A 143,073-nucleotide genomic window follows, 5' to 3' on the forward strand; every position below is an offset into this window, starting at 1 on the left:
CTCCAGAATCTCTTCTGCAGTCTTGAGCTTCTCTTCCAAGATCTCTTTTTCTTCCAGCAGCTTGCGTTCAAGCCGGCTGAGTTCTTGCACCTCCTCCACGAAGGCAAGAAATTCCCTCAGGTCTCTCTTCAACTCTGGACGCAGGTCCTCCTCCAGCAGTGTCCGTGTCAGCTCCGAGATGGTCGTTGTACCCTCTGGATGCCTGATGTTCAGGAACAAGTCCTCCTCGAAGGCCTTCTTCCTCAGCTCTTCTAGTGCTACGATGTATGATGCCATTTTTTTTCCTTACTGAAAATTGTTCGAGTTGTGAAGCTTACCTCTCTCCCACTCTTTATATAGGCTTCACTTTCTCTCTGAAAGTTAATGCTCCTACAGTTTCTCGAGATTAAATTCTTGGTAACTGATGAAGGTATGAAAAACGGTAGAAAGGGGGGTTTGAATAACGTTTTCAGTACAAAACTACCACCTTAAAGATTTTAACAAATCTTTTCGAGAACTAAGTGCAAAAGATAGAGATAGAATAGCACACAAGTATTTTATCCTGGTTCACTTGATAAATCCCTCAAGCTAATCCAGTCCACCCGTTAAGGTGATTTCTTCCTTCTTAGAATGAAGGCAATCCACTAATCAGATAATTGTTACAACTGCACTTGAAACCTACAAGTGACTAACAATACACTGACTTAGCTCACACTAAGATTCACTCTCTTAGTCTTCTCTAGGATCCGATCAACCTTGATCTCCTAAAGGAATAACCACTAAGATTCACTCTCTTAGTCTTCTTAAGGATACTGACCTACCCGGTCCCTTAAGGAAAATCAAACAACTGTTTGAGGTTGGTGTTTACAAGGGTTTGCTTCTGAATAAGCTGAGTGTAAACTAAAATAAATTACAAGATGAAAGAAAGCTTAGAATATTTTGAATATCTTGCGCGTGTGTTGCTTCTTGTATTCACTTCTCTAGCCGCTACTTTCAATCTTCAGCCTCTATATATACTCCAAGGATTAGGGTTGAGCGTTGCATGGGAAATGCTACCGTTGGAGGGCAGTTCTGGAAAATCCAGCTTCTGCTGTGGCTGAGAACGTTAGGTAGGTCGTCAGGAAGGTACACTTGCTTTTGTACTTGGATAGCGACTTGACCTTTTAACCTAGGAGACTTCTGATCAGAGGAATACTTCATATTGGAACTTGTGAAGCCGGTTGATCAGAGTCAGAGGGAAAGCACAGATCCTCTGACCATTGTATCTTCTGATTCTGAACTCAGAGGGAAGAACATGGCCTTCAGAGTTTCTTGCTTCTGGACTTCAGAGTTTCCACTATTCAGCTTCTGGATCTTCAGAGTCTTCTACACCATCAGAACATCTGAACCTTCAGTGTTTCTTGGTTGTCAGAACTTCTGGATCTTCAGAGCTTCTAGCGACTGAGTCCTCATCAGAGTTTGTATAGCTTCAGATCTTCTGAAGCTTTTCCACTGTTCATACTGAACATGGTGAATGCGAAAGCGTTGCTTGGGTTACCCTTTATACACAGTGCTTCTGATTTGTGTGAAATTGAGTCAGGGTCAGAGCCTGTAAATAGCACACTCAGAAAAACACGTTAGAGTACCACAATTGTTCATATCAAAAGGTTAACTTGTAATCATCAAAACATAGAGTTGTACTACTAGATCAAAACTTGATCTTACAATCTCCCCCTTTTTGATGATGACAAAACTAAGATTTTTGATGAACAATTCTTAAACATTAAACTGAATTCACTCAGAGTTTAGAGATATAGAATAAGACTTATCCTGATGTGAATAGTTTATCTTGCTCATTCTGAATTCAAGTCACTGCTTGATTCTGAGCTTAGCTCCCCCTGAATCTAATACTTGATGAAAACGTTAGTAAAGTCTAGATTCTGAGCTAAATCATATAAGAGTTCAGAGTGAAAAGCTTATGACATAGATGAAAAACGAATAATCAGAGCGCATAAGTGATCAGAGTCATGGACAAGGTATCAGAGTCTTGGGTATCAGAGTCAACTTAGAATCACTTCAGAAGAAGTGAAATGTATTCCTTGTATTTGCCCAGTGACACATCTATGGTCATGAAGGTGGAACTCTTAAAATCTCCAAAAGAAAAATAAGTCACACTAACACATCTTACACATCAAAAACTGGGTTTACTCCCCCTTTTTGTCATAAGCAAAAAGCTCGGGGTGTGAAAAACTTAGCTTGAAGTACAAGGTACTCCCCCTTAGAGAAGGTCTAAGTTTAAAGAAAATGAAGACGATGTAAGAATCAGAGTGAGGCGATAATAAATAGAAGAGTTAATGCAAGGGATGAACGTTTACCACCGGTCAAGTGAGTAAATAGAAGGGTCAGTTACCAAGAACTTAACCTCGAGAAACTGTAAGAGCATTAACTTTCAGAGAGAAAGTGAAGCCTATAAAAACGTTGGAGAGAAAGGTAAGCTTCACATCTCGAATAATTTTCAGTAAGAAAAATGGCATCATACAGAATGGCATTAGAAGAGCTCAGAAGGAAGGCGTTTGAGGAAGATATGTTCCTCAATATTAGGCATCCCGATGGTACAAAGACCATACAAGAGCTGACGAAGACACTGCTTGAAGAAGATCTTGGTCCAGAGATGGAGAGAGATCTGAAGGAGTTCCTCTGCTTCGTGGAAGAGATTCAGGAGCTTTGCCAGCGGGAGCTGAATCTGCTGGAAGAGAAGGAGACTGTAGAAAAGAGACTTAAGACGACAGAAGATAGTCGAGAAAAAGATGATCTGAGCATCAAACTCAGCAACATAGAGTATGCATTGGATCGTCTGGAGAAGGAAAGAGTGGAGCAGCGCCAAGAATGCAGAAGAATGAGGAAGGATCCTCCATTCTAGATATAGGGAATAATGTATGATGAAAAGAATTATGATGTAAACATAGAACAATTATGAATAAAACAGGTTTTGCAAACATATGTGACACAAATATATATATAAATATATGCAGATAGAATCACAAGTGAACAAATTAAAATAAGTAAATAAACAGAGTTTAAATAAAACAACGTTAAATAAAGAGGAAAAGGAAGAAAAAGAAGAGATCCTAAAAACTAAGGTTTGTCAGTACGGCGCAGAAGTTCCATCATCATGTGCTTCATCTCAATCAGCATGGATTCATGAGTGTCAAGACGTTGTTCCATGATGTCGAGTCTGGATGAGCTTGGCGGAGTAGAGCTGGAAGGAACGTTCTGAGCAACTTGAGGTTCTGGAATGGAAGCAGAAGCAGCAGGAGTAAACAGAACTGGTGCAAGTCGCTCTGCCTCAGCCTCAGCTTCAAGACGTTCTGCCTCAAGTCTGGCTTGTTCAGCCTGAGCTGCTGCTTGACGGGCAGCTTCTTCTTCTTGTTCTTTCTGTCTCTTGGCTTCTTCAATGGCTTCAAGAAGCTTGGTTCTCTGTTCGAGTTCATGAAGAGCCACCCTCCTAGCAAATCTTTGCTTTGCAGCCTCAATGCTCTGACTTCCCTCTGCATGCAGGAGCTGCAGCATAACGGGAAACTGAGCCACCAGCCAAGTGCTCAACTCGTTCCACTCATCAGCCACATTTTCAGCATTCTCACTGAGGTCAGTCTGACCGTGCACATTGCGGAGCCTCAAGGAGGCTTCATGATTGAAAATATTGATGCACTCAGAGAGAGATGTGGGTTGAAGGTGAGTATAGGGAATGATGGAGAGGTTGGGTGCAGGAGAGGCTGGGTGATTGCTGCTATGAGCTTCAGAGGCACCTTGTGGAGAACCAATGTTAATTATGGGAGCATTGGGTTCAGAGGTTCCACGGTGAGGGTCTGAAGTTTCAACCAGAGGGTGAGGTGATCTAACCGAGGATTGGTTAGATACTGATTGTTCAGGTTCAGGGTCTGGTTGAATTGGCTCTTGTTGGTCAGGGACAGGGTGAGCCTGTTGGACTAAGGGATCTGCCTCTTGGATAGGATTGGCCAAGATAGGTTCATCTGGGTCAACTAGACGTTCAGGTCTAGGGCCAGGATATTGCCTAGGGCTTGGACAGGTAAGGTAATAGTCTTCCAAGGCAGATACCTTCTCTTTCCTAACCTCCATGAATTTTCTAAGTGATTCAGAGGTATTGGAAGGAGGAGAGTCAAAGACATTGATGGGGAAGGATACAGGTGTGAAGGCTGATGAAGAGTCTGTATCCGTGGTTCTGACAGCAGGACGTGCTGATGCTCTGGGAGCAGAGTGATCAGACGTTCTGGGTTGTGGTTCTGTTGGTGTGGGTTCTGGTTGGTTGGGGATGATGGGTTCAGAAGTTAATGGGTCGTATGGAATGGTAAGGAGAGAGGTTGGATCTTCTGACCTAGAGGGTTGGTTCTGAAGCAAATTCCAGAGTGGTGCTTCAGTAGGAGAAGGTTGAAAGAATGAAGATCTTGGGGAATGTGGTGGAGAGGTGGTTTGTGCGGCTGGCTGGGTTTCAGGAATAGGAGTGAGGGGATTTGAAGAGTGTTGGAGTAAGGCAGAAATTGGGAGTGCATCAAATAAATTCAAATCATCATCAGAGGTAAGTGCAGGCTTACTTGTATGTGCTGATGATCGAGTCACTCTGGCAGGAGGTTCAGTCCTTCTGACCTCTGCAGCAGCTGGTTCCACCCGAGTAGGCTTCACCACAATTCTGACTTTCTTCTGCTTCTTCTTTGGAGGACCATCCTCACTATCATCACCATCATCATCATCAGGCTTGCTCTTCGCCTTCTTGACCAGAGGGACATCAGATTCCTCTGAGGATTCGTCCAGAACCATCTTCCTCTTGGTTTTTTTCTTGGGAGGAGAAGGAAACTCTGGAGCTGGTGGAAGTCTGCTGACGAAATCATCAAGGTCAATCTCGAATCCTTGAACCCTGAGGTCTTCAACATAGCATCTGATGGCTTCAGGATGGTCTGCTTGAGTCCACAGAGGGTAGTCATTCAGAGGCATTCTTCTTCCTCTGATCTCAGAAGATGTGTCCTCATGAGCAGGAGCAATCTTCTTCTGGACTAAGCCCATCTTCTTCAGAGAGTTGGCAGTGAAGACATCGCTAACAATTGTGCTCAAGTCCTCTGTGCAACCAGCATTGATCAAATCTTGCACCAAGTTACTTTCAATGAGAAAGTCTGAGATCAGCCTCCCAAAAGGGATATATTTGATGGCTGACTTGATGGAGGAGGTGGTGCGAGACTTCCGGATGCATTCCTTCAAATAGGAGAACAGGAAGTAGGGAAGGCAGATCTTCTCCTTGTCTTGAATGAAGAACAGCATCGCCTTCTGATTGAAGTTGATGTAGTCTGGAGAACTGCCCTTTGGTCGTTGATTGATGCAGTTGAGCAGGATCTTGTGCCAGACCCTCAGTTTGGGGTGAAGGTCCATCACCTTGTAACTCGTCTTGCCCGGTTTGAAAGTGGTGTACAGGGCCTTGTTGACGATGTCCTTGGTTCTGGGTTTCAGCTTCGATTCCGTCAGTGAGAACCGATACCCCTGAGCAGTTTCTGCACCTAGCAGATTCACGAATGACTTCTCCGTGATGATGATCTTCCTACCCAGTATGTAAGAAACCACCTGAGTGTCATCACAATCAGCGTGCTTCCAGAATTCCTTTACTAGCTTCTCATACACCGGTCCTCGAAGTCGATTGAAGTAGTTTCCCCAACCTTGAGCTTGGACTTCAGGACGGAGATCAAACCCATTTGCAGCCAAGTTGTCGAAGTTGAATCTCCATTCTGCAAGGACTTGGAGTTCCTCAGGAGGAAATACACAGTGAACGGCACAGCCCCGTTCTGCAATAGGAACAAACTGCTCTTGAGCTTGAGCTTGTTCTTGTGCTGGGTTCTCAGGGCCCCGTTGACCCGTTGCCAAACCGACTACCATGTGAGGGAACTGAGGTGCATCTGCAGTAGATCTTCTGGTTTGTCTCACCATTTTGAAGAGGTTGAAGGTTTGAGGTAGAAGATGAAGTTTGAAGGATGAAGAGAGATCGAGAGAGAAATCACGAAGGAGGCGGTTTTGAAAAGCAGGGAGTGCGAGAGTGAAAACCGGAAGTGAGAGAGAACGTGTGTGTGTAGTGGGTTTTATCAAATAACCGTTGTTGATTCAAAAAGCACTTTAAGATCAACGGTTGAAAATTAAAGATAGATAGTAACAGTAAAATACACAATCACACACAGAAGATAAGCATATCTACACGCAATCACAACAGACTGTCACACGGGCACAAGGAACTATGCATCAGAAATTCTGACGCACGTGTTGTTGTCTCAGCTTCAGAGTCAGTACCAGTGGGCACACACACTCTGATTGAGTTACCTTCTGGACTAGACATCTTCTGATCAAGAAGTATCATAGTCAGAGGTTCTGATCTATCTTCACTCTGGACAAAAGTCCATGTTTAGATTTTTCAGAATAAAATTAAATCTATCTTCAGCTAAGGGCTTTGTAAAGATATCTGCCCATTGATGGTCAGTATCAACAAACTTCAGAAGAAGTACGCCCTTCTGCACATAATCTCTAATGAAGTGATACTTTACCTCAATGTGCTTTGCCCTTGAATGCAAGATAGGATTCTTGCTCAACGAAATTGCAGCAGTGTTATCACAATAGATTGGGATATTGCTCTCAAGGATCTGATAATCCTCCAGCTGATGTTTCATCCAGAGCATCTGAGTGCTGCATATTGCTGCTGAGATATATTCTGCCTCTGCAGTTGATAGAGCAATGGTTGATTGCCTCTTGCTTGCCCATGAGACTAGATTGCTTCCCAGAAATTGACAATTTCCAGAAGTACTTTTTCTCTCTGTTCTATCTCCAGCATAATCAGCATCACAATAACCTGAAAGCTTATACTCTGATGTTTTCTTATACATCAAGCCAAGGTTAGTGGTGCCTTTCAGATACCTTAGGATCCTCTTAACAGCAGTTAAATGGGTTTCCCTTGGATCTGATTGGAAACGAGCACATAAATGAACACTAAATAATATGTCTGGCCTAGATGCAGTTAAGTACAGAAGTGAACCTATCATGCCACGATAGAGCTTCTGACATACTTTACCACTTACATCTTCTTTTTCCAGAATGCATGTTGGATGCATTGGAGTCTTGGCCACTGTAGATTCCAGCATATTGAACTTCTTCAGAAGTTCTTTAGTGTACTTGCTCTGATGGATATATGTTCCTTCTGGTGTTTGATTAACTTGTATTCCCAGAAAGTACTTTAATTCTCCCATCATACTCATCTCAAATTCAGCCTGCATCATCTCAGAAAATTCTTTGCATAGAGATTGATTAGCAGAACCAAATATAATATCATCAACATAAATTTGCACAATTAAGATATCATCTTTATAAGTCTTGCAAAAAAGAGTTGTATCTACTTTACCCCTTACAAACTCATTCTCCAGAAGGAATGAGCTAAGTCTCTCATACCATGCTCTGGGAGCTTGCTTCAGACCGTAGAGTGATTTCTTCAATTTGAACACATGGTCTGGTTTCTTTTCATCTTCAAAACCTGGGGGTTGATGAACATAAACTTCCTCTGAGATATAACCATTTAGGAAGGCACTCTTTACGTCCATCTGATGTAGAACTATGTTGTGATTTACTGAGAAAGAAATCAATAGTCTGATTGCTTCCAGTCTTGCTACTGGAGCAAATGTTTCAGTGTAGTCTATTCCTTCCTGCTGGCTGTAGCCTTGAGCAACTAGCCTTGCCTTGTTTCTGACTACATCTCCTTTCTCATTTAGCTTGTTTCTGAATACCCATTTCGTTCCAATAACATGGACATTCTCAGGCTTCTTCACTAAGCTCCAAACATCGTTCTTGGAGAATTGATTCAATTCTTCTTCCATGGCCAGAATCCAATCCTTGTCCTGAAGAGCTTCATCTATGGACTTGGGTTCAATTAAGGACACCAATCCTTTCAGACTCAGCAAGGTCTCTTCAGAGGGTCTGAAGGCAGATCTGGTTCTGACTGGTTCATCTTTGTTGCCCAGAATCAATTCCTTAGGATGAGCTGCAGTGATTCTGCTCTTCTTCAGAGTTTGTGAGTTAGAGGGACCAGCTTCTTCCTCTGGTTCATCTTCCTCTGGCTCAACTTCCTCTGGAGCTTTGCCTTTGTCAGAAACATTAATGCTTAAATCTGCAAACTTTTCAACTAGCTTTGACTGGTCAGAGTCAAGCTTATCATCAAATCTAACATGAATAGATTCTTCAATAGTCTTAGCATCAGTATTGTAAAATCTAAAACCTTTAGATCTATCAGAATAACCAAGTAATAGACACTTAGAAGATTTAGCATCAAATTTATGCAATCTATCCTTAGTATTGAGAACATAACAAACACAGCCAAAAGGATGAAAATAAGAAATGTTGGGTTTTATGTTCTTCCACAATTCATAAGGAGTCTTATTCAGAATTGGTCTCACAGAGATTCTGTTCTGAATGTAACATGCTGTATTTACTGCCTCTGCCCAAAAGTGCTTAGCCATGCCAGTTTCTTGGAGCATGGTTCTAGCCATCTCCTGAAGAGTTCTGTTCTTCCTCTCAACAACACCATTTTGTTGAGGAGTTCTGGGACAAGAGAAATCATGTGCAATTCCATAGGAATCAAACAGACTCTCAAACTTGTCATTCTCAAACTCTCCACCATGGTCACTTCTGACACGCACAATTCTACAAGCCTTCTCGTTTTGCACTTGAGCAATGAAGGTAGAGAACACAGCATGAGACTCATCCTTGCGGGTTAGAAACTTTACCCATGTCCAGCGGCTATAGTCATCAACGATAACCATCCCATATCTCTTGCCACCTATAGACTCAGTTTTCACTGGTCCAAACAGGTCGATATGCAGAAGTTCTAACGGCCTTGAGGTTGAGACAACATTCTTTGCCTTGAAAGGGACTTTTGTGAATTTGCCTTTCTGACATGCTTCACAAAGAGCGTCTGAAGCGAACTTCAGATTGGGTAAGCCCCTGACAAGGTTTAGCTTGCTCAGCTGAGAAATCTTTCTCATACTGGCATGCCCTAACCGTCTATGCCATACCCACTGCTCTTCATTAACAGACAGAAGGCACTTCACATTCTGAGCCTCCAACTCAGATAATCTGATCTTATAAATGTTGTTCTTCCTCTTGCTGTTAAACAGAACAGAGCCATCGATCTGACTTACAGCCCGGCAGGACTTTTGATTGAATATAACATCATAACCCTTGTCAGCTAATTGACTTATAGACAATAAGTTATGTGTTAAGCCGTCTACCAATAAAACATTATCAATGCATGGACTACTATCTACACAAATAGTACCAGTACCAATAATTTTACCCTTTTCATTTCCTCCGAAGCCAACTTCGCCTCCAGGCTTAAGTTTCAGCTCTCGGAACATACGCTTTTCTCCCGTCATGTGACGCGAGCATCCACTGTCCAGATACCATGATTGGTGTTTCAGTGGAGCTATCAAGGATATCTGCAACATAGATAATCTTGTCCTTAGGTACCCACTTTCTGGGTCCTCTTTTGTTAGTTACCCCAAAGGTTCTGATCACCTTGGGTGTCTCAACATGATATTTTAAAGGAATATTTGCATGATATTTAGTCATAGAAAAAGATCCCTTTTTAAGAGGGTTTTTAGCAACTTCAGCAGGTACAGGATCAGGCAATATGGTACCAGAGGGAACAAAGCATTCATACAAGGATTTAGCTTTAGACACAGAAGGCTCATTTCTAATTGGTTTAGAATAGCCAATGCCATGCATTCCTTTTCTGCTTACACCATAGATCATTGAAGCCATTAAGCTTCTATCTACGCTTTTAGCCAGGAATCTTTGAAAAGATTTTTCATACTTAGATTCATGCTTACTATCAGAGGCATCGCAGGCAATAACTTCTTCTAACTTTGCAATTTGATTCTTAAGCACAGAGTTAGAATTAACTAAAGCATGGTTATCATTTTTCAAATCAGATATGATTTTCTCATGTTCAGAAGGAGTTTTAGAAACAGCAGATAAGTTCTTTTTCAGCTTCTTATGCTTAGACAACAAGGAGTTATACTTATCCATGATATCAGACAAAGCATGTTTCAGTTCAGAGGTAGAGAAGGAAGCAAATACCTCATTTTCATCGTCAGAGTCTGGATCTCCTTCTGATTCTGAGTCAGAGTCAACAGCTTCCTTTGACTCTGTTCCTTTGTCTTTGACAATAGCCATAAGTCCTTGGACTTCACCATCAGAGTCAACATCCTCTGACTCTGATTCATCGAATGTCACCATCAGACTCTTCTTGGTCTTGAAGTGCTTCTTTGGCTTCTTGTCCTTCTTCAATTTTGGACAATCACTTTTGTAGTGCCCTGATTCTTTGCACTCAAAGCAAGTGACTTCCTTGATTGATGACTTCTTCTGACCTGAGGATTCAGACTTTCCTCTTGCCTTTCCAGAGCCTTTGAATTTGCTCTGCCTATGCTTCCAGATGCGGTTGAGTCTCTTGGAGATCAGAGTCAGCTCATCTTCATCAGAATCTTCTGATGCTTCTTCAGATTCTTCTTCTTCAGCTTGAAGAGCCTTTGACTTCTCAACCTTAGCCTTTTCAGATTTGGATTTCAAGGCTATGGACTTTTTCCTCAGATCTTGCATCTCTGAGCGCTTCAGCTCATGGCATTTCAAAATGCTGATGAGTTCTTCTAAACTCATATTCTCAACATCTCTCGTGAGCTCTATTGAAGTCACCAAAGGCATCCAACTTTCAGGAAGACACCTGATGACCCTTATGACGTGATCTTTTGTTGTGTAGCTCTTGTTGAGAGGACGTATGCCAGCTACAAGCAGTTGAAATCTGGAGAACATTTCTTCAATGGACTCATTTGGCTCCATGATGAAGGATTCATACTTTTGGATCAAGGACAATGCCTTTGATTCTTTGACTTTCTTGTTTCCTTCATGAGACATCTTCAGAGAATCAAAAATGCCTTTAGCAAACTCACGATCTGTAATCTTCTGGTACTCCTCATAGGAGATAGCACTTAGAAGAATTGCTCTTGCTTTATGATGTTGTGAGTACAGCTTCTTTTGATCTGCAGACATCTCTGACCTTGGGATCTTTTTGCCATCTGCATCAACTGGACGCTCATAGCCATCCACAATAATATCCCAGAGATCTGCATCGAAACCCAGAAAGAAACTTTCCAGTCTATCTTTCCAATATTCGAACCTTTGACCATCGAACATAGGAGGCTTTGCGTTGTAACCATCTCTTTGAGTTTCACTGGTGGTGGCAGCCATTGTTTTTCACACCGGCCCGGATCACTGAACACTGTTAGGTGTGGTAATCAGAACTTGCGCTCTGATACCAATTGAAGGTATGAAAAACGGTAGAAAGGGGGGTTTGAATAACGTTTTCAGTACAAAACTACCACCTTAAAGATTTTAACAAATCTTTTCGAGAACTAAGTGCAAAAGATAGAGATAGAATAGCACACAAGTATTTTATCCTGGTTCACTTGATAAATCCCTCAAGCTAATCCAGTCCACCCGTTAAGGTGATTTCTTCCTTCTTAGAATGAAGGCAATCCACTAATCAGATAATTGTTACAACTGCACTTGAAACCTACAAGTGACTAACAATACACTGACTTAGCTCACACTAAGATTCACTCTCTTAGTCTTCTCTAGGATCCGATCAACCTTGATCTCCTAAAGGAATAACCACTAAGATTCACTCTCTTAGTCTTCTTAAGGATACTGACCTACCCGGTCCCTTAAGGAAAATCAAACAACTGTTTGAGGTTGGTGTTTACAAGGGTTTGCTTCTGAATAAGCTGAGTGTAAACTAAAATAAATTACAAGATGAAAGAAAGCTTAGAATATTTTGAATATCTTGCGCGTGTGTTGCTTCTTGTATTCACTTCTCTAGCCGCTACTTTCAATCTTCAGCCTCTATATATACTCCAAGGATTAGGGTTGAGCGTTGCATGGGAAATGCTACCGTTGGAGGGCAGTTCTGGAAAATCCAGCTTCTGCTGTGGCTGAGAACGTTAGGTAGGTCGTCAGGAAGGTACACTTGCTTTTGTACTTGGATAGCGACTTGACCTTTTAACCTAGGAGACTTCTGATCAGAGGAATACTTCATATTGGAACTTGTGAAGCCGGTTGATCAGAGTCAGAGGGAAAGCACAGATCCTCTGACCATTGTATCTTCTGATTCTGAACTCAGAGGGAAGAACATGGCCTTCAGAGTTTCTTGCTTCTGGACTTCAGAGTTTCCACTATTCAGCTTCTGGATCTTCAGAGTCTTCTACACCATCAGAACATCTGAACCTTCAGTGTTTCTTGGTTGTCAGAACTTCTGGATCTTCAGAGCTTCTAGCGACTGAGTCCTCATCAGAGTTTGTATAGCTTCAGATCTTCTGAAGCTTTTCCACTGTTCATACTGAACATGGTGAATGCGAAAGCGTTGCTTGGGTTACCCTTTATACACAGTGCTTCTGATTTGTGTGAAATTGAGTCAGGGTCAGAGCCTGTAAATAGCACACTCAGAAAAACACGTTAGAGTACCACAATTGTTCATATCAAAAGGTTAACTTGTAATCATCAAAACATAGAGTTGTACTACTAGATCAAAACTTGATCTTACAACTGACCCTTCTCTTTACTCCCTTGACCGGTGGTAAACGTTCTTCTCTTGCATTAACTCTTCTATTCATTTCGCCTAACTCTGATTCTTGCATCGTTTTCATTTTCTTTAAACTTAGACCTTCTCTAAGGGGGAGTACCTTGTACTTCAAGCTAAGTTTTTCACACCCCATGCTTTTTTCTTATGACAAAAAGGGGGAGTAAACCCAGTTTTTGATGTGTAAGATGTGTTAGTGTGATTTATTTTTCTTTTGGAGAATTTAAGAGTTCCACCTTCATGACCATAGATGTGTCACTGGGCAAATACAAGGAATACATTTCACTTCTTCTGAAGTGATTCCAAGTTGACTCTGATACCCAAGACTCTGATACCTTGTCCGTGACTCTGATTACTTATGCGCTCTGATTACTCGATTTTCATCTATGTCATAAGTTTTTCACTCTGAACTCTTATATCATTTAGCTCAGAATCTAGACTTTACTAACGTTTTCATCAAGTATTAGATTCAGGGGGAGCTAAGCTCAGAATCAAGCAGTGACTTGAATTCAGAATGAGCAAGATAAACTATTCACATCAGGATAAGTCTTATTCTATATCTCTAAACTCTGAGTGAATTCAGTTTAATGTTTAAGAATTGTTCGTCAAAAATCTTAGTTTTGTCATCATCAAAAAGGGGGAGATTGTAAGATCAAGTTTTGATCTAGTAGTACAACTCTATGTTTTGATGATTACAAGTTAACCTTTTGATATGAACAATTGTGGTACTCTAACGTGTTTTTCTGAGTGTGCTATTTACAGGCTCTGACCTCAACTCAATCTCACACAAATCAGAAGCACTGTGTATAAAGAGCAACCCAAGCAACGCTTTCGCATTCACCATGTTCAGTATGAACAGTGGAAAAGCTTCAGAAGTTCTGAAGTTATACAAACTCTGATGTGGACTCAGTCACTAGAAGCTCTGAAGATCCAGAAAGTCTGATAACCAAGAAACACTGAAGGCTCAGATATTCTGACGGTGTAGAAGACTCTGAAGATCCAGAAGCTGATTAGTGAAATTCTGTTGTCCAGAAGCAAGATACTCTGAAGACCATGTTCTTCCCTCTGAGTTCAGAATCAGAAGAAACAATGGTCAGAGGATCAGGGCTTTCCCTCTGACTCTGATCAACCGGCTTCACAAGTTCCAATATGAAGCATTCCCATGATCAGAAGTCTCCTAGGTTTAAAGGTCAAGTCGCTATCCAAGTACAAAAGCAACTGTACCTTCCTGACGACCTACCTAACAGTCTCAGACACAGCAGAAGCTGGATTTTCCAGAACTGCCCTCCAACGGTAGCATTTTCCATGCAACGCTCAACCCTAATCCTTGGAGTATATAAAGAGGCTGAAGACTGAAAGAAGCGGCTAGAAGCATTCACATACGCGCAAGACATATTCAAATTCTTCTAAGCTTTCTTTCATCTGAAATTCATTGAGTTTACTATTAGCTTTTTAGAAGCAAATCTCTTGTAAACAATTCTTTGATAAACAGTTTGTTTAGTTCCTTTAGGAGATCAAGGCTGATCGGATCCTAGAGAAGACTAAGAGAGTGAATCTTAGTGTGAGCTAAGTCAGTGTAATTGTTAGTCACTTGTAGGTTTCAAGTGCAGTTGTAACTCTTACCTGATTAGTGGATTGCCTTCATTCTAAGAAGGAAGAAATCACCTTAACGGGTGGACTGGAGTAGCTTGAGTGATTTATCAAGTGAACCAGGATAAAATCCTTGTGTGCTTTTCTATCTCTTATCTTTAGCACTTAAGTTCTCGAAAGATTTGTCAAAATCTTTAAGGTGGAAATTTTATACTGAAAACGTTATTCAAACCCCCCCTTTCTACCGTTTTTCATACCTTCATCCTCTTTATTAGCGTACCGAACGAAAGCGAAGCGAAACTTCCTTCCGCTTCGCCTCTTACGTTGAAGAAACACGTTGGTCAGCCCAGCCTTCCATGTTGCAGAAAAAGGTCCCTTACCTGAGAGTAGCCAACTGAATCTGCAATCCCGTCGATGAACAAAGAAAAATAAGAACTCGGTTCTTATAAGGAGTTTTACTTTTTGGGTTCTTAGCATCAGTGGCGGAGCCAGGATTTTTATGTAGCCTGGGCAAGTCTAACCGCCCAACCTGACATCTGATTCAAGGTTTTAAATTGCGGTTACGGGCATTGCGGCTGTTGCGGCGTGAATAGACTGTTGGAATGACAAATACGTTTCATTCTCAATTAAACACCTAACTTAAACATATAGGTATAGTCCATAGTTACCAGCTGGTTCGTCATATGCTCCAATACGTGGTACGAGTATGGGTATGCGATACACGACTTGTAACGTAATTGGTACGAAAGAGACATACCGAGTCAGTTTTATATATAATTTGATTTAAACTTAAACTTTACTTTAAAAATTCAAAGATGGTGTATAACAAAGGGATGCTAGAGAGAGAGTCTTATCACATTAAAAAATTATATACTTGAGAAAAGTTCAAACTAATATCACATTTTATCAATATTAAATATATCAAACCAAATGATGATATTAGTAGTTTCTAAATTTAGTGGAACTAAATTAATGAATAACATTTGAATTGGTTGAATATAATGTATGAACGTATGCTATTAAGATATTTTTTTTAATTTAAGTCCATTGAATTAATTATTGAAGATGTTTAAAAAAAAGTGATAATTGATAAAAAGAAAAGAAAGACACATGGGTCAAAGGGGGGAATGCCAGATAACTCCCAATTAGCAAACACACGCACACAGATAAGAAAAATGAAACACACATGGATTCTTGCGAATTGAAGCCTCTGTTTTCATTTTGATTACCTCTGTTTTCATTTTAGGTGGAAAAGGTGATTATTGGGAAATCAGAAAAATGAAAACGGGAGAGAAAGAGACACCCATACAGATCCAATTCACAAGTCCCCTTTCTCATCTTCTTATCTCTTCTTCTCATCTTGACCAGAAACAAGAGACTGAAAGAGAACAGAAGTTTTTTTGCCCAGATTGGGTGGTAAAAAACTCAGTTTTTATCCTTGCGGTCCAAATAAAAAAAATAAAAATTTGCCACGGAGCCTGGGCAAGTGCCCAGGCAAGCTGGGTGCTAGTGCTAGATCCGCCTATGCTTAGCATACAAAATTATTTTTTCTTTCTCAACCAAATTACTTTATTATTTTATGAGTTTTGTATTATTACTTATGAAAATAAAAAGTATAAATAATGTGGTTGGTGAGACCAAATGAATAGTGATAAGAATTAAGAACTAAGAACTCATGGTTGGAGCAAAATTGTTTAAGAGTTGCTTAAGTACATGTGACAATACAGACCCACATAAATAGTGCTAAGAACTAAAAATTAAGAACTAACATTGGAGATGCTCTTAGAGAAACAGAGGTGTTATAGCTGGTGAAATGAAAAAAAAAGGAAATGAACGTTCCTTGAGATCTTGTAGAGTTTGTTTGGTCAACCGATTCCCACGAGCTTGATTATTTTTTTTATAAGCCCCACGAGCTGATTATTCAGGTCAACTCAACGTCATGATTCGGAAAATAAGGGGGAAAAAAAGGGTGGAATTCAATCTTTGAAAATTTGGGCTGATAAATGCTGACAATTAGAGCAACATTTCTAATAACCCTCTCATTTCTTCACAGAAAGAAAAAAGATCAAAAAGAGACCAAGGAAATCAATTTTGGAGGCGCCAATTTATTTGTGATATGGATTTTGTATTGCGGATCTGCAACATAAGCTAGTTTATTTCCTTTAAATATATGGATTTTGTATTGCGGATCTGCAACATAAGCTATTTTATTTCCTTTAAATATGCTAATCAATATATTTACGAGATTTTAAGTTTTCTGCAACATAAGCTCTTCATCCATGCATGCCATTCCTGATGCGTGTTGGTCATGTTTGTCTCTTACATTTCAAAGTGGTGACTGACCTCTTGCTTCACATAACCACTTAATTATGGTTCAAAGAGCCTAAATGACTTGTTTTAGTTTGCTAATTGAACTAGTTTAGCACACTGTGGTCAACCTATTTGGGCTTCCTTCGGTTGCGTCGACCTCGTGACATTGGGTCGTCTGGTTAGATCTTAGCCGAAGCACTACCAAATATAATTCTTTTGCTAATATTTTTTAGTAGATTTTGCTACTATTAATGTTACTGTATTTGTATTTTTTTCATTTTCCAATAAAAATTATGAAATCAGCAAACAAAATAAAAAACAAGATAATATTTTTGCAAAACCTTCACACAAAAAAAACCGATAAATAAAAAAATGCAAAAAATGCGTCATCAAAATATTTCGAAATGTGGACAGTCAAGTGCAAAATATATATATACATCACCCTTTTTAATTTTTTTTTTGGCTTAAATACTCTCTTGGTCCCTGAAATTGTAAAGGGAATCAAACATAATCCTTGTAAAATTTTCGCATCAAATTAGGTCCCTAAAATTATTTTTTTAATCTAATTGGGTCCAAAGTGTGTCTAGATCTGATGTGACTTGTTTTTTATCCCACTCCGCTTTTCCACGTGGCTTTTGGGAAATTAATATGTGTTGATGAGGTTTTGGGAAATTAGAACTCAGGGATTTTTTTCTGTCAAATCGTTGATTAGGTTTTTTTTTTAAGATTAGGTTAGGTTTTTTTTCTTCTTCAGATTAAGATTAGATTTTTTTTTATGATGAGTTGGAATTAAAAAAAAACAGTGAATAACAATTAATTATATTTTAAAAGAAAAATAAAAGGCACGTGGAAAAGCTGAGTGAGATAAAAAACAAGTCACATCAGACTCAGACACACTTTGGACCCAATTAGATTAAAAAAATAATTTTAGGGACCCAATTTGATGTGAAAATTTTACGAGTACCAGATTTGATTCCCTTTGCAATTTCAGGGACCAAGAGAGTACTTAAGCCTAATTTTTTCGCCCACGTAGGCTAGTTTCGAAATGAAACACCACTTACGTTAAAAAAGAAATGAAACACAAAATTATTATTTTTTTCTATAAAAACATTACAGCTAAGTATATTCTTGACTTATTTACCAAAGTAGTGTATTTTTGAAACATATTTACCATTATAGTGTAATTTTTTATTTATTTACCAGACTATTATAAATCGCTTGTAAATACGAATTTTTTTTCTCTAAGAAATTGCCACTGACAGTGGCAGCGTCCTTATGTTTTTTTACTTTCTATTTTAGTGACGGAACCAAATCCGTCACAAAATCCTGTATATATATGTTTTTTGGTACATGGTATATTATTTATAGAAAATAGAATATTCTTTAATAAAAAAAAGTTTAATATTTGGGCTAATATACCTGAAAGTCTAAAACCCCTTTACATATCTTCCCCCAAATTAAAAAAAAAAAAGAGCATAATTAAAGATCGTATAGGAGAAGCTAACCGACCACCAAGTCCTTTTTCTTTTTCTTTAATTTTTCTCATGGATTCCATAAAAAAAAATTCTCATGGATATTTCTACTGCAGACATTTAAGTTAGAAACATTATCTATAAAACTCGAATCTAAAACCTTATTTTAAAAAAAATTAAACATTTACCACTTGAAACAACTTATCACATTCTTAAATGCTGTAAAAAGACGAAATAAAAAATGATTTTTTTTTGTCATTGATATTTAATATTAAGGAAAAAGAAAATGACAAAATGGTTGAGACAAACGTGTGATCTGATGAGGAGACCCCACAATCACCCAACTACCAAGATAAAAAAGGGGGCATTTTCGTCATTACACGTCGTTGCAGGCCTTTCTCTGTCGCCGAAGCTTCCCTGTTTCTTGCGGGAATTTGGTTTGGCACCCCACCTATTGGGTTTCGCACCCCACTTTATTAAAAACGGGAATTTAAATTCCGATTTTAATACGAAAAAAACGGAAATTAAAAAACCGTTATGTATTTTAGCATATGTGGCACATTTTCAACCGTTCATTGCATATAAAAAACAAATCGGAATTTTAAATTCCGTTTTGAAAACGGAAATTAAATTTCTGTATTAAATACATGGGGTGCCAAACCCAATAGGTGGGGTGCCAAACTCAAATCCCTCAGTTTCTTGCGCTCTCACGGTGTTTCGTTTGTTTACACACATCACAACAAACATTTTCAATTCCAATTCGCCACTTTGAAAATCAAAACATTCATAATTCTCTTGCTCACCAAATCAAACTCTTCCTTCTTCTTCTTCCATTGACTTCTCTTCTTCTCTGTTCATGTCTCACTTTACTTCTAAACTCTTCATCTGATCGCTTAATTCTCCTTTTTCAATTCCCAATTTTCGATTTCAATCTCCTTCTTAATTCCACACCCGGTTAGTGTTTGTTTTCCCCTTATTTTATTTTTCTCAATTCATGCTTGAAATGGGTGAAAACAAAAAAGGACAAAATTACCTTTATTTTGTGCGTGTTTTATGATTTTGTTATGATTATGAGTTCTTCTGCAGTGTGTGCACATAGAGTAGGCGTAGCTAGAAGTAACACAGTGGAATTGGGTTATTGTGATTACTATTATTATTATTATTATTATTATTATTATTATTATTATTATTATGTATGATTTTTTTTGATGTATTAATTCATTTTTAATTCTAATATATGATAGTTGCTTGCTTGTGTTATCAGTTATAGTGCAAGAGAAGGGACTGATTTCTAAATATCATTGTCAACTACAATGCCAATGCGTGCGCCGGCATTACTTGCGCAGTGCCTGCCTGGCCTAGTGCCTCATGATCGTGGAAGTCTCAGCATATCCGCGGTTCCTGCGAAGGATGTTCATTTCCCGTCACTAGCTGTGGAGATTCTTCCTTCAAAGGTGACACTTCCTGTTATATCATCATCGCCCATTCGGCCGAAAAGCATAAATTAATATATGTTTACCTTGAATTGAGGTGTTAGGGAGATCTTCTTTTGGGGTGATTGTGATTAGTCGGTGTAACGCGGATTTAAATGTGTTTGCTTTGCAGGCAGTTCACGCTGACAAGGACTCGGGGGAAAATGTAGACCAAGTTAAGGTATGTAATAATACTGTAGATTAGTGTTGTTGTTGTTGTATCCCTGGCAGTAGATGGATGTTAATGTTAGGTTGGTTTCCGTTCATTCATTTTCTAAGAAGACAATCATCTGCCATTGTAAAATAAGTATGTACCCTGCAGTTCAATGATTCAACTGCTTGCTTTTGTAAAACAAATGCAGACAATCCAAATCTGTATCAATATGTTCACGATAAAACACTAAAACAAAGTCAGTAGGTAGGTCACATAGTGATGTTCTAGGATTTTTCGGTGGAAGGAACTTGTCTTATTCAGCATGGGGGAGCCTCTTGTATAGTCAAGGTCTCTCCTAATTACATTTAAGGTGATAGAGTGAATCATGTCGTTACATTGATGGGGGGAGCGGGGATCGAGAAATTACATTAAAAGGGGATAAGACCGGGCAATTACATTGTTGCGGATGGCGAGATATCTGGGAGGTCTAATAATGAGGGGGGTGGTGAATCTGGACGTCCTTCTCCGCCGGTAGGCGGCCAACACCATTAAGTACTTGATTGACTCGAAGAAATTTTGACGTAGCGCTAGCGATTTGGTTGGCTGGCCTACGTCCTAACGGTCCACAATACAGTGGGATGTAGGTATAATCTCTTGAAGTTAACCTATGAAAAACATGATTGCAAAATATGCCTAATAAGATACTATTTTGGTTACTTTTCCATGGTTCCCTGCATGCTTTTGATGTATTTTAAATGGTAGGTTTACAATATTTAACAGCAAGAGCTTGATATTTTTTTTCATTTTCTTGAAAACCTTCGCATATAAAATTCGTCTTAAATAAGCTTAACATAATGCTAGAGGTTACATTTGTATATCAGCTAGTTTGATTGTTGGACTGATTTTATCTTAAACCTCCTACAGTGTATAGTTAGTGTTGCTGACATCATTGGATTCAGTGGTTCAGAGACAGTATCCTCAAAACCTGATGGTACGTACATGATATTTTAGTTTTTGTAGGCGTTGGACATGTGACTGTTTTCTTGTGAACCGGCATTTCCTTTCTAGTGCCTTGCTCTCTAAATTTAACACAGTCAAGGAGATAATACTGCAGAGAATCTTAGTTTGTTATGATACTTAGAACAATAACTTTTTGGCATAAAAGGAAAAGGACAAATCTCATAGGTTAGTGTAATATGGTATAAAATATTTTCAAATAATGACATGATTCTTGCTGAGGATAATTTATTTTACATGTTATATGCTTTGACATATATATGTAATTTATTTCAACATCAATAATGAAGGATTGGTCAAACTAATTTTTCTAACTTTGTAGGGTATCTGAAATCCTGGGCAAGTTCCATTGATCTTGTCAATGTACTAAAGCATGAGATACGTGATGGGCAACTGAGCTTTAGAGGGAAAAGAGTGCTTGAGGTATACTTTCCAGTTTCCACGAAGACTCTGTTGCTTCCTTTTATGCCTTGATTTGATTGAATTAATTTCACCTTGCGCCACACCTACAGCCTCTTTCCTTTATTTTTTAAATGCTCAGAGTTAGCTATATCTTCATGAGATTACTTTCTTTTCTTCTCTACTAATCCATATTTTTCAATCACGTTAGTGGTATGTGTTAATTGTAATAACTTACATATAACTTTACTTCATGTTTCTTGCAGCTTAGTTGCAACTATGGACTTCCTGGAATCTTCGCATGCTTGAAGGTATGCAGTTTGGCTTGGGTTCTCACTCTCACTTTCTCTTTTCGCTGGTTCATTAGTCACTATTCTATGTGTATTTGATAGCTGGAAAAGAACATCTACATTTATTTTGATATATTCCTAACAAAGCAAATTTTATACTTGTTGGTTCATTCTAGTTTGAATACTTGAGTCACAATGTTACTGGTGACCAACCTAAAGTTTCATGTTTTTCTTTTGGTTTGCAAACTAGCAAACAAGTTCATGGCAAGAAGGGGAAATCTTGGTGTTTTGGGGAATCACTAACAATGCATATACTTTTAGCTTAGGCATCCAAAAAAACACTTGCCCTTGGAATGATGAGTTTTGTTATCCATTCATTTAGTTATTTATTTCACAGGGAGCCTCCATGGTGCATTTTCAAGATCAAAATGCAGAAACTCTAAGATGCACAACAATACCCAATGTACTTGCTAATCTTAAGCAAGCTCGTGATAGGCAGAGTCGACAGCCAGAATCTCCCCTTACTCCTTCAAGACAGACTCTAGCACCATCAGTTAACTTCTATGCTGGGGATTGGGAAGAATTGCCTGCTGTGTTATCTGTTGTGAAAAACGATGAGTGTGAAGTGACACCTGGAATGAGTTTGAGCTTCTCTGAGGAAGATTTTTTGGATGGATGCAGCAGCCAACTGAGCCAAGATGGGAGCACTTTAGGACAGGAGTCTAGTTCAAGAAGGTCTAGGTCTAGGTCTAGGAAACTCTCTGGAAGTCGAGCATGGGAAAGAGCTAGTGAGGCGGATAAGGGGGATGGTGGCTATGATGTTATTTTGATGACAGAGATCCCATACTCTGTTAACTCTATGAAGAAGCTGTATTCACTTATTAAAAAGGTTTGCTTCCTTTACTTTATGGTCTATGCCCACTGAAAATCATGTTTTTTCTTATTTTGATGTTAAACTAAATATCATATCTGTAGCATATATATGTTGGACAAATGGTTGGTTGGTAGATGTAAGTTGAGTGTCTTCCATACTTCATTTGTTGATCCAATTTAGCTTTGGTGAAATTGCATTTTGTGTTGTGGGCTGTGGTGCTTCCACTTATTGCTGTGCTATTAGGCACAACAAATTGGTACAATTATAGTCGTATATTTATTTCCACTAAGGATTGAAATCTTCTTTCCGCAAACTATGTCTCGTTTTCTGTCCCATTAATAAAATTTTGACATGTCAAATAAAAACCACCATATAAGTTTGTAATTGTCCCTCTCATTTCTTTATTAATTGTCATGGCAAGATTTCATTTGTGGGACATGAAATTGCGACACCATTTGGTGACAGAAGATCTTAGTCCTTTGCACAGATGCATGATCAAATTGATGCCTTTTGTAACAATGTGTTGCCCCTGATTGCTGAAGTTTCTGCTTTCCTATATCACCTGATTATTAGATTGAGTTTCAAATTTGAGTAACAGCCGAATTTTTAATTCCTTTTTTCTATTTTTCCTTTGATTACAGTGCTTGAGGCCTCCTTATGGGGTGGTATATCTAGCTCCTAGTAAGAAACACTATGTTGGGTTTAACAATGGAGCACGACAACTGAGAAGTCTGGTAGATGAGGAGGGCATTTTTGGAGCGCATTTGGTCAAGGATTTAGCTGACAGAGATATCTGGAAGTTCTTCCACAAGTGAACAAGAGCTCAAAAACAAGATGGACTACTTTAGGAAACTCCAACCAAAAAGAATTCTAATGACACCATACATATTTCTATAATCTGAATCACAAGCATTCTTTTGTTTTTTGAATCTATAGGTTTCTCTCTAGTTTTCTTATAGTTTAGTAATAAAGGAGGTCTGAATTTGATATGTCAGTTGGCTTTTAATTCTTTCACAATTATTTCTTCGGAAAAGAATTCAAATATTGGAATTGTACATCAATAGTACATTGAATTTTTATTTTTTTTTGGTTTATTGTAGGTGCATCATTTTTTCAGTTAACACTTGGTTGTTTTCATATCAAGTGCCTCTTTGGACTATAGCTACTATAGATATGAGAGATGTGCTATGTAAACATGCGTTCATCATACATGCGTTTACATCCTTGAAACGATCCTTGAAACGCAGGTTTTATTCATTTCATCATGCTTGCTTTGCCGTTTGACATCTAATTTCAGGATCGAGCATCAATTTTAGATAACACAACTTTGGTTTACACATCCCTTGGTAATCGATGGGATTATATAAAATAGGAAAAGAGCATACAATCCATCTTCAATTTTTTCCCACCATGAATTTTTCTTTGGTTTCAATCAATCCCTAAAGTTTTACATTTATTTAAAAAATTCCTTTGTCTTTTGGAACCAAAATTCCTTTGTCAACTTTGGTTAAATAGTTAATAGTGAATGAATATTGAACATTGTTTTCAAATCAATTTTAGTTTCCATTTTTACTCATAATGGGTAATTCAGTTGGCCACATAGAATGAGCGTGTGGGAAAAGTTCTAAGAGGTAAATTAGCAGGAGATGATTTGAGTTCCATGTCTACATCTAGTTTTTCCTTCTAGAAATAACAGACATGAAGTCAAAGGAATTTAGTAAATACAAAGCAATGTTAACTTGGTTCAAGAATGAGATCCTCTCATGTCACTTAACAATGTCAAGTGAAATATTATATCTATCTTTTTCTTTATCAATATTTAAGAAGTCTCATTTATTTTTTGTGTTTGTTTGAACTACAAGTATCTTTCACTAAGGTAATCCATGTGCGTGTCCGATAAGATCAATATTGACGGAAAAACTTTTCCTATTAAGTATTTAACGCAACTGCATTATTTGAAGTTGAGACATCTGCTTATGGTAGAACAATCTTGTGCCAGTTGACATACACATTTGGTAAAATGTATCACCTATTTAATACATATGAAGAGAGTGATAAACACAAAATTTAAAATGAGGAAGCATGAAGAATTTTCACATGAGAGAATTCGGATTTATTGGATTAGGAACTCTAATTTAATGGATTTCATAAAAAATGGAAATATTAATAATGAAATCAAGGAGCCATAGAGGCTACATCAATCTGAACCAAAGAATCTAACTCTGGTGGTGGAACCTCTTCAATCCACTAAGTATTGAGGAAACTTCAAGAGTTCTTAGTCAAGTAATTCGCTAGAAAGTCGCCGAATCTACGAGCAAAGGATGAAAGAAATTAAAGGACGAGACTAAGTCTCTGCAATCTATAAGAACAGAAAATAAATAAGAAACATCATATTTCACCTTGTGTCATGCTTAAAAAAGTTGCAAACAATCTATCTCCATATAAATTTGATGAAAGCTAAGGTGTTAGAATATAATATAAAATCATTCATGTGCTTAAGCTTTTGAGGTAATTTGTTATTTTACATGGTATTAAAGCCTTAATGACCCAGCGGTTTAGAGTTCAATCTCTACCGCCCTCAATTCTTCTAATAAAAAAGTTTAATTTAAGCGCATTGTAGGTGAGCATGTGCATTGTCCACGCTTCAACCCCCAATGACTCTTGCATGAAGGGACGTGTTAGAATATAATATAAAATCATTTATATGACCCTTACCCAACAGATAAACTTTTGGGATAATTGGTTATTTGACGAGGTCTACAGCTATAGAGATGACCAAACACTATAGTTTTTGTATACTTTACATAAATTAATTTTAATCAAATCGAGCAACAAAATTTATGTTTTAAACATATCAAACTGATAATATCCCAACTAATAACATAAAATTAAGGGAAAATTGCACTAACCTATCCAGAGGTTTAACATTATTGCATTAATCTCTCATCTACTATTTTATCTGGCGCTAGTCACTTTTATTTTATTGACGACATTGCACTAACCTACCCTTAAAAAATTTATTATTATTGCACTGACTTCCCCTAAAATATATCATTATATACTCAACATCTCTGTTATTGTAAACGTTGTACTAAGGAGGAGAGCTGAATTGTATTTCTTAAAGTAGATGAGAGGTTAGTACAAAAATGAAAAACCTCATTGCAATTTACCCTAAAATAAAATACTGAAAAAGTTTAGATAGAGTATTGAATGATCCCCATAAGCCATGAATCGCATCCTTATAGCATTTGCTTTTTAGTATTATATTAGATTAGATTTGTGTTACCCCCAAGTGCGAGATTGCACTGGTTTCTGCACTCAAGTCATGTTCTTCCCAAACATACCCTTCTCAGAGCCGCCAAATCCATTTGATAGCCTTGAAACTCAGATTCTACTCTGGCACCTTCATTCAAAACAACTTGATTAACATGTATGCCAAATGCGGTTCAATGTGTGATTTTCTGTGGCTTTTTTAGGCTTGTCCTTTGTTGGACATTGTATCCTATAACATTATGTTCTCTGGGTATGTGAAAGCTGATCAATTGGACGATGCCCGCAAACTGTTTGACATAATGCCCGGTAAAGGTTGTGTCTCCTACACAACCATAATCAAGGGTCTTGTCCTAAATGACTTCTTTTGAGAAGCCCTTGAGGTTTTCAAGGACATGATGTCTGTTGTTGCGATCCCTATTAGCTTGAATCTAATGAATGTGATATCTTTTTGCTCACATTTTGGTGAAATTTGGAACTGTCAAATGATTCATTCCTTGGCGTTTAAATAGTTCGTAAAGGGTGTAAGATCAAGATTTGGTCATGTGGTACAACTCTATGTTTTGATGATAACAAGTATTTATTTGTGGATGAACAACTATGATACTCTAATGTTTGTCTTGAGTGTTTTGACAAACAGGTTCTGATTCTGACACCAGAAGATATATTCGTCAGAAGATCAGAGGATCTGAAGATCAGAAGATCAGAGGATCAGAAGATCTGAGGATCAGAGGATCAAAAGATCAGAGGATCTGAAGATCAGAAGATCTGAGGATCAGAGGATCAAAAGATCAGAGGATCTGAAGATCAGAGGATCTGAGGATCAGAGGATCAGAGGATCAGAGGATCAGAAGATCAGAGGATCAGAAGATCTGAGGATCAGAAGATCTGAAGACCAGAAGCTCTGAGGGACCAGAGGCTCTGAAGGTTCAGAAGCTCTGAAGGTCCAGAAGCAGAAGTTACGAAGGTCAGAGGATCCAAGCATCCCTCTGACTCTGATCACCAAGCTTCACAAGTTCCAACACGAAGCATTCCTCTGATCAGAAGTCATTGGTTAAAGGCAAATGTCTCTATCAAGAAGTACAAGAGCAGTGTACTATTCTGAAAAGCCTACCTACCAAGGTTCAGCCACAGCAGGTTCTGGAAGTTCCAGAAATGCCCTCCAACGGTCATATTCTCTCAACAGAAATATCCTTTGCACCTTGGACTATAAAAGGCTGAAGAAAAGAAGAAAGAAGTGCAAGAGAAAAATCAAGAGCTGCAATACAAGAAAAGATTCAGCCTCTACTTTCTTCATCTGTTCTTATTTAGTTTACACTCAGCTTATTTAGAAGCAAACCTTTGTAAACACCAACCTCAAACAGTTGTTTGATTTTCCTTAAGGGACCGGGTAGGTCAGTATCCTTAAGAAGACTAAGAGAGTGAATCTTAGTGGTGATTCCTTTAGGAGATCAAGGTTGATCGGATCCTAGAGAAGACTAAGAGAGTGAATCTTAGTGATAGCTAAGTCAGTGTATTGTTAGTCACTTGTAGGTTTCAAGTGCAGTTGTAACAATTATCTGATTAGTGGATTGCCTTCATTCTAAGAAGGAAGAAATCACCTTAACGGGTGGACTGGATTAGCTTGAGGGATTTATCAAGTGAACCAGGATAAAATACTTGTGTGCTTTTCTCTTCTCTCTATCGTTATCCGCTGCACCATCTATCTTAGAGAAACCGAAAAGATTTACTTTAAATCTTAAGGGGAAAGTTTTTATATTGAAAACGCTATTCAACCCCCCCTTCTAGTCGTTTTTCACACCTACAAGTGGTATCAGAGCCAGGTCCCGTGTTCGAATCCCACGGAAGGCATGCTGTGCAGCTAGTTTGGCTGGCAGGTGCTGGGGGGGGGATTGTTGGGTCCAGGTGGGCCAGCATCCTGCCTGCAGGTAGCATTCGAAACGGGGCGCTGTGTGCTACGCTATAAGAAATAACGTTGCGCCCTCACTAACACCAATTGGTTTTGGCGTAGTGGTAAGCGCGTGATCCTACAATTGGTATCAGAGCGCAAGTTCTGATTACCACACTTAACAGTGTTCAGTAGATCCGGGCCAGTGTGAAAAACTCATGGATTCCACCACTACTACAAGCAAATATCAATACAGTGCAAGACCACCTATCTTTGATGGTCAGAGATTTGATTTCTGGAAAGACAGAATCAAAAGCTTCTTTCTTGGCTTTGATCCTGATCTTTGGGATTTTGTTGTTGATGGCTACACCCCTCCTGTCGATGAACATGGTGTAAAGATCCCAAGGGAGAAGATGAGTGAAGATCAAAAGAAGGAGTTCAGAGATCATCACCGATCAAGAGCTATTCTGCAAAGTGCTATTTCATATGAAGAATATGAGAAAATTACTGATCGTGATTCCGCCAAGGGCATCTTTGAATCCTTGAAGATGTCTCATGAAGGAAACAAGAAAGTGAAAGAATCAAAGGCACTGTCCTTGATCCAGAAATATGAATCCTTCCAAATGGAAACTGACGAATCCATTGAAGATATGTTTTCCAGATTCCAGTTGATTATTGCTGGAATAAGACCCCTCAGCAATAGCTACACCACTGTGGATCATGTCATGAGGATCCTTAGAGGTCTTCCTGAAAGCTGGATGCCTTTGATAACTTCCTTGGAGCTAACTAGAGATGTTGAGCAGATGAGTTTGGAAGAACTCATAAGCATACTGAAGTGTCATGAACTAAAGCGTGCTGAACATCAGGATCAGAAGAAGAAGTCTATAGCCTTGAAATCCAAATCTGAAAAGGCTAAGGCTCTCCAAGCAGAAGCAGAAGAATCTGAAGAAGCCTCTGAAGATTCTGATGAAGATGAGCTGACTCTGATATCCAGAAAGCTCAACTGCATCTGGAAGCACAGGCAGAGCAAATTCAAAGGCTCATCAAAGGACAAAAAGTCAAAGAAGCATTTCAAGACCAAGAAGAGTCTGATGGTGACTTTTGATGAATCAGAGTCAGAGGATGTTGACTCTGATGGTGAAGTCCAAGGACTCATTGTAAGACCTGGATTTGCCGAACAAGTTAATTTCCGACTCACGCGTAGAATCAGTGTAAGCGTGACAGGAGTTTGATATTTGAGGAAGATTAATGAAGAAGAAAGTTCAGGAATTGCTTGAGGAATGTTGCGTAGTCGTTTTCGGAGTTAGTGCGAGTCGTCTGCACACTTGCCTTAGGGCGAGCGTGTCCAGAATAGGCTATTTCGTTCTTAAAGCAACGTTTTGAGTGAGATTTCGAACTCTCGGAAAATTTAAAGTTTCTCTTTATTTTTCCATCGACCAGCGTTTCATTTCGGAACTCTGGACTGTACGCACGATAGGTTTCACTTTTCGGATGTCCGCCGACGCTAATTTCTTTGCTTCGAAACCCTATTTTCGAGCAATGGATGAAGACTTTTTCTATTCGGGACTTCTAACGAAGATTCCGTCCGCATTGCCAGATTTGTTTCGACGTTTCCAATCTTTCTTCTGTTGGAAGTTTTGTCGTTTGAGCATCACAGCAAAAAGTAGTTTTTCGGGGCAGATTAACCGACACCGCTTTTGAGTTTTTCGATATCGTTTTTCCCAAATCTTAGATGTTTGTTTTGAGTTCTGGAATTCTGACGCTAGAATCTCTCTTAGAATTCCACGGTGATCGTGCTGCAAAAATCGGAATCGCGAAATTTTCATTTTCCCGCGATTTCGCCCGCCTATAAATAGGCGAAAAAGCTAATATCCTCTTCATTTTCACCATTTTGGCCGAGAATTGTAGAGAGAGAGGGAGAGGAGAGATTTTCGTGAAATCTTGACCAATCTTCGTGCAGTTCGTCCCTACTTCTAGGTATCAAGGTAACTAACCCGATTCCTACCTCTGATTGTTGTTTCTGTTGCGTTTCTGAAGCCGTTTCTGTGCTCTAAGTTTTGAGCTTTTTCTAAAATTGTCTGATTTCTCTGATTTCTCGCTTGGGTTATGTTCCTTATGTTCCCCTGAGTCTAAAACCTCTGTCAGTAAACTCTGATTGCGATTCAGTTGTCCAGGATCTGAAAAATTGACTCAAAACTCTTTTTGTCTCACATTTCGAAACTTTATTGTCGTAAAGCTATAATCTGACTTCGTGCCTTTAGGATTTGTTGTCACGGATGTCATGAGGATCGTTGCTGTCAAATCTGTTTTCAGAACTGATAACTTTGAAGTTTTGAGCCTTTACTTTGGACCAAAATGCCCCTGGATAGTCGTATTTCGGCCCGATTGTCCGAAAATTGTTCTAACAGTTTCTTTGCCTTAGTTTTACCCTAAAACTACCTTGTAAACTGATTTGATCGAAGAAAAAGAGCCGAAGCTCTTTTCTCCTTATGGCCGTGGGCTATTTCCTAAGGGGGGGGAGTTTTTCGTTTTCGAAAACTTGTCCTTTCGTACCCGTTTGTCGTATTCTGAAGCTTTAATGCTTTGTCTATCGTTTATGTATTGTTTTGCGATCGAACTAATCGATTTTGTTTGGATTCTGCTTGGTTTTTCTCCGAGGTTCAGTTGAAGGAACTTTGGAATATTCAGAGCAACTGTTTGAGGAGAACCTTGATTTCGAAGCTGGAACAGCTCGAGGTTAGGGCAACTTACATATATATTAGCTATGAATGCATGATAGGCGTCGATCAATTCGACTTATGCTTTACTTTGATGTTGATTATGTTGATGAACTGATGTTGTGATGTTGTGCTTTGTTGGATTGTGCGTTTTGACGCGACTTCGGAGTGGAGATTCATTGATCTGGTGATCTTTGATGTTTCGGGTTGGATGAACAACCCTAGGCAAGTTCAAACGAGGGGTTTGAGACTTAGCCACTTGCTGGTATTTGTTGGAATTCTTAGACTTTCCCCGAGAAACTTCTTTTGGGTGGTTGGTTTTCGGAAAACCTAGAATGAATAGAATTTTGTAAACTAAAGACTTGGGAAACCTAGATTTTGAGAAATAAACTCATAACCTGACTAATTCAATTCGAAACGTTTTTACTAAATGAATAGTTATAGGAGAACTAAAGGGGAAAACATTTACGAAAGACGGGGAAAAGTCGACCTTTGTTGTGGGTTGGGAGAGTTATCGGAATTGGGGAAAGCCACTAAGGTGAGCTATGGTGATGATTGAAAGTCATCGAGTACTCTAGTACTCTTGGGGAGTGTTGTGGAGCCGTGTTGTATTGACCGACACCTAGTGCTCTTGTTGTTTGGGCTGTGTTGTATTGACCGACACTAGACCCTTGTGTATTTTTGTTGGTGGAGCTGTGTTGTATTGACCGACACTTACTCCGAGTTGTGTTGTATTGACCGACACTAACTCATTGGGTTTGGTTGAGATTGGGTTGTGAGCTAGACACTTTCGTGGTAAGGACGATTCGTTGTTTGGCTAACCACGTTGCATTCAATCGGGTGAATAACGGGAATGGTTCACCTGTGCATATCATGGTGAATAACGGGAATGGTTCACCTTGCATTAATGATGAATAACGGGAATGGTTCATCATTCGGTGAATAACGGGAATGGTTCACCAAGGATGAATAACGGGAATGGTTCATCCAGGATGGATTTCATCCAGGATGGATAACGGGAATGGTCCATCCATAGTGAAAATGCTTCACTTGTGGCGAACGGGAACGCGTCACAAATCCGGATACATATTGTGCATTTCACGCATACATTCATGCTGACTGAGATTGTGTGCTGTTTGTTTATTGAAGCAATGTTAGAGCCATAACATGCTAGGATTGTTTATATGTATATATATCAACATATATCTATACCCCATATCACATGTTGAGTGTATATCTACTTATTGCTGTGAGTTGACCCTAGCGCCTTGGCTTTGTTTGTATGTTTGTGTTTGGGCGGTCGGCCTGCTGCCAGATGTCGATGGCCGACTGGTGTTCGATGGTCTCTCCCTCGGGGGGGATCAGATATGAGCTTGTGGATCGGGATGCCCCCACCGCTTGGGTGATCGATGTTGTGGGTCATCGAGCGACGTACCGGGGAAGGGTCATGGAGGACCGGACTGACGAGTGTGAACATCTGACGAAAGAAGTTCTACGACGCATGGAGCTGAGCTTCAACTTGCCGTCTTCAGTTCGCCGAGGACTCGGATGTGTGAGCAGTTATGGGTTGGTAGAGTTAGGCAGGCGTCATATTTGTGTAGAGCTCTGATTCGTTTTGCTTTTGGGACGGGGTAGGTTCCCGACGCATGGCTTTTGTGTGGTTCTCTTATTGAGGGATCACAGTGAGTCAGTCGGACTATAAGAGTCTTTGCTTAGGCCATTTTGAGGCCGACTTTCTCCCAGTGGATTGTAATTATAACCTTTTCACTCACACTTCTGGATCTGTAACTATTTGCCTACGGGCACACTACTTTGGAGTCACTGCGAGTGCGCGTGACATGGGAGTGCAGCTGAGGCTGTACATGTGTATATATTTGTGTGTTGGTTGGGTTTTGTCTTTATTTTCTATTGCTTGATTTAAAAGGTATCAAACAAAAAAATTACCTGTTTTCAGCGTAAAGTCTATTTTTGGTTACTAAAGTGACACCTGGAAATCGGGGTGTTACACTCATGGCTATTGTCAAAGACAAAGGAGCAGAGTCAAAGGAAGCTGTTGACTCTGACTCAGAATCAGAAGGAGATCCAGACTCTGACGATGAAAATGAGGTATTTGATTCTTTCTCAACTTCTGAACTTAAAGATGCTTTGTCTGAAATTATGGATAAATATAACTCTCTCTTGACTAAGCATAAAAGGTTGAAAAAGAATTTCTCTGTTGCCTCTGAAACTTCTTCTGAACATGAGAAAATTATTTCTGATTTGAAAAATGATAACCATGCTTTAGTTATTTCTAACTCTGTGCTTAAGAATCAAATTGCTAAGTTAGAAGAAGTTATTGCCTGCGATGCCTCTGATAGTAAGCATGAATCTAAGTATGAAAAATCTTTTCAAAGATTCCTGGCTAAAAGCGTAGATAGAAGCTTGATGGCTTCATTGATCTATGGCGTGAGCAGAAATGGAATGCGTGGCATTGGGTATTCTAAACCAATTAGAAATGAGCCCTCTGTGCCTAAAGCTAAATCTTTGTATGAATGCTTTGTTCCCTCTGGTACCATATTGCCTGACCCTGTACCTGCTGAAGCTGCTAAACCTCCTCTTATAAAGGGATCTTTCTCCATGTCTAAATATCATGCAAAAATTCCTGTATATTATCCTGTTGAAAGACCCAAAGTTGTCAGAACTTCTGGGCTAACTAACAAGAAAGGACCCAGAAAGTGGGTACCTAGGGATAAGATTATATATGTTGCAGATATCTTCAGTAGGTCCATCGAAACTCCAACCATGGAACTTGGACAGTGGATGCAAGCAACACATGACGGGAGAAAGGCATATGTCCCAAGATCCAATACTTGAACCTGAAGGTGAAGTTGATCTTGGAGGCATCAGTAGAGTAAGATTTGGTCAAGTCAAAGCTAGCTGAAAAAGATTGCAGAGATGAGCATGACCGTTTCAGATAGAAACAAAGACTCATAACTTGTCAAACCAGAAGCAACAACATCAGAAGATGCTACTACAACTTCTGACTTGCGTCATCAGAAGAAGAGTAGGTTCATAGCTTCTCATTCTGAAGCATCTGAAGATGGAATTTTTTCCAGAATGGAGATGTCACCAGAACCTCTGGACTTTGACACTTCTGCTCTCATAAGAAGATATACTAATCAGCAGCCAAGTATCCCTTGGTATTACTTCTGAGGGGGAGTATTTCGTCTTATGCTCTTACTATTTTTTTTCCACCTTCATTCTTTTTGCTTATGACAAAAAGGGGGAGAACTTATAGTATCTTGACAACTCCTATTTTATTTAGCTCAGAATCTAGATATTACTAACATTGATATTAAGTATTAGATTCAGGGGGAGCTTAGCTCAGAATCAAGCACGAGTCTTGGATTCAGAAGGAGCAAGATAAACTATACACATCAGGATAAGTTTTAACTCTGATACCCTATACTCTGAGTGTATTCAGTTTATTTGTTTAGAGTTGTTCATCAAAATACATGGTTTTGTCATCATCAAAAAGGGGGAGATTGTAAGATCAAGATTTGGTCATGTGGTACAACTCTATGTTTTGATGATAACAAGTATTTATTTGTGGATGAACAACTATGATACTCTAATGTTTGTCTTGAGTGTTTTGACAAACAGGTTCTGATTCTGACACCAGAAGATATATTCGTCAGAAGATCAGAGGATCTGAAGATCAGAAGATCAGAGGATCAGAAGATCTGAGGATCAGAGGATCAGAAGATCAGAGGATCTGAAGATCAGAAGATCTGAGGATCAGAGGATCAAAAGATCAGAGGATCTGAAGATCAGAGGATCAGAGGATCAGAGGATCAGAGGATCAAAAGATCAGAGGATCAGAAGATCTGAGGATCAGAAGATCTGAAGACCAGAAGCTCTGAGGGACCAGAGGCTTTGAAGGTTCAGAAGCTCTGAAGGTCCAGAAGCAGAAGTTACGAAGGTCAGAGGATCCAAGCATCCCTCTGACTCTGATCACCAAGCTTCACAAGTTCCAACACGAAGCATTCCTCTGATCAGAAGTCATTGGTTAAAGGCAAATGTCTCTATCAAGAAGTACAAGAGCAGTGTACTATTCTGAAAAGCCTACCTACCAAGGTTAAGCCACAGCAGGTTCTGGAAGTTCCAGAAATGCCCTCCAACGGTCATATTCTCTCAACAGAAATATCCTTTGCACCTTGGACTATAAAAGGCTGAAGAAAAGAAGAAAGAAGTGCAAGAGAAAAATCAAGAGCTGCAATACAAGAAAAGATTCAGCCTCTACTTTCTTCATCTGTTCTTATTTAGTTTACACTCAGCTTATTTAGAAGCAAACCTTTGTAAACACCAACCTCAAACAGTTGTTTGATTTTCCTTAAGGGACCGGGTAGGTCAGTATCCTTAAGAAGACTAAGAGAGTGAATCTTAGTGGTGATTCCTTTAGGAGATCAAGGTTGATCGGATCCTAGAGAAGACTAAGAGAGTGAATCTTAGTGATAGCTAAGTCAGTGTATTGTTAGTCACTTGTAGGTTTCAAGTGCAGTTGTAACAATTATCTGATTAGTGGATTGCCTTCATTCTAAGAAGGAAGAAATCACCTTAACGGGTGGACTGGATTAGCTTGAGGGATTTATCAAGTGAACCAGGATAAAATACTTGTGTGCTTTTCTCTTTTCTCTATCGTTATCCGCTGCACCATCTATCTTAGAGAAACCGAAAAGATTTACTTTAAATCTTAAGGGGAAAGTTTTTATATTGAAAACGCTATTCAACCCCCCCTTCTAGTCGTTTTTCACACCTTCAAAGGGATCAATCCTTGTTTTGAAGAATTTGATGCATGCCTACTGTCTTTGTTCAGGTGTATGGGAAGTGAGAAGATTGTTTTTGACAAGATGCGTGAACGGAATTTGGTTACGTGGAATGTGATGTTAAATGGATATTCAAAGATAGGATTTGTTAACATGGCTTGGGGGTTGTTTGATAGAGTTCTTGTTAAAGAAGTGATTTCGTGAGGCACAATGATTGATTGTTATACCCGTGAAACATTAACGATTTATCGTGGAATGTTAAGAACTGGAGTAGGGTCTAATGAAGTCATGATTGGGAATATAATTTCAACATCCGGTGGACCGAATGAATTGCATGGAATAGTTGTTAAGAAAAGTTTTGACTATAACAATTTTTACACACTACGTTTATTTGTATTTATGCAACTTGTGGGATGGTGGACCTTGCCTCTTTGAATTTGATGTGGGTGTGAAGGATCACCTAGAACCATGGAATGCTCTTATTGCTAGATTCATAAAAAATGGAATGATAGACCACGCAAGGCTAGTCTTTGATGAGATGACTGAATGAGATGTGTTTTCGTGGAGTACCATGTTTTCTGGCTATGCACAAACTAAACAGCCCAAGATGGCACTTGAAATCTTCCATAAAATAGTAGTTAGTGGAGTATAACCAAATGAAGTCACCTTGGTGAGTGTAATGTCTGCAATTGTCGTACTATCCACATTGACTGAAGGAAGATGAGCCAATGCTTACATAAGTAGTTAAGGTTTTCCTTTGAATGACAATTTTCATGATGCTCTGGTCGATATGTATGCAAAGTGTGGGAGCATAAACAACACCTTACAATTTTTGAATCAGATTTCAGACGAAGTCTATTATGTGTCCCCATGGAATTCAATTTTATGTGGGGTAGCCTCACATGGATATGCAAGTATGTGCCTAAATGTTTTTTTCTGATTTGATGAGGATCATATTAGACCAAATCCAAATTCATTTATAGGAGTTCTAAGTGCTTGTTGCCATGTGGGGCTTGTTGAGCCTTGGAGGAGAATATTTAAAAGCATGAAGAGTACACATAATGTTGAACCGGATATCAAGCATTATGGTTGTATGGTTGATATTTTGGGTAAAGCAGGGCTAGAAGAGGAAGTTGACGAAATTATTAGTAGCATGCCTATGGAGGCCGACATTATGATCTAGGAACGTTTTTAGCGGCATGTAAAACTCATGGAAATGTCAAATTGGAGAGAGGAATTCAGAGAGTTTGGAAAGATTGGCATCATCTAATGTTGGAGGTCAAGTTCTCATATCAAACATATATGCAGGTGCAGAAAGGTGGGAGGATGTATCATTGGATCACTTACTTTGTTTTTCTAATTCTAACGATGAAGATTCTTATATTTCAGAATCAATTTTTTTGTAGGAATCATCATACTTAGGTTATGTATATTGTCTAGAAATGCTCCTTACCACTTGTGCTTTAAGTATAATGTTATTGTTATATTAGGATTTAAATTTTGTTTTGGAACCTGGACATGTGGAAATCAGGGAATGCCTTTTTTGTGCTACTTCTCGAAATAAGAAATGAACAACGTTGTTGATACCAAACGAGGAAGGGTTTTGAATACAATCTCATCTAGAATGTGTAGTTAACTAACAGAAATGCAATAACGGTCAAGGATGTGTTAAATTTCTATCTGGTACCTAGGTCCCGTTGTAAGCTTAACAAATGTGTTGGTCATTTTGCTTCGTTATTTTTGGTTTTTGTATGCATAAAGTTCAAGACAAAGTAGTATGAGGGATCGAATTTGGAATCTAATTATCACAGACGTCTAATATTGGTGTTCTTTTCTGTGAGCCTCAGACTCAAAATCGTTCATCGATCTCTTTCACTCAAGCAACCAAATCCTACTCTACTAAGATGGGTTTCAAGTTCCAAATCCATAAATGTCCCTTCACTCCATCAAGACCCTCAACCCTGATTTCGCATATTCCGCGACCTCAGGCAACACTAGAACCCCTCCAAGTGAGAGATTACATTGGTTTCTGCACTCAAGTCATGTTCTTCCCTCTCATACCATTCTCAGGTTCGCCAAATCCATTTGATGGCCTTGAAACTCGGATTCTACTCTCACACCTTCATTCAAAACAGCTTAATTAACATGTATGCCAAATGCGGTTTAATTTTTGATTCTCTATTGCTTTTTGAGGCTTGTCCTTTGTTGGACATTGTATCCTATAACATTATGGTCTCTAGGTATGTGAAAGTTGGTCAATTGGACGATGCTCGCCAATTGTTTGACATAATGCCTAGAAAAGGTTATGTCTCCTACACAACTATGATCAAGGGTCTTGTCTGAAATGATTGCTTTTGAGAAGCCCTTGAGGTTTTCAAGGACATGATGTATGTTGTTGCAGTCCCTATTAGCTTGAATCTAATGAATGTGATATCTTCTTGCTCACATTTTGGTGAAATTTGGAACTGTCAAATGATTCATGCCTTGGCGGTTAAATTGTTTGTTGAGGGATCAATCCTTGTTTTGACGAATATGATGCATGCATACTGTCTTTGTTCAGGTGGATGGGAAGCAAGAAGGTTGTTTGACAAGATGCCTGAGCGGAATTTGGTTACGTGGAATATGATGTTAAATAAATATTCAAAGACATGCTTATGGTGTACTTTCAGTCAGTTCAGTGTATGACTCTTTTCATGGTGAAGGGATTGCTTATGAATTTGAGATATTTAACAAACTATGGGTTATCCAAGCTCCTTCCAATCATGTGGTGTTGGCCTAAAAAAGGAATGCTCAACCTCCCTCTGTTTCTAAACACTGTGTTGTGTGTGTTCAACATGAGGAATCCTCATCACATTTGTTCTTCTCATGCCCGGTGGTTTGGAGGATATGGATGCAGATGTATTCTTGGTTGGGATTCTATACAGTTTTGTCGGAGGATGGTGTATCTCATTTCTCTCAGCATGTGGTGGGTTGTGGCGGAATGGATAAAATACTCAGAATGATATGGGTGGCTACAATGGCTTCGGTTTGGTCATTTAGAAACAGGGTTATATTTAAGAATAGGACAAGTGACAGTTCTGGAATTCTTGAGTCAATACAATATCAAAACTGGTTGTTGTGCAAAGTGAAGGTGAGTGGTTTTCACTATTGTGTTTGAATGGACAATGAATCCATTAATTTGCATTAAATTTGTTATTCACTAATTGGAAGGCTGCACACTGCTTGTTGATGGTGCTAACGTAAGTTTGGCTTTGAGATTGATGGTTGCAGTCATTATTCATATGGGGGAATTTATACAACTGCTTTCAAAAGAAGGACCTTTGGTTATCTTTCTTTTATGAGTTGGAATTGGCGGGCCTTATCTGGAAGTGTGAAAAATTTGTTTTGATCGTGGTTCTTCCATTGTTATTTGGCCAAAGGGAGGAAATTTATTTGTTGTAGTATATCATTCTGGGTTAATTCAAATCCATGTTACAGTTTTCTCATTGGGCGTCTTTTGTTGGTGGCACTTGACTTTTACAACCCTCGGGAAGCTTTGGAATGGTTTTGGAGCAGTGGGATATAGCTTTAGTTCGATTGATCATTTGCCTAGTACTCCTTGGAGGTTTCCTATAGATTTTAGAAATTTTGTAATCTTTTTCCTTCACTAGGTTTTCTCAAGGGGGCTTTTCCTAGTAAGATTTTAATGAGGCATTTTTTCTAAAATCTATCTTTCAAGGAGTAGGTTGGTTAACATTGGTAGGAGAAAGATTTTTAATTTCTGTAATTTGTAATTTGTAATTTTTTATTCTTAACTTGTTTTTCTTTCTCTCTTGTATTGGATTGAAATACCCCTAGTACTTTATTCAATATATTTTCCATGGCTTATAAAAAAACAAAACAGGCTTTGTTAACATGGTTGGGGGTTGTTTGATAGAATTCTTGTCAAAGATGTTATTTCATTGGGCATAATGATTGATGGTTATACCTGTGAAGCTTTAATGATTTATCGTGCAATGCTAAGAACTGGAGTAGGACCTGATGAAGTCATGATTATGAATTTTATTTAAACATGCGGTGGATCGACTGCAATTGCATGGAACAGTTGTTAAGAAAAGTTTTGAATATAACAATTTTTTACACACTACATTTATCTCTATTTATGCAACTTGTGGGATGGGGGACCTTGCCTCTTTGCAATTTGATGTGGGTGTGAAGGACCACCTAGAATCATGGAATGACAGACCACACAAGGCTAGTCTTTGATGAGATGCCTGAATGAGATGTGTTTTCGTGGAGTACCATGATTTCTGGGTGTGCACAAACTGAACAGCCCAAGATGGCACTTGAAGTCTTTCATAAAATGGTAGTTAGTGGAGTATAACCAAATGAAGTCACCATGGTGAGTGTAATCTCTGTAATTGCAGCACTATCCACATTTACTGAAGGAATATGAGCCCATGATTACATAAGTAGTTAAGGTTTTCCTTTGAATGACAATTTGCATGCTACTCTGGTCGATATGTATGCAAAGTGTGGCAGCATAAACAACGCCTTACAATTTTTCAATTATATTCAAGACGATGTCTATTCTGCGTCCTCATGGAATTCAATTTAATGTGGGTTAGCCTCACATGGATATGCAAGTATATGCCTAGATGTTTTTTTTTATTTGTTGACGGATCATATTATACCAAATCCAAATACATTTATCGGAGTTTTAAGTGCTTGTTGCCATGTGGGGCTTGTTGAGCCTAGACGGAGAATATTTAAAAGTATGAAGAGTACATATCATGTTGAACCAGATATCAAGCATTATGATTTTATGGTTGACATTTTGGGCAAAGCAGGGCTATTAGAGGAACTTGATGAAATTATGAGGAGCATGCATATGGAGGCCGACATTGTGATATGGGAACGTTTTTAGCGGTATGTAGAACTCATGAAAATGTTAAATAGGAGAGAGGAATGCAGAGAGTTTGGCAAGATTGGCACCATGAGATGGTGGACCAACATATATGCATATGTAGGAAGGTGGGAGGATGTATCATTTCTTAGAATGGTCATGCTAGGTCAGAAAATGGAGTACTTAACATGAAGTGAACTGGAACGTGAGGTTTAACATGGGTGGAGTTAAGGCCCGGCTAGCCTGGACACTTGCACAGACTCCGTGGCAAAAAAAAATTGATTTGGCCTGTAAATGAAAAAAAGACCCTTTTTTTCATCCTGGGCATAAAATACAATGGAGAAAATGATTTTTCTTTTTTGGTTCAGCCTGGTCCATTCCTTCAACCTAAAACCAAAAAAAGAAAAAAGTCCATATAAAACTTCAACCTGGTCCACATCCTTAATCTTCTCTCTCACTTTCTCACTCACGCCCGCAGCCTCCTTCGTCGCCGCCGTTTTGGGGAGTTGGGTTTGGGGCCCCCCCTATGGGGCTCCGCGCCCCACTTAAAGTGGGGAAATTACGGAAAAACCCCCCTTTAAAAGAATACGGAATATTAAATTTCGTATTCAATACGGAATATAAAGTTCCGTATTATATTACTATGTAATTGACAGGGGTTTTTTCAAAACCCATTTCAGCGCTCCAAACCCATTTCCCAACCCTTGCTCTGCAATCTTCGAGACCGACGCTCTCCTTGCTTCAATCATCATCTGGACAGGGTACCATCGTCTCCATCATCAACCCCATTCTCCCCATTCATTGCATTGAACCTAGAGGTAAGTAAGTTTGGATTTCAACTTGAATTCACCATTTAACTTGAAATTATGGAATCTTTCAACCCTAGGATAGTCGATTTATGCTTAAGTAGATGTTAGGTTGGCTGAAATTGTATAAATTGGTCTTTGGGGCGAGTTCCAATCATGCAATGTCGTTAATGGAGTTCTGGTTCGATACGGAACATAATATTCCGTATTCAATATGAAACTTAATGTTCCGTATTGGATATGAAACTTAATGTTCCGTATTGGATATGAAACTTAATGTTCCGTATTTGGTGTCTGTTTAGAGTTATAAACTTAATTTATAAAATGTTTTTATAAAACTTAATATAATTAGCTTAGTTTATTTATAAAACCTAATCTAATTAGCTTAGTTAATTTATAAAATGTTTTTAAACTTATAATTAACATCGTGAATTATTTAGTGATTTTATTTAGAGATTTAATTGAGAAATTTAGTAATTGAGCGAGTATAATTTATTCAGTGAATTTATTTAGAAAATGTTTGCTCTGAATATATAGTGAGAATGAAGAACAGAAAGAGGTCTCGAGCTAGTGAGGATGCGGGGCCTACAGAGGATAGACACCGGCGATTACATGCTTCTAGCCGGCGCGGCGATCATGTTGCGACCTCTCACGCGGTTGAGGCTTCAGCTCCAGCTCCAGTTGATTCTATGCAGTCGCCCATGGTAGAGGCTTCAGCTCCAGCTCCAGTTGAGCCTACTGATCCAGTTCCTACTCCGCCGTCTCCCATGGTTGAGGTACCTCGCCATGAGTCACCAGGCGAGGAGTCATCAGGCGAGTCGTCATCCGGCGATGAGTCATCCGACGAGGAGTCATCCGGCGAGGAGGGGTCATATGACGAGGATAGTATTCCTCCTCCTGATGTTGATGCTGATGTCGTGCCAGAGGCACAGGGTGGCGAGGAGGACCTGATCCAGAGGTTGCCGCCGTTTCCGGGGGGGCCTGTTGATCTGTCGCTTCTCACGCATTATGCTGATCACAAGGCTCCCTGGACGTGGCATGCACTCCTACGCACAGACGAGCGGTATGTGGACCGTCGACACTTGAGGGTGGCCACAGCTGGGGGGAAGGTTTGGAACCTTGCTTGTGATGGTGATTCAGACAGTCACAGGAGGGTTCGAGAGTTGATTGAGCAGACGGGTCTTCATCAGCTACCCTGGTGCAGCTACTCGGAGACAGATGCAGGCCTCATTTTGGCCCTTGTGGAGCGATGGCATGAGGAGACTAGTAGCTTCCACATGCCGTTTGGGGAGATGACCATCACCCTGGACGACGTGTCGGCTCTTCTCCATCTCCCAATGGGGTCGAGGTTCTATACGCCTGGGAGGGGGGAGAGGGACGAGTGTGTTGGATTTATTAATCCAGCGTCACCCTTAGGATTCGATGGGCTTAACATCCCACCCCATGGCGCTTAACATCGCAGCCCCTTGAGGACTCTGTGCTATAAGGAAATAAAGTTGCGCCCTCACTAACAGCAATTGCTTTTGGCGTAGTGGTAAGCGCTTGATCCAATAAGTGGTATCAGAGCAAGGTCATGGGTTCGAATCCCCCGGCTAACACTGGGGGGGAGATTGTTGGATTTATTAATCCAGCGTCACCCTTAGGATTCGATGGGCTTAACATCCCACCCCATGGCGCTTAACATCGCAGCCCCTTGAGGACTCTGTGCTATAAGGAAATAAAGTTGCGCCCTCACTAACAGCAATTGCTTTTGGCGTAGTGGTAAGCGCTTGATCCAATAGAGTGTGCAGCGCTATGTGCTGAGTTGATGGGAGGATCTGTTGCTCGTTATCATGCTGAGTTTGATAAGAACAGGAGCCAGACTATTCGCTTTGGGGTCTTGCAGACCCTGTATGATGCTGCGTTGGAGGGTATGTCTTAATTATTACTTGATTAAATAGTATCTATTATTATTGTATTGTTATAAACTGTTAACTCAATTCATTTCATTGTAGAGCACCGATATGAGGACGCTGCACGGATTTGGCTGGTGAACCAGCTAGGCGCGACGCTCTTTGCTAGCAAGAGCGGTGGATACCACACGACCGTCTACTGGATAGGTATGTTGCAGGATCTCGGTCGAGTGTCCGAGTACGCGTGGGGCGCGATTGCGCTCGCTACGTTGTACGACCACCTTGATCGAGCGTCCAGGAGGGGGACGGCCCAGATGGGAGGTTTCAGCTCACTCTTGCTAGGATGGGCCTACGAGTACCTTTCTGATCGCGTCATTATCCGGAGGGCGGATCCGGAGTACTCGCAGGCCCAGCCTAGGGCGCGGCGGTGGGTTACGTCCCGGGTCGGGCATGCAGGCCTCGATGAGAGGCGAGTCATGCTCGATGAGCTGACGGTGGATGACATTATATGGACCCCATTTGAGGACCATCGGGCTCATCGACCACGGGATCAGAGGGCCATGTATTCTGGCTACATCCGGACGCCATTTGGTCGTGTTGTTCGACGACATCTACCAGAGAGGGTTCTGCGCCAGTTTGGCTACATCCAGGATGTCCCTCGACACCCCTCCGAGATCCAGACGACTGGGTCCCTTGCTGAGACCGCAGATGCTGCCTATGCTGATTTTGTGCCGCACCTGCGCCCTCAGGGGATCCCTGCTACTCATTCGGCAGAGGCTGTGGAGGAGTACATGAGGTGGTATGGCGGTGTGTCCCATCGGTTCATCATCCCTGATGATAGGAGGGAGGAGTTCAGTGCTGTGGTAAGTTTGAATTTTATTTTTCATGCAATTGTGATTTTTTGTTCATGATATTTTATTTGTACACTCACATTTATGTACATTATTTTTGCAGACGGTTGTGCGTCGGGTCGTGGACTTGTTGGAGCAGTCACTGGAGGTGCCAGATGCTCTTGCAGTTGGCACGCATGCCCGATCCCTCACTGAGAGGGCGCTGGATCTTATTAGATCCAGCGCATTCATCGGTACCCAGGGAGTAGCCTTTGCTGCTGTCCGAAGAGCTGGAGCTGCAGGAGGCAGAGGTCGTGGAGGTAGAGCGCGTGGAGGCAGAGCCCGTGGAGGCAGAGCCCGTGGAGAGGGTGCACCTGCAGAGGGCGCTCGTGGAGGCAGAGCTCGTGGACCTAGAGGTCGGAGGGGTGGCGGTAGGGGTGGCGGTAGGGGTCGGGGCGAGTGACTGTATATTTGTATATTTTTTTGTGTACTTTTATATTATGACATGTGACGACATTGTATGGACTCTTTTTATATTAACCACGCTTTCTATTTCCACCTATTATGTTTAGACTCTTATAATGAAAAATAACCTGTATAACTACACCGTGAATAATGAAAGGCAAGATAAGTAACATAAGGCCCATCAATATACCAATGACCATCAAATTACTATTATTAAAAGCAGCAATGAACAACATAAGGGCAAGGCCCATCAGATTAATATTATAGAGCGTTTACAAATGAATATTACACAAAGTGTGGTGTCAGTCTGTGGTGATGTCTACATAGCTTTGGTGACTAAGAGGAACACCAAAAGTAACAAGCCAAGCTTCGAATTCTGATGTGAACCTGTGTAAACGTGTAACATATGGGACGCACCAGCTTACTGATATAGGATCAACATACCGTTCCCACTGGAGAGCAATTGGCGGCATAGAATGTCCAGGAGTTAGATGGAGCTACATTATAGAGAATAACAATAAAATTAGATAACTTACAAATACAACAAATTAATTCACAAACTGGATATTAGTGTACGCAATAAAAAAATACCTGTACAAAGTGATTTATCACATGACCAACAGCTATAACACGATGTACAGGAGGTGGAAGTTTAAAGGATTGTTTTCCTTCAAAGTCAACAGCATCTTTCTCGGTGGAACCCAACTCTTTGACATTTTTTCCACTTGCTCCTTCTCTTCGGAATTTAGACGACCAACAAAATTGTGGCCAAGTAGTGACCTAGCTGGTTCATGGTTGTGTGTACCTTCCATCACCTTTAGCCGCCAATCTCTATCTATGTCATTTTTCATAGGTCGTCCTTTTAGTCTAAAAGGACATTCTGTCTTTTGTGTTCTCGTTCCTTCAACAAGGTCAGGGTCTCTGTAGGGAACATACTTACCATGCTTCTCGCACCCCAACATGACATAAGCTTTTCTGCTTCCATTCCCACCGCTATCTGACTTTGTGATCAACACAACATATCCATTTTCAATCGCAATTCCATGAACCCAATTGATAAGATCATCACGGGTAGGGAAAATCTGTTCAATGATGCATACCCAACACACAAACAAGGCATAAACAAGGGTGATCAAGACATAATAAGAATTGATATATTACACTTTCAAAACAATGCAAAAATCTGTTCAAAGAATACCTGATCAGTTGTAAATAAATGCGAGACATCTATACTTATACACGGGGGTACAAATGCTGGTGGTGGCACCTCTTCAGGTTGAGCATTGTTCAATCCAACTTCAATCAATTGGGATTCATGAAATAAAAATGATTCTGTCATCCCTGGAAGAGAATACGGAACTTTATTATCCATATTGAATACGGAACTTTATAATTCGTATTGAATACGGAAATTTATAATTTGTATTGAATACGGTATATTAATTTTCGTATAGACTCCGAAACTTTATATTCCGTATTTTAACACATCTCAGAATTCAGAAAATCATCATTCTAACTACTTAATCTACTTAATCTAACTACTTAATCTAACAACTTCAACTACTTAAACTAACAACATACAACAAACAACTAACAACACTTACCTCAAATGCTATCTTTTTGCATCCAATGGTGGAGAGCTTGCCAATGAAGGAGTTGGTGGTGGTGGTAGGAAGAATGGAAGTGAGGATGAAAGTGAGGTAGGAGAGGGTGAGAGAGAGGGTGGTCTGGAGGCATTGAGGGGGTTAAGGGGGCTGGTGAGGGGTTGGTGACGGAGGAGTAATGGTGGAGGGGTTGGTGGAGGGAGGAGTAATGGTGGAAAAGGTGATGACTGTCAGAGTTATAATACGGAATTTTAACTTCCGTATTCTATTTTATTGAATACGGAAGTTTAAGTTCCGTAGGGCATTTATGGGTTAAAAAAAAAGAGGTGGGGCGCGGAGCCCCATAGGGGGGCCCCAAACCCAACTCCCGCCGTTTTGCTGCCACAACGCGTTGATTTCGCAGGCAAACTTCTGATTCCATTGTTGTCCATCCCTCTCTTCTCTCTCACGCCGTTTTATTCATGAATTCTCGTCTATTTTTGTCTCTATGATCATGATTTATGAATGTTTCGGTACTGCCACTGTTTGTGAATGATTTATGACTTTATGTTCTTGTGAGATTTGTTACAGTGGCAATGGCGAGGGTGAATGTCTTGAAGTTGAATGATGCTCTCAAGAACATGTACAATGCTGAGAAGCACCACGGTATTTGTCGTTCTGCTATGCTGCTCCCATCAAGACAGGTCAGTATAATTCCTTATTTGTAGTTTTGCAATTCTCTTGTTTGTGTGACGGCAACTTGCCATAGTTTTGTGTTCCAATACAATCTTATATAATGTCTCTTCTGTTTTCTACTTTGCTTGTACCACCACATTGCCTGTACCTAAATTTTTTAATCTACAGATACAGAGTTGTACATTTAGTTTCTATTTGTGTCCCTGACCTTATCTTGCACATAAATGCAGTTTGGGAATATTGTCTCTGCTGGCATCATGGATCATGAAGAGGCTATGAGGAAGAATGTCTCTTCTGTACATTGTCTTGACTACCTCTGCAATGCCAGGCAACACCAGAACCCTGCCGAGTGCGAGCTTGCACTGCTTTCCGCACTCAAGTCCTGTTCTTCCCTCTCATCCCCTTCTCAGGGCCGCCAAATCCATTCGCTGGCTTTGAAACTCGGATTCCACTCCAGCACTTTCATTCAAACCAGCTTGATCAACATGTATGCCAAATGCGGTTCAATTTGTGATGCGAGAAGGTTGTTTGACAAGATGCCTGAGCGGAATTTGGTTACATGGAATGTGATGTTAAATGGATATTCAAAGACAGGCCTTGTTGACATGGCAAAGGAGTTGTTTGAGAGAATTCCTGATAAAGATGTGATTTCTTGGGGCACAATGATTGATGGTTATACCCAATTGGATTGTGTCCGTGAAGCTTTAATGATGTATCGTGCAATGCTAAGAACTGGAGTAGAACCTAATGAAGTCATGATTATGAATTTGATTTCAACATGCGGTCGGCATACTGCAATTGATGACGGCCGACAATTGCATGGAACAGTTGTTAAGAAAGGTTTTGACTATAACGAGTTTTTACAGACTACGATTATTTCTTTTTATGCAGCTTGTGGGATGATGGACCTTGCCTCTTTGCAATTTGATGTGGGTGTAAAGGATTACCTAAAATCATGGAATGCTCTTATTGCTGGATTCATAAAAAATGGAATGACAGACCAGGCAAGACAAGTCTTTGATGAGATGCCTGAAAGAGATGTGTTTTCGTGGAGTACCATGATTTCTGGCTATGCACATACCGAACAACCCAAGATGGCACTTGAAGTCTTCCATAAAATGGTAGCTAGTGGAATCAAACCAAATGAAGTCACCATGGTGAGTGTATTTTCTGCAATTGCCACACTAGGCACATTGAAGGAAGGGAGATGGGCTCATGATTACATAAGTAGTGAATGTATTCCTTTGAATGACAATTTACGTGCTGCTCTGATCAATATGTATGCAAAATGTGGGAGCATTGACAGCGCCTTACAATTTTTCAATCAGATTCGAGACGAAGTCTCTTCTGTGACCCCATGGAATGCAATTTTATGTGGGTTAGCCTCACATGGATATGCAAGTATGTGCCTGGAGGTTTTTTCTGATTTGCTGAGGGATCATAGACCAAATCCAAATACATTTATAGCAGTCCTAAGTGCTTGTTGCCATGCGGGGCTGGTTGGACTTGGGCGGAGAATATTTAAAAGCATGAAGAGTACATATAATGTTGAACCGGATATCAAGCATTATTGTTGTATGATTGCTCTTTTTGGTAGAGCAGGGCTATTTGAGGAAGCTGAAGAAATTATTAGGAGCATGTCTATGGAGGCCGACATTGTGATATCCCGCTAACTTTATTAGCGGCATGTAGAACTCATGAAAATATCTATATAGTAGAGAGGGTAGCAGAGAGTTTGGCAAGATTGACACCATCTCATGGTGGAGGTAAAGTTCTCCTATTTAACATAATTTGTTCTATCCAGTAAGAAGGGCACTTTGTCATCTTTTAAATGTAACTTTTTTACTGGATCCAGTAATTCGGATTTTGATTTGTGAAATCTCCTTCTGAATCTGAATTGTTTAACTACGATACATGTCAGTGGTACTTGGTTATATTTCAGTAGTTTTCATTTTCAATTAATCTTTATAATCTTAAATGATGATGCTTTGTTTTGTATGTTTAAAGTATCTATCCACACTGCCAGATTCCTATCTCGGTCTTCACACGAATAGGCACATTTGGGTTTCATGATCATTTTGTTAGCCTCTATGCTTTATACTAGTTTGTAGCCATCAAAGTAAAGTAGTGTGTCCAAGGAAATGTATCCCCAATGGGCGAATGTCTATGTTTCTATACACAGTAAAATAGGTAGCGTAGCACTACAAACTAGGATAGTGCCCGTCCCGTGCATAGTTTGCTCAACAATTTGTTCGTATTAATTAATTACGTGACAAACACATAAATTGTGTAATAATTTGAATTTACCTCTTTTTAGTGAGTAGAAAATATAAACTGCACCCTTCAGTGATTGATTTTTGTACCTCCCCCACCAAACTCATACGTCTCCTAACTTTTACTACTTAAACTATCATTTGGGAACAAATGTACTTTATAATATATGTCATATCAAGCAAATTTTCAGTCATTTTTAATTAATATAGATGACATTGTTAAATGTTAGATACAATTTTGACTAAATATGTTTACATTATTGTTATTATATTATGATGCAAATTCTGGATAGACGGACCATCAACTTCTGGAGCAAGATATTAACCAAGTAAACATAAGTCTCGCCATCATGCAAAAGAGAGCATTGTTATCTTTAATGTAGAAGATGGAAGATATATTTCATGTTTACAACTCAAACGATAACGGAAACTAAAACAATTGGGATTCGAGGCTGGTGAACTCACACACCTCCTCCAATGTACAAAATCAATTATTAACAAAAATAAAACAAAGTGATTGTTCAAATGAACCGTAAGTGAGAGCTTTTATTGGTCCAGCTCTTATAAGTGATCAATAGATAATCAGCTTTAATAAGTAATAGACCTCTTACATTGAACCAGTAAAGAGTTTGTCCAGATCATGTGAATGGAATCCATTGTAGCTTCTTTGATCCTTCTCAGTGACTGTTAATCCGCTCACCCTTGAGACTAACCTGAAAATTGAAAGGACACAGATTCAAATAAAGAGGTGTTATTTATGTATGATAGTGGATGATCATACATAAATATTAAACAAATGAAAAAATTAAATCAGGCGCAACAAAATTGTATTCCCTCTATTAAGCAAATAGCAACCTCTGCAAAATTGAATAAAGAATATTATTCCAGCAACTAGTATTTAATAGATAACGTCAACATGTCTATGAAGAAGAAAGAGAGATGGAGAGAGACACACACTGAAAACCAAACAGAGAGAAGCAAAACTGAGAGAAAGGCAAGAAAGCTAAGCTTTTGAAATGGAAACTTTTAGAGCTGATTAATTACCAGCACAATCTGAGCAATCTAGGCATGGAATATTTCGAATCAACCACACAATTATTTTATGACAATTCATTTTAGCTGATTTTTCTGCAGATTTAAGTAAAGCCTAATTTCTCTCATAACAACATGGTTTCAACTTAGAGGATGAAGCAACAATAACTTCTTCTCCAGACCATCATAGATGCGAACGTGGAGCGACCCAGCCCATCATAGCCCTGATGTACAATTGCATGGGCGGCAAAGTTGTTGCATCGGTGAAGTACCATGAAGGTCAAGATCATCTCACTAGAAAGTAGAAAATAACCTAAGCCACGAGATCTCCATCCCCTTCACCGATTAGAGCCTCCACATCCTGGAAAATCAAAGTTGTGGCATTGGTTCCCCCACCATCTTTCCCTTTCTACCTTCACCTTATTTATAGTTGTTTAGAAAGCAAATGAAGCCGATGCAAACGCCGAAAGCAATTGAAAATTTCAGAGGAAATTAGGGAAAACATGCAGAGACATACCTAGAGATCATGGAAAAGATTTGATTTCACTCATCTGATGTACTTTAACCTAATCAATCGTAGCTAGAAAGGAAACAACCATACATGCAAACAGTAGAAAAATCGTACGGGAAAATCCAAATGTGTAGTAGGTTCATATAGCACACACTATTACAACGACTTACCAAGGTCATGATTGGCGGCAGGATGTGATTACACTGCCGGAGATCGGGGAAAACAGAGATTTTAGATGGTGTAAAGCAACTCCATTGGAAGCGGGCAACATCAATCTCTTTCACAGCCCCAGAATCCCACAAAATCTGGAAAACACTGGTTGTACAGTAGCCGCCGGGAACGTGGGAAGCTTCTTTCCCACCTTTTCCGGGAAAGAATGATGCTACTAGCACTGGGCGACTCATGAAAGAGGGGAGGAAGACAACAATAGAGAGGTTCAGAAAAAGAAATTACGTTTAAACAGCCCGAATTCACTCTTGTTCAAAACAATCATCTTGTTGATTTGAGGATGGGGTAGGTGAGAACCGTTGGATTAAGATGATGAAGGGCCTAGATTTCCTCTCCCAAATGAACAGTAAAATTAAAGTTTCTCTTTGCTTCAGCTTTATTAAGTGGTACACCCTCCGGTCACTATTATAAACAAAAGTTAGCTTTGTAGGTTCATTCAATAAATGATGTATGTGACCATTTTAATGACCACATACATCATTTATTGAATGAACATAAAAAACTAACTTTTACTTATAATAGTGACCGGAAGGTGTAGATGTCCAATGCAAAACAGGGTTGGTTGATGGGCATAAGTACCCTCCAGCACATTTAACATGTGTGTGAAACATTCAACCGTTAACAGTATCAAATTGGTTGTTAATTTTTTTTTTTTGATGGATACATTTGTGTCTAGGGTTTCAAATTGCGGTTGCGGTCACTACAATTGCGGCCATTGCAGTCACTGCGATGATGTTTCGGCCATTGCGAAGTGATTTCAAAAAAAAAAAATACTCCAGCGCTAGTAATGGGTGTGACTAAGAGGTCATTTATATCCTCACATCATAGCATAGCAAAAACAAATATCCTGTAAAATATAAAATCATTATTTTTCACCCAATAACTTCAATTTTTAAAAACGTTGGTCCATGAGCTATCCAGTTACACAAATTACATAAAGTTGCTCCTTAATTGCCTAGGTACTATGCCGCCACCTGAGAAACTCTACACTTGCGCCAGATCCAATAGTTTGCTCTAATGGGATCAACTTGTTCTAAGATAGAACAAATATTTCTGGCTATATCATGATCTTGTTTATCAAAATCCGAAGTCTTTATAGCCTCAATGGCATCTCTGAAGTCTTCATTTGGTTGATAACCGAGGCTAATAAGATCCAAAAGAGTACTAAGAGCAAACAAATAATTGCTCTTAGTATTCAAAATCTTTAAACATACTGAAGGAACTTGAGGGTCATTTACATATAATGCGGTTTCCCCTTTGAAAAGTCCTCGAAGATATCTCCATGAACTTTCGTTTTCAGGGGAGGCTATAATGGCTTCAACAGTGTAAAGTACTTCAGACTCTCTCATAGCTTTTAAGCCCCCCAAGAATGGAGACCTTGATATGACAAAATATCTCTGTATAAAATAGTACATGTCAATTTTCTGAAATTAAAAAAAGATGAAGAAAATGGTTTAAAAATTAAATAGATTATCAAGTTATTCCATGTGAGGAAAACTTGTAATACATGTAATAAGAACATAGGAAGGAATTAAGGCTCCCCTTTTGTTTTTTTCCTCATTATTGGCTATTCGTGCGAGTAATTAAGTAGCAATAGCTTGTTGTGTCAGGGCAAACACAGGATTCCTAAATTCCCCAGGAACTTTATAGGCACTTATCAGTCCGAGGAATGTTATTGTTCTCATGGATTAGGTAGGGAAATTACAAGACAGCATGGTGTCAAGAAAATATGTGGAAGACAATATGTAGATAATCCTTACAGAAGAATTTAGCTCATTAAGTTATATTGAAGAGACTGAACCCCAAATCAATTAAATTATGCAAAGGACCTAAAAGTAATAAGGAATTTGTGATCTTTGGTAGCAAATTAGCTAAAATTAAGGACCCGGTGGAACTTTGGCACAGTACTGTGAAGTAGTCATTTTCCAGATGTGACTATTTTATTGGCAATGCTTAGTACATCTATAGGCATTTGATCTCAATTAGGCAACAATCATACAATCAATTCTGAATATTATTGTCATGTACCAAGATGGTAACATGCACCAAGGTTGCATACCTGATTCCAAGCGGAGTTGTTAAATATGTCTTCTTCAAGAAGTTGACTACAATAATTGAGTTCATCTTCCCATCCTCCAAGTGTTTGAAGAACCCACTGTCCAACAACAAAAGAAGCAAAATTCTATTGAGTCTTAATAACTACAATAAAATATAGTGCTCAGGCTACTGCAGAAATATTAATCTGGGGACCCATTTACTTATAGAGCAAGTCCTGTTCCACTTACTTCGCCTCATAACTTCTTATAATGTTGAATTCCATCAATCCAACCGTTTAGGGATGGGACATTAACGTTATAATCACACACAACAAATTTTAGATAAATTTAAGATTCATGGTTTTCCATCAATCCAACCATTGAACAATATTGATATTTACTTATATTTTGAAATAATTGCTATGCAATAAAATATGTATGATAAAGTATCAATTGGTTTTCAAATTGTATAAAATTTTGTAGACTTGGTCTATTTAATGAAAACTTTCAACACAACAATTGAATTAATAAAATTCAACATTCATAACCTAACCCAACACCAAAAGCTAGCTCATAATGTGAAGATTGCCCAAGTGTTTATAAGCTCTACTTAGGTCATTTCTTTAGTCAATATGGGATTCCATACCCAAGATTGAACATCTATAGCATGGAGTTCATAGAACCAAGGCTATAATGAAGACTAGTGGAATTTGAGTTCAGTCTAACTCTACCCCAAAAGTTGGCTTAGAGTGAGAGGTGTTTTACCCTTTTATAAACACTTATTTGGCCATATCTCTAGTCAATGTGAGACTTCTCAACATACCCCCTCACGCCTAAGGCTGAAAATCTAGAGCGTGAAATTTGAAGGAATGCACATTTGTGGGTAACGGGTGGGCCATTTATGGATAGTCTCCAATAAGCGGATCTAAAATAAACTCTAATACCATATTAGTGTTTGAGTTAGGACTTAGGTCCAACTCTACACCAAAGGCTAAATGCACATTTGTGGGTAACGGGTGGGCCATTTATGGATAGTCTCCAATAAGCGGATCTAAAATAAACTCTAATACCATATTAGTGTTTGAGTTAGGACTTAGGTCCAACTCTACACCAAAGGCTAAATGCACATTTGTGGGTAACGGGTGGGCCATTTATGGATAGTCTCCAATAAGCGGATCTAAAATAAACTCTAATACCATATTAGTGTTTGAGTTAGGACTTAGGTCCAACTCTACACCAAAGGCTACCTTAGAGGTGAGGGTTATTTCATCCTTTATAAATACTTATTTGGCCTAATCACTAGTCAATGTGGGCTTCTCAACACAGCCCCTCACACATAGGGCTGAACATCTGGAGCGTAGAATTTGTAGGAATGAACATCTGCGAGTGACCTATATGGGTGGTCTAAAATAAACGAGTATGCGATAGACTTTGATACCATCTTAGAATTTAGGCTAAGCTTAAATCTACCCCAATAGCTACCTCAGAGGTGAGGATTTCTCTACCCTTAAGAAACATGTATTTGGTCATATCTCTAGTCCATGTGAGACTTCTCAACAAAGGCAACCTAGATTAGCTGCAATATAGGCGAGTTACGAGTCCACAATGGAAGTGAGAATTCAGTGGATGGTCACAATGAAGGTGGGTAGGGGTCCTCAATGAAGGCGGGACTTCAAATAACTTATCAAAGACAGGCATTAATACCATCTTGAATTTTGATTGGGCTTAACTCAACCCCAAAAATTAGCTCATGAGGTGTAAATTATCCAAGCCTATATAAGCTTTACTTTGACCATATCTCTAGTATATGTGAGATCTCAACATATTATATTATAAAATGAACAATAATTCTTTACCTATCAACTTAACTTTTGGGGTAGTTAGTTCATGACATAGTATCAAATAATCGGAGTCCTTATGATTAAGTGATTAGGAGTTCAATCATGGTTTCCCCATTGCTTATAAAGAAATTGAATCCTAGCACAAAGTTAAACGAGTCCGTGTATTGCCACACAAGACTCAATTGGGTTAGTGAGCTTCCTTGGTGGCTGCTCAATAAAATATGGGCAATGAGCTCTCATTTGAGGGGTGTGATAGAAATATAACAGAAAAACACTGATGTATAATTACTAACCAATTAAAATTATAGAATAGTTGGCTCATGCCAGTAACTTTAATAAGACAAATTAATAATCATGAGTAATTTAAAATTATGGAGACAATGTTAGAAACAAACCTGCCTATGCGACCATGCATGATAATGTTTGGCGTCAACGGACAATATCTTTCTGGTGAACTCAAGTTCAATATGTCTAGCCTCAACACCTAATTTCTCAGCAACCCATCGTCTATGATGCCTATAAACATCAGGCATCAAGATCAATGCGAAGATGTGCGAGTCAAAACAACAATATAGCATAACATCATGTGGTTAATATTAAACACGCCAATAAAATACAACGAAAAACAGAGCATCTCACCAAATCTGATAATTTTTTGAATTGGCACTGGCTACACGCTCCACATACTCTAGTTCACCGTGCAGATCAACTTTCAGTGACTCAAGTAACAACCGCCGGAAATGCCACACCTGCAAAATTGAGATTAGATTTGCGATTTGAAAATTGGTTAGGGTTTTTGAGATTCATAAACGTACGGTGTAGTTTCCGGCGTTGAAGTGGATGACCTCGGCGGTGAGGGAAAGGGCGCGTGAAGAGTGTTCATTAGCGAGGTAGATGGCTCGGAAGTAGTCCATGACTTCGGCGAAGTCTTCGGTGTAGCTGATCGGAACCACCGGGTTTGGGCCGTCGTTTTGCGGCACCGGTGTAACATCCGACCACTCCGCCCTATCCCTCAGCCGCACACGCTCCTCTTCCGATTCCATCGTCTTTCTTCTTTTCCTGATTCTTCCACACTTCACTCCTTCTCTCTCTTTCTCTCTCGCTCGCTCATTACTAGACTGTTTTGTAGTAGCGCTTATTATGGGCTTTGCTTATTTCGGCCCAGCAAATCAAATATCGCAACGCTATTAGTCAATGTCGCTTGGACTTTGAGCTAGGGCTGAGTACAGACCCGTGACCCGACCCAAAACCGAGGTACCCAGACATTCAAAACTCAAACGGGACAGTCCGGGCGGGTCATCGGGTATAAAGAGGGGATAAAATGATTTGAAAAGGGTACTATTGTGCGGGTGCGGGTTTGGAAAATATTTCCCATCGGTGCCCGAATTCGCCGAGCTCAGTAATTTTGTATACAAAAAATTTGAATCAACCCTGCTACCTATGTCACTTTCCTGTAAATCCTATGTCTATGTTATAATTACTATAGACTTTAGATCTATAGCTAACTTATACATCTATTACTCAACTATTTGTTCACATTGCTTCTCAAGAGGAAACCCTTGCTGCTAAGGACAAGGAGATTGCTGATTTGCGCGAGAAACTAGCGGGCAAAGGTAAGGTACTTGTTGAGACCCAGTCGGATTTGGAATCGAAATGCGAACTCTTGGCTGAGAAGGATGCCCAGGCCATCGCCTTGAAGAAGCAGATAAGGAAGGAGGCTGCTCACGCGGCGGCTAATGAGCGTATCCGCGGCTTCCTAATTGCCAAGGCTCAAGTCAAGTACCTCCATCCTACTATTAACCTTGACCTCCTGGGGGCTTTCAAGAAGGTTACCCCCACCAGACTGGTGGGTCCAGAAGATCCGCCGGAAGTTGCTTGCATTGACCTTGGAGACGCTGTGGAACAAGAGAAAAAGATATAATGTTAACCTATTTCGAGTTATTGTAACGCTTAATACTTCTTTTCTTCGCTTAAACTTTTGTTTGTATTTTACTTTCAAGTTATTCGATTCAGCTTTACTTCTTTATGTTTTAGCGCATTTTAGAGTTTTTCTCTCTCGCACCCCCATAGTTCCCTTGTTCCTGAATTACGTCTGACGACATTGATTGTAACACCCCGATTTCGGTGGCGTCACTTTAGTAACCAAAAGTAAACTTAATGCGGAAAAACGTGAATATTTTTTTTCGATAATAACTAAGACAAGACTGAAATAGATAAAACCCAAATGCGAAAAGCAATAAAACTAATATACAAAATATATAACAGCCCCCACTGTAAGTAGCAACTTCGTCACGAGTAAACCTCCAGTGACGGGTAATAGAAGAGTAGCGCCCGTAGGCAATATGTACAAACCAAATGAAAAGGTGAAGTGTCCGCAACACCATCACTCAAAACTGAGAATAAGCTGACCCAATGGTCTGAAAATAAGACCTCCTAAGTCCTCCACTGTCCACGTGGTCCTCCATGATGCGCCCCGAATACGTCGCTCGATGGCTCGCGGGGTCAACCACCCACGACCCGGGGTCGTCCTGATCGATCATCTCATACCTAATCCCCCCCGAAGGGTGGACCATGGTGAACCAGTCCGCAATACTCATCTGACAAAAGGCGTTGTCCGCCAAAACACACACAGAAGACGCGAGGGTCAACTCTAAAGAACTATGTAGATAATAAACCCAATAGGTACAAATAATAGATAGCCACTTAGGCTTATAGCTAAAGATGTCATTCCTAGGGTTGCATGTTCCACAATAACATAAACACAATAATAGCAGATAGCATGTTCCAAATAGGTTTAACAATTACCAATTACACTCAACAACTAAATTAGTATGCATGTTGCATGATATGTATGCAGGTTAACCCAGTCAACCACATGCATTCCGGAAAGGGATGGACATCAAACGGATCAGCCCTAACACCAGCCACGGTGGAGCCATTTCGGCCCGCGTGCCTCTTACTCCAACAGGGGTAGTCAGATCAGCAGTAAACTCGTAGGTCTGCCATTTCGGTCTGCTACAAGAGACGTCTACAAACGCTCTTTCACGGCATTCCGGGTCTTATGACCATTTTGGAAACCGAAGAGGTCCAGAGTACGTCCTGTATTAATACCTCATTAATGTTGCATGTATGCAAAATGATTAGTCAAACAACGTCTCTGTCCTCACTCGACACGTCGCCACGTGTTCTAGGGAAGTTAAAGTCTCTAAAAGCTTACCCTAAGGTAAAGTCGATTCTGCGACCAAAAGACACACTTCATAACGACACATAGCTGCTCCAACAGCACCACAACAAACGCTGCTCCAACAGCACAATAACAAACGCTGCTCCAACAGCACAACAATAAACGCTGCTCCAACAGCACAACAACAAACGCTGCTCCAACAGCACAACAACAAACTCAACACTTGGATCCGACGACACTCCTCGTTTTTCCAAAACTATGATTTGACTTCCAATGCCTTCCTTCGAGGTTGTTATCATTACTTAAAGATTTTGAGGTTATTTAAGGTCTTATGAATTTTCTTTATAAAATAGATTCCATTTTGTCTTATCGCAAGTCTTATACATTTTCAGGATCTCCCAATCCCAAGTCGCTTCCAGAGGATGTCTCGATCCACTAAACAAAATTAAGGCCCGAACCTCGTTCGTCCTATCAAACTTTCTCGAAACTCTCAAAATAAAATCGGCATGACCTGCCCGCTATTCTCACCATTCAGAAACTCAGATTCCAGTACAGAGCATATTTAAATTATCACAATCAACAACATGTCATATATCAATAAATCGCATCATAAACACTTAGCACTTAGCATATAAAGCATGCACCACACATCCTAGATTACCCACATAGCACATAGCATGTAAGACAATCTCAAAAACATTCAGTAGATGAATCATCTACATTGTCAGCCGAAGCCTCAGAAAACATTTTCCAATCACACACAATTCCAGTGCATAAACAGTAAACAATGTCGAAACATCGACCCTAAGCATTAACTAGAGATTCAGTGAGAAGCCCTCACCTGAAAGTTCTCCAGAATGATCAACTAGTGCTTCCTCGCTCTCAAAGTGTTGGTCCTCGGGGAAATCCTCAAAAGCACCTTTACAATAAAATCACAGAATACTATCAGAATCTATCGGAAACTAAGCTATCGATACTTACTAAGGTTACTCGAAGTAATCTATACCCTAAGGTACGATAAACTAGCGCGAAAGACAAGTTTTCGGAAAAGGAAATTTTCCTCCTCCCCCCTAATAGGGCTCGGCCACTTTGTGCAATTATGGGGCTCGATTTTTCTTCGATCAAACTTGGTTCCTATGCTTTCATAAGCCGTAACTAAGGGTATTCTGAACTCGGAAAAATTATCGGATCAAAAACTGTCGCAGGGGTATTTTGGTCATGGTTTTTAACTTAGGATTTTTCAAAACTGAAATCCCAAAAATAAAATTTTGCAGGGACGTCACCAACGATGTTTATGACAACTAATCCTACTAGCACTAAGCTAAGGCGATAGTTTTCAGCCTAAAGGTTGAAGCTTTACACCAAAAACTCCAAAAATGGGTATTTTAGGCTCAAATTGATTCCGGCGGAATTCCGGCGACATAACGGAAAATCTAACCCGGCAGAAGTGATCTTGGGCGCATAGGGAAGAGGTTTAGAATCAGAAATGAAAGATTCAGGATAGTTTTGCAAAAACCCATAAACTATCCGCTCAGAAAACTCTACAGAAAAGCTATGGAAAAAGCGATCAGAGGTAAGGATTAGCGACTATACCTCGAAGCCTTGAAGTAGCAACTGATTGATCGACGATCAAGCAAACGATGAAGAAAATCTTCTCTTCTCCCTCCCTTGTAGAACTCGCGGCCTTGATGAAGAAAATGGAGGAAAATTTGAGTTTTTCTTCCTTTCTTTGCTATATATAAAGGTTGGAAATTCGCGGGAAAATGAAAGTTTCGCGAATCTGATTTTTCCGGCATCATTCTCCGTGAATTAATAGATATGTTTTGGCAAAATAATTCCAAAACTATAAAGAGGTCTCCTTGTATTTTTGGCAACTAATGCATAGTCGGTATAAAACTATTTTACCCGATAAGTTGCTTTTTGCATCGAATGTCGGAATAGAAAACTTCCTTCGGAAGAAAGATTGAAATCATCAAGAGAAATGGGTGTACGCGTGTAGAATATTCATTTGAAGCTCTGAATAGATAAAGTCTTCATTGTCGAGAAATTCTAGGGTTTTGAAATACCAGGGATTCGGTTTCGGCAAACTTCCGATGATTGGAATCGGACGTTCGTAGATCCTAGAGTTTCGCCTCGAAATGATGGTGATATATGGAAAAAGAGAAGTTCTAACATTTCTCTGAAGATTTTTGGAATTAACTGCCAGCGTGCCTATAAGTGAAAATTAGCTATATACTAGGGTTTCTGACCTAGGTTTAAGCGTGTAACGATCGTGCTATAACTTTTATCGATCATAATGCAATCCTTGAACTTTTCCTGAACTTTCTCCTTCATAAATATATTTCATTTAATAAACTTTCGTTCAGGTTTCCCTTCACATTACATCAACCCTAATCGTGAATAAGAAGTTTATTCACTTAGCATAAACTTAAAAACTCGGGCCTTACATTGATGGTGCCTTATTTAACTAGGAATTTTGCTTAGTTTTTAAACCGAGGCTTTGTCCACACCATATTTCCCGTAAGAGCAGGTGCGGCCTCTCCAGTTCTGTCCTGTTGAGGACTTATTGCTGCTAGGGACCCAATTGCCATATAGGTTTACTCAGACTTATGCCTAGTTAGGTTCGCTCGCCCATATTTCGGGGAGGTTTTTAGGATAAGAAGCTTATCCGCACACATCGCCAACGAGTGACAGCGAGCTGCGTCGGCTTTTCCGGAGCGTTCCCCAGACATCAAGGTCGTGTTGGGATCGCCACCTTCAGGGAAGTTTTCCCACCTAGCTCTCGCCGCAATTCAGTGTGATTGAAATTGCTGGATACAATTTTTGTATTTTCAATCAGACTTGATAGTCAACAAACTCCCGAGATGGAGAACAAGAACGTGTATTTGTTTCTACCATTTAGGCGCTTTGGCCAATATACAATTTTTGTATTTTCAGTCAGACGGTGATAGTCAACAAACTCCCGAGATGGAGAACAAGAACGTGTCTTTGTTTTTAAACCTTCAATCTTCGCGAGACGCGCCTAGCTGATCATCCTCGCGCCGAAACCAGCTCCCTGTCAATCCTTTAGCTGTAATAGTATTTCAGGCTCGCCGCGTTCCAGGAACGTGGCACTCGCCTTCCGTCTAAGCTCTCCAGGTGATAAGCCCCCTTCCCTAAGGCCTTCAAAATTCTATAAGGGCCTTCCCATATTGGACTCAGCTTATTCCCAGTGTTCCAGGTTCGTTTCTTAAGCACCAGGCCCCCCTCCTGCATCGCCCTCGGTCGCACTTTCGAGTCATACTTTGCCGCAGCTCGCTGCTTCATCGCAGCCTCTCTAATGCGAGCCTCATCATGTGTTTCCGATAACAAATCTAACTCCACCGCCATGTTGGAAGAATTCTCGCCCTCAAACCGCGGCGCTGTTCGCCAAGAACTGTTGTCTATTTCTACGGGCAACATAGCGTCCGCCCCATAGGCCATCCTGAATGGAGTTTCCCCAGTGGTTGAGTGCTGCGTTGTGTTGTAGGACCAGATTACAACCGGTAGTTTGTCCAACCAGGCTCCTTTCGCCTCCGAGAGCCGGCGCTTCAAACCCCGCAGGATTACCTTATTCGCCGACTCTGCTTGCCCGTTAGTTTGAGGATGTTCTACTAAAGAGAACCTTCTCTGAATACCCATCTCTTCGCAGAATTCTCTTGTTTGGTTACTTGCAAACTGCGTCCCATTATCTGAAACTGATCGCCCTTGGTACCCCGAATCGGCATACGATTCTTTTCCAGTAAAAACTTACGATCTTGGCTGCAATAATGCTTGCTAGGGGCGCGGCTTCCACCCATTTGGTGAAGTAATCCACCGCTACGAGGATGAACTTCATTTGTGACCTGGCGGTGGGGAAAGGCCCGACGAGGTCAACTCCCCACATGGCGAAGGGCCATGGGGAGCTAATCGTGGCCAATTGTTCCGGCGGGGCCCTGGGCAAGTCTGCAAATACTTGACACTTTTCGCATTTCTTCACGAATTCTACAGTCTTTTCTTATCGTGGGCCAATAAAAACCTGCCCTGAGGACTTTGCTTGCCCGAGACCTTCCTCCGATGTGAATAGCGCAAACCCCCCTGTTTTGTACTAGGGAGATCTGACGTAGAAGACTGACAGAAAGTAAACCCTAGCAGAGTACTAAAAATATCATAAAAGGAATATTCTCATTAAATGTTCAAAAGGTACTTTTTACAAGGTGTTGACCTCTCCTTTTATAGAGGAAGTGATCATGATGTGGACTTTTACTGTACTTGGGCCTGACAACCGGGGCCCAAGTCTCTATGCATATAAGACAAATCTAAAGGAATCTTCCAGCTGGCGTGTGGTCCTGACTAAAGGAAGGGCGGGATTCGATGTTGTTCCGTGAATCCCGCCAAGGTGTCTTTCGTTCATCTGATTACTCGATTTGGGCGGGCATAAGTATCCTTTATGTCCCGCCCATTCCACATGCCCCCAAGACATGAGACTTAGGTTCCTTGAGTCGAGATGTCTTTAATGCGCTGCCTTATAGTATATCGCCATTCTTTGTAGTCGTGGGCCTGTTACCGCATTCTTGCTTATGGATTAATCGCCACTTTGCTATATCGCCATCATTATAATCGTCAGTCACGTCTTTTCAACTGACGCACGTATCCTTGTTTTCCGGGATTTCGTCATCATTGGCCATGAATGCAGTTTCTAATTGTGCGTCTCGAGGAATTATGTCTTTGCGCTTCGCACCTTTTCAAATTTCAAATCCCACGACTCTTCACGATCTTTCCCACTCGTTCTCTCTCTTCCCTTTTCTTCTATAAAAACCCTTTTCACTTTTCACTTTTTTACTTTTCTGAAAACCTTTTTCCTCAGACTCCCTCTGCGATTTTCACCTTCTCCTCTTTGAACTCCGGCGAACCTCCGTCACCCCGGCCGTCGTCATTGCGCGGTGCTCTCCCATAGCCGACATCCTCTTTACTCAATCCTCCACTTCGTCCTCCGGTGAGTCCTTTCTCTTTCTTCTTTCTTGACACTGTTCGTCTTCTTCTTTTTTTCTTTCTGCATCTGTTCATCTTCTTTTTATTTTTTATGAAATTTCCCAGTATGTCCACCCAAAATTTCAGCCTTTCTTCCTTAGAACTCTCTTCACCTTCTACGGAGGGGGAAGTTTCTGCCCCCACTGTTATTGAAATTCATTCCTCGCCTTCCACCCACGAGGATTCCGGTCTTGCCGGCTCCGTAGACTCTATTCTTTCCTCCAATGGAGACTTGTCTTCACCCGAATGGCGTTCCAACGCGCATTTGGTTGAAGATAAATGTCTTTGGCGCTCCATCTGGGGTAGTATTGGAAGCATCAACTCGCTTCGAATATCTTCCCAAGGGTTTACAAAGATAAATCCCGCCACCTCTAATAACGAAGATCACCTGTTAAATGTTCTTCCATGTGGCGAGGATGATTGTGTTCTTTTACGCAAGGAACCTTCTGATGAATCGCCCGACTTCTTTTTTGTTTATGGTTATTTCTTCTTGGATTTGAATATCAAACTCCCTTTCTCGCCCTTTATATGTCACGTTCTTACCTTTTTGAACGTGGCGCCTTGTCAACTCCAGCCCAACGCCTGGGGTTTTATTCGCTGCTTTGAAATTCTCTGTGAACATTTGAGTTGCACTCCCACCTATCCCTTGTTTTTCCTTTTCTATAAGACAGTCACCACCAAACCTACATCTGTCAAGTGGGTTCCCCTTTTGGCCCGCAAGAACATGAGCCGATTTACCGCCCTTAAAAGCCATTACAAAGTGTGGTAGAAAAAATACTTCAAAGTTATGGAGTCACCTCTGCCATAACAGCCTCATATTTCCCAAGTGGAAGACACCTTAGGAGGGGCGAACTAAATCCTCGTCGAAAGAGTATCCCATCGAGTAATGTGTAGTGTCCCGCCTCTCTCCTTTGTTCCTTTGAGTACTTCACTACCTCACTTGGTTCTCCCGCCAAGATGTCTACGATGGGGTCCATCCAAGTTTCTTGGCGGTCAACTGAGGCTACCAACTCTCCTTCTATGCTAGGATTGGCGAGCGTCTCTTGGATCACACTTCGATTATTTTCAGGCTTCCGAGTGCTTGCCAATTTTGCTAGGGTGTCCGCCCTTTGATTATGCGCCCTTGGCACGAACTCAACTATGACCTCTTGCAATCGACACGTCAATGGCCGTACGCGCTCCAGACATTTTATCAAGGCCGGTTCCTTCACCTGGAATTCCCCATTTACTTGGTTTGCTACTAACAGCGAGTCCGTTCTAACCAGCAAACTGTCGATTTGCACCTCAATTGCTAGCTTCACACCTGCGATCAGAGCCTCATACTCTGCCTGATTATTGCTGGCTTTAAACTGGAATCTGAGGGACTGCTCTAATACTAACTCCCCAGGCCCTTGTAGCGTGACTCCTGCTCCACTTCCGTTGTCATTCGATGACCCATCCACAGACAATGTCCATTGCGTGCTTACCTTCTCATCACCTTCGGGCGTTAGCTCCACCACAAAATCAGCTAAAGTCTGTGCACCGACCTTCCCCATTTTGTCATATTGCAAACCGTATTCCGATAACTCAACCGTCCACGCGACGTGTCTTCCTGAAAAATCTGGCTTCTGCAACACCTGTCTCAGAGGAAGATCAGTCCTTATTTTTACCTGAAAGATTTGAAAGTAAGGCATTAAGCGTCTGGAGGTAACGAGGATGGCGATGGCCGCCTTCTCTATCTTCTGATACCTGATTTCCGCCCCTTGGAGTGTATGGCTTACAAAGTAAACTATCTTTTGTTCTCCGTCTACCTCCTGGAGGATTATTGAGTTGAACGCACGATCGCTGACGGAAAAATACAAGTGCAAAGGAAGACCCTGGACAGGCTTCGATAGAACGGGCGGTGCGGACAACATCTTTTTAAGGCGGTTAAAGGCTTCTTCGCACTCTGAACTCCATTTAAACGCCGAGTTCTTCTTGAGGCATTTGAAGAACGGAGCCGATTTGTCGCCCGAATGAGGGAGAAACCTGGATAGGGCCGCAATCCGCCCCTTTAGGCGCTGCACCTCCTTCACGCTACTTGGGCTTTTCATTTCCTGGATCGTCTTACACTTATCTGGATTGATCTCAATTCCTCTCGACGTAATCATGAAGCCTAGGAACTTCCCGCCCTGTATGCCAAAAGAACACTTCTCTGGATTGAGCCTCATGTTATGCTTTCGGAGCCTGCCGAAAGCTTCTGTTAAATCCTCGTGATGGCTTGATCCCGAACTGACTTTACGATCATATCATCAACGTAGACCTCTATGTTCCGTCCTACTTGGCCCTCAAATACCCTATCCATCAACCGCTGATATGTCGCCCCCGCATTCTTCAGTCCGAAAGGCATAGTCTGATAACAGTAGTTTACCCTGGTGGTCATAAAGGTCGTTTTATCCTCATCCGACGGGTGCATCTTGATTTGGTGATATCCCAAATAGGCATCCATCAGACTTAGCAGCTCATTTCCGGACGCCCCGTCCACTAACTTGTCTATGCTTGGTAATGGGTAAGAATCTTTTGGACATGCCTTGTTCAGGTCTGTGTAGTCCACACACATTCACAATTTCCCATTCGCCTTCTTTACCATCACCACATTCGCCAGCTAGGTAGGATACTTAATTTCCCGGATAAAGTCTGCCGCCAGTAATTTGTTTACCTCTTGTTGGATTGCTTTCTCTTTTTCATCGCCCATTCGTCGGCGTGTCTGGGTCACTGGTTTAATTCCGGGATTCAACACCAGCCTGTGGCAAATGAAGTCCGGGTCTATTCCTGGCATGTCCTTGTGACTCCAAGCAAAAAAGATCCAAATTCTCGCCCAGCAGCATTGATAATCTCTGTTCCTGGACCTCAGTCAGTCTGATCCCTATTTTGAGCACTTTCTCGCCAAATTTTAGTTCCTTAGTTTCCTCGATTGGCGTGGGCTTGTTGATTCGCCCTTCGCCCCTTGGATATAGGTTTTCTTCCGGCGCCTCGACCTCGTTGCATCAGTGTCCTACCGAGGCGCTCATTTTCCCATACCGATCTACCGCGTTGCAGTAGAACTCCCTTGCAGTCTTCTGGTCCACAACAACTCTCCCAATTCGTCCATTTGGCAAAGGATACTTAACCGCCAAATGTGTCGTCGAGATCACGGCGCACAGTCGGTTTAAGGTGTTTCTGCCAATTATCATGTTGTAAGATCCCTCCGCTCCTAGGATTAAGTATCTCACATTCAGCGTCCTAGCGTTCTCTCACTCGCCAAATGTGGTGTCAAGGTCAAGGACGCCTCCCACCCATACTTGTTCGCCCGCAAATCCCACCAGAGTCCCTGCATAAGGAGTGAGGTCTCCCTCATTCAAACCGAGCCTATCAAACGCTCCGCCGTAAATGATATCTGCTGAACTCCCCTGATCCAAAAGTACTCGTTGTACATTGAGCTGGTTGACGCGAAGGAGGATTACAATCGGATCGTCCATATGCGGCTTTACTCCAAAGACGTCATCGGATGAAAAGGTAATGTCTGGGTGTGAAAAGCCAAAAGGAACCTCCGTGACTGCGTTCACCGCCCTGGCGTGGTGCTTTCTAGCTGCACTAGTGACTCCTCCTCCTCCAAACCCTCCAGCGATCGTGTTTACTCCTTTAGGTATCAAAGCATTACCGCCCTGTGTTCTAATAGGTTTTCCTGCCGCTATCAGCTTTCGCACCTCGCGCTGCAACGTGCGGCATTCCTTCGTGACATGGCCCATGGCTTGGTGATAAGCGCACCATTCACCTCCCGGTTTGCCGCTCATTCGCGTCGCTCGCGGTTCCCGGAGATTCTCTGCTTCACACGATTTGTCCAAGCACGCCAGCTTCCCTTTTGGAGATGAATTCCTCCACTCTCTCGAGGACTTCCAATAGCTTTTCCTTTGCAGTGTCCAAGGCTCCACTACAGCATTCGCCCTTCGGACCTCTGTGTCCTGCCGCTTCAGGCGACTATTGACGTCACGAATCAGTCACATCCAATCCTCGCGAGCGTCCACCGGCTGAGATGATGGCGGTCCTTCTCCTGAAGGTTCCATCAAGGAGACTGAGGACTCTGTTTCTTCACCGCGCCGCCTTCCATACGCGCGGCGCGAATCATGCATGTGTTTCATCCTTCTTTTACTTCGTCGACGTTGCGCTTCCATCAAGTGTCGCTATAGAATCAAGAATTTAACTGAAAATCAAGAAACCAAGAAGGAATTGCACAGAAAATCGAACTTCTCTCAGCCAAATCACAATCCATGTAGTCCGGGAATCGAAATCTACCGATCCCCACAGACGGCGCCAAATGTTCCATTGATGAACATTGAGATGAGGTATAGTACCTAGAATGTAAGGAACGTGATGTGAGATTCCTAGAGAGAATGAGAGCGTAACCGCTTTAGAGAGAGAAAGTAACTGAATTTCAATCTTGTTATTTCTCAAATGAGCTAAGAGTCCTTTACAATTGGTATTCATCCCCTATCTATAGATGTGGAGTTGGGCTTGGCGCCTTTAACCCTTCCTAATGACCCGGTTGGGCCTCTGGGAAGAGGCCCATGTCCCTGGTCCGCTCGTCGCCCTAAGCTGGCGGTCCTGGGCGAGGGACCCTGGAGTCTCACCCAGTCCACAAAGCTTGATAAGGAAAAAGCAAGGAGGGCCGCAAAAGGAAAGAATCTTGACATCCAATTTCCACCACCATATTTTAAACTTTGCGGAAAGCATGAAAAATTCTTTAAGTCGGAGGCAACTGTATGTATACTGTAAGACCCGAAATTAAATAGAACGTTTAATTATTTAATTTTCTTAATTCACGACAACAAGTATTTTGTTATTAATTACTTGTTATTGTTATATTATTCGCGCCACGACGGCGGGAAATATCTTAAGGAATATTTCCCTTATAGTTAATTAATCGCGTGTTTATATTGACTATTTTTATATTATTTTCTTAACTCGAATCTAATCGCGATTCGGAAAAATTAATTAAGTAGTAATTAATTTCAATATTTTGATTTTATAAAGTTATTTAAAAGTAAGGATTTAATTATAATTATTTTTGTGTGGATTACCTTATTTTAATTTTAATAATTTCTATTGTTAAATTATCAACTTCTTCAATGAAGAGATGACCTGTTCTAACATGTCACAATTCCTTTATTACTTGTGATAGCCTATCAAGCATCACAAAGAAATATTCTTTATTCCTTTCCCTTTCCAACCACTCATTCAAAATATCTATTTTTCCTCTCATCCTCACCACACATTCAAATTTTCTGATCACGCTCTCTCTCCACGTGGGCCCCACCGACACCCAATCAGATTTACTCTCTCTCTCTCTCACATTCACTCTCTCACTCACGCTCTCCCTCTTCCACTCTCGACATCTCTCTCTCACTTTCTCCTTCTTCACTTCTTCTTCTTCTTTGCAACAAACACCATCACCATACTTCTTCTTCCCTCCTTGGCCAAGCAGCCGCCACCCATGGCCAACCACCGCCACCACCGCGCTCTCCTCACGCGAGCCAGAGCACCACCACCTTCTCCCTCACGAACCAGCCCCATCAAGCCATCATCTTCCTCTTTTCCTTACCTCTGGTTCAGATACGAGCACACCACCAACGTCCAGCACCACCGCGAGCACCACCACCACCAGGATCGACCAAAAACGGCGCCAAACAGAGGAGCTTGAAACCCTAACTTCAGCCACCTTCAAGCTTCTTTCTCTGGCGAACCCCTTAGCTTTTGGAGAAACGAATACCACCACTGAACTCCCCTCATCATCACCTTCAAAACCCCTAAAGAAATTTCTGATTCTGACGGAAACCGCCGCCAGCCGCCGTCAACCACCGTCTTCTCCGGCCAACCTTCGCCGGAGAAGGAACTGAACTCAGAAATAAGGAGCCCTCCTCCTCCTCTTGCTGAATTGATTATCAATTTTGGGTAAGAGATTAATCCTCCCTTCCAATTTCTGTTTTACCCCTTTCAAAACCCTAATCCATGCTCTGATTCATCTCTTATTTTTCTTGTCCAAGTTTTGTGTTATTGCTGTCAGCCTTGATGATCACGCTTGGAGAGGGCAGCCATGACCAGCCAAGGAGAACCCTACCACTGCCTTCAACTTTGATAGGGTTGGCATTCTTATCTAGATCAATTAATTCTAGGGTCTTTATGCTCCTCTAAGTCATATATCATTGTCAATTTTGCTGTCCATGTACCTTGTAAAATTAATGAAAGAATATAGAATAGTGTGTGTGTGGTGCGAGTGATAGTGTTATGGTTGTTGATTTCTGAGGGTATGCGGGTTCAGGCCTTACTGTGCTTGAAAAACTTTTGCGAAAACTCACATAAAACTGTTGTTGTTTTCAAAAGTAGTAGCCGCTGTTCTGTTAAAGTCGTATGTTTCGGTTAAGATTTTTGAACTGTGTTCTTCATAAAAGTTGTAGCTTTTTCTGTTAGCAAACTTTTGCCACTGGTTTCGTGTCGTTTCGATTTCCCTAGCTCAAGATATACACATTTTGGTGAGCACGGGTTAAGCTGTCCCGTTTCTCACGAACTGCTGTAGTATTTGATTTTTCGTGAATTTTGTACTTTGAATCTGGACTTGAAAATTTATGAGGATTTACAAAACCTGTAGATGAAGCCAGGATAAAAATATTAGATTTTTCGGAGTTTATTTGACGTGTTTAAAAATTATCCAAAGTCGCGGTACAATTTATAATCGTTTGACAAAATTAGTTATTTCAAGTGAAAAGAATTTCTTTGGGAAAAAGATGAGAAAACCTTTTATTTTAAAATTATATTGCAAGGTTTGGAGTAGGAAAACATCTTTTGAAGCTTACTTACGCACGTTGTTTATTCGTTATGAAAATCAAGAACGTTTGAGCCTTTATGCACATTTATTCGTTAAAGAGCGATTGCGAAAAGTTTTAAAAGTCGAACGAGTCTTTGGAGTGTTATAGAATAAGTGTTCGAATATTACCTCGTTTGAATGGATGCTTAGGAATAACAAGATTGGATAGAGTTAGAGCAAGTAAGTTTGGATTTCTGAGTGAGGAATTAGACTCCGAAAGGTATTAATTAGAATGGATTAAGTTGTGATTACAATCTTGATGTTGGAAGATGACTTAGGATTGAATCTTGAATTCCAAGAAGTCTATGAGCTTTACTATAAATACTTGGTTTTAGAAGGTCTAGATTTGAAACTTTGGAAGTTCAAGGACTTAGAAGTGATTAAGGGATTGATTGAGGACTAGAAGTTATTTCTTAGGGATTGATGACTTATCTATAAGTTGGGATTTTTGTAGAACCAAAGTGGAGTTTCGAAGAGACTAGGGTTGTGTGTCTAATGAGATATCGCGAGTTTAAGTTTAAGAGAAATGAGTCGATCGTTTTGAAGGAGCTTATGAGTCTTGAATAAGTACATAATCATTAGATAAGAAGAGTTGTTTGCCTTGGAAGTTAACTATGGTTTATGGATTACTTGATAAGAGTTAGTGGTTTTGATAAGAATTGATAATGATATAACGTTGGCTTGAGGAATAGATCGTGAGAGCGAGTTGAGACATTAAGTTGTTGTAGGTGACTTGATAAGTAAGTATTGAGGATAAAGAGGATTATGGAATAGAAAACGGGAAGAGATTACTTAAGGATGATGATAGGAGAATGCTATTGCAGATGTTGTGTTAATTGCTTTAACGGGAAGTGGTGTGTAGTATTGCGAAAATACCTCAATGAGTATCCTATTAGAGACTGAGATCTCTAAGGAAAATGAGAGGAGTAAGTACTAGTAATGTGTACTTATCTATTTTGACAAGCATATGAGTATTTGGTTTTAAAGTTGATTTATTAAGTCATAAGATTTTGAAGCTTTGTTATTGCTTTGTTGTCATTATGATGACTTATCTTAATTTCTGAGGTTGATCTTGATGGTTTATAACCATTAAAGAGATTGAGTTTAACTTGTGATTTCATCGAGTCAATTGCTTGAGAGTGTAGCTTTAGACTTGGAAAGTAGGTAGCTCAATTAGTGATTACGTTATGTGTACTTATGAAGGGTACGAAGAACGGAAGCACCTTGCATCGAAGCTACACAATGGAATAAAGCGAGTCTACACGGGGAAAGCAAATACGTGATTGGATTGGAGTTGCAACTTAGTAAGAGAGTTGGCTAAGGTGAGGGCAACTTACATATTAGCTATGACTGCATGATAGGCGTCGATAAACTCAACTTATGCTTTGTTTTGATGTTGATTATGTTGATGAATAATGTTATGATGTTTTACATAACTTATGATGTTGAGATGTTGATGATTTGTGCGTTTTGACGCGACTTCGGAGGGGGGATTCATTGATCTGGTGATCTTTGATGTTTCGGGTTGGATGTACAACCCTAGGCAAGTTCAAACTTGAGTTTTGAGACTTAGCCATTTGTTCGTATTCTTAGACTTTCCCCGGGAAATTTCGAATAACGGGAATGGTTCACCAATGCATTAATGATGAATAACGGGAATGGTTCATCATACGGTGAATAACGGGAATGGTTCACCAAGGATGAATAACGGGAATGGTTCATCCATAGTGAAGAACGGGAATGCTTCACTTGTGGCGAACGGGAACGCGTCACAATCCGGATCATATTGATTGCATTTCACGCATACATTCATTCTGACTGGAATTGTGTACTGTTTGATTTATTGAAGCATTGTTAGAGTCAATAACATGCTAGGATTATTTATATATATATATATATATATCACAACATATATATCTATACCCCTTTTGTCGCATGTTGATTGTATATCTATTGTATACTGTGAGTTGACCCTCGCGCCTTTCTTTGGTTGTATGTTTGTGTTTGGGCGGTCGGCCTGCTGCCAGACGACGAAAGTAGGTGATGTGAGCAAACGCTACTCCACGTGGAAGAACTATAGAAGACTCGAAGGATAGAGTCAGGTGTAGGGCTTGAGCCTTTGGGTAGAAAGGCTTACCGTTATTGGTTTAAGCTTGCAGGATCATTTTATGATTTGTATTTAAGGTTTCGGGTAGGTTCCGGTGCATTGCTTTCCTATGGTTACCCCGTGTGGAAATCATAGGGAGTATATCGGATCTATGGAGTCATTGCATAGGGAGCCCGTTGTTGGATCTTAGTTTATTTGTCATGTATTTTATGTTGTGCCTTGATCGAGGCCAGATGTAAATTATTTACGGTTGGGAGTATGCATTACATATTTTAGAAACACTTCGAAAAGGAAAAAAAATACTCACATTTATAAATCCCTTTTGGAAAAGATTGCATATTTACTATAACATGCTACTACCGTGGCACCCGAAAATTGGGGTGTTACATATACGCCAAAAAGCACCTCTACAGGTTAATAGTTGGAGAGATATGCTTCCGAACGAAGTAGATACAATGTGGAAACATATGAAGGTTAGTATATCATTATCATAGATTAGCTTTATTTTTCAGATTGATAGTAGCAGTGTTTATATTAGCTTATTTAACACAGTTGGAATCAGTGTTTCAACTTGGTGAATGTGTGATCTGTTCTTTGTACATTCGAGATAGAGATTTGAACATATTTGACAATGAAGTAGAAATTGAAATTTTTTAAAAAAAAAACAGCATAATAAAAGGACCCTAACAACTTCAGCATAATAAAAGGTTCTACTTTTTCTTTTATTGGCCTTGAAGGTATTTGTTGGCCCTCCTAGTGTTCTGTCTGTATTTGCACATGAGTTTTTACTCTCATGGTTCTCTTTTATCCAATTAAGTGTTTTGTTTCAAAAATAAATTTAACTTATTCATATAATGATACTATTAGACTGGGCGAGACCCCAGGGCCCCTCGCCTAGGGGACTCAGCCTTAGGCGCGGAACATGCCTGGACCTTGGGCCGTTCTCCCCAAGGCCCAACCGGCCCATTTAGACAGATTAAAGGCACGAAGGCCCAACCCCAAATCTATAAATAGGCGACGGTTACCAATTGTAAGGGACTCTTGGCTCATTTGGCAATAACAATATTGAAATTCAGTTATATTTTCTCTCTCTAAGCAGTTAAGAGCTCATCTCTCTAAAATCTCCGATCACATTCCACACACTCTTGGCACTATGCCTTGATTCTATGTTCTTGGCGAGAACATTGACACCGTCTGTGGGGAAAACATTAAACCATGCGTAAAACACAAAGATAAGTAAAAGCTGAAATGAGTCAACTTAAAGTTAAAATACAGTAATCCAAATAAATAAAGAAGCATTGTTTTTATCTATGTTTTCATTTCTGGTTGAACAACATCTCCTAAGTTAACGCCAGCAACCCCCGGGGGGTCTTCAGCACCTTCCAGCCCAGCGGGTGTAATCTTCTTGAAAACTCCCTAAGAGTCAAGGTTGACATCAGGATGAAGATGCTTGACTTGAGCCTTGGCGATCAGGAAGCCCCGGATGCGTTCAACAACTGCTGTCTAGGCTGCGTCGTTCTTCATTTGCTCCTCCAGAATCTTGGTTTGAGCATCCTTCTCGGCCAGGAGTTTGCACTTGGACTCTAGATCAGAGCGAGCGTTGGTAAGAGCCTTGCGCCTATCCGATAAATCCTTGCGCAGCTGGGCAATCTCTTCTTCCTTGCTGGAAAGATCTTTCTCTTGAGCAGCAAGGGCGGCATCTTTAGCATCAAGGGCCTGCTTGAGTTAGTTAATCTTGGTTTCCAGATGCTCTTCTTTCTCATCCGTCGCGGCCCGCGCCAGCTTCGCCTCAGCAAGTTTCTTTTGCATCTTTGACGTCTTCTCTACTTCAGAAGCTAGCTGGCGGTGTAGGTTGGAGCAAGTTTCATCGAATCGAAGGTTGGCGGCGCGCAGAGTCTCCACTTCCTGGCGAAGCTCAGCAGTGCCAGATAAGGGTCGAGCCTGCCGGGCTACCTGAGCAAACAGGCAACCCGTGCGGAGAAGATTCGACACAGCTTCCTGAGCCACATCTTGCGGATTCTGGCTGGGAATTTCCCTCAATTTCTCAAGATATGAATGAGAAAGAAGGAAGGAAAATGGATCGGGGTTGGAGTCGCTGGAGGGCCCTTCGGGCGATCGGGCGAGAGTTCGTCCTCCTCATTGACATTCATTGGAGAAGGAGGGGTTGGTAAAACATTGGTGGGAGAGTTAAGGCAGTTGCCAGACGGCGAGGTGTGAGTTGTAGCAGAGGCGCTCGCCTCGCCCTGGTGATCAGCTGCAGGAGACTTGCCCGCATCTGAAGAGGTACAAGGGGCGGGAATGATGCCCTCTTCACCAAAAACAGGGGAGATAACGGAGGGATTTGCCTCGCTCGCCTTATTCTTCTTTAGGGCACCTTTGTCCGCTGGCGAGCCCTGTCTTTTCTCCCCAGCACAGGCAGAGGGGGAGGCTTTAGAGCTGTTAAGAACAAAGGCATTCAACAACTCAGCGGTAGAGAACTTCATCGTTTTACCTGAAAAAGGAAAAGAAAAACAGTCATCAGGGGGAAAAGCGAGGAAGAAAGTAAGCAACAAACATACAGGAATCAGGACCTAATCGGGGAAGCAATTTAGATCCTGGGGGGGCATTAAGCAGGTCAATACAATTTAAGAGCGGAAGTTGAAGTAAGGTTTCCAGGGTGATAATGTCTCGGGGAGAATGAGACACGGTATGGGGGCCATTTAAAGATCGAGGGGACGAGGTCCAGTAAAGAGGGAAGAGGGTTTCTCCTCCCCTCTCCGTGAATAATGAGGGGTAAGCAGGATGGATGACGACTCGGAAGTATCTCCGAGCAAGATAAGATTCTGAGCCCGCCCCGTAAGGGACAAATCGTTCTCGACCGGGCCAAGGGACCAAGACGACCCAACCTTGAGATCCTCGAAGATCCACCTCAAAAAGGAGGGGAAAAGGGGCAGGAGAAGGCGCAACATCAACACTGTGGCAAAGGATCTCGAAACATCGTAGGTAGGCCCAGGAGCAGGGGTGAAGTTGGCAAGGGGAAGAGTGGCGAAGGTTGCCAAGCGGTGAGCCTTGATTTCCTCGAGAGAGGACAGAGCCCCTGTGGAGAACATCAAAAATAAGAAGGAGAAGAGAAAAGAACTAACCATAGGTGGGGTTGTGGACGAAAGAGCAGGGAGCAGAGCAAGGGATTCGCAGGATTAGTAAGGGAAGCCGGCACAGGAATCAGGAGCGAGTGAGGAGATAGTTAACAAGGAAAGAGGGGAAATGTGGGGAAGAGAATTTAAAGGATGGGAAAGTAGAAGGTAAAGGCAGCGTGTTAGGCGAAAAGTTGTAGCCGTTAATGCTGATTGGTTCAAATTCAAAAATGTCAGGGTGATCGAGGCCGTACCCGATACAAATAATTAATTTAGAAAACTGTAGTAACTAGGAAGTGACTCCTAGGTCGTTTCCCAAGGATTATCGTTTCAATAAAGACTCAGAATTAAGAACGCACAACGCACACACACTGGGGGGAGGGGGGTTTTGTGATTCAGTTCAAAAGATTAGCAGAAAGTAAAAACAGATTAATATGATAAGTAAAGACGGACGAATCCCTTTGTTCAGTATATCGCTGCTCAATCACGGGTATCTAAAGATCAATTCTTGTTATTAGTTTCCTAGTTCGTGAGAATTAATTAACTAAGCGATAACTAATTCACAGACTCCTAAACTAAGCGATTAAGAATCGTTTACTCCCTAATATGAACTAAGCGAACATACATCATCTTCTATTTCGTGAGCAAAAGGAATTAAACAAACCTAAGCCAGAATTAGAGATGAAGAAAACTAATCAGTTGAATTTTATTAAGCACTATACCTCAAGAGCGCGATATACTTTGCAAAGGAATTCGTTCGAAAGGAATTAGCCTTCCATGGATGGGGCGAATTCAACAATTATATTGGAGAAGAGAATAGGGATTAAGAGCATAAAACCCTAGCAGAGCTCTAATATAACTGAAATTCGAAAATTGAATAAAATAATAATGTAGAAGGTAAAAGGTCATTGTTTCTCTCAGCACAAACCCTTAAATAAGAGTTGAGATCACAAATCCTAATCAAAATCAAATCCTAAAAGATAACAATAAATCCTAATAAATCCTAAAAATAGAGTTTTAAAATAACAACCTAAATAAGTTTGAATCTGAAAGATATCAAACTTAATTTATTCCGAAATTAAATCCTAATAATTCCTAAAATACAATCTTCACTCCAGCACAATCAAATCTTCATTCCGCAAATCTCCAAAATGCCCTTGATGTCAAATAAAACCTGAAAATAAGAATAAACGTAATTAGACCAAATAATAGAAATCTCTGTCAAGCAAGGTTAATTAATTACGAATAATCATTAATAATGACAAATTAAGGCTATATAAAATGGGTAAAATATTGCTCATCACAGGGTTTGACGTGGCGCATTAAATGGAAGGCACCGTAAAGGAAGCTTATTTGTTGAAATTCGGGTTGGCAGGGTTCGCTGAAGATTCGAAAAGACATTTCAAAAGTGGCAGTTGAGATTCAGTGGATTTGCTGACTTAAAAACTACTTCAGGGCGCAACGCGTGGCGAACGCACGACACCTGTCAAAGTGTCATGATTTAGGGCACGTGCGCAGTGCTGGCAAGGCGAGCAGGTCAAGTGTCATCGCCCTGGGGCTGCTTGTGGACTCAGTTTGCCTAGGAAAGGGGTGGTGCAGCGAAAAGTTTGGAATACGAAGATTTTTTGACTTTATTCTCCCTGCCATGTTGGCAATTGTTTTTTCATTTTGTTAAAAACTTTAGGTTTTATCATTGTTTAGTCTTTCATAGTCCTCGCCTTGGTTTCTTCTGTTTAAAGACACACTTAGCTCTCATGCTTCGAGCTCGGTATCTTGTGGACTTGTGGACTGGGCGAGACCTCAGGATCCCTCGCCCAGGGGACTCAGCCTTAGGCGCGGAACATGCCTGGACCTTGGGCCGCTCTCCCCAAGGCCCAACCAGCCCATTTAGACAGATTAAATGCACGAAGACCCAACCCCAAATCTATAAATAGGGGACGGTTACCAATTGTAAGGGACTCTTGGCTCATTTGGCAATAACAATATTGAAATTCATTTATATTTTCTCTCTCTAAGCAGTTATGAGCTCATCTCTCTAAAATCTCCGATCACATTTCACACACTCTTGACACTATGCCTTGATTCTATGTTCTTGGCGAGAACAACTATTCTTGTTTGTAATTCATATATATATATATATATATGACTATAGGAAAAATTAGATTTGTCTGAGGAGGTTATAGATCATGCAATGAATCAAGTACAAAGTCAATACAAGAATCGACAGTTCGACACCACTATTTGCACAATGCATATCTTGCAAATAGGATAAGCCAAATGATGTGTCAATAGAGGATTGGAATTGGCTGATAAAAAATAAATGGAATGATCCCAAATTTCAGGTAACATTAATTTATTATCATCAATTTTAAATTTAATTGTCTTTAAAATTTTATAATTATACTATTAACTAATTTTACTTTTTTGTAGGAATGGAGCTTGAAAAATAAAGCTAACCGGAGTAAGCAGGGAATTAAGTCCATAATTGGCACAAAATCAATTGTGCAAACATCATTTGAAATGGTAAGTTTTTTTCATCATTTTCTTGACATGAAGTAGTAATACATGTTGCATGTTATACTTTATATTTGAAATGTTTAAGAGTATTTTTTATTGGACTAGCACAATTTTTTTTGAATATATCAATGATAGACTTTGATTTTAATTTTTTTTTAATTTAAATAGAAAGAAGCTTCAGAAAATGATGATTGGCCAAGATGCTGTGACACTATGGAAGGCTACGCATATGAGATCTAACGGAACATGGTGCATTCCAAATGGAGAACAAATTATGGTAAGTAGTAAGTTTTAATATTATGATTACATCTAAAATTATTTATCTTATTATTATTATTTTAGTATAGAGAATATAAAAACTTGAATTCAAACAAATTAAAGTTTCGTCATTTTCATCAAAAACTATATGTTAATATCTTTTCATATTAACATTTGTTATAGGAAAATTTGAAGAATGTGGGTGAGTTTTATTAAGAGGAAATTTCAAATGCTCAAGTACCATTAGCTCAACATTTTAAATATGGATTGGGGGCAAAGAGAAACCACTTGACAGGTATAGGTAGTGCACCAATAACAAAAAAGATAAACAAACAAGTCATTCAACTCAAGTTGAGAATGCACAAAAACGAGCAAATGATTTGGAGATGGAAGTGCAAAAACTAAATGATATTATAAAAAGGCAAGAGGAGACTAATATCCAGCTTCACAATGAATTGGAATCACATCGTGGTTTGATTGATGCTCAAAAAGCTGCCTTTGAAACTCAAGAAGATAAAATGAAGCAACTTCTTGAAAAGGAGGTGAAACAGCAAATTGCTGCATTATTGTCATTCAATGGACTATCTAGCAACTCAAGTGCGCTTCAACTAGTAAGGTAACTTTTGTTAGTTGCTTGTAGTCCTTTTTAAATATTTTATCATATATATCTTTCATCAGTATATATGGGTATGATAGCAAGTGAACTTGGAATATGTTTAAAGTTGATAAAAGATAAATCTTGGGAATCTATCATCCCAGCTCCTGTTGAGGCCGTGTGTACTGACTACTTAGCATTACTTAAATACATTGTTAAAGATTGTTTATTAATTTATTCGTATTGAATTAATTATTCTCTATTTTTTATTCTGTGCAGGATCCAAATCCATGAAGACATTTATAATAATTTATATATTTTGGACTGGTTTAATCAAGTGTTGTTAGTGTTCTTTCCCCTGCTATCTTGTTGGTGTTGCTTCCTTTGGTTTTTTCATTCTTGCCCAATTCTCTTTGGCTCTAGCACGGGTGATCTTCACTCCGTTGGAAGCTGTTTGGTGTTCTGCTAGCTTAGGTTGTAGTTCTTTGTGTTTTATCTTTCGTGTGCTGTAGCATCTAAATTGTTGTTTTCTATTTTGTCTTTCGGTTGTTGTTTTTAGGATTTAGAATTTAGGATTATATTGTATTTTAATTTTTATCCTTCAATATGTAATGGATAATTTTTTTAATGCTATATTTTTTTTTTGTTAATTACTCTAATTTATGTTGTAATATTTTTTAAAATAATTGGATACATTATTTATGTTATAAAAAATTAAAATTTATGAGAAAGTAATATTAATTAATATTATAATATTTAATTTATAGTACGAATTTTAACTTCCCAGTACATACTAGTTTAAAAAAAATTTCGCAGTCCTGGAATGTTAATGGTGGATGCAATTTTCAATGGGAATTTGTTGTTTGTTTCAGTTTCAGGGGACTTCTAAATATACGAACAGAATCGACAGTACTTTATAATGATTATTTATACTTCAATTGATAGATAAGTACTTTATGCATGGTTATTTTAAGCTTTTAATTTCTTCAATTGATAGATTCCTTTCATTTCATATGAGAACTATAAATGTAGTTTTCAATTCATTAATTTTTGTTTTAATTTGAAACGCAATTCATTAAATATAATACTATGTAAGTATGTATACAGATATGTACTTATGTAGATATACATGAAAAAGGAATGAGTACTATACAATGCATTAGGATATGATCATTTCAACCGTGCTACCAATTTTGTACCGGAAAAGAGAGAAATGAAATGATGCAGACACCAAATGAGCAAGATCATGATACCACTATGACAGTGTCGTTAATTGTTGCATGCGATTACGAGCTACAATTATCATCCACGCGCTCAGTTGGTTGTAAGTTGTAACCAATTCGTTATCACTTATGTGTCAAAGCTTTTTTTTTGAAAAATATAAAATTAAAATACATATTATTTTGGGTTAAATAAGTTTTTGTCACCGTAAAATAGATGAGATTGTCTCTCGTTCTAGAAAGCATCGATTGGTTTAAGGTTTAGTTCAATTCAATTTTAATCATCGTTTAAAAGTTGGCTCGGGTGACCTTGTCAGATATATGGCGACGCTGATGTGTCACAGTCAACTTATTACATTCTTCATAAAAAAAATATTTTAAATACGTGAAGTTCGTTTCTTGGTTTGTCCCATTGGGTGGCCGCCGCGCCGCCCCTGTGCTCGGCGACAACCTCTCCGCCCTTTCCTTCTCCGAACTGTTCGTTTTCCTGGCGTCCTTGTCTTCCGCGGTGGTGGGGGCTTGGATCGACCTTTTTTCTCTCAATAAGACGGTTGCGGCTGCCCTTTGATGCACTCTTCTCCCTCACGACGTCGGGGCTCTGGATCTGTTGCTCCGAGACGTGCTCGCCTACTTTGTCTCACCGTCTTTCCTTGGGTTGCGCTACCTTTGCTTCTGTGGTTGTGATGCGGTGAACATTGCGACTGGTGATGGCATGTCGGTGCTTCTTTCCAGTCCTTGGTGTCTGATGTGGTGAAACAGAGGCTCTCAACCCTTGGTGGTGCTAGCGGTGGTGGCTTGACTGGTGTCAACGACTTTGCTTTCCCTTTCAGCTGCCGCTCTTTGCTCTGCTCGGTGCACCTCTTTCGTCGTTCCTTCTAGTTCGAGGGTCTCCTCGCCTTCAGTTGCATCATCACGGGCTTCTCCTAACTTTGTCTAGCGTTGGTTACTAGCCTCTGCTCTTCAGTGTCATGGATTAGTGGTTTTGGTGTTTATGCGGGTTTTAGGTTTTTGGTCACGACGCTTTGAATGCAGGGGTTTTGTGTCTTCGCAGTGGCAGAGCTTGCGGATTGAGGTTGAGGGTGATGGCTGTTGGGGGAGGTTGGTTCCTCCAATTGAGGTTGACGGTGATGGAATTTGGTGGGTTCTTTTGCAGGACGCGACGGTGGTGTACCTTGGAGCGGAGCTTTCAGTTGACCAATTCCTCTGTAGGGTGTGTTAAGGGTTGAGTTTAATGCTACGTTTCCCTTCCGGCCTCAATGCTCTTCTTGAACAGTGCTGCTGCGGAGGTGGTGTGGTAGCTGTTATTGGGTTGCTTGCTGCTTGCTTGCATTATTTCTTTGGTTCTAGTCTCTATCTGTTTAAATTGGTTAATTTTGTTTGGTCTTGGATCTCAGCTTTGTTGTCTTTGTAAGGTTTTTTAGGATTTTACCTAAACTTTTGCACACTCCTGTGGGTGTGGGGGTTTTTCAGTGGTTCTATGGGAAGTTTTTAGAGATTCTTTGGAAATTTTAATGGTTCTTTGAGAGGTTTTTTAGGAGGGTTTTTAATGGTTCTTTGGTAGGCTTTGAAGCTGAGTATTTTGTTAGGTGACTTTATCCATGTTGAGAGGAGTTGTTTCTCAACATTTCATATATTTATATATCTATCTATTTAACTTTCAAAAAATGTTCAAAAAAAAAAACTTTCAAAAAAAAAACGTGAAGTAATTCCTGATAATATTTCGCCATAATAACTTTGCACTACAAGTCATTTGATTTCATAAGGAATCTTCATCGATCTCACAATATTTTCACAAGAAGCGCTTTATTAAAAATTTCTCAATCTTTTATTTCCCAACTCTCTTCCCTACTCGCCCAAACAAAACAATCTTGTGTTATCCTTTTAAACTTCTCGATAAGAAGTTGCGCATGACTTTTTTACTTGTATTAATTAATTATCCATACTAACACCTTAAAAAAGGAAAGGAAAGTAAAAACATTGGTAAAGAGAATAGAACACTCCGAATGAAACACAGTTGCTCCTAAAAGATAGCTAGGGGTAAAACTAGCATTAATAATCGGATTCCAAAATATATCTACGAATGAGATTGACACTATTTTATGATTTTTTTGTATTTTTTTATGATAATAATCTATAATTTTTTATGGGAAGTACGTCTATTTATATAATCAAAGAAAGTATCTCCGCTAAAAGCTTAAAAAGGCTGAATTAACCGTGGAAGGAAGATTCTCCCACTAATACATGTTATGGTGTTCCAAGGCTAGAGATGCTAATAAGTGAGCCACTCTATTACATTCTCTCTTCCAATGGATCAAATTAAAGGAGATAGATTGGGAAGCCAAATGGCTGCAAGCCTGCTGCAATCCTGCACTATGGGTTCTAGAAGAGAGCTTTACTTCTTACTTTACTATATTTCTTTAATTTTAAATGACATATATATAGTTTTCATTAAATTAATACTATATATAAAGTTATGGAAATTGAAATGTAAAAGGAATGAGTAGTATGTTGAGGTGTCGATAGCGTGATTTGGCTCCTGCTATATTCCTTATCATATATCCTATAATACTACCTAGCCTAGTAGCCTGTACCTATACGCGCGTATGATATAATTTATATTTTGTTCTATTTATCCATTAGTCATTTTCACCCGTGCGTTGTACGGCGATTACGTTTATTTTGTAGATATATTTGTAGAATATCAAATAACAGAGAGTAGGTTCAAACATGTATGTGAATAGACCAACATAAAATTTTTAAATAGATTCCGTTGTATGGCCTACCGATGTCAACACATGAACAATATTATAAATCCAAATTTTTACGGAATGCGTTGCAAAAACAAACAAATTAAAAAACCACAAAAATGTCAACAACATGATCGCTTAATAGAACTTGCTGTCCATGTTCAGTAATAATGACTTCAGACTTGAAGTTGAAATTTGCTACCAATTCAATATTTGAACATCGTAACCTACAATGGAAAAAATAGATATCAGAGTAATAATTAGTAAGCAATATAAAGATGAACTTGATATATCATTTGAAAATTAAAAACAAACCTTACCAATAAGCTGCTTGACTTTTATTTATACTGTCAATAATTAAAACAAAGACATATCATATTTGGTATTTAAAAAAATATAAACCCAACAAAATTGTAGTAAAAAACAACACTTACATATCAAATATTTTCAAAGACTTCTTGATAGACAACTTGCGGGTAGTGTTAGAAACTACTCCTTGGTCATCTAGGATTAATATCTTCAAACCTTTTCTAGATTTAACTCTTGATAGTGCAACATATAATTGCCCATGAGTAAAGACAGGCCTTGGCAAATGCAATCCAACATGAGATAAAGACTGTCCCTGACTTTTATTTATAGTCATTGCAAAACATAAAGTAACAGAGAATTGTCTGCGCTGGAATTTGAATGGAATGTTAGAATTAGATGGAGTTAAGCCACCCTTGGAATAAAGGCTGTTTCTCCCATCGTGTTTCCGTTTAGAACAGTAGCAACAATTATATCTTTAGTCAAAGCGTTGACTATCATTCGAGTGCCATTACACAACCCTGCAGCTTGGTCAATGTTTCGAATGAGCATGATAGGGACATCAACTTTTAGTTTAATTTGATGGTTTGGAATTCCGGAGCATTTGTAATCATTTAAGAATTCAGATGTAAACCATTCCGCATTGACACCCGAATCTTCATCGGACTTGCATGGAGTATCACAATTCAAGTACTCTGTTTCCTCACCAGGAATCATAGCTAACATAAAGTTGTTGATTTCCTCTACACTTTCAAGTGTTGGTGCAAGGATTGCTCTTTCTTGGAAGAATGAGTTTTTTTCCAAATTAAACAAAAGTTTCGGATATGAAAAATTTACTATTTCAAGTAAGGGATCCTTACACGGTTCAATAAGAAGATCTGGAGGAATCTCAATGAGTGATTCGGTTTCATCAATGGTTGTAACTGTTCCGTCTCCTACTTGAAGCAACCAACCAACAAACTCTTTTATTTATGCTGATGAAGAAGATGAGTTAGCATTTTGCAATCTCATATTAACAGTCAACTTCATTACCTTGCAATGCTTCCATAGATATGAAGAATTGATAGCAGAACCCACAATCTCCGAACGGCTTCCTTTGGAAATAACCGGGAGTATTTGTCTAAAGTCGCCTCCTAGTACCACAACTTTCCCTCCGAATGGAATGTCATAACCATAAGTAGATCTAGTCTTCATAATGTCATTTAGAGATCTGTCCAAAGCTTCAAAGCAATGTTTGTTCAACATAGGTGCCTCATCCCAAATAATTAGGCTTGCTTTTTTCAATAATTCAGCTTTTGGGGAACCTTGACGAAGATTACATGTTGATATCTCATTTATTGAAATAGGAATAGAGAACCTGGAATGAGCAGTTCTACCTCCGGGTAACAACAACGATGCTATTCCGCTGGATGCGACATTTAACACAATAAGACCCCTTGAACGCAAAGCAGCAGATAAGGTGTTCCAAACATATGTTTTCCCAGTTCCTCCAAAACCATATAATGAATTTACACTCATATGAATTGGCCTCTTCGCATTAGGAGTTGCTTTGGTACCACCATCAGCATCAGGAACCACGACAACATGATCTCCGTGAGTACCACCAACAGAAGGATCCCCAACACAATTTCCAGCAACAATAGCCGCAATTTGAGATTGAAGGTCCTATAATCAATAAAATTAATCGAATTAATAAGGAAAAATAACATGGAAATGCCAAATTTGGGATTTGTGTAGACAAATTTTTAAGGAGTACCTTTATTTTCTGATTCCTCAACTCCTGAATAGGCTCCATTTGTATTTTGTACGACTGTTTGATCGCGTTTGGATCACCCTCAACATCATCTGACAATAATGATTTACCGTTGGTTGGGGTACAAAGAAGGGTATTAGAAGGTAGATCAGCAATCTTTTCACTTTGAGCTTCATATATTTGGAGATCGCCAGCATCAACAAAAGCAGCATTGAGATCCTAGAATTAAAAGCGTATAAACATTAAATAACACAGTTTGATATAAGTAAATGAATTTTAAACAAAGGCGGCAACCTTAGCCAATCCAGACGAAGATGCCTCTGACTTTGATCCGGAAGTTGGTGTTGTCATGGTAAGAAATGGATAAGAACCATCCTGAAATAATTTGAAATAAGAGTTACCATTAACAATGAGGTAAAACTCTGCAAAATTAAAATATACATGGATCCAGACAACTAATTACAGGCTGGAATGCCATTGCAGCTCTAAAATTATTGATAAGTTCTGGATCAGCACAAATCTTTTTGACACGATAAGACTTTTCAAACTTTGAGTGAAAAGTGTTTGCAACTTCAATCTTGAACAAATATGTTTTGTCAATCAAATTCAAGATTTCCGTGGGAATCATGAGAGGATCAGAACCCTGAAATAGTGAACCAAAATATTATTGTCGTTAATAATCTATATATACAATTGCATATGAATGTTATGCCATTTAACTTAAATACATACATAAGTTTCAAGCCAATCTGAACATGACTTGTTCAGCAGAGCAGAAGCCTCCTGATCAAATAACACAAAGGTAGTCGTGTCTTTTGAATCCATAACCCTTAGTTGAATTCTAAACTTGTGGGCTGGAGAAACAACGTGACGATTACATGGCTCACAAAAATACATGTCATCGGTAGGATACACCGATTTGCTACACTTGCACGCAGGGTAATGCCAGACCATACCCTCTGCAATATACTTAACAGTACCAAGTACAACACAAAATGATTTCTGAAAAAAAAATGCAGTAATCAATAACTGTAAATATATGTTATTTGAAGGAGACATAATTAATATTGTGGAATTATGAAGTGAACAATATACTTCAGCAAGATCTTTGAGTTGCTCGATGGTTTTCCCTTCACTCTTTTTCAGAAAATCTTCTTCAAGGGTTTTTTTTTTTGCGGAGTCTTGAAGCGGACTAATAATTTGTGTTGCAGTATCATTTGACTCCAAGAACCTATGTATTAGACGTTATCCCGATTCATTTAAATAACTCTATTAAAAAATTAATTAAAATAAATAATCAATTTTTGTGATAAATACAAAAGAATATAATTTACCGAGCACGAAGAGGGGCAGCTTCTTAAATGAGCGGATTAAAAAGAACCCTAGTAGCACCATAAACATTTTGGATGCTAGTCTTACCTGTAAAAAAAATTAAAATTAAAAATAAAACAGTTTAAAACAATTTCAATGTTAGTAACCTCCGAAAAATTAATTAATACCTTTAAATGACTTGATCTTACAACACTGTACAACCACGACAACATTGGTTGCATCAACAGATGAAAATAACTAACGACTTCAGAAACATATTTCCCGAAAAAAGCACATTCAACCCGAACCCTAATCACAAAAACAATTATTGAAATTAATTTGTGTATACATAAAATTAGGATCGATCAATTGAATAAGAACCGAACATGAGGTGTACCCATCTTGGTCAAGTTCTATAGTTATCCTCTTATGTTTAGTACCATCCTTTTCGAACTCTTGTTCTCCACTTGCTCCAGTGAGAATTTCAATTACATCTGGTGAAATACGGAAAAAAAATGTAAGGAAAATTAATATAGATTTTTTTATAAAATCTAGAGGATAGAGAAGAGTTAATACCTACAAGGAATGATGTATCAAGGTCCTTATACATTATGTCAACAAGTGGAACGAAAGAGTACGGCGTTATGTTGATAGCCTTGTTAGGAAGCAGTCGTACAGAAGTCTGAATATCAAAGTTGATCTTGAATGGATGCTCGGTTGGGCGAAAATCACGTCCGCTTTCGCCAACACCAAAGAATGAAATCTGGTAGACTTTTCCATCAGTTAACAAAGACTGAAATCGATAAATCAAAGTCTTCTTAACAGTAGCATGAATCTTGCAACCCTGAAATTTTAAAAGTATAGAAAAGTTAGCAATTTATGAATGCATTCAAAAAAATACATTAAAAAATAGTGATTCCAAAAAAAGTGGTATACCTTGTCATCCATAAGTATCATGTCCATTGAAAAGGGTAGCTTTGAGCCGTATAAGCTCGGACTTTGCTATAGATGATTGACTTACGCAACAATTGTCCAGGTTTCTTTGGAAGCATCGATCTTGGCCAGATCGTCGATTCTTGAAGCCATCAGGAAAAAAGGTTAATTTGAAATATGCAAGGAATGATGGAAAATGCTGGGAATGATGGATGAGAAATGTCTCATAAGGGGGTATATATATTCTGATATTAGGGTTCACTAATAGAATTTTTTCCCTATGATTGTTCAGTAATAAAATCAGCGGTCAGCGTTTTCCTCATTTATTTCTAATTCCATTCACAGGAAATCAGCGTTTTCTATTGGAAAGAATGAGACTTTTTTGAAAATTAATTCCATCATATATTTTGCAAAGGCACAAACCAATTCCATCATTTATTCGTTATAAATTAAAAAAGTCAAGCATTGGTAACGCAAGCAATACTTCTCAGAAAAATGTGGAATTATGATTGAAAAAAGTCAAGCATTTAAAAATCGGATATCTGTTTGCGAAAACTCAGGTAACGCTGTGAATGGATTGACTAATTCCCACTCTGAATGATTTTTGTGTTTCTTTTGCAAATATGACCCTTTTAATTGTTTCATCGTTGTGGGCTTTTGGTGGGCTGTGCATGAATTCTATTTGGGAAATGTCATTTAATAGGGGACAAAATATCAAAATTATAGGGAAATTGATTTGTATAATTAATGTTGAAAGTCTCTCTGGCTGTGACACTTGTCAGCCAGAGAGAGGAGTGGGAGGAAAATCATTATGGGAATGCTATTTGTTAAATTTTTGTGGATAAGGATTTTCTTTTATAAAGTATATAGATTCGACCATTCCACTTTCCTTTTGCTAGTGGAATTGTTAAACCTGCATGGTTGCGTTCCCACAATTGCCAACCAGAACCATCGATTGGTGCTTAGACATATATAATAATTACCCAATTTATAGATGAAAGATAAGTATATAGATAGATTAAGAAAGAAAGGAAAAATTCTTTTTCTCTCTTTATTGATTTTATCTAAAAAGTTGTAAACTATAAGTGGGAATTAACTAAGGTATACTTCGTTACAAAATATAAGTTGTTTAAGGTTATGAAAAGGTATACATGCGTATTAAGAACTAATCATTTAATGAATATTTTGATTAAAATACCTTTATTTAAACTTAAATTATATTAAAGAGAGATAAATATTATTATTTATTAAGTGCATATTGAGAATTGTGACATGCGAAAATTGAAGGTGGTACGTTAGAGATATAGGTAGTGTCAAGTAGCCCAACTTTTATTTTACTTTTAAGTTAAAGTTGAATTCGTCCCTTATCTAAGTTTTATTTGAATTCTTGCCTTACTGCTTATCAATTTCTATTTTCTCCTTTGTGTTCACCACATTTTTCTCAGGAACCTCATCATGTTGAAAGCTAAAAGCATGGCCAACTTGAACCTCATCATGCCTCTATAAGTTCTCGCCGACCAATAGTGGAATGAGGATTATCCCATCACAAAATTTAAAAGCAAAGAAATCGAAAATGTGTGCAACATTATTGACGTGCCTCTTTACATGAGATCATTCTGACTCTACAACCCTTAAAACTTTACATGACGAACTCGTTCTTGTCCACCCGGTATCAACACTCACTTTAATCGAATCCTGCGGATGCCTTCGATCTAATATTTGCACCAACCCTTTAATTTTTGTGACCTATATATAGTGTTGTTGAAATTGCAGTACCAACATACTTTTTCAACATACGCACGAACATATTTCAGGTATGTCTTGTACAACATTATTGACATGTAGAGCTAAAAATATTGCTACAAAAATGATTCATAAACCACTGTACAGTACCAAACACCTCGGACACTTACGGTTCTGGCGGTTTAAAACCGCCACAAAACGAGTTTCTTTATTTATTTTTTCATGGTTTCCACTTTGTGGTGGTGGGTGTCTAGACACCTCCGTAGTTCATGAATCACCATTGGTATTGCTACTAGCATTTTCTCTGACATTTTTTTTTCAACACCCGCTAGCTCATCTGTTAGATCGTTAGTTATAGTTTATATAGTTCTCTCTAATTTAAAGTGTGACGCACATTTTTAGTAGACCCTACACAAGTTTCAAGTAATGAATGAGAGAATAATGAAAAGGAAGTGTTGGAGAAATGTTACTACCGTTATTCTAGAAGAGAATAAGCTAACTTGCAAAATGCAAATCTTCCTAAAAAGAAAAAGAGATAGCGGGAGGTTCATTTAAATGATAAATCCAATAAAAAAGTAGCAACCCATTGTTTTGGGAATTAGATTTCCCACCCCAGCCTTTAGAATTGTCACCCCAGCCTTTTTAAAAAAATGCCGGGACTACCCTCCAGGACTTAAACCTCCACCCCAGTCCAGTTGTTGAGGTTTCGGACTCCGTCCGAGAGTTACACTTTCGGATAAGTTAATTACAGTTTAGTAACCATAAGTTTAGTCCAATTGCAGCAAAAATAACATGACTTTAAAATTGAAAAGTTACATAATCCAAGTTAAGCAAAATAACAATACATAATCCAAATTAAGCATTTGAAAAGTGAAGCAAAATAACTGCATCCTGCTGCATCTGGTAAGAGTGATCCGGGACTATAAGTTTTGGATCTCTCAAGGACTATAAGTTTCGGACTGCTTGATAATTAAATTTGCCACCCCACCCCTTTTTAAGACGTCCGAGAGTTGCTAAACCGGATTAATATGAAACTTAAAGTTTCGGACCTCTCAAACCAGATACCGAAAGTGAATGAATTGATTCCGTGTTCTGTTCTAATACTAATACGATCCGAAAGTTGAACATTCAGATCAATCCGAAAGCGTATATCCTGGAGTAAAACACGGAAGGACAATTTAGTATTTCCCCACTTTTAAGTGGGGTGACAATTCTAAAGGCTGGGGTGGGAAATCTAATTCCCCATTATTTTCGGTACCGTTGGGACTTTGCGGCGTTGTTCTCACTATCACAACTCCACGTTATTGTCATGAACAAATGGACATCCTATTTAAATTATGAATTATTTTAATACATAATTAAAATAGGACAAAACCTTACAAGTTTTTGACCTCCTTTGCCGCGACAGCCCAATCGCCCACGTTCGATCTTTTTTGACACGTGGTAGAAACTACACAACTCATCAACCTGCCACGAAGAATGTGTATTATTATTAATTTTTTTAAAGTTTGAGTGACTCCTCTTCGGGTCATCACCACGGATCACAATCTGTCTCTAATACCATAATTCATTATAGACCTCTTTATATATCGCTCAACAACACAACGCGTAAATCAACCTTGCGATTCGAACACACAATTTTTTGAGTAAAAGTAACTTGTTCTTACAAATTAAGAATTTGTATTTTCTTTTTAATAATAATAATAATCATAATAATTATACAACATATATAAAAAATTAATTGGTAATAAACTAATAATAATACAAGGTGAGAAAGAAAATAAAGCATTTTAATGGTTTAATAACAAGATACGCATTTCTTCATTTAATTAAAACGTTAATTTCCATCATATTCTTTTTTTTTTTTGAAAGTCATCATATTCATATTAATGTCAATGGCCAGGGGAGGGTTTTTGCCCCCTCTGACTCTGACCCCATGCTATTTTTCCCTGGTACAATTTTTCTTTTTTCCTTTTCAAAAACAAAATTCCGTATGCTTTCAATTTTATTTTCCCATTGAATTTAATATTTGAGTGATTGGCAAGATTTTTTATCATTTTCTCAATTCTAAGCATAATTTGCATTTTCCCTAAAAATTTTGCTTCCAGTTTAGCTTCGATCGTGGTCGGAGACGCTTGATTTTTGCGAGGAACTGGAATTTCCATAATTCCAATTGGTAGGTTTCTGATATTCAAATTCGACGCTCTGAATTATTCATAATCTAGTTTCTATATTTTTGTTTTAATTTCGAGCTGAATTTGACTTAAATTCGTGTGGAATTTTAACTTCCCAGTACTGGAATGTGAATGGTGGATGCAATTTTCAATGTGAATTTGTTGTTTGTTTCAAGGGAGGTTTGGTGAATTCAGAGGAAAATGGGGGTTATGTCCAGGCGAGTTGTCCCCGCCTGTGGTAACCTCTGTGTTTTCTGTCCTTCTCTGCGGGCAAGATCAAGGCAACCCGTGAAGCGTTACAAGAAGTTGATTACTGATATCTTCCCGCGTAAGCAGGTGAATTTTTCAGCTCATGTTGTTGTGATCTTTGCTCGGTCCGGTCGTTATTAGTCTCAGGGTGTCTTATAATTATAAGCTGACTTTGCAATTATTAGCAGTTGTATGCATTGGATGGTTTGTTTATTTAGCTTGTTTACTAACCCTTATTGGTAATATCATCTTGTGGATCAATGCTATTGCTTTTGTGGCTGTCATGTTATTATGTTGTGTATTATAATAGTAAGATTTCAGTTTTCTGAATAGAAGTACGGGTACTAGGGTTGCAATATGATGAGTACATGATTCTTATACTAGTGAAGAAATTTGAATTTAACAAAGATTTAGAGTGCTTTAGAGCCAAGAATTTTCTGATGATTACTATGTTTTCCAGGTTGCTGAACTTAATGATAGGAAAATTGGAAAGCTCTGTGAGTATGCTTCTAAGAATCCATTGAGAATTCCCAAGGTAATATCACTGTTAAAGGTCTCCTTTTTTTTAATCTTCTTGTACAGTTGTTTCATGTAATCACTAATAAATAAAATTATGGCATGGGGCAGGAAATTTAAGCACTGAGAATTTCAGTGATGAATTTTGAAGTACTGGTTTGTAATGTTTGGAATATTTTTGATTTAATTTCAGGATTTTTATTAAAGAAAAACTTGGTCTTTTAATAATTTGAATGAGGCTATATTGAGGAAGTAATTGTCATTTCATAGTTTAAATAAGAAAAGATGGCTTTTGAATGTATTTCTTAGGATTTGGATTATACCTAACTGTTCCCCAAAAGCTAGCTCAGGGGTGAGGATTGTTTAACCCTTAATAAGGACTTATTTAGCCATATCTCTAGTCAATGTGGGACCTTGACACACACCCTCACGACTGGGGATGGACATCAGGAGCGTTGAATTTGCAGAAATGGACATCTGCGAGTGGCCCATATATGAGTGGTCTCCAGGAAACGGATCTATGATAAGTTATGATACCAATCTTAGAATTTGGGTTATGCTTAACTACCCAAAAGCTAGCTCAGGGTTGAAGATTATGCTACCCTATATAAGGACTTATTTAGCCATATCTCTAGTCAATGTGAGACCTTAATGATATTTCTTACCTCTTATGTGTTGAATGTTTTTTAGCATGTCTTCACCTAATTTCAGTTTTGACATGCATGGCGTTTAAACAAACTTCATTTGACATTTAATCGAATTTAAACAAACTCCATTAAATCAGTTTAAGCTCTGAGTCTTTTTTTATTTTCAGCATGGAATTGTGATCTCTTTACATAACCCCAAGTTTATGTGGTGTTTTATCTTGGCAGATTACTGAAAACTTGGAGCAAAGATGTTATAAGGATTTGCGCAATGAAAGCCTTGGCTCAGTGAAAGTTGTGTTGGGCATATACAGGAAATTGTTATCCTCATGTAAGGAGCAGATGTAAGTTTTATGCCTTGTATGTGCATTTTCTTGATTGAATTGTTATTTGCTCCCAACTAAGTTTGTTGAAACAAAAAGCAGTATCAGGGAGGATGTTTATCTTTCAAATTCCAAGATTCATGCATGATAGGAACCGAATTTATTACAGAATATTTATGGAAGTACTGGTGTTCGAGAGCCAATTCTCTCCTACAAATTCTGGAATTTTGAGAGTCCAGTCTCTCCCTATGACAACCACCCAATTTCTGAATGTCTAAACTAACAGCCACAACTCCTATTTATAACTAGAAATTTAATAACCACCCCTAGGCAGTTTTGATAGAACATAACTAACATAAACTGATGTAAATAACTAACCCAATAACTACCCCAACAAATAATCAAATAATAACTTTCTAACTGCTACTGTTCACGATCACTGTTCATGCGCACTGTTCATCCTATCAATACCCCGCCCTAAAAGATCCACCTTGTCCTCAAGGTGGGAAGTAGGCAATGCTCCTTCAATGTAGGTTGGCTGCTCCAAATGTTCTGCAGTTTTAATCAGTACTTCTGGAGTTTGACTCTGAAAAATACCTCCTCCGGATCCCACTGTTTGAAGTTGGTCAAACCACTTAACGCAGCCCATTTTGTTCCTGTCTTCCCCTCTTTCAACAAGATCATCTCTGCAGATGCCAAGTGTTGCAGTCTGTTCAATGCCTGTGGTGGAAGATGCTTGATCCTTGAAAGACATTTGACCCACATACCATTCCTCTGTCTTGGCTCCCCTTCTTTATTCAGAGACTTGCGTCTCTTCATCGTCTTCGGTTGTTGATGGATCTTTCGATGCTTTCTCCACCGGGGTCCAAGACTCACTCCATCACCTCTTCTTACAACCTCTGCTTCAAGATTGGGTCTTTGCATCTCAAAGGTTAAGGATTTCTCCGCCTCTACTGTGGTCTCTATCATCTCTGATTTTGATTCTACTAAATGGCCTTCTCTTGCATTCTCCAAGACTTCATTTATCCTTGGGCTTTCTTCCTCTCTAGAATCTTTAACATATACTGGTATGTCAGGATCCATTTCTGGTTGGAATTTCTTCAGTAAAGCCTTCACAAAATCCCACCATTTTGCATTCTGGTTTCTTCTTTTCCAGAAATACCACCAGACGAAAGCATCTCCCGTCAAAGCCATCTCAGCCTCCGAGAACTTCTTCTCTTCAGCCATTTCCATGGCCTCACAGTGCTGCTCCACTTTGATCAACCACCAGTAAGCCTCTTTACCATCAAAGGTTGGAAACGCCTTACCTTCCCTCTTCTTAATTGTTGTCTTCTTCTCCATTTCTTCACGATTCAATTGCACCACAGCACCTGGATGGTGCTCTGATACCAAATTGATAGGAACAGAATTATATTATAGAGAAATTGTACAAAGCACTGGTTTTCGAGAGCCAGCCTCTCCTAATTCTGGAATTCGAGAGTCCAGACCCTCTCCTAAACACAACTTCTGAATGAAACAAATAAACAAACACAACCCCTTATTAATAACCACCCCTAGACAGTTACAACCAGACACAACTAGCAAATAATAACTGACCCAATTTAAATAAAAACAACCTCTAACTGCTACTGCAGGCACTGTTCACGAGCACTGTTCACACAGTGCCCTATCAATACCCCGCCCTAAAACACCCACCTTGTCCCCAAGGTGATAATCTGGAAAGTTTCTTGCACTCTGCCCACAGATTCTGAACTGTTATCACACGAAGGAAGCCTGAATCTGGTGGCTTTGCCGGAGGTCGTTTGGCGGTTACCAAATGGCATGGAATACAGCCCAATGTGTTGTGATCACTGACAAAGACGTCTGGTGGCTTAGCCGGCGGGCGTTTGGCAGTTACCGCCGTGCAAAAACATGAATACAGTGGTTTTTGAGGCAGCCTTCTCTCCCCATCGAATCCTAAATTGACGAATTGGGGCAAAATGATGGATTTGATAGGAACCGAATTTATTACAGAATATTTATGGAAGTACTGGTGTTCGAGAGCCAGTTCTCTCCTACAAATTCTGGAATTTTGAGAGTCCAGTCTCTCCCTATGACAACCACCCAATTTCTGAATGTCTAAACTAACAGCCACAACTCCTATTTATAACTAGAAATTTAATAACCACCCCTAGGCAGTTTTGATAGAACATAACTAACATAAACTGATGTAAATAACTAACCCAACAAATAATCAAATAATAACTTTCTAACTGCTACTGTTCACGATCACTGTTCATGCGCACTGTTCATCCTATCAATGCACCATAAGAGTATTACATTGCTGAAACCATTTTAAAATTTATGGACAATTATGAGTTTTTTGTGTCCAGGTAATTGAACTGATTCCCAGAAAAGAAAGGAAAATGCACCATTTATTAGGGTTTCAGCTCACCAACTCAATATCAATATGATATTATGATCAATTACTGCTTACGGAAACTAAGAAATACCAAATGCACACAAGCCCAGGCCACTATCTGACTGAGATACAAGCTACCAATTCCAATTTCCTCCATTTCTATTTATACTATTCTGTTATGCTATACCAACAACTATAACCAGTTACGTCAGTGGGTATCTGTTCCCCCTTATTCGTTCTCACGTATCCTTTCTTTACTGAGGGTCTCCTTTCACTTGGTATTGTTCGTGTAAAAGCTTGTGTATATGGGATTATCGGTAAAAAATTATATGATGAATTTACTTTGAACGAGTGATCTTAGTTTATACCATGGGAAACCCTTATTTTAAAACATGATTTCACACTGAATTTTTTCTTAATAGAATTTTCATGTGTTCCAAGGCAGGGTCATTCAGTATCAAGTTGTCCTCCTATTTTCTAGTGACTTAAGCTTCATTCAATAAAGATTTGTTTCATTTAATTTTCCCATGTTGGGCTCTACTTTTCATTTTTCCAAGTAATAATATTCAAAAGGTGCTTTGTAATCTTACAGGCCGCTATTTGCCAACAGTTTATTAGAGATCATTCGGACTCTTTTGAAGCAAACTCGAGCAGATGAGATGCAGATCTTAGGTTGCAACACTCTTGTTGAATTTATTGACTGCCAGGTATTTGGATATTCAATCGTCCTGACTTGTTAGTGTTAAAAATTTTAAATTATGTGGTATTACTATTGAGTATTGACCCATGTACATGTTGTGAGTTCAAGAGCAAATTCACTGCTTTTAATTTAACTCCACAGTCTACTTTATAGGTCTTGCTACTTGATAAACATTGCATTTTATAGATAATGTTTAGTTTTTTTAGATTAATTGCACTTTGGTCCTCTAATTGTGATTATGCACAATGTTGGTCCCCCTAGTTTTCTTTTTTTTGCGTTTGTGAAGAGCTAATTTAAAAATTAAAAAAATTGGTCATTCAGTCAATTTTTATATACCTGAATCTTGAAGTGTGTTTATATATTTGGGGGTTTGTTATGGATTTGGGATATGTAAATTTTAGAAGTTTTAAAAGTCATGAATTTAGTGAAAAATTGATGAAAAATTGAAAGCATGTTGTATTGTATAATATAATGTTTGAAGATGCGGTAAATTTAGTTTTTTGTTTGTTTTATGAAATTTATTATTTTGATTGGTAAGTTTTGAGTGGAAGAATGTCTCAAATGGTTTAATTGATTAAATTTGGGAGTAGTTAGTATATAAAATGAAAATTTAAGAGTTGGGAGTTTTAAGGAGAATGGTGGGACTTAATTGTAACAATGAAAAACCTAGAGACTAACCAAAATCACACATTAGCTATAGTACTAAGCAAGGTTGCCAAACTCTCGAGTTGACTCTTAGAATCTTACGATTCTAGGTGTTTAAAACGAGTCAACTCGCAAGCAAACTCTAAAATTCCTGAAATCTAGCAAACTCTTGCTGACTCGATAAACTCACATAGACTCACGATTCCACACCGAGGCTATGAGTCACCGAGAAAACGAATTTCGCACTAGATCCCCCTATTAAGAGGAGTTATTTTGGGTTTTCAGGAAAAGTTTTCAACAAAGACTAAAAGAAAGATAGGGTTTCTCATTTCAATCAAATATTCTTATTCTCTTTTGAACCCTAGGAGTAGCCATGTTGGCGCTGCAAGTCATCGCCGCCGCTTCAAATTTTGAGCTCTCTTTAAGACTTTATTGTGAATTATGCACTCTTGGTACTTTGGTTGTTTATGTGCTTTGTTTAACTTTGCTTTATCACGAGGTTGGATTTTGAATTTATTGGGTTAATGTCTCCTTGATGGTTGTAGAATGTGTTCTTTATACATCATGACAGGTTTTACTAAGTTTTTTTTGGTAGACTCTTATGAGTCTACGAGTCAACTCGACGAAACGAGTTTACCTCCCCAAAACGAGTTTGCGTAGACTCTCGAGTTTGACAACCTTGGTATTAAGACTAGAAGTGCATTAAATTATTTATTTTCCACATTTTTTAGTGCCATAATTTTGTGATATTGTCCTTTTGATTAAAATCAGACAGATAGTACATGCATGTTCAACTTAGAGGTTTTTATCCCGAAACTATGTCAATTGGCTCAAGAAGCTGGAGATGATGAACGAGCTCTGCTTTTACGTTCTGCTGGACTTCAAGCTCTATCCTATATGGTAATGCTTCTTTGCTTGTTCATTTGTTACTTCTTGCACAATTTACTTATGCATTTTCGTAAGTATACAAACATAAGGACTTATTTTTCTTTGTTGATCCATATACAAGAATCGACAAACCTTGATTACTTTTGCCAAAATGTGCTCTCTGGATGCAGAGATTATAAAATATATGAATGACAAGGATGGTCATGAGCAGTTTTGGTCACTTCTGATCAATATCAGTACACAATAATCGACAAACCTTGATTACTTTTGCAAAATGGTGCTCTCTGGTTCTCCTGAGATTATTTAATAAATGAATGACTAGGATGGTCATGAGTAGTTTTGGTCGCTTCTGGTTAATAAATGTTAATATTAAACATCTTCATACTGATATCCATATATTTAAATCATTTGAGTCGGTTAGCAGTTACCTTGTTCCTACCACGGTACCTCATGCTTGTTAGTTGCTTTTCAAGGTCACTTGTACCTTCCCCTGATCCTTTTGTTCTCTCCCACTGTGTTATTTTGGTCAGGTGCAGTTCATGGGTGAGCACTCACATCTTTCCATGGATTTTGACAAAGTGAGTATTATTTTGCACTTTTATTCATTAAATCTGTTGACAGATAGTGATACCAGAAGTGACATCAAACGAAGGGTTGCATTAAATTGAAGTTTAGTATCTGTGTATTCATTTATTTATTCCAAAATTTTATCCACAACTTGGGTCTTCAATTTTTTTCTTGTTTAGTCTTGACGCTAAAAGTTTGTTTTTGTCGGTCTAATTATTTTCTTTTTGTTTCTTGTTGGGTGGGTGGATTTTTGGAATAGATTATTTCAGCGATATTGGAGAATTACATGGATCTCCAATCCAAATCCGACCTTGGCCAGGTAGAGAATCTGAATTCACAATCTCAAAACCAGTTGGTTCAAGGATTTCCTAAAGAAGAAGACCATCTACATTATTTACCAGATGTCACCAAGAAGGATCCTTCCATGCTGCATGTTGTGGCAGGAACTGAGAAAGAGTCCAAGTTGTATGTCTTCTTAGTTTTCTCCCCTCTTTCTTTATTATGAAGCCAACAACAATGATCCTGAGTCCTGACAGCCCTTTTTGTTCACCACTTTTGCAGGGGTATTACTATTGCTAAAGATCCTGGTTATTGGTCAAAGGTTTGCTTGTATAATATAGCCAAATTGGCAAAGGAAGCTACAACTGTGCGGCGTGTCCTGGAACCTCTGTTTCACAATTTTGATATGGAAAACCGTTGGTCTTCTGAAAAGGGGGTTGCTTATTGTGTTTTGATGTATTTGCAATCCCTTTTAACAGAATCAGGTATTCTTGTGACATTCCATGTTTTCATTTTCCTTAAATATGAAGTTATCTCTATTTTTCTATGTAATTGATTACCACTTTTTGAACACTAGGTGATAACTCCCATCTTCTGTTGACCATTTTGGTCAAGCATTTGGATCATAAGAATGTTGCAAAGCAGCCTATCCTTCAGATTGATATTATTAAAACAACCACACAGCTTGCACAAAATGTGAAGCATCAGACTTCAGTTCCAATCATTGGTGCAATATCTGACCTCATCAAACGTTTAAGGAAGTGCCTACAAAATTCAGCTGAAGCATCCAGCATAGGAAATGATGCATTTAAGCTTAATACTGAACTTCAGTCTGCCTTAGAAAGGTGTATATTACAACTTTCGACAAAGGTAAGTATGCTAACTTTTATGCATCAATTTTTTGTTTGTCTCTCAAACTTTACATCATTGTGGGGCCTTAGCTGTGATTTATGAGTGAAGTTTCTTAGATTCTAGATGTTTGTATATCCAATTTGTTATCTGTTCTTTCTACAGCAGAGGATTTTTTTGCCTTATTTTGGTTACCAATCTCCTGACAAGAATGTAGAAAAACTACCTGTGAATTTCTGACTTTTGTGGAAGATAGCTTACTATTTACAAATTTTTCCTCTCTTTTCTTATTAGAAAATGTCTCAATGTTATAAACAACTAAATTCCAAAAGAAGTATTAGGGTTGAGTATGTTGCAAAGCATTATTTCACTGCTTCTACTATGACAGGTTGGGGATGTAGGACCAATTCTTGATTTGATGGCCGTGGTGCTAGAGAGTTTCTCCACGAATCCTATCACAGCAAGAACAACAATGTCTGTTGTCTATCAAACTGCAAAATTAATCACTTCCATTCCCAATGTGTCATATCACCAGAAGGTAACTGTTCTTACTTAGACTAAGAATAGTTTTTCTACATGCTTAGCTTTAGTGAATTGTCTTAAACTTTTGTGTTATTTTTGGCCCTTTACAGACTTTCCCTGATGCCTTGTTTCACCAATTGCTACTGGCCATGGCTCATCCCGACCACGAAACACAAATTGGAGCGCATAGTGTATTCTCTATGGTGCTTATGCCATCCATGGTTTCTCCTTGGTTAGACCAAAAAACGATTGCTAAGAAGGTACAGAGTAACAGCTTCTCCAATGAAAGTTTTTCCGGAGAAGAACATTTGAATGGAAAGGTGGTTGAAGAAAAGCTAATAGTAGGTGTTAGTGGGAAGAAGTTTTTCACTCCTGTGCTAACTGATGGAAAAGAAGTAAGAATTTTTTTACTTATCATAATTGTTTGTATTTAATTCTGTTTTTTTATTCTCGGAGGGGGTGATGTAACATCCTGACTTGACGACTAGCCTCACGGTAACAACAAGAGTCTTTTCAGCGCGCTTTGTCCTCACTCGTGCGCTTCCCGGGAAAACTTCCCAGGAGGTCACCCATCATAATATTGCTCCAAGGCTAGCACACTTAACCATGGAGTTCTTATGAGTTGGGCTCCCGAAAAGAAGTTGCAACTTGTTGTCATGAGTAGTACCAATCAAATCTCTTATGCCCTCCTCAACTATATAATCCATCCCTATACAGTCTAGGAATACCTCTTGTTCGGGTGTGAGATCGGTTATTTCATGTGCCCCTCCGCCTAGAAGCCTGCCAGGAGCCGCTCCTTGTCCGTGCCTCACTGCACCGGCGATCACTCCCCGCCCTCGTCGGCCCCGGGCGACACAGGCCCACCAACTTCCGCTTGGTTCGTCCTCGAACCACACCGTACTGGGAGAGGTCGGCTCTGATACCAATTGTAACGCCCCGATTTCTCGAGTGTCACACAGTAAACCAAACGTCACCATTTTCGTAGAGAATTTTCGTCGTTCAATTATTAATCTTGAATTAATGAGAAAAGTTCATTTATTGCGAAACTCTTGAAACTTTACGAAATAACTCACGGAATAAATAAGACATACATTACTGAATAAAAATAACTCTTAATTAAAAGAAACCATAATTCAATAGTACATAAATTAAACCTTGGGCAAAAGCCCTACATTAAAGTACATCAAAAGAAATCCCTGAAAATAACAACTGATAGAAGATAGTTCAGCACTACGAAACACTCAACCCCCAACATGGCAACATCAGTCACTCGTCGAGCCAACCGCACTGTCTCTGGCGTTTCTTCACAGGAGCCCTGACCTCTGGTGCATCTCCATTACCCTCCGTCTCGGCAACCCCAGGTACATCAGCTTGTGATTGCGGCTCCACGTGATTGAGGGTTGTACTGTGTTGTACTGTGGTCCCCTCCGAGAATTGTTCATCTGCGGATGATCGTGATTTGGCAATTGGTGTTGAGGTGGTTGTGTGAATGGTGAGGTCGTTAGCCTAACTGAAACTTAGGTGACTGACTGTGATATAACTTAAAGATTTTCCTTATTAAATCTTGTTATTTATGAGAATTACATGGATATGTGTATGTTTATATGAGAACATGAGATCTGACCCTGTTACTTGTTTATGTGTTATTCTGGGGGGGCCCAGATGGTGAAGGTCAAGAGCGCAGTGACCTCTTGGACGATAGACTTACATGATCAACACAAGGAAAATGCCTGACAGACCGACTCTGCCTAGGAATGTCGCCTTTATGTCGGCAGCGCTACAATTACGGGACGTGACCGACACGGGAACGTCGTCGAGACACAGATCATGGAGTGGGGCAAGGTCAAGATGCCCTTTGCACCATGCCGCTTCTTGCATCCAGGAGATGAGGGTTCTTGCTCGAACTCTCCTCAGTGGGCTGCAGGAGAGGAGGGTTCTTCACGGGCGATCGGGGCACCAGACTGGTGGGCACGCATTGGCGACTTTCCAGTTCCGCCTCCAGAGTCTCTTCCAGTTCCTACTGAGCATATGGAGGGTTTTGCTCCACGGTTCGTTGCAGTAGCTGACCTGGGTTGCCGAGACAGAGGGTAATGGAGATGCACCAGAGGTCAGGACTCCTGTGAAGAAACGCCAGAGACAGTGCGGTTGGCTCGACGAGTGACTGATGTTGCCATGCTGGGGGTCGAGTGTTTCGTAGTGCTGAACTATCTTTTATCAGTTGTTATTTTCAGGGATTTCTTTTGATGTACTTTGATGTAGGGCTTTTGCCCAAGGTTTCATTTATGTACTTTTGAATTATGGTTTCTTTTAATTAAGAGTTATTTTTATTCAGAAATGCATGTCTTATTTATTCCGCAAGTTTATTTCGTAAAGTTTCAAGAGTTTCGCAATAAATGAACTTTTGTCATTAATTCAAGATTAATAATTGAACGACGAAAATTCTTTACGAAAATGGTGATGTTTGGTTTACTGTGTGACACTCGAGAAATCGGGGCGTTACAGGTGAGGGTATGCAGCTCCTATTCATGGATTAATCTTAAATGATTGAATTTAGTTATGTTAGACACTCAGTTCAGTTAGTTTGGTTGATTATTTTTTCTTTTTCTGATAATCTGGACCATGATTATTTCCTTGCTGTAGATCCTAAATCCTAACAAATGCTTTTATGCCTGAAATTTTCAGGATCTAAGTTCTCTTAGGTTGAGCAGTCACCAAGTGAGTCTCTTGCTCTCTTCAATCTGGGTTCAGGCAACATCCGTGGACAATATCCCTGCAAGCTATGAGGCAATGGCACACACTTACAGCATTGCTTTATTGTTTACTCGTTCTAAGGTTAGATTTGTGCATACCAAGTGCAGATTTATGATAAGTGAAGTACCAAAACTCATTTAGCTCAGTTTGCTTAATTTTTACGCATTAGAATTGTTTCAATTGTTTAGTACCATTTCAGAAATTTCTTGGCACTTGTAATATTACAGTTTATGAAAGTGAAATAAATCATAAGAACAATTTAGAAAAGAGTTCAATTTGGTGTGAAATTGGCACCAGCATTAGTGCCAGCCACAAGAAATCCAACAAGAGTTTTCACCTTTTCAGAAACGAAGAAAAATTTATGTATATTACATTTTTTTAGTTAATCTTGGAAGCGTCTAGAGCCAAGTGATATCACATGATTAATTTCTCGAAGTTCATGTTAATGCTTTCAACAGACATCCAGTTACATGGCTTTGGTAAGATGTTTCCAATTGGCATTCTCCCTCAGAAGCGTATCTTTGTACCAAGAAGGTAAGTGGGATACTGGTGATTTTTTACTCTCTATGAAGGAAGAACAAAGAATTCCTGTCTCTATGGAATTGAAGTTTGGAATGGATTCATCATTCCTGACTTTTTTTTATAACAAACAAAGGAATGTTCTTTCCCACGGGGAACGGAAGCAAGAATGGAATCCATTTTAAGCGTTTTTGAATATTCTGCTACATGTGAAACTTATTTACTGAGAATTATATTTTCTATGATAGACATTTTCTGACGTGTTTCTTTACATGTCTGTTAAAGGAGGCTTACAGCCATCTCGTAGGAGGTCTCTTTTTACCTTGGCTTCGTACATGCTTATATTCTCTGCAAAGGCAGGCAATTTCCCTGATCTAATTCCAAAAGTTAAAGCGTCCCTGACAGAGGCAACAGTTAGTTTCCTCCCCTAATCTCTTGATTTGATCCCCATTCCACCTACATCCTTGTTCTTCAGCTTCTGTTTAAAATTTAGTGTCATTATCTGTTTTCCAATTTTTATTATAATTAGATTAACTAATCAAAGCCATAAATCCACAGGTAGATCCTTTTCTTGAACTAGTCGATGATATTCGGCTGCAGGCTGTTTGTATAGAATCAGAGAGGATAGTTTATGGTTCTCAGGAAGATGAAGTTGCTGCTATGAAGTCACTTTCAGCTGTAGCATTGGATGACAAGCTGTTGAAAGAGACTGTAATATCATACTTTCTGACTAAATTTGCAAAATTATCTGAGGTAATATAAATTTGCTTGGGCTCACATATGCTACTTTAATGTGCTTTGACAATTAATAGTGGTACTTTTTCCCTAAGTTAGTAGTCAATTAGATTATACCCTAAAGAGATGTGGTTTTGATATTCTCTTATGTATGTAAAAGGGAAAATATGTAAAGAAAAACATAAGGATTTTTACGTGCTCAAATAGATGGGTGGTGATATGAGCAACAAATAAAAAACAGAATAAATGTAGAAGGGTATGGAGGACAGATTGCATTCTGGTTTGCTTTACTGATAAATATGCCAGTGATAAAGGATATAAGATAATAAATTGAATGTCTGATCAAGTGTTCAGTAATGATTGAATATAAGCCGTTAATTGGTTGCTTTTGGTTCAACTTTTTTACGTATTTGTTGTGTTCCAGTAGTACACGCACACATTTGTTCCGTAAATTACATATCAAAACAAATTCTCCTAAAAATAATACTTGCGCATATCATGTGAGATATGTAGAGTGTGGACATTTTATCAGAAATGGTAGTAGGTTTGCATGCAGAGGAATCTGTAGGCTGTGTATAGTTATGTGGAAATAACATGATTTTTTCCATATTTTCCAGGATGAGTTGTCCAGCATAAAGAATCAACTTCTACAGGGTTTCTCCCCAGATGATGCATATCCATCGGGACCTCCCTTGTTTATGGAGACACCAAGGCATTGCTCTCCACTTGCTCAGATTGAGTTCCTAGATTTTGATGAGGTAGAATTCTCAAAAATTGCATCTCAATTTTATAGCTCTTGAAAACTTGTCTGACAAACACGGTGATTGGTTTTCTAGATAATGGGTCCAGATGATTTGATGAATGAAGAGACTGGGCCTGAACCTAGTGGCAGTCTGTCAGACCGCAAAACATCACTTTCATCCAACCACCCTGATGTTTTAGGAGTTAATCAACTCTTGGAATCGGTAAAATCTGATACACTTTTAATTCTAGAATCTAGCTGATTGGAATGTGTTTGAATTTCAATTCTATCTTTATACTTCTGCCCGAGAATGGATACTGTTTCTTCTTTCCTTAAAGATACTATGGGCATTATTGCATGGACAGGTTTTGGAAACCGCACGGCAAGTTGCAAGTTTCTCCACTTCCTCTACTCCTCTACCTTATGACCAAATGAAGAACCAGTGTGAGGCCCTTGTAACAGGGAAACAACAGAAGATGTCAGTCATTCACAGTTTCAAGCACCAACAGAAGACTAAGGCCATAGTTCTTTCAAGTAAAAGTGAAGTAGAAGTTCCCCCTCTACCTTTTAAGGTCAGAAACTTTTACAAAATTTATTTTTTCAGTATTAGAAAAGTGTATGTTATGAATGAATATATCTTCAGGATGTATTTGGATTTCCTGGTTTAGTATCTTAGGTAGGGCCCGAACTAGTTATTGACCAAAATTTAATTATTAAAAAAGTTTAAATAAGTTTAAATAAGTTTTTAGTCCTTCATTTTATTCTTAGATTTTGTTTTAGTCTCTACCATTTAATTTTCATGGTTTTCATCTCTACTCTTACATATAATTTTAGACTCAGTCCTCACTGTTAATATCTCACATTTGTTAACGGGTGATGTAGCTAACAGGGAGTCTTGTTATCATTGCAACATGTACAAAATAATTTCATGTGACCCAATTTTGTTGGCAAGTTAGATTTGATAACTAGCTCTATTAATAAAAAAAATCTCACTGACACATGAGGTCTCCCCAAGTTGAATTGCATGGCAGTGAGAATTTTTTATTAATAGCTAGCCATTAGACCTGACTATTAAGTAAAATAGGTCACATAAGATTACTCTGGCCACGTGTTAATGTTGCTGTAACTCCTTGTTAGCCACATCACTGGTTAATAGTAAGATATTAACATTGGGGGACTGAAAACAAAATTATATCTAAAAGTAGAAGTCAAAACCCGTTTTCATGTCTTCCTTTTTAGTCACATACGATTATCTCTCAATTTCTCTTTGTTTTCTCGTTCTATCTCTCTCCTCCGCACCTCAGAAAAATAGGGTGTGAAAATATAGTTAACCTTATTTGTCTGTAATGTGTCATTGTGTAGGCACTAGAATATTCAAAAGGTGATTTGAAGTTAGTGTCTCAGAAGCAACTTAAAGTGCAGGATCAAGTCCCCCTCCTTTCACATGACCACGTGCAGCAAAATTCTTTGATATTACCACCTTCAAGCCCCTATGATAAATTCTTGAAAGCTGCCGGATGTTAATGAAACAAGATTGCAATAGATGCCATTTTTTCATTCTTTGCGATGATGTAAACTAAATGTTTCTTTACATAGTTTCTACCATTCATATCCATAGTATGTGAAATGTGCAGGCGAATAATTTTTTTTTTTTTTTTACTTTTCTTGAGAGGTGGATGTTTCTGTCCAGCAAATGTATGATTTTGTCTATAGACTTTAGTAATATTTGTCAATATTTAAAGGTTTAGTGAATAAAGTCGTAGTGAATGTGATTTATTGTTAGAAGTAAAGTTTACTTGTCATTGATTCAAAGGAAAACTTGACAAAATGGACATAAGAAACTTCATGTAAGTTTTTACCTTTTATTACTGTATATTTTCTCTCCTACGTTGTCCCGAAATCAAATACTAGAAGCTCCTCATGAGTGAGGAATGAATTCCTCCATGGCTAATCCTTCAAATTCGGATTTGCTGCAGTCAAAGAATCCTACATTTCTTGAAGTTAGGGGTCTTTGACCGCCTGATCTTAATCGGATGGCTCTGGTTCAAATATGATGATTTTAAGCGCACAATAACCTCTTAAATCAGAGTCATTCGTTTAAGATCAGATGGTCACAGACGCCTAACTTCGGCGAATGCAGATCCTTTATGGGAAATAACACATGAATATTTTTTAGATTTTTTATACACATCTTTTTTGTACATGCTAGCTTAACTAATTAATTAATGATAAGGGGTTACGTGTTAAAAATTTAAAATAATCTAAACTCATGTAATTTAATTTTGATGCACTACAATTGTAAAAAGAGTTTATATTAGTTTTAAGAGATACATTATTGAAATATAATCAATTTGAATTTTATTTCACTTCGCTTCCGAACTAAACTCGTGAACACAGCTAGTTTGAAGTAGAAACTAGAAAGATAGGTTACATGGGGATAGGACAACTAGCGGACTAAGAGTTGTTCTAAGATTTTAAAAATTGAACCGATGATTAAATCATTAAATTTATTTATTAATGTTCATTGTTTCAATTCTGGTTAAACATGAAATAGCCATAGAAACACAAGAAGGGCGTCGAATTATGTTCGAAAAACATAGTAAAGCTGTGGAAAAACTAGAAAACGCAGACTTACAAACGAATAAACGATATTGTAAGCTTTTTTTAGAACGGTTTTAAGTTTTTTCATTGATAGCTTACAAGCACTTATAGATGTACAAACAGACCATATGAAGGGTCTTCTAAACTAAAAGAATTTAACAACAAAATTTGCATTATAGATGTACAAACAGACCATATGAAGGGTCTTCAAACTAAAAGAATTTAACAACAAAATTTGCATTTTTCTATACATAAAGTCACTCAGTCGTTAATACCTAATGGAGATTATTACTACCAGGTTATCATGACTTAATAAGTAACTTAGTTAGGAAATAATTATTATTACTCCCCTTTTAGGACTTTAAACTTGCTCTTTTGAAAGAGCATGGTTCACAATATCAACAATTTGCCTCTCAGAGCTGCCGTGCTCCAAGCTTACTTTCTTTACTTCTGAAATTGTTCTCCTATGTCATGCTTGAATTTTTTACGAATAATGTCCACCAAATCATCAAAATGCAAAGCAACGGGTCTAGATTTGATTACTTGGCTTGTTTACAAGTTGTCAAGTTTCACTTTTTTCAATCACATTCATCTCCTCCTGAACAGCAGCTCTCCAACCATATATGCTTGCAGATTTTGCAACTTTAAGGTTAATATGTAGCAACATTGTACTTTTCATAACGCAACAACAAGAAACATGGAATGGCGGAATTATGTTGTGACAGGGGAGGGCCATGGCCCTCCCAAACTTTATAAACTTTCTTGTATATGTACTATAAATATTAATATTATAGCAAATAACAGAGCCCCAGCGGTTTCTGCTTTCCCCTTTTAACGCAAGGTACCAGGTTCAAATCCTGCCTTGCTAATTTTTTTTCGTTATTTTAGATTTAACTAGCCAATTAACTATTTTTTTGAACTCAGCCTATTAACTATTTTACATAACTAACAAGAGCTTAGATAAAAAGTCTTGTCAATTTTTTTTAATCAACTTGTCAAAATAATTAAAAATGACGTTTAAAGGTAAAAAATATATTTTTAAGATAACATTTGAATGTGGTCAATTTTTCTCAAAAAATAATAATTAAGAGTAAAAAATTAAATTCCTTTTCAAATAAAAGTCTTGTGAGAACAGTTATAAAAAATGTTATTTAAAGGTACAAGAATATTTAAAAAATCAAAAAAATTATAAAAGGAAATGTAAAATTTTAAAATTATTATTCTAACTTATAATAAATTCTCACTATATTGTAACAAAAAAAACCTCAATGTATATGAATTAGTTTAATCTTTATTTTTATATTATATAGACATGAATTGAAATCTTATTTATTTTGGCCCCCTCAATTTTTATATCCTAGTTCCGCCACTAATTGGTTCCTCTAACCGAAAAATCAGTATTATCACTCATTTTCTTCGTTTTCATTTTTTTCGTCTTAGAAATTGTCTACCTCAAACTTATCTTTATTTGAAGCTTCTACTGCATTTGGAAAAGCATGCATTGCGCATTATGTTGCCACTCTATAGGAAAATCTCTACCTCTCATTTTGATGGATATTAGCTCACAACCAACAAAATCAAATATGGTGCATTTTGTAACATCCGAGGTGTCACCAACCTTCGGGCTTTCCCCGCAATGTACATGTAGAATATTTAATCTCCCCCTCTAGCGAGTATTTTTTTTACCTTCCCCAGACTCGATCCTAGGACCTCGGGGCTAAGTACCTTAGGCACGCAAGTCTGGCACCATTCCGAAGTTGGAGAATACAGGTTTTCGTTGGGTAAGATCATCAGACAAGGTTTCACCTACTACCCTTGAGTTATTCTATGGGACAAAGGTTCACTGAGAAAGATTTGCGAGATGCAAATTTGAAATCTAGGAATAGTGCTAATTTGATGCTATAATTTGGAATAATGCTAAACTGATTGTGTGATGGGGTCTACGTCTAAGGATGCTAGTGATGTCGAAATTAGGGAAGGGGAAGGGTTGGTTGGACCGATTTCAGGCAGGGGTGGTTTCGGGTTTAGATTTGGCTGAGAGGGATGGAGATTTCAAAGAAGGGATTTGCACATAAAGTTTTGATATTATTTCTAGGTTGAGAGTTTGGGTTGGTTCATGGGGGGATGATCCTCCAGGAGATGGGAAGGAGGCACAGTGGTGATTAGGACGAGGTGTGGTTATGGAGTAAAGGGAAGAGAAGCAATGAAAGGGATGCAAAAATTCAACATGAACTCTCCTTAGCTGACTAGGCCCACCACGTAGGCTGGTGAGCAAAAGATATCAGAATAATGTTATGTTCACACCTCTAAGATGAGGTGAAGAGAGGTGGAGGAGAAGAGAGATAGGAAGAAAAGAAAAAGTAAGAGAGAAAATATGGGATGTGATAGATGATAAGAGGAGAGAGATAGAAATAAAAATAGGTGGAAATGAAGTGTTTAAAACATGAGGCGTGTATATATCATTGTTGAGATCATCATGTAGGAAAATTGACATCACTTGGACTGATTTCAAACAAGAATAACTTTTTAAGGTACCAATTGCCAGGAATCTCTTTTGATAGAGACCAATTTAGATTCCCCTTTATTTCTGAGGATCTAAACATATTTAAGTCTACTTATAAAATCAAAATTGACCTACTTAGAAGCTTTATTAAACTTAGTTGAATCTTTTTACTTAAAAGTAGCTTTTAAGACAGACAAAAAAAAAGTCACGACAAACGGTACCTAATATATGTAGATCGATTTACCAATCAACCATAACAACACTGTCTGCAAAACCTTGAGAATCCAAAGGCAAACACACCCAAAAAACAAGCCCTTTCTACGCTTCCAAATTCGAAATTAAGCCAAATTCACTGAGCTGATCTTGCCATACTTCTTAAGTTGACCAACATCTGAGCAGCAGCTGATTCTCTAGCTTCACGAGGATGGCAACAAATGTTACCCCCACATGAACTCTCAAAGTCAGGTCCTTTAACTGTTAAATTAGCTTGGAATCCACCTTCAAAAAGGTTCACAACAAATTTATATGCAAATCAAGTAATATGATAATCTCTCAACAAAAAAAGAAAACAACTAATTGTCACTCAACAGCATAGTGTGGATAAGAAAAGGACGGTTATATGGGAAATGATTAAGTGCATGTTTGAAAACTTCTCTACAATTGATTCTAAAGCCATAATCAATTCTGACAAGAAGCTTCTATGAGTAGCTTTTGAGTTTCATAATTTATTTTCCTCAACAAATTAACAATTAATGATCATTCAATATCATAAAGTTTAAAAAAAGGACCATTATATGCGTAATGATGAAGTGCATGTTTGGAAATCCTTCTAGAGTTGATTCCAAAGCCATAATCAATTATGGAGAGAAGCTTATGTGAGTAGCTTTTGAGTTTCAAAATTGATTTTGAGGAAAAAGAAGCTCATACAAATATGCTATAAATGCTATTTGATCTCTTCTTTTTAAAGTAATTAACAACACCAAGATAATGTTGCATTGCATAAGTCACACTTGATTTTATACAACTACAGGATTCTACATCTAGGCTAGTGATCAGTCTTACCAGCTGATTGCGATAAACTATAAGTTGGTAGGATCCAGTTATTTGCATGACATACACCATCTAGTTCCTGCAAGGTTAAACACAATTCAAAGTTACTTGTGTAAATATGAAGGAAACAGTTGAGATCTACTGCTATAACTAATAAGTCAAGTAGCTCGCGAATAAAACAAGCATATTCGGCCCATTTTCTCCTATCTTACTCAATTTCATGAAACCAGAGAGTAATCATATAAATGCACCACAAACAAGGATCAACATATTTTCAAACTAAGCATGGTTATAGAAAATAAAAAATTAATACTAGTCGTTAATTAGAGTCTTGCCTGGCAAGGACTTTGCATAAGCACGGCATCTGTCAATCTTTTCCTCTTAGCATATGGAGGAAAGCATTGATCCTCAATAAGTGGGCACATACTTCCTTGATTTCTTACCCATGTATCATTACAGCCTTCTATTATAGAATCTATCTTTAATGCCAAGACATCTTCGCCACCTACGTTCGTTAAGATAACAAAAACACAAGCAATAACTTTTCATCTTTCACATGGGCGAAAATGTAATGGGAATAGGAATAAATCTCTGCAGTTATAATCTTCTGGTGCTAAGGCAAAGAAGTGGATCTTCATTAATAGAGCATTTTCGCATAAATTTTTTAACGCTCTCAAAGTCAAAGCAGCTTTAGATTCAGTTCAAGAATAAAATGATAGAATAAGTTGGAAATTATGTTATTAAGGGTGTGTCTAGATAAACAATTCAATTACGCGCTTACTCATAAGCTATTTAGATAAGTTTATTCAAATAAGCTCAAAATAAGTTGTAAGTAGGAATAAGAGTTTATCCATAGCTATAATGAAAATAAGCACAAAACAACTTATCACTTATCAGTAGGCCATAAACTATTTACATAAGCTCTCCCAACACTTGCATAATAAGATAAGCTCTTCCAAACGGTTCCTAAGTCATGATCCAACACCAGATATTCCCAGAAAAACCCCAATAGTTAGATGTGACAATGAAATGGGGGTGAATGCCTATAAGGAGCCAATAATCACTGTCCTAAACCAGAATCATATCTGGCTAAGAGGTTTTCTGATACTCGATCAGAAAAATCTATCATAAAATGAATGATGCTGAACAAAGAAACATTGAATAGGTTGAAGGAGAAAAAAGAACCCTACTATAGAGAAATGCACCATAGAAGCAAAATAAAAACGTAAGGGCAATATAGTAACGGAAAACATACCACTGATTCTCTGAATTTTCATATCACACAGAGCAATCTCATCTGCTATCATGCGGAGCTGAAGAGCCTGCACAAGGAGACTAAGTCTGTGATAAATTTAAATGAAGAGCTTTCAAATTGAAATGCAGAGCTTTTGCCTTCAAATAATATGAGGAAGCAAACCCTTAGATTAAGGAAAGCCAGTATAGCAGCTACGACTATGGGTGCATTCCATGGTAGAAATACGTAGAACACTGTTTAATGGTCTAATACAAACTGAACAAATAACAGTACAAACATAATGGCAGTATTGTTAAATATAAAAGTGAACTGTGATATGCATGTTATTGTTAAATATAAAAGTTCGAGGTAGTGCGTTAATTCAATAATGGCAGTAATAAGAACACAACTGATTCAGTCAAGTTTCAAATACATATTCAAGTGTATATGATCTTGTGCATGTCCTAGGGATCCATGCATAGCTACTGAGTGAATATAAACATTCTTGTCATTATAAAATGCAATGAACAGGTTCTTACCAGTGCATTCCTCTTTCCTATAAGAGCATTGAGGGCAGTTTGTGACAATGTCTTCATCTTTGAAGCAAGAAAAATTTGGAGCTTATCAAGATCCAAGTTAGATTTTTTTGCAATCAAGGCACAGTCTTCTATGGAATTATTTTCGAGAGTGGTATTGGCACAGATCTTATCAAGAGCAGATTGATCATTGATTCCACCCTCAGGGATGATCATTGAATCAACCTTCTTAGCCTCAAACCCAATGCCATGTAGCTGGATGAGAGATGACAAACACTGCAATATAGCTTTAAGAGTTAAAACTACTTTTTAATATATAGAAAAAAAAAACTAAAAGGAAAAGTAGAGTGATCAATGACATTTTTTTGTCCATACTAGTTTGTAGAATTCAGATGTTAAATCAGTTAAGTTTACCCACGACAGATTCATTTAGAAATAGATTTTACAAGCAGAGAGATATTATTAAGATTCAGCAACAAAGATGAGCATGCATGAGAAAAGCAACAATAATGAACTTGATGAATATAATGCAATTGTGAAAATTTTATAGAATATATCTGCATCCTTAAACAATTTGTAGTCTCTCTATCTTTGTCAGAGAGACTGTGAATAGTACAGTTAGAAAGAAATTATGCTTCATTAATTTCTATCATATGTTTATCTTTTATTAAAACAACATTCCAATGAGGGCAAGCCCAAAGAGAAAGGTAAAACACAAGTAACCCCAAAGGGTAATGCAGTAGAAGAAGGAAACAGATAAACAGTAGTTAAATTTCAAACCTCGAATGGGCTTGTGGATCCATTTGAGTAATGTTGCACAGATGAATTTTCTATTTCTTTATATTCAACAACTTGTAAATTGTTAGTGATATTCTGGCATTCCTCTATATCTTCCGATGGAAGAACTAAAGAGTTGTCCACATCCATATCCCGGGCTTCCTTGCAGCCATTGTTCTCCTTCTGATTAAGATCTTCCGTAGTATCACATCTTGGCTGGTTATCAAGGCAAACAGACAAGCCCTCGCCACTTACATACAATTCTGTCACTTCAGGGCTCTCCGCCATCACATTGTTCTCTGCCATCTTTGAAGCTTGCAAACTGTGTGAGGATGTTTCTCTACAAAGGAAGAACATGTGACACCAAAAAATACAGAAAGAAGCACAAAAAAAAAAGGAAATGATCAATAAAGTCAAAAACGTCGTGTCAAGTTTCTGAGACTTATGAGCACACAATCTATTACAGCAAAGTGCAAACTGCCCAATCAAGCAACTCAGAGTGTCATTGTTAATCAGCATTTCTAACTTCACGGTTTAGTATCATATTCATGATCACCTAATTTGGTAAAATGATTGCATAGTAGTTATACTTTATTTTCCAACTCCTTGGCTGCCAGACATATGAACTCAGGTCAAGAAGCAAACTTGATGAAGCAAAAACTAAAATAGCACCCCTTGCGAAATATAGGATGTAAAATAGTGAAAATACGGCAACTCAATCTAAATCAGTCACTATAAAATGGGAAAGAGCTAGACCAACCTAGAAATCCACTCCGAGATTATCTCAGAATATGGAAGCATATGGAAGTACTCAACAACAGAGGTGACAATCCAACTGTTAAAACTCCTTTGGACCAAAGGACCCTGCAACCTATCCAAAGAAGAGATATAAAATATTATTTACTTCTTTAATGACAATCATTTAAAAGTATAGGAAGTATCAAATATCCAAGTCCAGAACCCAAGTACCACTTCAAGAGCAAAAAGATGGTGCAGATCTGCTTGCCACAGTCATCATTCTATGATTTCCTATTGTATAAAACTAGAATAAGAATAGATACATCCTTATGATCAGACTGTAAGAATATCCTAACAAGTAGCCATCTAAAGATGTTCATGAAAAATTAAAATAACTATAGAAGTTAATATACTAGTTGGCATTCAAAGACTCATAAACTAGTTAATAACTTGATTTAGAAATGAAGTTGATTTGTTCTTTGCAAAAACAAAAGGAAGTATATTTGACTTTCAAGGGGAGAAGAGCATATGAATTCATTGGAATGGCCGACATAAAAAGGCAAAAAATTTCTATCATTTGAAAACTGATGATAACAATGTCATTCACCTTTGGGACCTGAATCATCCGTGAGCAGAAAAACAAAATGATTTGAAACAAACCTTTCAATTACATCTTTGATAGGAATTGGAGTGAACTCCTTATTGATCAACTGAGTCTGAGAGCACTTCATTATATAAAAGCGAGAAGCTGTCTTTTCCTTGCTCTGAGAATAAACAGTGTAGCTTTCCAAAAGCATAATATCAGTCTTATTCACACCTGTATTGCATGCAAGAGTCATATTTAAAGCTCATCTATCAAAAAGCACCCCTTAAAACCAAATATAAGAGATAATGGTGCATTAACTATCAAGTGTATGCCACAAAAACATCTGAGTACAGAAAAAATATTTATTAAAGAGAGATTGAGGATAAATAAAGTATGACTTGATATTAACCTCAAAATATATGGAAAACAAAAAAGTGTACACCATAATAACGAATCTTGTCAAAATTCCTTATATGGAAACTCTCCCCTGACCTGATATTTTAATTTATGAATAAATTAAAATTGAAGGGCAATAGTTCTAAAAGTATCTAGGGCAATCTTTCTGTAGAACAAAGATAGTTACCTGCAGCTTCCTTTACAGCAGCATACCCAGCTTGCAAAAAACTGTCTTCACCGACATTAAATTCATTTTTTGAAGTCTTCTGAACAGATCTTCCCTCTGTGTATGTATATTTAGTTCCAGTTGTCACTTCACAACTTTGAGTAGATGTATCCACATCTTTTTCAACCATTGACCATACCCCTTGAGTGATTGAACCGAAATTCAAATAGAAGTATTCGTTCTTATTGTCGATTAAAAGGACAACAACTTTAGAAATGGGCCATCCCTCTGTATCAGGTACATTTTTCGATGCATCTAAGCACGCACATGTATTACATGCATTCAAGATCTCATTTTCTGTTAGCGACGGCCGCTCATCCTCATCAACAAGCTCCATTTCATCTGGTATCTGCTTGGATTTTATATGTGCTGACAGAGTTGGTTTCAGTTCCACAGCCAACTTGCAAAATTCATCAAATGTCAGAAATGCTAGCTCTGGATGCTGTTTCCGGTGGTAGTAGTTGTATAGTAACACAACAGAGTGCACCTGATACGGATGACCAGAAAATCAAAGAATAAATTAACAATGATGCAAACAATGACCTCCGCATACATTTGTATAAATTATATAGTTATATACTAGTGATACTTACAATTTCTAAATCAAATATGAATTGAAATTTTATTTTATTTACTTATGATTTGGTTTGAAACAAACCCAAATACACCAGAAGGATAGAAGCCTCCAAAGGTTAAAAAAATTTAGTATACAAAATGGAAGAAACATTTCAATGAAGGTAAATTTTAAAATATGGAAGAATAAGACGATTCTTCTTATTTATGAATATGAAGAAAATAGGCATACAATGCTCGTAGAGACATATGCAGAAGTATCCTCCCATTTTTTTCAATAGATATCATTGTCTGATACATTCGGGACACGCCTTCTATACATTTGGGGTATAACTCCAAAAATCTCAAATATTTCTTTACAACCTTGTTCTTCATCATGTGAAAGGAATTGGTGGACACTCCTGTATTCATTAGAAAAACAAAATAGGTCCTTAAAATATAGAGAGTTCGGCTTAGGTGTATTCCAACTTCCAACTTTTGTTCTGAGATATTAGTAGAGATAGACTTCTTGAACTGGTGGAATTGTCTCTTGAGGAACTAGAATTAGAAGCTACACTATTTTTTAATACGGGAATGAGAGGTGAAAATGATACAATTAGTGTTCGACAATCAATAGTACACAATTTAATAGAGCCAAGTTTTTTAAATAGAACTGATGGTTAGTGACATTGTAACATTGGTTGGTAAAATATGTAATTTTTGTGGGCTGTCTACTGTGGACCAAGAAAAATCTGGTTCACAAGTTAAAAGGGCTTCTTTGCAAATAAATTTTAGCACGTAAGGATCATATTGTAAATAACATGTACTAAATGTTAGGAGTAAAAACATGGTTCATGGGTGGACCAGTTTAAAACATGGACCTCCATAAAATTGCCCATTTTTGTGACATGTTTATAGGGGAAAATATTATTTTGATATGGATAAGGGAAGGATATATTTGCATATGCTTTTCTATTATGATCACATGTATCTTGATGTAAATTGTGGTCATCAATACAGATAGGATTATACGTTAATTGGAAATATCAATGCTTCTATAAATACTATGTCTTATGTTAAATATACTTCTTTAATCAATATATTAACGTATCTAGGTCGTATCGTATCTTGAGGATTTTTAAAATTTCCTATATCCATGTTGTGTTTTACCCATGTCATATTAAGTATCTGGGCTTCATAAGCCAACTCTAAGTGAAACTAAAGATATCACAACATGTGTGTTTAATGTAGAATGAGAAAGATGTTTAAAGTATCACATTACTTTAAACTGAATAAAATAAGACTTGGTTGAGAAACTATTAATAGCAGATCATTTCTCATTGGCAACATTATATATCTTTCATTACTAAGAGAGGATATTAAATGTATGTTTATCAAGGTTATAACTGAAAGCTCATTTCTAGAATGAGCTGAAAGTTTCCTTCCAATAAGAAATGCTATTTTATGTATGGAAAAAACATCGGAGTAATGTAACAATAATCTGTGATGCAAGAGGGAATCGAAAATCGTGAATTTCTATTTCATTAAACCAACTTCTTCGACCACCCTCCTAGCAGAGGGAAAAAAACCTAACTTAGCCACTAAGAAATCAGAGAAGAAGAATGTAGAAGAAGATAGGAAAAACCTTCAAACAAAGTACGAATTTCATAAAAAAAATCTGCAATACAGGGGAAGAACACTATATAGGGTTGATTATCCACTAACTACTCTACCTAATTTTGTTTTGATCTAACTAACTATCCAGCTGTAATGCCAGCTCAGCCAATTACCGTAACTAACACTAACTAACTGAACATTATTACATTGAGGTCCTTGGACTCTTTCTACTTATCATTTCTAGTCCCTATTCTTTCTATTCTTTTACATAACCAGTATCCAAATAGTCACCTAGGTTAATCTCTTGACTGTAAAATTGCTGTAAGAAAAGAAAAGGTGAATGAAGATACCTGTTTTGCAACTTTCTGCTGTTGAGATGGTGAGGGCTTATCTCGGGTAGGTTTTGATGGCAGCATTGGATCAACCAAGAATTCTACGAATGCCTTAACTGCATCCTCAGGGGGGCATACATCTGATGAAGCCATTTTATAATGTTGAACAGCTGAATTTTCTATTTCTTCATATTCAATAACTTGTAAATTATTAGCGATAATCTGGCATTCTTCTATATTTTCAGATGGAAGAACTGAAGAGTTGTCCACATCCATATCCTGCGCTTCCTTGCAGCCATTGTTCTCTTTCTGATTAAGAGCTTCAATAGTATCACATCTTATCTGGTTATCAAGGCCAACAGACACGCCCTCGCTACTTACAAACAATTCTGTCACTTCAGGGCTCTCCACCATCATATTTTTCTCTGCCAGCTTTGAAGCTTGCAAACTATTTGAGGATGTTTCTCTACAAAGATAGAACATGTTACACAAATGGCATCTTTATCATACAGAAAGAAGCACCAAAATAACAAAAAAAGGAAATGATCAATAATTTTAAGAATGTCGGGTCGAGTTTCTGAGGCTTACGGTGACAGAATCTATTACTGCAAACTGACCAAATCAAGCAACTCAGAGTGTCATGTTTAATCAGCATTTCTAACTTTACGGTTTAGTGCGATAGTGTGATATTCACGGTCACCAAATTTGTTTAAAATACTAAATAGTAGTGATACACTTATACTTTATTTATTAACTCCTTAGCTGCCAGACATATGAACTTAGGTCAAGAAGCAAACTTTATGAAGCAAAAACTGAAAAGCCAAATCAATCTAAATAAGGCATTATAAAATGGGAAAGAGCTAGACCAACCTAGAAATCCACTCCGAGATTATCTCAGAGTATGGAAGCATATGGAAGTACTCAACAGCTGAGGTGACAATCCAACTGTTAATACTCCTTTGGACCAAAGGACCCCGCAACCTATCCAAAGAAGAGATATAGACTGTTATGCAGGACCACATACAAAGTTTGTTAACCAGATTTACTTCTTTAACGACAATCATTTAAAAGTATAGGGAGTAACAAGTATCCAAGTATAAAATCCAGAACCCAAGTACCACTTCAAGAGTAATAAGATGGTGCAGGTCTGCTTGCCACAGACATGATTCTATGATTTCCTATTGTATAAAACTAGAACAAGAATAGATGCAGCCTTATGATCAAATGGTAAGATTCTGGCTAACAAGTTGGAAGTTTAACATACCAGTTAACATTCAAAGATTCATAAACTAGTTCATAACTTGATTTAGAAGTGAAGTTGATTTGTTCTGTGCATAAACAAAAAGAAGTATATTTGACTTTCCAGGGGAAAAGAGCATATGAATCCCACTGAAAACTGAGTATAGCAATTCCATTCACCTTTTGGACCTGAGTCATCAGTGAGCAGAAAAACTATATCAACTGAAACAAACCTTTCAATTACATCTTTGATAGGAATCGGAGTAAACTCCTTATTGATCAACTGAGTCTGAGAACACTTCATTATATAAAATCGAGAAGCTGTCTTTTCCTTGCTCTGAGAATATACAGTGTAACTTCCCATAAGCATAATATCAGTCTTATTCAAACCTGTATTCCATGCAAGAATTATATAACTTTTCATCAATTAAAAAGAACCCATTGAAACCAAAATACAGATATACTGATACATTAACTATCAAGTGTATGCCACATAAACTTCTCAGTACAGAAATATATTTATTAGAGACTAATGCAGAATAAAGTATGATTTGACATTAACCTCAAAATAGATGGAAAACACAAAAGTGTACACAATAATAATGAATCTTATCATGTTGACATCTTCACCACGTTAAATAAATTGAATAATCAAAATTTCCTTCATGGAAACTGTCCCCTGACCTGATATTCTAATTTATGAATCAATTAAAACTGAATTGCAATAGTTGCTAACAATATCTAAGATAATCTTTCCGTAAAAGAAAGATAACTACCTGCAGCTTCCTTTACAGCAGCATACCCAGCTTGCAAAAATCTGTCTTCACCGACATTTAATTCATTTTTTGAAGTCTTCTGAACAGATTTTCTCTTTTTGTATGTATAAAAAAATTTAGTAGCTACTTCACAACTTTGAGCAGAGGTACCCATATCTTTTTCAACCATTGACCATACCCCCTGAGTGATTGAACCAAAATTCAAATAGAAGTTTTCGTTCTTATTGTCGATTAAAAGGACAGAAACTTTAGAAATGGGCCATCCCTCTATATCAGGTACATTTTTCGATGCATCCAAGCACGCACATATATTACAAGCATTCAAGATCTCTTTTTCTATTAACGACGGCCGCACATCCGCATCAACAAGCTTCATTTCATCAGGTATCTGCTTGGGTTTTATATGTGCTGACAGAGTTGGATTCAGATCCACAGCCAACTTGCAAAATTCATCAAATGCCAGAAATGCTAGCTCTGGATGCTGTTTCCGATGGTAGTAGTTGTATAGTAACACAACAGAGCGCACCTGATTTAGATGACCCCAAAATCAAAGAATAGTTTAATAATGACGCAGACCATACCTCTGCATACATTTGTATAAATCTATATTATATACTTATGATACTTGCAATTTGAATTGAATTTTGTTTTTTTAAGATTTGGTTTGCGACAAACCCAAGTACACAAGAAGGATATAAGCCTCCAAAGGTTAAGAAAATTTAGTAAACAAAATGGAATAAACATTTCATGAAGGTAAATTTGTAAACATGAAAGAATGAGGCGATTCTGCTTGTTTATGAATATGAAGCAAAGATACTCTAAAATTGCCAAAGTATCGGTGTTGTACCATATCCGATATCAATAAGGCATACAGATACTCCTAGGTAAATATGCAGGAGTATCCTCCATTTTTCTTTAAGATATTATTGTCTGATACATTCTGGACATGACTTCTATATGTTTTCCAAAATCAGTCTGAAAACTTTTTTACAACTATGTTCTTCATCATGTGAGAGGAATTGGTGTAGAAACTCCTGTATTCATTCTTTCAGAGAAACAAAATGGATCCTAAAAGGGATAGACAATTTGTCTTAGGTTATTCCAACTTTTGTTCTAATTCTTGAACTGGTTGAATTATCTCTTGATGAACGAGAATTAGAAGCTACTCTTTTTCGAATTATTGAAATGAGAGGTGAAAAATGATACAATTTATCTTAGACAATCAATAGTACACAACTTGATACAGCCAAGTCTTCTTTTAAACAAAACTAATGGTGCTTTTAGTGACATTCTAACTTAGGTTGGGAAAAATATGTAATTTTTGTGACATGTTTATAGGGGAAAGGATATATCTTGATATGGACAAGGAAAGATAGATGTGTATGTGCTTTTTTTTATGATCACAAGTATCTTGATGTAAATTCGCGATCATCGTTCACACATAGGGTTATGCATTAATAAAAAATATCAATGACTCTATTAATACTATGTGTTATGTCTAGGTTGTATGGTATCTTGAGGTTTTAAGAATTTCCTATATCGATGTTGTAATTTACCCATGCCTATTAAGTATTTGGGACTTATAAGCCAACCTTAAGTCAAATCAAAGATATCCATCTTGAGTGTTTAATGTAGAATCACAAAGACATGTGAAGTGTCTCATTAATTTAAACTGCATAAAACAAGATTTGGATGAGAAATTATCAATATAAGCAGCAGATTGCAGAAAGCCAAAAGTCCACTATGTCAAACCCTCAGACCGGAAAATAGCAGCAAATAGCGGATAGCAGTGAGCCCTCAGAGCACTACCGCTATTTGACAACACTGAATATAAGATCATTTCTCATTGGCAACAAGCCAACACTACATATCTTTCATAATTAAGAGAGGACATTGATTGTATGTTTATCAAGGTTTTAATTGAAAGGATGATGACCAAACATTTTTTTTCTAAAACCTAACCACCTTGAGTAAAGCAGGTCAAATTTAAAGATACAGACACTAATTCTGCAATGAGCACAAATTTTCTTATCAATAGGGAATGACATTACATGTATGGCAAAACATTGAAGTAATGCATCAATAATCTGTGCGGTAAGAGGGAAACCACACTCATAAGTAGAGAAGAAAAAAAACTTAACCAGTGTCCAAATAGTCACCCAGGTTAATTTCTGGATTATAAAAATGGCTGTAAAACAATAAAAGAGGTGAATGAAGATACTTGTTTTGCAACTTCCTGCAGTTGAGATAGTGAGGGATTATCTTGAGTCGGTTTTGATGGCAGCATTGAATCAACCAAGTGTTCTATGAATGCCTTCACTGCATCCTCAGGGGGGCATACATCTGATGAAGCCATCTTATACAGACTTATTTTCAATTCCAGTCACCAAAGAGCTACAGCTGCCACATATAACGCAAGATTTGAAACACAGATTACAGATGACAGGACAAGCATATACTATCAGTTACAACACAAAACACTCACAAACAAAAGATAAGATGGGGCGATCACTATTGAAATCTATGGCTGGCGAACGAAAAAAAGGGTAAAGAAATTTGAAGACAAGCCAACAAATCGAGCAAGTGAATATTTTCAAATTCTTTGCCTATTAATTCTAAAGCTAAAATCAATTCTGCGGAGAAGCTTCTAGGTGTCATAGTTTATTCTTTTTTTTTTTTTTTGAAACTGGTCATAGTTTATTCTTGATACTAAGAAAAGATATGTTGATCCAAACATACTAAAAACTAGGTTGAAAGTTCAGTCACCATAGAGTCAATTAGTATCAAAACATGGACTAACATGATCTGACAAAAATCCAGTCTGTGCTAGTACATGCATGCTCTACAACTACAATTCCCAAAAATACAACCTCACCAAACAAGAGTTTCAGAAATGCTTCTACATTGTCATAGATCATATAAAAAAAAAACTTTTTTTGAATCATGAAAACACAATGAGAGAAACAGGGATTTACTTGGGGATTTTACTGGTGTGGTTGACTGAAAAGGAGCTACACTTTACATGAACCTGTGCAAGAGTGACAAATAAAAAAAAAACAAAAATCTTACTCGGTCAAAAAATTATGTGCATGCAATTGCACAGTTAAAGTAAAAAATCTTAGAGGAGAATTCAGAGCAGAAAATCAAAATGTGAAGTAGAAGATTATGGAAAAAAATAATATAAAATTGAAGGCTGCAAAGGAAAAAGTGGGTAAGACCGTAAGAGTGAAAAGGAAGAAGAAGCAGAAGAAAGTGAAAATGGCGAAAGTGATGAACGCTTACAGGTTCTTGTAGTTGCAACAGCAGGTTGAGGTTTCTGTGAAGTGAGGAGGAGTGAGAATTGCTGTCTGAAAGTACGGTCTGTGTGCAGAGCAGACACACATGCGAGCTTTTTGGAGTTTATATATTTAGTACAATTTTATGCAAAAATTAAATTATTACAAAATGTTTTAATGGTAATAAATTAATTAAAATATATGAATATGGGCTCATTTGCTGGTACAACGGCTTATTACACCGGTCATGATCATGAGATGAGAGATTAGTCATAGGGCTTAGTATTTTATTGATTATTTCTGAATATTCTAATATAAGTGTAAAAAGGTAAAATAACTATTTCATTAAATAGTCATTAGAAATTAATATTTACTCAAGCATGACTACATTCATTTCCATATCAATTAGTTAAAGTCAAATATGTTATTAGTTTCAAAAAAAAATGTTATTGATATTTATCTAATTAAATACTTAAATTTATAAAATTTATTTAAATACTAAATTTAAATTTATTTTCTATATTTATCTATGTGCTAGATTGTTCTCGCAATTAAAACTCGAGTTTAGTGAAAGTCAAATGTATCACCAAAAGTGTAACTCATAATGATTGAACTTTGAAGCTAGAGATTTGTTGGCACAAAAATAAAAATACTAGATGAGAGATAATGATTAAAACCCAATTCAACCAAAGTTTAGAAGATGGTCATTTTGAACTTATAGCCAACTAGTTTTATACCCGTGCATTCACGGGTGACATTTGTATATAGAGAAAAACTTTGATGCACCGACGGTGTAAAGTTTTTTTACACCGTCAACCAATCAGATTTCAAGGATGTGCCACGTCAATTAATGAAATTAAATGAAAAGAAAGATTTTCTCACATCCTTGAAATCTGATTGGTTGACGGTGTAAAAAAACTTTACCCCGTCGGTGCATCAAAATTAAACTCTTTGTATATATCAGTAATCATTTAATATGGTTTATAAATTATAAATTAAATTTTATAAACTGTAGACAACAATGCAAGTTTCACTAAAATAGTGGAAACATTATTATACACTTATCAACATCTAAGAAGTTAATGTAAATGGATCATTCCTTGTACATTAAAATATGAGTATCGTCTTTGACAGACTTGATTTGTAAACATACTATAAAATATAAAATGTGTCACATGGATTATCCAAAGATCTTGAAATTAGAAGACACCATAATAGATCAAACTAAGCACATTGTCACGTTCCAAAGTTTAATTCCAAATATGTCATTATATTGAAACCAATGCACATTTATAAGTAAGAAAACGTCATGTTGGCTTTCTTAGTCTACTAATGAATTAAAAGAAAAAGGGTCATTCTGCTACATGTTTAAAAAGCATCGTCATTGTGAATTTCACATTGTTTGACATGATCACTGTGCAGTGGCCGGTTCATCCTTGATACACAATTCTGTAGTAGATTGGAAATCCCTGAAAATAAAATGAAAGTAGATAAGAGAATGATTGTGTAAGTAGTGGTGGAATATCATGGGACAGGGAGGGCCTCCCCCCCAAAAAGAAAAAGATTAAAACTTTTTTAAACTACCAATATGGGATCAGACCTAAGAAGTGAGGGGAAGCACATCAACATATGACAATTAACTTGGAGTCGGCTCAGCTAAAACTTTGATCATGTTTCATTTTAGTTTTTTTCATCGCTTTCTTGATTTCATTTTTTCCACACAAGATTTTCACCTTATCACCCATTCAATTAATCAATGATTTGGTATGAGTTGTAACTGTTGCAGTTAAGAGAAGAAAGAAGATGATTTATCACTCACTCATGCATACAACTTATAAGAGAAAATAATTTTATATATATAATGTTTTCTAATCTCCGTTTGACATAAAATTATTTGAAAATGTACATTTTTATAATTTTTGTCTCAGTATTGGAAATTTTTACCTAGTAATTTGTACAAAGATTATATTGGTTATGTTTATTGGTGGATTTATTTTTCATTTAAACAATTATTTAATCAAGAAATATTTATTTTCCTAACCATTTTGTTCTTTATGTTGTTCTACTTTTGGTTAATGAAAGTGAAATAATTATATTTTTAGTTTCACTTTTAGGATAAGGCTTGAAAGAATGGTCCCCCGAATTCGAAATGTGCAATATGAGTCCTTAAACTTTAAAATAGCATAATTAGTCCCCAACATTACACTCCATTAATAGTATCGGTCCTTGTTCAAATTTCAGTCAAAGAATTAACGGTTTTGGGGACCAAAACTGCAACTAAACTAAAAGTTTAGTAATAAAATAAGAAAACCCAGAAACATTTTGTTGTTCATCATCCGCACACATGATCTTCATCGTCTTCCTCTATCATCAAATTGTGCAGTCTTATTATGATTGGCACTCCATATAGTTAAGATATTTTAATGCAATTTCAATTTCCTATGAAAAAAATTATTTTGAAAATATCTTGTCATAAGAAGCAATTAAATTATATTTTGTCCTTCGGTGCATTAGAAGGAATAATAAGTGTCCTCAAGTCACAAAATCCATATGAGTCCAATTATCAGTGCCTACGGCCCGAACTGACTTCTTATGGAGATTCTCAAGTTAAAGTTGATGCAACAATGGCCTGTCCAATTTATCCACATAATTTGATATCCTTAGCATCATTCTCAGTACAAATCCAATCCCTTCCATAGTTGATCTACTCAAAACATTAAAAAAATAAATGAGGAGGGATACATTGACTCCGGGAGTTAATCTTATCAAAGCTACTCTGCTTAATAACTTGTAATAGGAGATGAATTTGACAAACCTAACCATTGGATTAAAGGTTTCAAATGAGTAGATCAAGTATACAAAATTTCATAAAATTTAAAAATCATTTGACACTTCATCAAACAACTTCAATTTGATGGATAATACATGTTTTGAAATATAGGTAAACATCGACTATGATATTATATACCTACAAATTTCCAATTTAACTAAAATTTGGTATACATAATCATCATGATTATATTATATAATTCAACGGTTAGATTTGTCAAATTCATCTCCTATTGCAAGTTATTAAGCGGAGTAAGTCTTGTTGATTGACTCCCGATGTCAATGGATCCCTCCTCAAAATGAAATCCTAAAAAAGCTAAAATATGATGTTCTCTAAACAAACAAACAACAATGTACATTATATAAATAAGCCTCCAGTAGAAAATGAAAAGGGCTCAACTTACAATTGGCTTCTCTTAGATGGATATTAATTCAATCTCTATTTCGGTGCTTTTTGATTTGGTACATAACTAAAAAGTATAAAAATAAAAAATGCTTTAGGAACAAACTTTATAACTTTAATAGATAACTTGAACTTGCAATGATGGGGAGAAAATCATCCACAACAGTCAGATCCTCCTGAAAGGGGAGCAAAGAAAAAAAATAAGCAATGATAGAGGATCTTCCTACAAACTTACTAATAGCAAATCCCATAATCTCAATGCAACCTGTACATGCATGCATTTGATTGCATCTTTCAGCGGTGTAGATGATGAAACCTTCAGATACAGCACTGACATGGCCTGAGAAACCTTAAGATTGTCCAGAAGCAATTCCTCATCAATTTCTTCCAGATCAGCTGCATCTCCAACAATACGGAGTTCTAAACCATTCCCATCATTGCCTTGTTTCCAGTTACCCTCATCATTATCTTCAGCATGTGATATTGAAGAATATCCTTTTGCTAAGTTTCTTGTATCAAGTGCATCGCTCTCCTTCGTCTGGTTTGTCACTGAGGGAACCCATATTGCCAAACCAACAGCCCCCATCAGAGGAAGCAGTATCGTATAATCTTTTGTCAGCTCAAACAGAAATAGAACTGAAGTCAAAGGAACAGAACAAACAGATGCTAATGTAGCGGCCATTCCAACTAAAGCATATGCCTGGGGTTGGGCAATAGCAGCATTTTCAGGAATTGCTGAATTGATAACTTCTGCAGCAAAGCCTCCAAATACAGCACCAACTGCAGCACCAATCATTAAACTTGGTGCATAGAGACCGCCTACCAGCCCAGATCCCTTGCAAAGAGCTGTGGCAATGACCTTAGCAGCAGCCAATTGAGTCAGAAGCCATATTCCAGGAGCTGAAGAACTCTTTCCAATGCGCAAAATTTCTTCCACATACCTGACATGAACACAAAATTAAAGTTTCAGTGTCAAAGCATAGGAAATAAAGGACCACACAAATGAAAGCACTACCTCTGATCACTAATAACAATAAACTTTAGCTAATTATTTTCCATAAAAGAAATTTATCCATTCATCTTAGAAAGAAACTCATACATATTATCAAGTTGCAGCCCTGCAGGGAAATGGGAAGTGCATACATACATATAGGGAAATAGTAATCCTCTCAACTTTGTGTAGAGGTTAGCTTCCTCAACATTGCCAAGTGATTAAAATGACCATTTATATTTTATTTGTATATGTACAGGGTGTGGGTCATTTTGTGAATAGTTGTATGAAACACATTTACTGAAAGAGATATGAACCCAGCCATGCAGAATATTTTGACAAATCCACAACAAAACATTTGAAGGTTTCTATGTAATCATTTAACAGATAGGACAGCAGCGCTTAACCAAAGAAAAACGGATACCCAGCTTCAAATCTTCCCTTCAAAGACCCTCAAATAAACTTGATTTGAAGCTTAAGAATGTGCCAAAAATTACATGTGAAAGAAATAAGAGCTCCACCTATCCCAAAAAGCTTTAAAAACATCCATTTACAGTAGAGGAACACAGTGAGCAAAGATAGAGGGGTTTAAGAAAAGCCAACAAACTGTTTCTTCTAATTGAAGTATTTTCATAATATGCTTACTGTTGTAGAAAATGTAAATGGTTGTTTTGTCCACTGTTGAAGTATACTACTAATATACTCCACATGTATAGGACATGAGTTAGCTATCAGAAGTTCATCTCATGAATCTCTCGACAATGTGTCATAAGAATTGTGACTACAAAAGTAATACCCAACAAAATATATGGGACCAAATTTTGCAGTGATTGATAGAAGGAAAGGGCTCACAATGGATTCAGTTATCCATATTTCTAACTCATATACTCATGTTTATTAAATGAGTAGATAAGTTTAGAGTTATAATTTTAGACTCAATAAAACAGGAATACGCATTATACATAAAAACTGGCAGTGACCACAACAAACAGAGAGAGCAGCATTTCTCCATTGCAGACAATCAAACAACCGACATACCATAAGCCAGATCAGTAAGCCACTGCCTTGCTAGATTCCTGTTCCACAATATCCATTTTTTTTTCGATCATATGAACAATCGTCTCATCGTGTCCCTAATCCAATTCCCTTAAACATAACATCACTAACAATAAAAGCAATGCCAATTTCCAACAAACTAACAACACCAAAACACAATCCCATCCGATTACAAACATGGCTATATGTCTATTATTAGCTCTTCGACGAAAGGAACTCTAAAAACTAACTTGGGGTTAGGTTGGCATTCAATACTGTAGCTGATATCTCTCTCTCTCTCTCTCTCTCTCTCTATAGTTAGTGTTTTATTGTTGCCACCATCACCACTCACCTGTTGAGACATTCTCATGCATTGACCCTGAAGAAGTGGTTGTTGAAAATTTGATTAGAAAAATGAGAAAGTCTGTTGATGTCTCATATACTTGTATCCAAAGTCCAAACACACATAAAGACAACATATACCACAAACTCATTTGATCTGGAGCTTCATAATCCTTTGCCTCCTTTCATGATAGAACTGGTTAGTGGGAAAAGTACAGAGCAAATTGTGCTATAATTTTCAATAGGAAGGATTGGAAAAAAGTATAATGCTTAAAATAGAGGGCAATCAAGAATCAATTTTGAATAAACTGCATACTGACCTTTATAAAGTTTTCCTTTGGAGTGCTTAACGTCCATTATTTCTCATTCATTTATTTTCTCCGGTTCTTTTTCTTCCATACCTCATGCTTTTCTTGTCATGTAAAGTAAACTACAAATAACCGATAACAACAACAAAAAATAAGTATATGAAAGCATGGATAGACAAAGATAGTCAAAGAAGTTTGAGAAAGTCTCTATTTTGTTTACCAGTAAAGTAAATCCAATATAATTCTAGTGATGAATAATTTCATTGTTCTTATTTTGAAGCTGTAAGAGATTTGATTGATTTTATGCTTAGTAATTATTCAATCTTGTATTCAAATTTGAACTTGAATTGCAGGGCACGAATATCTTGCTCTACTGTTGGCACAACCGATATTAAGTCTTGAAAATAAATTACCATATGAAGAGAAATTTAAGGAATAAATAAAAGAGAAATTTAGGGGATAAATTACCTAATTTGATGAGAAACTTAAGGGATTATGGAAAAATTTGAGTTACCTGGAGAAATTTACGGGACGCAGGTAACAGAACGCGTGACAATGGCGGGTCAAAATTAGGGGAGAGAGAAGCGGCGGTGACTGAGATGGTACGCCATGATCGGTGGGCTTGTTGTTACCTGAGTCGTCGCTGTCACGCCATGGAGAGTAGGGAGGCCGTCAGTAGAGATGATCGAAGCGTTGATGAGTGCTACGGCTTAGACACTGAGAGAGGAAGGAACGTGATAACGATCCGAGAGAGAATAGCTCGCCGATCTCCTTCGAGTCGGTTTTTTTTTTTACGGTGTCGCTTTTCAGGACAGCGAGGATCTCATCGGCGGCGCCGCTGATGGCCTGATATTGGCCTGAGAACAGATGATGGTCTCGACCAGAGAGAGAAAGTGGAGAGGATCAGGTATTTGTGAGTATGAGCCATGGAATTGAAACGCTGTTGAGAGAGAGAACACAGATTGAATTGATGATGAATGATGAAATGCGTTTGGAGAGTGAGATGTCAGGGAGTGGTGAAATAATCAGTGAGAGATGCCACTGAGAGAGATTAGGTGGAGAACGCTGATTGAATTGAAATCAGAAATTTGACGATGATGCACAGGGCCTTTCATGATAGTGCGAATTGAGAGAGAAACAAACCGCAAATTGAATGAGTGCGACCTGGAGATGCGGAGGGAGGAGTTAGGGAGAGAGAATACAGGGTGAGTGGGAAAAGAGTTGAGAGAGTAGAAACGACGTAGTTTAAGTGAAGGTGAGATTAAAAGAAGAAACAGTGTGAAGAGATGACACGTGGATTATGAAAAAGAATAGGTAGTGAGATGCCACCTGAAATGGCGTGACCCTGAACTATTCATATTTCTATATATTATGGATGAAGAGGGTAGCCGACGGAGGCAAGCTTTGTGTATGAAATGGATTTTTGAACAAGATATCTTGCTAGGACTTAGGATAATCATCATATTCATAATATTCATCCGAATCATATTTATTAATGATTAATGATATATAGGAATTGTTGTTAAAGCATGGAGCCGGTGAATACTCATAGTGTCATAGAGGACCAGGTCTTCAAGCTGGCCACGACAGAGAGCCACAAACTAAGCCACGATTTAGAGTTGAGCAAGATATTTGGAGAAATGTGTTCGTTGTTTTGTAACCATTGTAGTTTGCTAGGATTCACCTTATATATAGGGGATAATGTAATTTGGATAAGAAAATCAACCAACATTAATTGGAGATACTTCACTTTCCAGGTTTAAGAAAAAACTTTACTTTCCATGATTTTGCATCTTTTATTTATGTTTTGAAAGATCTGTTATAGTACTAGATAATGAGACCATGTTTATTTACTTAAACAGAATCCGTGAATAACTTTTATTTTGGTACCATCCGTGAAGAACTAAAATCTAAAAAATGGTTTTGTGTCTCATTCTCGTATCTCAATTTGGGTGAGGTTTTGGTCCCGCCAAATTGAATATGTTGTTGTATTCTTCTTCTTCTTCCTTTGGTTTAGGGCGATCTTTGTTTGCCACTACAGCAACAAGAGCATCATCATGCTGCTATTCCTCTAAAACCCACCAAGGCAAGTGCTTTCTTCTCTCTCTGTCAATTTTCTTTCTTTCTGATTTTCCCACCTTAACAACAACTTCTATTTTCCTCTGAAATTGATGGTGCTTCTGGTAGAGAGAAACTCTACCGAGTAAAATCAAAGGAAGAAAATCAAAAGAAAACTAAGAAAAGAAGATAAAATAAAACTTTGTCAATTTTCTTGTTAATCTTTCATAATGGAATCCATACAACTTATACTAACTATCCACTCTAAGGGATGAAAGGTGACCTTACATGTGGCACCATCATAGAAAGTAGAATATTCTAGAACATGATCTAAATAATAAACTAGAAATAAACATAGAAATAATAATAACTAATTATAATTGGCATAGTAACTTGAGGCCCATAAATGATGTAGCTATAGAAGCCCATTGAGAATGCAACCCTCTACCATTACCATCCCCTTGAAAACATCCTTGTCCTCAAGGATGGAAAAGTGAGCTAGCCATGCAACAAGAAAGATCCATGCTAGGAGAGTAATGTCAATGAGGCCAAGTCCAGGAAAATAAGTAACTGTCATGTTAAATGAAAGCACCAAGGTAGCATGAAGGGCCAATAGAGTGACTTGATGTGGTGTGTAGTAACAAAAAATGCCTTGTGTGCTGTCCCATGAAGCAAGAAGTTCACGCCATTTAATTTCATGGCCAATGGGGAAGCCTAGCCACGCTATTAAGCTTTGTTGGAAAGACAATTCAAGTGGTGGACATAGGGAAGTCTTGTAAGACCAGCCCAATATAAGAAAGACCCAATTGAAAGAGTGTTGAGCATGGTGAGCAAGCTTCGTTTGACCCCTTGTGAACAAGTGGGGTAGCCATGCAAGGATGAGAATCCAAGTAAGAAGAGAACAATATGTGACATTGTGAAGCACTGAAGCAAGCAGTGACTGTAAGAGTTTAATTCTCTGGTGCTCAAGCCACACGGTTTGTGCAGCAAAGCTGGACCAATCGAAGAGCTTAGGTGCTGCCACATTTAATGACAAAGAGTACGCAGACACAGTTTGTGTTTGCAAGTCCTCAAAGATGAGAAAATGAGCCCGCCAAGCAACGAGAAGGATCCATGTGAGGAGCGTACCGAGACTTGGGCCAAGTCCATGAGTGAGCCCCAACCTTTGCTCCAGGACGCAGAAAGAAATAAGGAAGGTTGTTGTGGGAGGAATGGAAAATGCTAGTAGGCTCAACATGGGAAAATCATTTGGAATTGGGCCCATCCAAAAACAGATTCCACATATTTGGCTATGAAGCATTTCATCATGGTAGTTGCAATAAGAGAGCAATGCTGTTTGCAGCAAAAGAACATGTGTGCATGGCCTAATAAAAGACACCTTGTTCCAATTTGTTTCCACATTGCCAAATGAATTATATGCTACCGAGGTAGGGCCCGTGGGTAAAAGAATTTCCCATTCCATGTACCAAGTGGGATGCACGAACCCCATGTGTGAAAGAAAATGGGAATTCAACTCTTCATGCCTAGCATCCCGTGGTCTTTGACAATGTGTCCCTATGGAGCTTGGAACAGGGAAAAGTAAGTGGATCACAACCAATGGAGCACAATCACACTGCGTACAAGTGCTTTGATATGTTGTCGTAGAGTGCATTGAATCATGGAGAAAAGGTTTGAGCAAACCCTCCTCAAAATACAGTAAGCCTCTTGTCAATTTATACTGTGTTATATGTGCTTTGGAGCTGAAGATAGCTTCTCCTGCTAGTGAGGAAGAACTGATCCAAAATGTAGTCCCAATTGCTAGATAGGAGTCTAAAAGGAATATAGCAAGTTGTCCCAGAGCAGAGGTTCTTGCCTCAAGTTCACCATCAACCTTGATATATCACAAGAGCTTAACCAAGCAGGATGAAAATGCCTAGCAGGCCAGTCAAAAATATTAGCTGTAGATGTCTGAGTAACATAGGTCAATGTAGCAGGATGAAGGTAAATCAACTTCAAATTATCAGTAGCACATATAGCCAAGTTACCATTGGCTAAAATGGAAACAACAACATGAATTCCAGGATCAAACAGTGTGATAATCATTTCATGTAATGCGGTATCAACATGATTTTCAAAATGAGTAGTATTAGCAAGTATCTTCAAAAGTTTCTTCTCATGCATTTTATCAAACATATGGTGCGGGATTCGATGAGTTATGTCTCTTGGAATGAGAAGTGAGTCAGAGTTCAATTCAAGGATTGTACCAGGTGACCTTGTAGGTATGTTGCCCTCTTGGCTAGATAGAACGCATGACGTTGCCATAGAGATAGACATAGAGCTGAGAATAAGTTCAGCTATGGATGCCCAATCAAAATCCGTGTGACCATAGCTTTTCCACAATGAAAATCTCATAGGTGTGGCTTGTATAGGATAAGCATTGGGCTGACCTCCAAAGGCAGAGTAGTGCAAAACTGAATCTCTTGTAGCATGTCTTGAGATAGCAGCATAGTTAGGTTGATCAAATACCAGAGTTAACATAGCAACCACTTGAACAATGCCAGGATCAAATAGTTTCATACCAGGTCCAGATAATGATGAAAGTGCAATCTCTGATGTCAAATTCATTGGTCTCATCCTCTGCCAGTCAAGTAATAGGTTGATGTATGTTTCTAATAGCTTTTCAAAAGTATTATCAACACATATCCTCGTATTCCTTGTCACAAGCATTTTCTCAAACACCTTAGGACATGGAACCCCAATTTTTTGTACATCAACAGTAGTGCTTGAATTGTGAAATTGCATAAGCAACTTGTCAAAATGCTTTTCAAATTGAGCCTCATTATTTTTCTGCACAAACTTACCCTCAAGCAAATTTCCAAACACTTGGCGGGGGTTCCTAAGAACTAAGTCAGTTGTTTTCAAAACAAATGTTTTGTTTACATCAGGAGTAATAGCATCTGACCTTGTTGCATATGGGGTTGAATCAACTGGGGTAGTGATGAGAGAGGAGTCCTCGGATGTAGATGACTCGTGGGATTCAATCTCTGTTTCTGCACTACCCAATTCCACCCTAGAAACCACCTCAGGTAGGAGATGCACGTCTGAAGAAGCCTCAAACGGGAGCTGAGCTCCATCCTCCAGTGTTGTTTCACTGAAAACAACCCTATGAGGAGAAACTTGTTCAGAGCTTCTCTGAATCTCAACCAATGAAGATTTCTCAAACCCATATTTGACTGTGGTTGTAGAAAATCCGTTGGGTCTGTTGTAGACAAAGTACAATCGGAACACAACTTTGAATTCCTCCCAGCTATGGATCTGTTGGTGGCTCAATCGGAACCATGTCAGGGCCTTGCCACCCAGATGTATTGCCAAGAGCTGGAACCGTGTTTCCCATGGGTAGGGATTTTGAAGGAAATAGCAATCTGCCATGAACAACCAGTATTCAGGGTTCTCTCCATTGAACTCCGAGAGCTGCAGACTTGAATGTGTTTGTGGGTAATAAGATGGGACATTGTGACAGTAATAAGGTGATGTATTGGGCTGAGATGGGGGACTGTAGAAGATGGATCGGGGATCACGTTGTGCGGAAAGGATGGATGATAATACATCATAGTTGAGCACCATGATGCAATGGAAGGAAGAGATCAATGATGAAAGCACCAAATTGGTAGAGAGAAACTCTACCAAGTAAAATCAAAGGAAGAAAATCAAAAGAAAACTAAGAAAAGAAGATAAAATAAAACTTTGTCAATTTTCTTGTTAATCTTTCATAATGGAATCCATACAACTTATACTAACTATCCACTCTAAGGGATGAAAGATGACCTTACATGTGGCACCATCATAGAAAGTAGAATATTCTAGAACATGATCTAAATAATAAACTAGAAATAAACATATAAATAATAATAACTAATTATAATTGGCATAGTAACTTGAGGCCCATAAATTATGTAGCTATAGAAGCCCATTGAGAATGCAACCCCCTACCAGCAGCGTCCCAAGTTCGTGCCTCTATGAAGAGTAACAGGGCAGAAAACACTGTGCAGCTTCAACACAAAAAGCATCATGTACCTGAAATTGAACCCCAGAATGTGAGACTACTTTCGTTATCATCACATTCAATTTACCCGTTCCTCTTTTATTTTTTTCAATCTTAGTTACAAAATTGTGATTTTATTTGTATTTTTAAAGTTCTATATAGAAAGCAGGTATCCTTGCAGTTCTTTTAAACGAGTGAACAAAGTCAAAACATTGATAAATTTGTGTTAGAACTGGAATTGGATAATGAAAGTAGAAACCAAACATGCCTGTTCTCATTTCCGTATTTTTATGGAAGTAATTTCACTTGCAACCAGTGTTGTTAATCACGGAAAATAGCGGAAAGCCAAAAATCCACTATGTCAAACCCTCAGAGCGAGCGGCAAATAGCGGATAGTGGTGAGCCCTCAGAGGGCTTTGCTATAGCGCCGTGATATCCGCTATTTGACAACACTGCTTGCAACATAAATATATTTTAACTCCAAGTGCTATCTATAGATTTTGATGCGGTGTCACTTTCCCACTACTTAGACTCTTTGCCTGCCTGAGGTTGAAGGATCTTCTGCATACAAGGGAGTAAATGAATTGGCCCAATGCAGTAAGTGCTCTTTGCCTATGTTGTGCAGTTTTGTGTTGATACTACCATGAAAGCGCCCTTAGTTAAGGGAGCTCAAACCATGAGTTCATTTATGTAGAGGAGTCACCTGCCCATTGGGAAAAGGTTCTTGAAGGGATTCGCAAAATGATGTATTCTGGAGATGAACCTGTAGACATGACCACACGTGAAAAAGATGATGATACTCTACCTCCTAAGGTTTAACTCTATCTCCTGCTACTGTTAATTTTATATGTGGGAAAAAAGAATTAAGCACTCATTTTTGGCTTATCTTTTAGAAAATGCGATTGTAAAATGTACATTCATTAAAAATATTGTTCATATGGGGCATGAAAAGACAAGCCCCTGCATGCTGTTGATTTCTTCGACAGTTAGGCTATGTTTGGATATCAATGGGGAATGAGGTAAAATGCAATGGAATGCAATACCCTGATCATTCCATTGTTTGGATTTGTATAGCAAAACGAACGGAAGTTTCCATTTCATTGTTGGGGAAGTTAAGAAAATGGTAAGGAGCTTAGTAAAAAATAAGTTGATCCATTATCTAACTCGGGGAACAAAAATAGAGTCATCAGATTCCATCAGCTTATAAAAAAAATCTGATTCCATCATATTTTAATTTATCCATAATCCCATATAGTGACGACTAATGCCATTCTATTCCATCCATTTCCATCAATCCAAACTCAGCCTTAGTTATTCATGATTCAACAACAGATATATGCATTTCTCATTCTCACCAAATTAATCTATTGCCTATGAGCAGTCTCTTATCAGTAGTTAATATAGGTTTTAAACCTTTAATTGGCTGGGTTGTCTGTTTTTTTTAACATTTGTGATTATTGGGGCATTATTCTATTTTATTATAATTTCAATATGCTGTATGAAGTATAATATGGATAATTTTACTCCTTATCTCAATTCTTGATACATATAATTAGGAAAGAAGATTTGCTGTCCTGGCATCATCCCTTTTATCAAGTCAAACTAAGGAGCATGTTACTCGTGGTAAGTACATATGCCTTCTCAAGTTTATGCTCATAAAAGATATGTTAAGATTTGTATTTCTTTTGTTCTTAACTTGCAGTTCTACACACAGATTTACCCTAAGATTAGCAAGTGTTTTTTACTTTTTTATCATATTCTTAGGGGTGCACTCTCAACTCATTCAAAGTGAGATTTGCTGTATCAACCCACAAAGAGTGAAACAAATATTATATTACATTACCAAAACTTTGTCTCGTATTTGAGATGGAAAACAAAGTGAAAGAGTAAGATAAACACAGATAATCATGTGAGATGAGTAATGTCTAGGATCAGGAGGCTTGATAGGGTGAGAACTGGGCAGGGACTTACATTACTGCTGCCTGTTGTTTGAATTGAGGCAGCTTTGTTTCCCTCCCTCCATTATAGTCAACTATGCTGAGGCATTGTAAGATAATTTGCGTATATATTGGTTCTGAGATGAACTTTCACTACTGATAGATTTGCCAAGGTAACAAAACCCATGTAACATCTTTCAATTGTCGGAAGTTAATTTTTAAGTTAAACAGTGACAAGGTTCGTGGCAAGGTTTTTCCCATTGAATAACATAATTCCTCATTGCAAAGTTTTACCTAAATTGTCTGATCATGTGGATAATGCTAAAAGTCATCATAAATCCCAAAAGAGGGTGGCAAAGCCGCAAAGGTTCAAACTTTTGACGAGAAAGAGAAAGATAGTGAAGCTTTTCCTGTAGCTGTAGATGTTTCTTGAATTTTCTCTACACTCAATGGGGTTAGGTAGTGCTAATGAACAAAATGTTTAGGCAAGGTCTTTTGACTTTGATAGTAGCTTGCAGGGTAGTGAAGGAGCTTCTTTGGCAAGAAAGTGATGAAGATAATGAAACATGATTTTAGGCTTCCACCATTCTAAAAAAGGAAATATTACAAAAATGATTCGATTCAGGCTGATTTAGGGACAAATCTTATCAATAAATCAAGTGCAGCCCAGATATATGTTTCTGCAAAAACAACTTGAAATAGATGAGATAGCTTATGAAAACATAATCTGGCTTATGAGAGAAATGAATTTAAACCAGAAACAAACAACTGCAAGAAACATCCAAACAACTATTCAAGTACACATCCAAAAATGAGCTGAGAGTATAGATAAAGACGCTTGCATAGTGAATTTTATCCAACTTTTGATCTCCAATGTGGGGTCTACATGGAGTCCTCACCCAAGATGAGGTTTATCATTATCAACCAAGCTTCCCTTGATCAACCCACCCTCTCCATCCTAGAACCAAGCTTATGCCCCTCGATTCCTTGTCTTTCTGTGCAAAGGAAAGGCGCCTTTAAAATGTCTAGCTGTCTCTTATGCCCATTCATTTTTCCTTAGAGGTGCCAGAGATGTTTAGGAAGCTTCTGAAACTCCTGGAACATGTACATACAAATACAGCATTCTACATCAGAACAATAAAAAATAATCAAATGCATGTATCCTTTAAGAAAAAATTTAGATATTACCGCGCACTGGATGATGTAGAACAGTTGAAGGATAAGCTCTAAAAATGAATACACTTCAAGTAAAGTGCTTATTTTAAAAGAGTTTTAGCAGCCACTGTACTTTGGAGTTTGCCCCCCCCCCCCCCCAAATTGTGTTTAACATCTAATCTTTTTATGTGATCAAATTTGACCGTTGCTTATATGTATTCTCATATTTACATGTGTGTACTTTTAAGAATAGGAGGAACTCAACGTCTTCGTGAAAATGGTCTGCTTAGTGCTGATGCAATCAACAGAGCTGATGAAGAAACCATAAAAAAGTTGATTTACCCTGTATGTTCTTTGGTAGCCTCTGAAAAAACTTTCCTCCTGTGATACAGATAATCTGGATTTGGTGGCAAAGCATGTCAATTTCTCTTTCTATGTGCATTTCGTGTTTTGTTAATTGAATATCTACTCTTGTACTCTTTGGGTATTCTCTTCCCAGGTTGGGTTTTATACTAGAAAAGCGAGCAACTTGAAGAAAATTGCTCATATTTGTCTCGAGAAGTATAATGGAGACATACCTAGCTCAATTGAGGAGCTACTCTTACTCCCAGGTGTAGGTCCTAAGATTGCTCATTTGGTATGTGCAAAAACATTTTACAATTCAAACAGTATGTTTCCTTAGTACTTTTTAAGGTTCATTATGTTAATGGTATTAGTCTTTTCTTTTCCTTAGTACTTTTTAAGGTTCATTATGTTAATGGTATTAGTCTTTTCTTTTTTTAAATTCATTCCTGTTAGTGGCAGTGTAGGTTATGATTATTGGATGGAACAATTGCCAAGGGATATGTGTAGATACCCATGTGCACCGCATTTGCAATCGGCTTGGATGGGTTTCGAGACCGGGCACAGAACAGGTTTCTTTAAGTTTTGTGGTATCACATCATATGCACCGAACTAATTATTGCTTAGCTTTCTGAAATTGACATTTATATTTTAAAAGGTTGTTTATTTTTTACTAGCATTAATGAATTCAGATTCCCTTCAGTCAGGAAATCCTGAATTCAGTGAAGTCAGGGGACTGCAGCCTTCCAGTTTCAGATATAAAGAAACTATTTGAAAGGTATAATAACCTCTTTAAGTCTAAGCCTTCTGATCGAGATCGGACAGCTGAGGACCCCTAACTGCACCGAATGTCGGATCTCTGATTTTAGGGGACTGGTCCAGCTTTAATCCATCTGAATTTCAGTTCTTCTACTAGAATTGGACGCCAAGTGTCTAGTCATGAAGGTGTTGATACAGAGACAGACAATTGCAAATTGTGGTGATGGTTGTAATAAGCTTTGTTATATTTGTTGTTCAGAAACCATAATGCAAATTGTTTTCTAATTGTATTCCCATCCCATGTTAAAACATGGGATGGGAATACAATTATCAGATAATAAAGCTTGTTTATCATGGCTTCTGATATTTGCTGGACTTATGAGTCAGTCAGTGTTAGTCAGAAATAAGTAATTTGCTCTGATTGACATTTATTTCTTCTGCTAATTAGTTTCTGCATTAGACAAATTGAAGGTTACTAATCCTCTTCACTTTGCCAGAAAACTTTAACACCAGAAGAAACAAGAAAGGCGCTGGAACGTTGGCTTCCGAGGGAGGAATGGGTTCCAATAAATCCTCTTTTGGTATGTTCAGCTCATTCCGTTTGAATATACCATATCAACAGATACACGTAAATGGTTATTTTGGATGTCTTATGGTGTTGTTTATTGCTAATTGTGTTTTTGGGCTTCTTATACCATCTATCTTACAACATTTATTGCATGTGATACTTGCTTAAAGCCACTAGGGAAGGGCAACTTAACGACATTTACATCAAGTTGATAGAGGACAAGCCTCATATCAACAATACAAAATAAGTGCAAGTTTAGATACACTATGGAAAACCACGGTGAGCTAAAATCACAGTGGACAGAAGCAACTTTCCTCAGCTTTTGTGACTGTCCACAGTGATCTTGGCTTCATTGTGACCGTCCATAAAAAATGCACTAATACCATGGTGCTCAAAACAAAACTCTACAATACATAACATACTTTTGCTCCAAGATTCACAAGTTCACAAGAAATCTTAATAATTCCTGTTCAATCTGACTTAGACATCCTCTGATTTGAATATCAACAGGTAGGATTTGGACGGAAAATTTGTACGCCTCTAAGGGCTCACTGTGGAGAATGTGGCGTAAATAGGTTGTGCCCATCAGCGTTCAAGGAGAGTTCAAAACCATCTTCTAAGTCCAAGAACTGAACAATAAGCTTTAATCAAGTTGATTCCTTTATTCTTTTCAGGTTTGATACGATTTACATTCTCTTTGACCGTAGAATCTCATAGTCAGATGGGTATGCCCAGGCCAAATTATTATTTAGTTAACGTTGAGAACGTCCATGTATCTTGAGATATATATATCTTGACAAGAAGGAAAAAACTCATTCAACTTACATGATCACATAAGAGAGATCTAAGTCATCAAAAATATTTCTTTTAACTTTTATGAGATCTATCTCATGTGGTCATGTCACATGAGAGGATCCATTCCCCATTCAACTAAATATATTTAGAGTTCTTTTATTTCAGTTTTTTTCGTAAAGAATCACTTTTTTAAACTTTTAAGGGTTTGTGAATGGAAGTGCACTGACGACAGTGTAAACCATGTTTACACAATCACCCAATAGGATTCTTTCTTTTTGCCATGTCAGGCTATGAATAATTCAATTTCTAAACAATTTATTCAAAATAATAAAATAAAATATCAAATCACTTCACATCCCTGCTTTTTCTCAACTGTCTCCAATCTTCTTTGCTTTCTAATTTCCAGATCACCATGGCATATCTTTTGATAGAGCCTTGATTCCTATGATCCACTTCGTCCTTCTTTCTCAACTTCATGTTTACTTTCATTTTGATTTCTGCTTTATTCCACAGTCACGAGCTTCTTCTTACTTAGCCGCTCATATTCAAATTGTACTACTACACATAAAAGTGAAGAATTTAGACTTTGGGGGATAAGAAATTTGGCGATGATGATAGTTGAATCATTTATCTGTGATGCAGATTGATTGATTATCTTAGATGAAATTGTTCTAAAATCAAAATGAACAACAAAAATTAATTGATTGCAGATGCAGAAATATTCCTGGATTTAGGGCAGAAGATTGATTGCAGATGTAGACGTGCTCTGTTTTTTCCCCTAATTTTTATTTTTAATTAAACAAAATCATTTTTAAAATGAATCTCACATGGCGAAAAGAAAGAATCTATAGTGTACCCCCATTAATCTCATTATGCCCCATTAATCTCATTATCTCTTGTTTAGTTTTTTAAAAAACTCAATATTTAAAAAAAGCTGAAATAGTATGAAAAACAATCTTTTTCTTAGACCGTTAAAGATTAAACTTGTTTTTTATTTTAAATAAACACACGCTTACTTTTCCCTTATTGGCTTAGCTTGCTTTTGCTTTGCCAATATTTGTTCATTACATCGCCTTACTAAAGGATATATCAAATTCAATAATGACTAGCGTTTTTACCCCGTGCGTTGCACGGCGAATATTAATCTCATTATTTAAGCACGATTAATGAATTAAGATATGAAAAATTGAAAAATGAGCATTCAACCAAATAAAATTACAATGAGTAATAACTTGCAAAATTTGACAAAAACTTCATATACACTTAATCCTAAATATTTTTAAAATTATGAAAAATATACTTAAATTAGATTAAAAATTGTTCCCGAGAGTTAGCAAAAGTGGTAAAAGCTATGAGACATAAGGGAAGGATGGGAATGAAAAGATAGCAAAAATTATTAGTTTTTACATGAACTATTTCTTGTGTAAAATGTTTTTCCCCGTGAAACTTTTTTACCATGTGATCTAATCATAAGTATATAGTACTCATTTAAGAAAAATGTTTTAAAATTTGGTCTCAATTACTTTTATTTAGTACTCATTTTAAATTTCAAACTCAAATCTCAATTTTTTTTTTTTTACAATTTTTAAAAAAGGAAATGCATTAACTTAAATTGAATATTGACTCCTTAATCTATGAGATGATTCAATAAATTATATTTATTTCTTAAAAAATTAAAAGAAACCTAATTAATTATTATGAATGAATTTACAACTGATTTAGGGTGAGAGAAAAAAAAAACGTATTATGTGTCTAAGAAAAATAATTTAAAATCCGAGTGAAAAATCGGATCAAATTACTATTATTTAGTACCCATTTAAAATTTCAAAATCAAATCGCAAAATTATATTTTACAATTTTAAAAATAATATTCAAAATTTGAATTTATAGGTTGTCAAAATTTTAAAATTTGAATTTGAATCTTGATTTCAAAAACGTAGATTTTGAAAGGTTAGCAAAATCGGTTTTATTCACATAAAAAAAAAGCAAGATACGTATAACAAAAGTGAGAAAGTTTTCGTTTTTAAGCCTTATGTATGAATAAGAATATTAAACATCAATTAATGTGATTTTGAATGATTATTCCATAGGTAGTCAATGATGGGTGATGACTTTTGTTATAGCATTAATGGAGAGTTTAAAAAAAATAAACAACAATTAATAATATTTTGAATGACTATTCCCTAAGTAGTCAGTGATGGGTGATGACTTTTGATTCAGCATAAATGGACAGTTAAAAAAAAATTAATCAAAAATTAATGAGATTTTTTATGATTATTCAATAGATTGTCAATGATGGGCCACAAAACTAAAATTAAGGAGAAATTGTCTCGCCATAAATTTGTCAGAATGATTTAGAACTTGACACTTGTCAGCTAATGAGGGAGGGTGGATAAGAGTGAACCTGGGAGTGCCAACTCATTTAAGTGGGTCTCACAGAGTTCTTCTTTTCTATAATATATAGATAATACTCCAATAATTGATGATTCCAAGTACTACTAAAGACTGTCCCGCCCAGTCATTTGCAGGGCCGCCAAACCCTAAAAAATTAATTAAAAAAAAAAAATCGCTCGGGGCACACCAATTCCATTCTTTTTTCTAGATCGTTTTAGAGTGGACTAAGAGCAATTTACCTCACCGGTGCACTAAATAACTCTCTTGTCCAAAAAATACACCAAATAACTCTCTTCCCTCCCTCTGTCCTACTCTGTCTCCCCCCCATTGTGCCCCCTTCTCACCCACTCCCTTCCACCCCTCATTGCGACGACGGTGCCAAGTGCGATGATGACCTTCTCCTTCATCCCCACCGCGACTCGATGATGAGATTAGTGTGTCGTTTCTTTCACTTGATGAAAACATATTGATCTAGAGTTTGCACATGGAAGATTAGGAGAGCAAAAGACTAGAATCAACACGAGATTTGTACCTCTGAAGGAAAACCTAATCTAGACTGCAGGTCTGCTTGAGACCCTTTGAGTGGGTCTCCTTCGAGCTTGTGAAGCCCTATCCTTTGTGCTTCCCTCTTCGGCTCCGGCTTGGTTCAGATCCTCAACGGGTTCGAGGCAGGAAACAAGGTGTTGTTCTTCTAGCTTGGTTGTAGATGTGGGTTTGGGGGGATTAAACCCACATTTTTCGGCAGAGATTAATACCTTCTTGGCCCCAAAAATCGTTTATTTGGACTTTCTTTCTCATATGTACCTTCTTTTTCAGAGGGAGGATGAGGTCCTTGAGGTATGACAACTAAAGGGAGAGGTTGGAGGCGAAGAGTTTGTGGCTGAATCAATATTTTGATACCGGTGGCGCTCTCGGTGTCCAACACCTTCCGTATCAGCCTAGGCCCCAGGGGCATTGAGATGATCTCAACCTCCACCAACGAGGTCATAATTACCAACGATGGTGCCACCATCATCAACAAGATGCAAGTCCTCCAACCCACCATGAAGATGCTCGTCGAGCTCTCCAAGTCCCAAGACTTTGTCGTTGATGACAACACCACCACAATCTCTGTCATCACTAGCACCATCCTCGAGTAGGGTTTTAAGAGGGGGAGAAGGAGAGGGAAAGGGAGAAGGAGAAGGAGAAGGAGGGGGGGAGGGAGAGAGAGAAGGCAAAGCGGGAGAGAGAGAGAGGTTAAGGTTGATACCCTTTCAACAATAGTTCAATTCTAACCACTAAATTGAATAAGTATTAAATATGTTTTTGGTCCTAGAAACTATATACAATCAACCAAATTTAGTCCTTCTCTAAAGAAATGTTGCACTTGGGTCCCTAAAACTTTTGAATTTCTTGATTTTAGTCCTCGTTTCGCCCTAAGTTGATTATGTGTCCGATAAGAGTGATGTGGCTCGTAGGTGTCATTTAATGTGGATGACATGATTGGCACTTAGATAAATAAAAAATTAAAA

At 38.2% G+C, this 143,073-nt stretch overlaps 8 protein-coding genes, 3 long non-coding RNA genes and 2 pseudogenes across 26 annotated transcripts; 8 read left to right on the forward strand and 5 right to left on the reverse strand.

The window, feature by feature from the left end:
- The first annotated feature begins 18,745 nt into the window (after positions 1-18,745).
- Positions 18,746-23,337, forward strand: LOC130744785 (uncharacterized). The gene is made up of 8 exons (XM_057596940.1): positions 18,746-19,002; positions 19,313-19,502; positions 19,654-19,701; positions 20,599-20,665; positions 21,014-21,114; positions 21,357-21,401; positions 21,778-22,269; positions 22,896-23,337. Exons 2-8 carry the CDS (start codon positions 19,362-19,364, stop codon positions 23,067-23,069), a joined length of 1,068 nt encoding a protein of 355 aa, XP_057452923.1. The 5' UTR covers positions 18,746-19,002; positions 19,313-19,361; the 3' UTR covers positions 23,070-23,337.
- An 11,651-nt stretch (positions 23,338-34,988) lies between these two features.
- LOC130744441 (pentatricopeptide repeat-containing protein At5g19020, mitochondrial-like) lies at positions 34,989-40,011 on the forward strand (annotated as a pseudogene).
- Positions 40,012-43,295: 3,284 nt separating this feature from the next.
- On the forward strand, positions 43,296-43,825 carry LOC130749635 (uncharacterized). Its single transcript, XM_057603008.1, has 2 exons — positions 43,296-43,380; positions 43,472-43,825. The coding sequence occupies exons 1-2, from the start codon at positions 43,309-43,311 to the stop codon at positions 43,808-43,810; spliced, it is 411 nt and encodes a 136-aa protein (XP_057458991.1). The 5' UTR covers positions 43,296-43,308; the 3' UTR covers positions 43,811-43,825.
- A 315-nt stretch (positions 43,826-44,140) lies between these two features.
- On the reverse strand, positions 44,141-45,769 carry LOC130749636 (uncharacterized). Its single transcript, XM_057603009.1, has 4 exons — positions 45,417-45,769; positions 45,011-45,153; positions 44,404-44,894; positions 44,141-44,309 (listed from the first exon to the last, which is right to left on the reverse strand). Exons 2-3 carry the CDS (start codon positions 45,149-45,151, stop codon positions 44,436-44,438), a joined length of 600 nt encoding a protein of 199 aa, XP_057458992.1. The 5' UTR covers positions 45,152-45,153; positions 45,417-45,769; the 3' UTR covers positions 44,141-44,309; positions 44,404-44,435.
- Positions 45,770-45,991: 222 nt separating this feature from the next.
- LOC130744444 (pentatricopeptide repeat-containing protein At5g19020, mitochondrial-like) lies at positions 45,992-47,898 on the forward strand (annotated as a pseudogene).
- An 814-nt stretch (positions 47,899-48,712) lies between these two features.
- LOC130744793 (uncharacterized) lies at positions 48,713-50,384 on the reverse strand. The gene is made up of 2 exons (XM_057596947.1): positions 50,078-50,384; positions 48,713-49,077 (listed from the first exon to the last, which is right to left on the reverse strand). The coding sequence occupies exons 1-2, from the start codon at positions 50,309-50,311 to the stop codon at positions 49,042-49,044; spliced, it is 270 nt and encodes an 89-aa protein (XP_057452930.1). The 5' UTR covers positions 50,312-50,384; the 3' UTR covers positions 48,713-49,041.
- Positions 50,385-50,980: 596 nt separating this feature from the next.
- On the reverse strand, positions 50,981-55,121 carry LOC130744792 (protein farnesyltransferase/geranylgeranyltransferase type-1 subunit alpha). Its single transcript, XM_057596946.1, has 5 exons — positions 54,828-55,121; positions 54,652-54,761; positions 54,408-54,528; positions 52,195-52,290; positions 50,981-51,532 (listed from the first exon to the last, which is right to left on the reverse strand). The coding sequence occupies exons 1-5, from the start codon at positions 55,053-55,055 to the stop codon at positions 51,098-51,100; spliced, it is 990 nt and encodes a 329-aa protein (XP_057452929.1). The 5' UTR covers positions 55,056-55,121; the 3' UTR covers positions 50,981-51,097.
- Positions 55,122-67,409: 12,288 nt separating this feature from the next.
- LOC130744812 (uncharacterized) lies at positions 67,410-78,320 on the forward strand. 3 transcript variants are annotated; one of them, XR_009021515.1, is made up of 8 exons: positions 67,539-68,170; positions 68,263-68,358; positions 70,284-70,402; positions 71,108-76,642; positions 76,731-76,823; positions 76,986-77,094; positions 77,259-77,691; positions 77,950-78,320. It is a non-coding gene; the product is annotated as an uncharacterized LOC130744812 (long non-coding RNA). The 3 variants fall into 3 exon arrangements; XR_009021516.1 differs by lacking the exon at positions 70,284-70,402 and having other exon boundaries at positions 67,538-68,170; XR_009021514.1 differs by lacking the exons at positions 70,284-70,402; positions 71,108-76,642; positions 76,731-76,823; ... (1 more) ...; positions 77,259-77,691; positions 77,950-78,320 and having other exon boundaries at positions 67,410-68,170; positions 68,263-68,676.
- Positions 78,321-89,550: 11,230 nt separating this feature from the next.
- LOC130744820 (protein SEMI-ROLLED LEAF 2-like) lies at positions 89,551-104,800 on the forward strand. 8 transcript variants are annotated; one of them, XM_057596971.1, is made up of 21 exons: positions 89,551-89,635; positions 89,792-89,859; positions 89,977-90,193; positions 90,567-90,641; positions 91,495-91,610; positions 94,583-94,697; positions 96,107-96,235; positions 96,754-96,801; positions 97,050-97,255; positions 97,352-97,554; positions 97,647-97,939; positions 98,307-98,456; positions 98,551-98,835; positions 101,123-101,272; positions 101,650-101,725; positions 101,996-102,123; positions 102,269-102,463; positions 103,063-103,203; positions 103,282-103,410; positions 103,553-103,759; positions 104,550-104,800. In XM_057596971.1, the coding sequence occupies exons 3-21, from the start codon at positions 90,059-90,061 to the stop codon at positions 104,709-104,711; spliced, it is 2,943 nt and encodes a 980-aa protein (XP_057452954.1). In that variant the 5' UTR covers positions 89,551-89,635; positions 89,792-89,859; positions 89,977-90,058; the 3' UTR covers positions 104,712-104,800. The 8 variants fall into 8 exon arrangements, with proteins under 8 accessions (XP_057452954.1, XP_057452953.1, XP_057452957.1 ...); XM_057596970.1 differs by having other exon boundaries at positions 90,034-90,193; XM_057596974.1 differs by having other exon boundaries at positions 90,034-90,193; positions 101,999-102,123.
- A 3,540-nt stretch (positions 104,801-108,340) lies between these two features.
- Positions 108,341-121,736, reverse strand: LOC130744826 (uncharacterized). Of its 2 annotated transcripts, XM_057596982.1 has the most exons (16): positions 121,633-121,736; positions 121,326-121,378; positions 120,572-120,750; positions 118,351-118,876; positions 117,808-117,964; positions 117,206-117,316; positions 116,354-116,801; positions 113,796-114,321; positions 113,287-113,443; positions 112,649-112,759; positions 111,892-112,228; positions 111,115-111,387; positions 110,597-110,663; positions 109,677-109,846; positions 109,354-109,420; positions 108,341-108,789 (listed from the first exon to the last, which is right to left on the reverse strand). In XM_057596982.1, exons 3-16 carry the CDS (start codon positions 120,704-120,706, stop codon positions 108,641-108,643), a joined length of 3,234 nt encoding a protein of 1,077 aa, XP_057452965.1. In that variant the 5' UTR covers positions 120,707-120,750; positions 121,326-121,378; positions 121,633-121,736; the 3' UTR covers positions 108,341-108,640. The 2 variants fall into 2 exon arrangements, with proteins under 2 accessions (XP_057452965.1, XP_057452966.1); XM_057596983.1 differs by lacking the exon at positions 121,326-121,378 and having other exon boundaries at positions 121,633-121,730.
- A 3,098-nt stretch (positions 121,737-124,834) lies between these two features.
- Positions 124,835-128,774, reverse strand: LOC130744829 (chloride channel protein CLC-f-like). 6 transcript variants are annotated; one of them, XM_057596991.1, is made up of 5 exons: positions 128,048-128,774; positions 127,546-127,655; positions 127,236-127,262; positions 125,123-125,798; positions 124,835-125,033 (listed from the first exon to the last, which is right to left on the reverse strand). In XM_057596991.1, the coding sequence occupies exons 4-5, from the start codon at positions 125,651-125,653 to the stop codon at positions 124,965-124,967; spliced, it is 600 nt and encodes a 199-aa protein (XP_057452974.1). In that variant the 5' UTR covers positions 125,654-125,798; positions 127,236-127,262; positions 127,546-127,655; positions 128,048-128,774; the 3' UTR covers positions 124,835-124,964. The 6 variants fall into 6 exon arrangements, with proteins under 6 accessions (XP_057452974.1, XP_057452973.1, XP_057452970.1 ...); XM_057596990.1 differs by having other exon boundaries at positions 127,367-127,655; XM_057596987.1 differs by lacking the exon at positions 127,236-127,262.
- Positions 128,775-134,306: 5,532 nt separating this feature from the next.
- Positions 134,307-137,327, forward strand: LOC130749640 (uncharacterized). The gene is made up of 4 exons (XR_009023012.1): positions 134,307-134,425; positions 135,169-135,235; positions 136,953-137,049; positions 137,204-137,327. It is a non-coding gene; the product is annotated as an uncharacterized LOC130749640 (long non-coding RNA).
- A 297-nt stretch (positions 137,328-137,624) lies between these two features.
- LOC130749639 (uncharacterized) lies at positions 137,625-139,389 on the forward strand. Its single transcript, XR_009023011.1, has 3 exons — positions 137,625-138,031; positions 138,303-138,386; positions 138,884-139,389. It is a non-coding gene; the product is annotated as an uncharacterized LOC130749639 (long non-coding RNA).
- Positions 139,390-143,073: the final 3,684 nt, after the last annotated feature.

Source organism: Lotus japonicus, chromosome 3 (genome assembly GCF_012489685.1).
Source record: "Lotus japonicus ecotype B-129 chromosome 3, LjGifu_v1.2".
In the NCBI taxonomy this organism is placed as follows: Eukaryota; Viridiplantae; Streptophyta; class Magnoliopsida; order Fabales; family Fabaceae; genus Lotus; species Lotus japonicus.

Excerpts from the sequence above, each read along its gene's own strand:
- LOC130744785 (XM_057596940.1), top strand. The coding sequence starts at position 19,362 with ATGCCAATGCGTGCGCCGGCATTACTTGCGCAGTGCCTGCCTGGCCTA. Across the intron at positions 20,666-21,013 it reads AGTATCCTCAAAACCTGATG|GGTATCTGAAATCCTGGGCA; the intron begins GTACGTACATGA and ends CTAACTTTGTAG. Across the intron at positions 22,270-22,895 it reads TGTATTCACTTATTAAAAAG|TGCTTGAGGCCTCCTTATGG; the intron begins GTTTGCTTCCTT and ends CTTTGATTACAG.
- LOC130749636 (XM_057603009.1), bottom strand. The coding sequence starts at position 45,151 with ATGACAGAATCATTTTTATTTCATGAATCCCAATTGATTGAAGTTGGA. Across the intron at positions 44,895-45,010 it reads ATTTATTTACAACTGATCAG|ATTTTCCCTACCCGTGATGA; the intron begins GTATTCTTTGAA and ends ATCATTGAACAG.
- LOC130744792 (XM_057596946.1), bottom strand. The coding sequence starts at position 55,055 with ATGGAATCGGAAGAGGAGCGTGTGCGGCTGAGGGATAGGGCGGAGTGG. Across the intron at positions 54,529-54,651 it reads TCAAAAAATTATCAGATTTG|GCATCATAGACGATGGGTTG; the intron begins GTGAGATGCTCT and ends TGATGTTTATAG. Across the intron at positions 51,533-52,194 it reads ACAACTCCGCTTGGAATCAG|AGATATTTTGTCATATCAAG; the intron begins GTATGCAACCTT and ends TATTTTATACAG.
- LOC130744793 (XM_057596947.1), bottom strand. The coding sequence starts at position 50,311 with ATGAGTCGCCCAGTGCTAGTAGCATCATTCTTTCCCGGAAAAGGTGGG. Across the intron at positions 49,078-50,077 it reads TGCCGCCAATCATGACCTTG|GTTAGTCTCAAGGGTGAGCG; the intron begins GTAAGTCGTTGT and ends TTCAATTTTCAG.
- LOC130749635 (XM_057603008.1), top strand. The coding sequence starts at position 43,309 with ATGAGGTGGTATGGCGGTGTGTCCCATCGGTTCATCATCCCTGATGAT. Across the intron at positions 43,381-43,471 it reads GGGAGGAGTTCAGTGCTGTG|ACGGTTGTGCGTCGGGTCGT; the intron begins GTAAGTTTGAAT and ends TTATTTTTGCAG.
- LOC130744829 (XM_057596987.1), bottom strand. The coding sequence starts at position 125,653 with ATGATTGGTGCTGCAGTTGGTGCTGTATTTGGAGGCTTTGCTGCAGAA. Across the intron at positions 125,034-125,122 it reads TCAAATGCATGCATGTACAG|GAGGATCTGACTGTTGTGGA; the intron begins GTTGCATTGAGA and ends CTCCCCTTTCAG.
- LOC130744826 (XM_057596982.1), bottom strand. The coding sequence starts at position 120,706 with ATGGCTTCATCAGATGTATGCCCCCCTGAGGATGCAGTGAAGGCATTC. Across the intron at positions 114,322-116,353 it reads AGCAGAAAGTTGCAAAACAG|GTGCACTCTGTTGTGTTACT; the intron begins GTATCTTCATTC and ends CATCCGTATCAG. Across the intron at positions 112,229-112,648 it reads ATCTCGGAGTGGATTTCTAG|AGAAACATCCTCACACAGTT; the intron begins GTTGGTCTAGCT and ends CTTCCTTTGTAG.
- LOC130744820 (XM_057596971.1), top strand. The coding sequence starts at position 90,059 with ATGGGGGTTATGTCCAGGCGAGTTGTCCCCGCCTGTGGTAACCTCTGT. Across the intron at positions 90,642-91,494 it reads ATCCATTGAGAATTCCCAAG|ATTACTGAAAACTTGGAGCA; the intron begins GTAATATCACTG and ends TTATCTTGGCAG. Across the intron at positions 96,236-96,753 it reads TTCAAGCTCTATCCTATATG|GTGCAGTTCATGGGTGAGCA; the intron begins GTAATGCTTCTT and ends TATTTTGGTCAG.